General features: G+C 45.0%; 4 protein-coding genes and 2 long non-coding RNA genes across 20 annotated transcripts; all 6 read right to left on the bottom strand.

Moving 5' to 3' along the window:
• Positions 1-68,871: 68,871 nt before the first annotated feature.
• Positions 68,872-74,145, bottom strand: LOC123150047 (probable glucomannan 4-beta-mannosyltransferase 3). Of its 4 annotated transcripts, none has more exons than XR_006474925.1 (10): positions 73,741-74,145; positions 73,512-73,610; positions 72,905-73,157; positions 72,152-72,262; positions 71,919-72,055; positions 71,563-71,676; positions 71,081-71,280; positions 70,798-70,992; positions 69,934-70,135; positions 68,872-69,814 (listed from the first exon to the last, which is right to left on the bottom strand). XR_006474925.1 is itself a non-coding variant. In XM_044569844.1 (9 exons), exons 1-9 carry the CDS (start codon positions 74,128-74,130, stop codon positions 70,123-70,125), a joined length of 1,512 nt encoding a protein of 503 aa, XP_044425779.1. In that variant the 5' UTR covers positions 74,131-74,145; the 3' UTR covers positions 68,872-70,122. The 4 variants fall into 4 exon arrangements, 2 of the variants coding, with proteins under 2 accessions (XP_044425779.1, XP_044425778.1); XR_006474924.1 differs by having other exon boundaries at positions 68,872-69,396; XM_044569844.1 differs by having other exon boundaries at positions 68,872-70,135.
• A 15,644-nt stretch (positions 74,146-89,789) lies between these two features.
• LOC100037521 (soluble starch synthase 2-3, chloroplastic/amyloplastic) lies at positions 89,790-97,200 on the bottom strand. The gene is made up of 8 exons (XM_044568845.1): positions 96,516-97,200; positions 95,719-96,424; positions 95,566-95,630; positions 94,672-94,749; positions 94,472-94,582; positions 94,330-94,374; positions 93,773-93,946; positions 89,790-91,084 (listed from the first exon to the last, which is right to left on the bottom strand). Exons 1-8 carry the CDS (start codon positions 96,777-96,779, stop codon positions 90,128-90,130), a joined length of 2,400 nt encoding a protein of 799 aa, XP_044424780.1. The 5' UTR covers positions 96,780-97,200; the 3' UTR covers positions 89,790-90,127.
• A 1,617-nt stretch (positions 97,201-98,817) lies between these two features.
• On the bottom strand, positions 98,818-100,395 carry LOC123150823 (GDSL esterase/lipase At1g74460). Its single transcript, XM_044570643.1, has 2 exons — positions 99,983-100,395; positions 98,818-99,858 (listed from the first exon to the last, which is right to left on the bottom strand). The coding sequence occupies exons 1-2, from the start codon at positions 100,346-100,348 to the stop codon at positions 99,157-99,159; spliced, it is 1,068 nt and encodes a 355-aa protein (XP_044426578.1). The 5' UTR covers positions 100,349-100,395; the 3' UTR covers positions 98,818-99,156.
• Positions 100,396-101,611: 1,216 nt separating this feature from the next.
• On the bottom strand, positions 101,612-112,772 carry LOC123148537 (uncharacterized). 12 transcript variants are annotated; one of them, XR_006473989.1, is made up of 4 exons: positions 111,886-112,772; positions 108,081-111,640; positions 107,875-107,997; positions 101,612-102,677 (listed from the first exon to the last, which is right to left on the bottom strand). It is a non-coding gene; the product is annotated as an uncharacterized lncRNA (long non-coding RNA). The 12 variants fall into 12 exon arrangements; XR_006473991.1 differs by lacking the exon at positions 101,612-102,677 and adding an exon at positions 106,544-106,947; XR_006473982.1 differs by having other exon boundaries at positions 107,875-111,640.
• Positions 112,773-113,134: 362 nt separating this feature from the next.
• LOC123148539 (uncharacterized) lies at positions 113,135-114,419 on the bottom strand. Its single transcript, XR_006473993.1, has 3 exons — positions 114,264-114,419; positions 113,588-113,738; positions 113,135-113,484 (listed from the first exon to the last, which is right to left on the bottom strand). It is a non-coding gene; the product is annotated as an uncharacterized lncRNA (long non-coding RNA).
• Positions 114,420-114,626: 207 nt separating this feature from the next.
• LOC123148536 (uncharacterized) lies at positions 114,627-115,710 on the bottom strand. Its single transcript, XM_044567974.1, has 2 exons — positions 114,956-115,710; positions 114,627-114,850 (listed from the first exon to the last, which is right to left on the bottom strand). Exons 1-2 carry the CDS (start codon positions 115,275-115,277, stop codon positions 114,807-114,809), a joined length of 366 nt encoding a protein of 121 aa, XP_044423909.1. The 5' UTR covers positions 115,278-115,710; the 3' UTR covers positions 114,627-114,806.
• Between the last annotated feature and the right edge of the window lie 28,469 nt (positions 115,711-144,179).

The raw sequence follows: 144,179 nt of genomic DNA, 5'->3' as shown, positions 1-144,179 counted from the left end.
TGCGTATGTTTAGCCACCATATATGCTAGTCGCTTGCTGCAGCTCCACCTCATACCTTTTACCCTACCTCTAAGCTTAAATAGTCTTGATCGCGCGGGTGTGAGATTGCTGAGTACCCGTGACTCACAGATACTTCCAAAACTAGTTTGCAGGTGCCGATGAAATCGTGTCGGTGACGCAACCAAGCTCAAGGAGGAGCTCGATGAAGATCTTATCCTTTGTGTTGTTTCGTTCTAGTTGATCAGTAGTGGAGCCCAGTCGGGATGATCGGGGATCTGTGTAGCATTTGGGGTAGTCTTCTTTTATTTCGGGTTCCGTAGTCGGACCTTGAGTGTATTTGGATGAATGTAATGATTTATTCATGTATTTGTGTGAAGTGGTGATTTTAAGCCAACTATGTATCTTTTTCCCTTATGTATTACATGAGTTGTGTGAAGATTACCTCACTTGCGACGTTGCTTTCAATGCGGTTATGCCTCTAAGTCGTGCTTCGACACGTAGGAGATATAGCCGCATCGAGGGCGTTACACGCACCCTCGTGATCCGTAGATCGATCTTGTGTGTTTTGCTTTGTCCTCCAATACATCTCGCAGGTCTAGTGGGTTCCCCGTGCCTTGACATTTTTATTTGAGTGGCGTCGGGGTGCGGGCTGAGCTTTTGGCTGAAATGCCTCTCTGTCGCGGCCACGAGGTGGCCGATCAGCCGCGTCATACGCTGGAGATGTAGGTTTTAATGCTTCCTCCTCTAGTCGGGGTAGCAACATGCGCTTTGGGTAACTCTTGGAGGGGCGTTCGAGTTCATATTCCTCGGTCGCAAGGACATCAGTCCATCTGTCAGCTAGCAAATCTTGATCAGCTTGAAGTTGTTGCTGCTTTTTCTTAAGGCTATTTGTCGTGGCTATAAGCCGGCGCTTGAAGCGCTCTTGCTCGACGGGATCCTCAGGCACGACAAATTCTTCATCGTCGAGGCTTGCCTCGTCTTCGGAGGGAGGCATGTAATTATCATCCTCCGCCTCTCCATCTGCCACTCTCTCGGGAGGGCTGGCTTCTCCATCCTCCTGCTCTAAATCTTGCTGGAGGGGATTGTTGTCGTCTTCGGCACTGTCCGGAGTGCTATTATCTCATGTGCCAGTGTCACCGCTTTTGCTTTGATGAGACTTAGAGCGGCGGCGCTGACGTCGGCGCTTGGGTTGTTTCTTGGAGGGGTCATCCTCCGATGTCTCGTCGCCATTGCCTTCTTTGGGTGTGTCCACCATGTATATATCATATGATGAGGTGGCTGTCTAGTGCCCTGTGGGCAGTGGTTCCTCTTCGTCTCCCGCATCGTCGTCCATACCGTCGATGTCTTCGGAGTCGAAGTCTACCATGTCGGTCAAATTGTCGAAAGTGGCTACTAAGTGGGTGGTGGGTGGGCGGCGAATTTCTTCGTCATCCGCATCCCAATCCTGCTGAACATAGTTCGGCCAGGACTCTCCTGACAGGGAGAGAGACCTTAATGAGTTCAGTATGTCGCCGAAGGGTGAGTGCTGAAAGATATCCACGCAGGTGAACTCCATGATCGGCGCCCAGTCGGATTTGATAGGCACGGGCGCAGGCGGTTCGGAGTCCGTGGCCGGGGAAGAATCCGGCAGTTCGGCGTCACGGCTCCCGTGAAGGGTAAGGTCGATATTCGGCTTGATCGCCGCTGAGAATACGGCCTCCGTGGAGGGATCTATCCACCCGTCCATGGATGGCGCAATTGGCTCCGAATTGAGGGTTGGAGCGGTCGCCGGTGCGGTCTCCTGATCACTGTCCGATGGTAGAGCTCAATCATGCTCATCGTGACCGTGCGGCGCACTCGGCAGGGGCTCGGATCCGTCGAAGATCAAGTCTCCGCGGATGTCGGCCGTGTAGTTTAAGCTTCCAAACCTGACCTGGTGGCCAGGGGCGTAACTCTTGATCTGCTCCAGATGGCCAAGCGAGTTGGCCCGCAGTGCGAAGCCGCCGAATACAAAGATCTGTCCGGGGAGAAAAGTCTCACCCTGGATTGCATCGCTATCGATGATCGAAGGAGCCATCAAGCCTAACAGTGACGTCACAGAGCAACTCTCAATGAAAGCACCAATGTCGGTGTCAAAACCGGCGGATCTTGGGTAGGGGGTCCCGAACTGTGCGTCTAAGGCGGATGGTAACAGGAGGCAGGGGACACGATGTTTTACCCAGGTTTGGGCCCTCTTGATGGAGGTAAAACCCTACGTCCTGCTTGATTATTCTTGATAATATGAGTAGTACAAGAGTTGGTCTACCACGAGATTAGAGAGGCTAAACCCTAGAAGCTAGCCTATTGTATGATTGTATGTTGTCCTACGGACTAAAACCCTCCGGTTTATATAGACACCGGAGGGGCTAGGGTTACACAAGGTCGGCCACAAAGGAGGAGATATACATATCCGTATTGCCTAGCTTGCCTCCCACGCCAAGTAGAGTCCCATCCGGACATGGGACAAAGTCTTCAATCTTGTATCTTCATAGTCCAACAGTCCGGCCAAACGATATAATCCGGCTGTCCGGATACCCCCTAATCCAAGACTCCCTCAGCCGGCCCTCCCCCCCCCACTCCTTTATATACGGGGGAGGGGGCACCCCATAGACACACAAGTTGTTCATTGATCTTTAGCCGTGTGTAGTGCCCCCCTCCACCATAATCTACCTCGGTAATATCATAGTGGTGCTTAGGCGAAGCCCTGTTCCGGTAGCAACATCATCACCGTCATCACGCCGTCGTGCTGACGAAGCTCTCCCTCGAAGCTCTACTGGATCGTGAGTTCGCGGGATGTCACCGAGCCGAACGTGCGCAGATCGCGGAGGTGTCGTATCTTTGGTACTAGATCGGTCGATCGTGAAGACGTACGACTACATCAACCGCGTTGTCATAATGCTTCCGCTTACGGTCTACAAGGGTACATAGACGACACTCTCCCTTCTCATTGCTATGCATCACCATGATCTTGCGTGTGCGTAGGATTTTTTTTGAAATTGCTGTGTTCCCCAACACCAGCGCGGCGCACGGTTAGTGAGGCCCCCGAGGAGACGGCCTCGGGAGTGCTGGGGTGAGGAGAGCCCTCGGGCACCACCTCATGGTGGCCCGCCAAGACCTCAGGAGCAGCGGATTGCATCACCCCCTCAGCTGTCGCCCCTGGCAAGAGTCACAGGCTCTCGAGGATGGCACCTCGGGAGCCTCGAGCGGTGCCGACGCCTCAGCACCCATGCCTCCGACCTCCAGCGAAGCTCGTCCCCCTACATCCACTCTTGGGGCAAGCTCGGCGCTGGCGGCAGGGAGGGGAGCCACGGAGATAGGGTTCTCGCGGGGGCCTTCAAGGCCAGCTGGGCGCGGCCCCCATTCATCGAAGGGGGCATCTGCCCCGCAAACTCCACCCTATTTGAGCAGCAGTACAAGAGACAGCCCTCCTGCGGCATGTCGGCTGGGGAGGGATCGCCTATCAAGATCTCGAGCACCGTTCTTCATGCTTCGAGCGGAAGCCTCGCTTCCTGAAGCCTCATGCGATCCTGCTCACCGGACAAGGCCCACATCGACTGGGAATGGCGCTAGAGTGGGGCGACGCGGCGTCGGAATGTCAGAACCCCGATTCCAAATCACATCGATCTAGCCGGTAACACCTCATATCACTTTGCGGCCTCACGCACGGTATTCCCACGGGTGTCGCCTTACCATGGCCCGGGACCGTTTGCGCCTTTTGGCTCACGTATATGATAGTGTTGCTAGCATCCATATAACAGAGAACCCGGGCCGACATGGCTAATTGTGAACCCAAAGCGGCACTAACCTATGGGGACAGGCATACATGAATCATATCGAGCGTGTCGGTCAGCAGCGTGTGAATCCGGGCTGTAGCACTGGGCTAACAGGACTCCGGGAACACAGGCTGTAGCAGGCTAGGCAGGACTCCGGATGTCACCGCGTGACATTTTCCCCGAAGGGACAGACAAAGGAACGAAGTGAAACACATGCCGGCCAGTCAAGTGTCCTGAGCAGTAGTGTTGGGCTAACAGGACTCCGGTGAACCGGGCTGTAGCGGACTACTATGGCTCATGGAAGCACTAGACTACATTTCCCCATAAGAGAGGCTGCCAAGGATAAACAACTAGATTGTCGGATCCCACACATACCAAGCATTTCAATCATACACACAATATGCTCGATATGTGTAAATACAACATGGCATCACAACATAACTCTACAACTCAAGTATTTATTCATTAGGCTCCGAGGAGCGAGATATTACAAACATGGGTCTCATAACCCAACAATCATAGCATACAAATCAAAGCACATGCGGAAGCTTAACATGTCTGAGTACAGACATCTACAAATGAAAAAGGCTGAGAAGCCTGACTATCTACCAGATCTTGCCGAGGGCACAAGATCGTAGCTGAGGTATCAAGCTAAACGTCGAAGTCCACGCGAAACTACTAGCGAGACTGAAGTCTCTCTGCAAAACATAAATTAAGCAAACGTGAGTACAAATGTACCCAGCAAGACTTACATCAGAACTATCTACATATGCATCAGTATCAATAAAGGGGGTGGTGGAGTTTAACTGCAGCAAGCCAACTTTGACTCAGGGGCAAACCTGAACTACGACTGCAAGCAACTCTTTTGAGGTGGCGCACACGAGTCCACATATTCACCATTCAATACACCACTATGGATCCGCTCCCGTCTCCTTACGGGAAGGCCATCCATAGCACTCACACTTATCTTGCGAGTTTTAGAGTATCCACTTTCACTTGTCTATGAACTGTTATAGGCAACCCAGAAGTCCATTACCGCGGACACGGCTATTCGAATAGATGATGATAACCCTGCAGGGGTGTACTTCTTCACACACGCTCTCACCACCTACCGCCGTTTACACGACATGTACTCGGCAACCTTCAAGCAGAAGCCCAACGAGGGTGTCGGCCATGGCCTACCTAAACACTCAAGTCTCTAGTCCAGGTTTATCGCCTATCCAGGTTCCATCCGCAGGGAGTCCGGCCGAGGTTTCCACATACGGCCCCGGACGATGTGTACAGGGTTCCGAGACACCAAACGGGCGCCTGGCATGCCCGGCCATGGTGTATAAACCACATCATAGCCCACCCCTAGGGCCAGCGCTACGCATGGACGCCAACACATATCCTATAAACACCAGAAACTAGTTGCAACTCCTGGACAGAGGACAAGGGTGATCAAGAAGCCAAGAGGGTCCATTGGTTTCGGGCCCAATGCGTGGTAGTAACTGTTTCATGGATCACAAACATAGAACTCAGTTCCTAAGAACGGTTTCAATGAGACAACCCACCATGTACTCCTACATGGCCTCTCACCGCTACCTTTACCAAATCGTGTTTACACACTTAGCTCACACACAGTAGGACATGTTCATCACTGTTCCAATTCATCCCCGATGAATCAGACCTGACTCAACTCTAAGCAATAGCAGGCATGACAAACAAGCATGGATGAGTAGGCACATCAGAGCTCAAACAACTCCTACTCATGCTAGTGGGTCTCATCTATTTACTGTGGCAATGACAGGTCATGCAGAGGAAAGGGGTTCAACTACCGCAACATGTAACAGTTGAATCATTGTTGTCCTAATGCAGTAGAAGAGAGCAGGAGCTAGAGAGTGGGATTGTATCAGAATGAACAAGGGGGTTTTGCTTGCCTGGCACTTCTGAAGACAATATAGTTCTTCATCGGTGTCATCGATCACGTCGTCGGAAACATCATCGTCTGAGAGGGGGCGGTTACCGGCAAACAGGGAAGGACACAATCAATGCCATGCAACAATATGATGCATGAATGTGACATGGCAATATGCTGTTGATTGGCCTAATGCAACTAGCAACAAGTTAAATGGAGTTGGTCTGAACACTAGGTTCAAATTCAAACTCCATATGTGCTTTATTAAATGCCATTTATTTGTTTTGTCCAAAATAGGGGACAAACAATGTTCAAACATGCATGAAATGCCATAAACAGATTCCTTGAATTTTTCTGATAATTTTTCGTACATAAACTATTTCATTCTGAGTTATAGATTATTTTCTATGATTTTTAGAAGTTTTAGGCATTTTCTGAAATAAATAAATCATTTAGATTTATTTAAAATCCAGAAAAGGTTTTACTGCGTCAGCATGACATAAGAGTGATGTCAGCAGGTCAACTGCGGCTGGCCAGGTCAAACCTGACCAGTGGGACCCACTGGTCAGTAGTTAGTTAACTAACTAAAGTTAGTTTGTGTCAAACTAATAGTAATCCTAGTTTAGTTAGTGGCCTAGGGCCCACATGCCAGTGAGTCAGGGGAAAGTCAAACCCCGGTCAAGCTGGGTCAAACCCACCGGACCAGGTCAACGGCTCATCGCCGGCGACGACAGAGACGGCGGAGGGCTTCGGGAATCGCCCACAGGCGACCAAATCGACCACGGTTTGGTCCTACGCGTAGCTGGGGCTCGCGTGCATCTAGTGGGGCAAGTGGGAGGAGTTGGGGTGGAGCGAGCTCGCCGGAATCGAGCTCGTGGCGGCGGTCGGAGTACGGGTGCACTAGGGAGCGGGGCTACGGTGCCCGTGGGGTGGCGTGCTCGGCTCCTACGGCACCTACGCGGCGCGGTGAGCACGTGGGTGTGCTCGGTTGGAGGTTGCGGCGGCTGTGGCCACGGCGGCGAGAGGCTCGGCGGCGGCGCGGTTCGGTCTCCGGCGAAAAGCACGGCTAGAGGAAGGGTTGGAGAGGGAAACAAGTGGGAAACGACGGAGGCTCACAGAGGGGTCGAACAGAGTCGAAGTCGGGGCTGGGGAAGCACGGACGGCGGTGAATTGAAGACGAGGTCGCCGGCGGCCGAAGGTTGAAGAAGAGCTCAAAGGCGACGATGCAGGGCTTCCGGCGGGGCGTGGTTCGGTGAGGGGGTCGAGGACGATGTCGTGGAACTCATGGGCATAACAGAGGGGCGACGGGGTAGCTGTGGCCGTGGTGGTTCTCGTTGGCGGCGGCGGCCGCGTTCGGTGGTGCAAGGGAGAGAGCCGGAGGAGGGGGAGGAGCACGGGGGAGAGTGAGAGAGGGACCCGGGAGGCTGTGTGGCGTCCCCAGGGCGTCGAGGGGGAAAGCGGCAAGCAGGAGGTGGCCAGGCGCGCGCGTGCGTGCCGCGGGCACACGCCCTCATGCCTACTGGCACGAGGTTGAAGACAGGGGAGGAGTTGGGCTGGGCTGGCTACAGTGTTGGGCCGCACAGCTGGGCTGCAGGTAAGCCAGGTAAGTTTCTCCTTTCTCTATTTTATTTCCTGTTTTATATTTTTCTGCAACTTTGTGGCTTTTCTAAAAATGCTTAGGCACTTTCAAAAATCACCAAACTGCTCATGCCCACTGTTTAGCATATAACCAACATGGAACATTTCAGTTTAGGATTATTTGGACATCTAAAATATTCTGTAGCATTTAAATGCCCAAATGCAAATAGAGTATGATTTAATTCAGTGACCCTATGATGTCCTAGAAATATGTGCACCATTTCTGTCAGAGGTTTAAGACCAAGGCAAAGATGATGAACATTTTAGAAGGGCATTTCAAGTTCATTGAAAAAGATTTTAGTATCCTAGTTGGATTAATGGGGTGCTGGGGGTTCTGTCATCCCCATTTCAATTTTCTGAGTAAAGTAGACATGATGCAACACCATATGTTAGCACTAGGCATTACCAGAACTTGGGATGTGACAACTCACCCCCACTAAAACAAGAATCTCGTCCCGAGATTCAAGAAGTGGAGTAAGAAGACAGAGGGGTCACAAAACTATCACAGTCTTCTTGATCCAACTGCCCTTCTCGAAGATACCGATATATTGCATCACATTGCTCTTGACGTCTTTGTCTTCGAGATCTTCATCCAATACGATGAAGAGGGAAGGAAACTCTACAGGAAACGATCTTCTCAAAGATCGAGCAACTCAAGATCAACTCATGGAGTGAGACATTAGAACATCTCTTGAGCTGAGACACAAAACACACATCGAGAGAGATGGAAGAACAAACGACTAGGTTTGATTTGTGGGCAACAATTCCACGCTTAGAAAGATGGTGGATGGTGTCATGGTGGCGAGGAAATAATTGCCATGATCCCGTAACGGGGCACCTTGGGAAAGGTGATTCGTTGGATTGTTCCCTTAAGTGGCAAAAAGAATTACTTTTGATCCATAGATCATTGAAACTCTTCATACCAACTTAAAGCAATTTTCAATTGATCGTTTGAAAGAGCTCGAAGAAATGGCATACTCGGACTAGAATGAATGATGTGGACTACCCTGTTGAAGACAACGCAATGGATGATTTGCTTATCATTGGAGACGGATGGGACCCATGGTAAGTCCACTTTTGAAGATGATCCTGGACAACTACTACTGAGGTGCAAGCTGGGAACAAAATGCAAATGCTGGGAATGATTCTGGTATCTGGGGCAAAACTCAACAGTCAAGAGTGTTTCCAATGTTTCAATGGTCATAGAATCATCGAAGAAACTGAGAGCACAAGGATCCCTAAGGAGCAACTTCTATAATAAGTCGCACTAAATCCTCATGGAAAGATGGGCAAAGATACTATAATGACAGATCTTCTGGCTAGGTGTGTCGGCCAGAACATCAACCCTGTCGGGACCTACATCATAGATCCTAGAAAAGTTCCAACCATCATATCTGCCTGAGATTTAGATATGGTTGGTAATAGGATATTTCAGACAGCATGTCTGGAAAAGAAATTTTGCAACACAAACCGACAAGATGACGTTGCGAGATTCTCAAAAAATGAACTACGATAGTAAGCTCCAAAACATGAGCTGGTTTTGCTACAAACCTGTGAACACGATGTCCCAGACAAGCATGACCACATAGTAGTCTTATAATAAAACACTACCGAGTCCAGATGGGGAACCATCATCAAGGATATCAAAGTCCTTGCGTAAGTCTAGCTCTTAAGAAGAAACTTCCTCTCCTTGAACAAATCTATCAGTGGCTTGGTGTGCCAGGGATTCATATAGAATGAAGGTTGCAAGTCTCCAGACCACAGAATACTTTGCACGTATGCATGACTGACTTGGGATGATTCCAGAGAAAGCGAAACAAACCTTCCCAAATTCATAGCGGCAACTTGCTTCAAATACACGTGAACTAGAGGAAGTCACTTCTTATACCAAACATATGCTTCATGAGCTAGCATGAAGAAATGCTTTCAAAGTTTCCAACACTAGCTTAATGTTCAACATGAATCATGGATAAGATGAAAATATTGTCGATGGGCTCAACAGAAGGTCATCCAGATTTCCGTGAAGATGGAATTCCATAATTATGTGAACAAGGTGTTAGCATTGGTCAGACCCAAAAGATATAACGGTGTATTCTCGGGGAAACAACCACGAGTAGGACAACATTATGAACATCGTTGGTTCTCATTTGACTTGACGATAGCCCACACTCAAATCAAGGTTTGGACAAGATGATAGATTCAACAACCGATCCCGAGGAACAATCGATGAAAATATCATCTTTCTTCAACACACACACACACACACACAAGGATATCCCTTTGGAATGAACTGAGCCGGACAAGCTTTCATCTTCCAACTCTCCAAGTTGTTGTTCAGCTTAACCAACTAGCTCAGGGTATCCAACACAGATTCTTGGAGAAGGGGTGGTTTACAAGAAACCAACTTGATCACGAGCTCAACATAACAGTCAGGGGGCAACCTGGTGATACTTTCGAGGAAATATTCAGAAAATCACGAACAACCGATATGTTTCTAAGCTCGGGAACAATCTTGCTTTTCAGAGCAAGACGATATGATCAAGAGAGCGAGGGACTGACACAATCCTAACTCATTGATCGAAGAGTGCACCAGGAAAAATGGACTAGGTAGCACGATCAATCTTAGGATGATGATTCAATAACCAACACACTAAGAAAGAAATTATTGTCCATTAGCTACCTAGCAACTAGTAGCTAGGAGTATTGATTTCACACATCATGGTTCACTTGTCGGCATTCCGGTTGCGACAACACGGGACCGAGGAATGAAAAATGATGGTAAGAAGTATCACTATGTCAAGAATTCATGAGAGAGGGTGCAATTCTCATGACAATCCTGACATAAAGGGGGTAATACTCTATGGTAGAACAGAGCAAAAGCTGGATTGGCATTTGATCTGCAGAACACAACTACTTTGACCCAATCCTGGATATGGATGAGGTACTGGAGTTTGTTTCTCCTAATTATTCTGAAATAGAATGGCTTAACGTACCACGAGAATAATAAACATCGATAACACAGATGCACAATTACTCCTGACTAACAATTGATAGACGATGGCCGGAATAACAAAGGAAGATGGAGAACTCAAGGGGACATATATCTTTCTGAGTTGTGGATGCATAGATTAGTATGTCGGATCAAGTTCAACAGGTTTCTTCCGGATAACCCATGCAGAGAGGTAGGATTGGCAGAGTCATAATATAGAATGGGGAACTCATCGAGAGCCCTCCTGTTGTGATCTTTTGATCCAACAAACTTCTACCATAAGTGGTTCATAGTATTTGGAAGAAGGAAAATACCACGGACCTCGAGGACTAATGCAAAGGTTACTAATATCCTAAAGGAACTAGCAACACTATCAACATGAGGTAAGTAGGGTGAATCTCGGGTTCAAGAACCCAGGAATAGAATACATACTACTAAATGGCATCACGGGATGCTTTCGAGAATGGTGGCCAGAATCATCACACTGGGAACACAAAACATGGCTAGTTTACTAGGTGACTCCCTAAAACACCTAGGGTCATAATAATAGCTCCAACATATATGTCGAGGTAGTAGAGTACCTCAACAGACCGTTAATGTTCTTAATCTGGCCTAAAAGGACATCGGAAACAGGAAGAAGGGATTTGCAAATGCATCAGACTATTTAGAGACCTGGGATGACTTGGACAGCATAACGGATGTAAATGCTCAAAATGATTTGAGACATCCTGCAAAATGGTGGCATAACCACTTAACAACATCATATCAAGGTTCTGATTCAACTAGCAACATACTAGAAATAGTAGAAACTGAACTGGGGCTGGTAACAAGAATCCTATAAGCTACTACGGATTAGTAACACGTGAACCTGATAGAAGAAGAGAAGGCCTAGTTCTTAATCCCCGTAGAAAAGAAGAGGTTGACTCAGATCAGAAGGACATAAGGTAAAGGAGTAAAAAGAGCCTTACGTTCCCTTCCACAATCAATTCTCTTACATAGCTAAAGCATTTCTAGACTCAACTTCGACCAGTTTGGCTTGGTAATCCTACAGGCAGTCAGGCTTTGATACCAATGCTGCCAGAACCCCGATTCCAAATCACATCGATCTAGCCGGTAACACCTCATATCACTTTGCGGCCTCACGCACGGTATTCCCATGGGTGTCGCCTTACCATGGCCCGGGACCGTTTGCGCCTTTTGGCTCACGTATATGATAGTGTCGCTAGCATCCATATGACAGAGAACCCGGGTCGACATAGCTAATCGTGAACCCAAAGCGGCACTAACCTATGGGGACAGGCATACATGAATCACATCGAGTGTGTCGGTTAGCAGCGTGTGAATCCGGGCTGTAGCACTGGGCTAACAGGACTCCGGGAACCCGGGCTGTAGTAGGCTAGGCAGGACTCTGGATGTCACCGCGTGACATTTCCCCGAAGGGACAAACAAAGGAACGAAGTGAAACACATGCCGGCCAGTCAAGTGTCATGAGTAGTAGTGCTGGGCTAACAGGACTCCGGTGAACCGGGCTGTAGCGGACTACTATGGCTCATGGAAGCACTAGACTACATTTCCCCATAAGAGAGGCTGCCAAGGATAAACAACTAGATTGTTGGATCCCACACATACCAAGCATTTCAATCAGACACACAATATGCTCGATATGTGTAAATACAACATGGCATCACAACATAACTCTACAACTCAAGTATTTATTCATTAGGCTCCGAGGAGCGAGATATTACAAACATGTGTCTCATGACCCAGCAATCATAGCATACAAATCAAAGCACATGCGGAAGCTTAACATGTCTGAGTACAGACATCTACAAATGAAAAAGGCTGAGAAGCCTGACTATCTACCAGATCCTGCCGAGGGCACAAGATCATAGCTGAGGTATCAAGCTAAACATCTAAGTCCAAGCAAAACTACTAGCGAGACTGAAGTCTCTCTGCAAAACATAAATTAAGCAAACGTGAGTACAAATGTACCCAGCAAGACTTACATCAGAACTATCTACATATGCATCAGTATCAACAAAGGGGGTGGTGGAGTTTAACTGCAGCAAGCCAGCTTTGACTCAGTGTCTAACCTGAACTACGACTGCAAGGAACTCTTTTGAGGTGGCGCACACGAGTCCGCATATTCACCATTCAATACACCACTATGGATCCGCTCCCGTCTCCCTACGGGAAGGCCATCCATAGCACTCACACTTATCTTGCGAGTTTTAGAGTATCCACTTTCACTTGTCTATGAACTATTATAGGCAACCCAGAAGTCCATTACCATGGACACAGCCATTCGAATAGATGATGATAACCCTGCAGGGGTGTACTTCTTCACACACGCTCTCACCACCTACTGCCGTTTACACGACATGTACTCGGCAACCTTCAAGCGGAAGCCCAACGAGGGTGTCGGCCACGTCCTACCTAAACACTCAAGTCTCTAGTCCAGGTTTATCGCCTATCCAGGTTCCATCCGCAGGGAGTCCGGCCTAGGTTTCCACATACGGCCCCGAACGATGTGTATAGGGTTTCGAGACACCAAACGGGCGCCCGGCATGCCCGGCCATGGTGTATCTACCGCATCATAGCCCACCCCTAGGGTCAGCGCTACGCACGGCCGCCAACACATATCCTATAAACACCAGAAACTAGTTGCAACTCCTGGACAGAGGACAAGGGTGATCAAGAAGCCGAGAGGGTCCATTGGTTTCGGGCCCAATGCGTGGTAGTAACTGTTTCATGGATCACAAACACAGAACTCAGTTCCTAAGAACGGTTTCAATGAGACAACCCACCATGTACTCCTACATGGCCTCTCACCGCTACCTTTACCAAATCGTGTTTACACACTTAGCTCACACACAGTAGGACATGTTCATCACTGTTCCAATTCATCCCCGATGAATCAGACCTGACTCAACTCTAAGAAATAGCAGGCATGACAAACAAGCGTGGATGAGTAGGCACATCAGGGCTCAAACAACTCCTACTCATGCTAGTGGGTCTCATCTATTTACTGTGGCAATGACAGGTCATGCAGAGGAAAGGGGTTCAACTACCGCAACATGTAACAGTTGAATCGTTGTTGTCCTAATGCAGTAGAAGAGAGCAGGAGCGAGAGAGTGGGATTGTATCAAAATGAACAAGGGGGTTTTGCTTGCCTGGCACTTCTGAAGACAATATAGTTATTCATCGGTGTCATCGATCACGTCGTCAGAAACATCATCGTCTGAGAGGGGACGGTTACCGGCAAACAGGGAAGGACACAATCAATTCCATGCAACAATATGATGCATGAATGTGACATGGCAATATGTTGTTGATTGGCCTAATGCAACTAGCAGCAAGTTAAATGGAGTTGGTTTGAACACTAGGTTCAAATTCAAACTCCATATGTGCTTTATTAAATGCCATTTATTTGTTTTGTCCAAAACAGGGGACAAATATTGTTCAAACATGCATGAAAATGCCATAAACAGATTCCTTGAATTTTTCTGATAATTTTTCATATATAAATTATTTCATTCTGAGTTATAGATTATTTTCTATGATTTTTAGAAGTTTTAGGCATTTTCTGAAATAAATAAATCATTTAGATTTATTTAAAATCCAGAAAAGGTTTTACTGCGTCAGCTTGACGTAAGAGTGATGTTGGTAGGTCAACTGTGGCTGGCCAGGTCAAACATGACCAGTGGGACCCACTAGTCAGTAGTTAGTTAACTAACTAAAGTTAGTTTGTGTTAAACTAATAGTAATCCTAGTTTAGTTAGTGGCCTGGGGCCCACATGCCAGTGAGTCAGGGGAAAGTCAAACCCCGGTCAATCTGGGTCAAACCCACCGGACCAGGTCAACGGCTCGTCGCCGACAACGACAGAGATGGTGGAGGGCTTGGGAATCGCCCACAGGCGACCAAATCGACCGCGTTTTGGTCCTACGCATAGCTAGGGCTCGCGCGCATCTAGTGGGGCAAGTGGGAGGAGCTGGGGTGGAGCGAGCTCGCCGGAATTGAGCTCGTGGCGGCGGTCGGAGTACGGGTGCACTCGGGAGCGGGGCTACGGTGCCCGTGGGGTGGCGTGCTCGGCTCCTACGGCACCTAAGCGACGCGGTGAGCACGTGGGTGTGCTCGGTTGGAGGTTGCGGCAGCTGTGGCCACGGCGGTGAGAGGCTCGGCGGCGCCGCGGTTCGGTCTCTGGCGAAATGCACGGCTAGAGGAAGGGTTGGAGAGGGAAACAAGGGGGAAACGACGGAGGCTCACAGAGGGGTCGAACGGAGTCGAAGTCGGGGCCGGGGAAGCACGGACGGCGGCGAATCGAAGACGAGGTCGCCGGCGGCCGAAGGTTGAAGAAGAGCTCGAAGGCGACGCTGCAGGGCTTCCGGCGGAGCGTGGTTTGGTGAGGGGGTCGAGGATGACGTCGCGGAACTCGTGGGCACAACAGAGGGGCGAGGGGGTAGCTGTGGCCGTGGTGGTTCTCGTCGGCGGCGGCGGCCGCGTTCGGTGGTGCAAGGGAGAGAGCCGGAGGAGGGGGAGGAGCACGGGAGAGAGTGAGAGAGGGACCCGGGAGGCTGCATGGCGTCCCCAGGGCGTCGAGGGGGAAAGCGGCAAGCAGGAGGTGGCCAGGCGCGCGTGTGCGTGCCGCGGGCACACGCCCTCATGCCTACTGGCACGAGGTTGAAGACAGGGGAGGAGTTGGGCTGGGCTGGCTACAGTGTTGGGCTGCACAGCTGGGCTGCAGGTAAGACAGTAAGTTTTCCTTTCTCTATTTTATTTCTTGTTTTATATTTTTCTGCAACTTTGTGGCTTTTCTAAAAATGCTTAGGCACTTTCAAAAATCACCAAACTGCTCATGCCCACTATTTAGCATATAACCAACATGGAACATTTCAGTTTAGGATTATTTGGACATCTAAAATATTCTATAGCATTTAAATGCCCAAATGCAAATAGAGTATGATTTAATTCAGTGACCCTATGATGTCCTAGAAATATGTGCACCATTTCTGTCAGAGGTTTAAGACCAAGGAAAAGATGATGAACATTTTAGAAGGGCATTTCAGGTTCATTGAAAAAGATTTTAGTAAATCCTAGTTGGATTAATGGGGTGCTGGGGGTTCTGTCATCCCCATTTCAATTTTCTGAGTAAAGTAGACATGATGCAACACCATATGTTAGCACTAGGCATTACCAGAACTTGGGATGTGACACGGAAGAACTCCTTCACCACCATGGGTGCAGTCATGCCGAGATCCTTCAGCCTCTTCAACCGGAGCCAGACGAAGACGAGGCAGGAGTCCGCGAGCTTCTCGTGGCCCCAGCCGAAGCTGGGAACGGCAGCTGTCGACGGCGTCGAGAGCAGGGGGCTGAGCACGCCAACATCAACGTACACCCATCATGTCCGAAACCCTCTCGTGGACGGTGGGAGCTCAAAGTCGATTCCCGAGCCGGCCGTCGTGGCCACGTCCTGGAAGCTCATGCATCCCAAGCTTTGCCAAGGATCAGTCAGGTGCAGCGAGAAGAAATGGCGTAGTAGGGCCACGGAAGGAGGAATGCCTACCATGGCCTCACAGACGAAGGCGAAGACATCAAGAAGGGCGACTGATTGGGGATCCAGGTGCAACATATGGATCTGATAGTAGGAGAGCACGGCGTTGAAGAAGATGGAGAAGGGAGGAATCAGGCCAGCCCATAGGGCGCCAATGAAGAATTGGACCTCGGTGGCTGTCCTATCGACAGAGGCGTGGGACGCGGGCCAAGCTGCCGTCTCCCCCCATTCGTTCAAGGCGGTGGCGAGCACTGGGCGGACCTTGTCCATGGACTCCTGGTTGAGCACCAATGACCGGCCCATAGCGGGTTCAATGGCCGGGGGTGGCCCGGCTGAAGAATGAGCCTTTTCCTTTCCCTTCTCCATTCGCCAAGGCGCCATGGCGGCAAGGATGGCCGAGCTCGGGACAGATTGGAAGAGGAGGTTACTGGTTCGGAAGGGCAGGAGACTAGGAGGGGTGCGTCGCCAAGCAATGTGGGATAACAGCGTAAATCACGATGGCCGCCTAGCTAGGTGGATATCAAGGTTGCATGGGGAAGTGGGTCCGCCCATGTCCCATCGGTCGCCACACGTCAACCAAAGCCGCAGGCTGTTAGGGCCCACGGCGCTCCACACTTGCCCCTTGGCTTCGCCTCGAAGCCAAGTCCGAGCGCGCCTTGGGCCCGGGGGCTACTGTCGGCGTTCTGGGAACGGGGGTCCCCGGACTTGCCTGCCTGCGGCCGATGGCATGGCTCCACCAGCGGCCCTATGCGGCCCATCTTCATCACCAAGCACTCAAGAACCTTGTGAGGGGCCAAGCCTCGCGAGGCGGATTACGCAAGACCTCCTCGGGGGCAGCCTCACCAGGCTGGCTCGCGAGGGGCGGAGAGATCAAGGCAAGGGAGACCTCGCGAGGTCCCCGTGACGTAAGCCATGACAACCAAGGCTAGGCGGGCACCAGGCGGGCGTAGTGTCCTTGTTTCCTCTTTGGTGCTAAAGAGGCAAGCTCGGGCGCGGAGTCCCAAGGCATCAAGCAAAGGTTTTCATATCGGTGCAACAAGACCAAGACCAGCAGGACGGCAGGATGGAGGTCACCGTGGAGTCCAACATGGCGTCACCACCAGAGCCTTTCGCGGGCGAAGACTACTTTTGTCAGGATAACTTGTACTAGTTGTCCCCCTTCAAACCTGGCCGTTGTGGGATCCCTTCCCGCTCAATATTTGGGAAGAGGACCAGGGCCTCTATAAATAGGACTAGCCACCACCTTAGCAAAGGGGTAGGATCATTCATACCACGAGACACCACACAAGCTCGCCAAGCACAACAACACCTCTCCTCGGAAGGCCGTTCTTCCCCTTGTAACTGTTCATCCTCAGCCCACGAGGCAATCCACCACACCACGCTGGAGTAGGGTATTACACCATAATGGTGGCCCAAACCAGTATAAATCTTGTGTCCCTTTGTTCTGCGAGTTCGACGCGCTAAGACTTGAGATTGTGGTGAGGGCGAGAGCTAGAGGGGAGAGATCTCCGTGCGCACCCCAGTGTTCGAACCTCAAGGGTTTTGCCGGAACCCGAAATCCGACAGTATCCACGGTTGCCCTCCATACCAACACTTTCCAAGGAATTTATTATTTGACAACATAAAGTAAATTCATTTTTCATTTCGGGACTGGGCATCCCTAATTCCTTTGCCTTACTCTCGTGCAATGACAAGTGAATAAACACTCATCGTGAGAATAACACATCTAGCATGGAAAATATTAGCCACCCCTCACCGCTCCGCGAGCTAAACGAACTCACAAAAGAGAAGTTTATTTTGAAAATTAGAGATGGGACATATAAATTTGCTTAGAACGGCAAAAGAATACTATGTATAGGTAGATATAGTGGACTCGTGTGGCAAAACTAGTTTAAAGGTTTTTGGATGCACAAGTAGTGATCGTACTTAGTGCAAAATGAAGACTAGCAAAAGATTGAGAAGCGACCAACCAAGAAACGAATAATCTCATACGCGAACATTAAGCATAATTAACACCGAATAATGCACTACAAGTAGGATATAATTTCATTGCACAATTATTGACTTTCGTGCTTGCATAGGGAATCACAAACCTTAACACCAATATTCTTACTAAAGCATAATTACTCACCAACGTAACTCACATATCACATCATCATATCTCAAAACTATTACTAATAATCAAGTTTATTTTGTCCAATGATCTTCATGAAAGTTTTTATTATGTCCTTCTTGCATATCTATCACTTTGGAACTAATTTTCACATGTTGCTTTTGACAAGCTCAAACAAATATAAGTGAAGATCATGAGCATAATTTTTCTTTATATCAAATTAATTTAAGTGAAGCAAGAGAGAATTTCTTGAAAAAAGTTATAACTCTCAACCAAATCTAAGTGAAGCAAGAGACCATTTCTTCAAAAATACTAAAGCACACCGTGCTCAAAAAGATATAAGTGAAGCACTAGAGCAAATCCATAGCTCATAAAAAAATTAAGTGAAGCATAGAGAGCAATTCTAACAACTCATGACATAATTTTGGCTCTCTCAAATAGGTGTGTCCAGCAAGGAATCAAGACTTAAAACACAAAATGAAACAAGCAAATACGCATATCATACAAGATGCTACAAGCAAAACACATAGTATGTGACAAATAAAAATATAGCTTCGAGTAAAATACCGATGGTCGTTAGAAGAAAGAGGGGATGCCACTCGGGGGCATCCCCAAGTTTAGTTGATTGCTCTCTTTTGGATAATAGCGGGGGATGCCAGGGCATCCCCAAGCTTAGGCTCTTCTTACTCCTTATTCCTTCATCCATCGTAAGATAACCCAAAACTTGAAAACTTCAATCACACAAAACTCAACAAAACCTTCGTGAGATCCATTAGTATAAGAAAATAAATCACTAATATAAGTGATGTATCAAACCAATTCATATTTTGTTCTTGCATTATATCTACAGTATTCAAACTTTTCTTATGGCAAAAACTCATCAAAGAAAACCATAGAGCCATCAAAATAAGCACACAACGCAAAGAAAACAGAATCTATCAAAAACATAACAGTCTGTAGTAATCTGGATATTTCGAATACTTCTCTAACTCCAAAAATTATGGAACATTAGGACGACTTGAGAAATTTGTATATTGATCTACGGCAAAAGGAATGGGTATTTTATCGCTCTCTGGTTAAAAATAAGAATTGTTTTTGCGAGCGCAAAAGTTTCTGTTTTTTTAGCAAGATCAAACAACTATCACCCAAGAAGATCCTAAAGGCTTTACTTGGCACAAACACTAATTAAAACACAAAAGCACAATCATAACAGTAGCATAATTGTGCTAACACTCAAAAACAGGAAGCAAAAAAGTAAAAATAAATTTTATTCATTGGGTTGCCTCCCAACAAGCGCTATAGTTTTGCGCCCTTAGCTAGGCATAAAGCAAGGATCAAAGTTTTGTCATCTTTGTTTCGAGATCCATAAGATGCCCTCATGATTAATTCATATGGTGGCATAATTATTATTCTAGGGAAGTGTTACATACCCTTCCTCAAAGGAAATTGGAACTTAATATTGCCTTCTTTCATATCAACCATGGCACCAATAGTGCATAAAAATGGTCTACCAAGAATAATTGGACAAGACGGATTGCAATCAATATCAAGAACAATAAAATCTATGGGCACATAATTCCTATTTGCAAGAATAAGAACATCATTGATTCTTCACATATGATTTTTAATAGTGGAATCCGCCAAGTGCAAATTCAAAGAACATGATTCAATATCGGTAAGACCAAGCACATCACATAAATATTTTGGAATTGTAGAAACACTAGCACCCAAGTCACACAAAGCAAAACACTCATAATTTTTAATCTTGACTTTTATAGTAGGTTCCCATTCATCATGCAATTTTCTAGGAATTGAAACAGATAATTCCAACTTTTCTTCTAAAGATTTCATCATAGCATCAACAATATGTTTAGTAAAATCTTTATTTTGTTCATAAGCATGGGGTGAATTTATCATGGATTGCAACAAAGAAATACAATCAATCAAAGAGCACCTATCATAATTAAAGTATTTGTAATCCAAAAGAGTGGGCACATCACTAGCTAAAGTTTCGACCTCTTCAAACCCACTTTTATCAATTTTCTCAACAAGATTTTCACCCTCCGAATCATCGGGACTCCTTCTAACTAAAGTTGACTCTTCTCCAGTCCCTTTTTCATCAATATTAACTTTGCTAAACAAGGAATCAATAGAAGAAACACCAATCATTTTAAGATCTTCATCACTTTTGCGAAAATAATCACTAGAAAATGCTTTTTCTAACAATTTTCTTTTAGCTCTAAGCATAGCGGTTCTTTTCTTACTTTCATCCATACAAACATAAAGAGCTTTAATTGATTCATCAACCTTAGGCACAAAAATTTTAATCTTGAGATTTTCCACATCATGAGAAATTCTATCAACACTTCTAGAAAAATTATCAATCTTATTCAACTTTTCTTCTATGGAAGTGTTGAAAACTTTTTGCGTGTTGATAAATTATTTAATACTATTCTCAAGATCAGAGGTGTTCCTATTATTATTATGAGGATTTCCATAGGAATTACCATAATTATTAGAGGAATTACTAGGAAAAGGCCTAGGATTACAATTACCTCTATAAGCATTGTTGTTGAAATTATTTCGAGAGATAAAATTGACATCTATGGCATCACTATTTTGCTCAATCAAAGTAGACAAATGTATATCATTAAAATCAATAGGAGCACTTATACTAGCAACCAATTTCATAAGAGCATCAACATTTTCACTCAAAGACGAAATTTCTTCAACCGAATTAACTTTTTTACTAGTAGGAGCTCTTTCGGTATGCCATTGTGAATAATTTGCCATGATATTATCAAGCAATTTGGTGGCTTCACCCAAAGTAATTTCCATAAAAGTACCACCCGCGGCGGAATCTAAAAGATTACAAGAAACAAAATTCAATCCCGCATAAAAAATTTGTATGATCACCCAAAGATTTAACCCATGAGTTGGGCAATTCCTTAGCATCATTTTCATCCTTTCCCAAGATTGTGCAACATGCTCATGTTCAAGTTTCTTGAAATTCATGATCTGGGTTCTAAGGGAAATAATTTTTACGGTGGAGAATACTTAGTGATAAAAGCATCTTTGCACTTATTCCAAGAATCGATACTATTGCGAGGCAAAGAAGAGAACCAATTTTTTGTAGAATCACGCAAAGAAAATGGAAATAATTTCATATTCACAACATCATTGTCCACATCTTTTTTTTTTGCATATCACATAATTCCACGAAGGTATTAAGATGGGACGTTATCGGCGTCCTAGGAACGGGGGTATCCAGACTTGCCTGCCTGCGGCCCATAACGTGGCTCCATCGACGGGCCAGTACGGCCCAGCTTCAGCAACAACAATCCAAGACCCTTGCGAGGGGCCAAGCCTCGCGAGGCGGATGACACCAAGACCTCCCTGGGGGGCAGCCTCACTAGGTTGGCTCACGAGGAGAGGAGATATCAAGGCAAGGTGCACCTCGCGAGGTTCACATGACGTGAGCCATGACGACCAAAGCCAGGCGGGCGCCAGCAGGCGTAGTGTATCAGTTTCCCCTTTGGTGCCAAGGAGGCAAGCGTAGGCGCGGAGTCTCAAGGAATCAAGCAAAGGTTTCCATATCTGTGAAACAAGACCAAGACCACCAGGACGGAGGTCATCGCGGAGCCCACCGCAGCGTCACCACCAGATCCTTTTGCAGGCGAAGACTACTTTTGTCAGGATAGCTTGTACTAGTTGTCTCCCTTCAAATTTGGCTATTGTGGGATCCCTTCCCGCCTTGCATTTGGGAAGAGGACCAAGGACACTATAAATAGGACTTAGCCACCACCATAGAAAGGGGGACCACCCAGATCATCCTCTCCTCCACCAGCTCATCGAGCTCAAGAACACCTCACCTCCAAAGGTTGTTTCACCACTTTACTAGTTCATCCTCAGCCCCTCGAGGCAATCCACCACAAAGCTGGAGTAGAGTATTACACCGCAAGGTGGCCCGAACTAGGATATACCGATGTGTCTCTTGTCCCTTGGGTTCCTTGAGCTAGGTCATGGAATCATCGAGCAGGCAGACTGGGAGGGGAGAGTTCTTCGCACGCACCCCATTGTTCGAACCTCTCAAGGGTCTGCGGAACCCTGAATCCGACATTTGGCGCGCCAGGTAGGGGTACGTCAAAGCTCCGCCTCTCTGTCCACTCCGTCTCTCCGTCCGCTTCGTCTCTTCATTCGACTCTCATGGCAGGCGCCGCCCCTTCGGCTGGATCGACCGACACGCATGGAGGCGTCGAGGGCCCCCGAGCCTTCACCCCTGCTTTGCGACGAGTCCAGTGGTCACCCAAGTTCAGGCCGGACCTGTCGCCCTAGTTCGACGGCGCGGTGGACCTGGCAGGCTTCCTCCAGGCGTATGAGGAGGCCATCTGGGTGGAAGGCGGCGATGACAAGGTTATGGCAAATTCGTGGGCGCGTCGCGCGCCTTGCTTCTCAACCTGCCAGAATCTTCGGTGGCCTCCTGGGAAGAATTGTGCGGCCTCCTCATCGCACGCTTTGTGGCACCGGTGTCGCACGCCATCGCAGCACTCCTGGGCGGTTCACAGGTGCCGCCCTCGGACCAACATATCAAGCAGTTCTTTCACCAAGCGGGTGCCGCACGCATGCAGCAGGGAGCTCCTTCGGGATGGGTGGCACCCGAAGCCGACCTCACCTTCGACTCAACAGGCCATCCTATGACCACCGCTCGCGCAGGCGCGCTCCCGATGCTCTGCACCCCCACCATATGCAATGCGGCAGTAACCAATAACCTCATCGACGGTGGGGCCGGGCTCAATGTGCTCTCCATGGAAGCTTCCATCTTGCTTCACGTGTCACACGGCCGGCTCCGCCCCACCAAGCCATTTTTCGGGGTCGTCGACGGCTCCACCAGCCCCTGAGGCAGATCCGCCTCCCTGTCACCTTCGGCACCCGCGACAATTACCACAACGAGCTCATTGATTTCGACATCGCCCGCATCAGCCTCCCATACAACGCCATCCTTGGGTACCCGGCCTTAGCCAAGTTCATGGTGTCAACCCACCCCGCCTATGACCTCATGAACATGCCAGGAAGCAGCGGCATCCTCACTGTGGCCCGGGACACCAACGAGGCGCTGGCGGCTCTCAAGCATGCCTTCAGGGTCGCGGCTGCCGCGTGGCCAGAAGTGGGAGGGGTCCCTGAGGCCCCGCGGGCTGCGCCGGCAAAAAAGAAGCAGTTCTTCTCTCAAGATCGGGCGGAGATGAAGTGGGTGCCGGTTGACGAGAATGGGGCATCGGGAGCCACTTTCGCCATAGGTGCCAACCTCACCCCAGACCAAGAAACGGCGATGGTCGATTTCTTGCGCGTGAACAAGGAGGTGTTCGCATGGGAGCCCAAGAACCTGGCTGGAGTCCCAAGAGGGGTGATCGAGCATCACCTGAATGTGTGCCCCAATGTACGCCCAGTGAAGCAGAAGGCGCGGCGGCCGTCCACAGAGAAGCAGTCGTTCATCGTCCAAGAAACGCGCAAGCTGCAAGACGTTGGTTTCATTGGTAGGTGCGGTACCTAGAATGGCTGGCAAACCCGGTCGTCGTCCCCATGAAAGGCGGGAAGGAACGCATGTGCGTTAATTTCACCAACCTCAACAAGGCATGCCCTCAAGACCCCTTTCCACTACTGCGTAGCGACTAGATCGTCGACTCCACCACCGAGTGCGACCTGTTGTGCTTCCTGGATGCATTCTCAGGGTATCACCAAATCAAGATGTCGGTGCGGGATGTCGAGAAGACGGCCTTCCTGACCCCGTGCGGGGCGTACTGCTACACCTCCATGCCCTTTGGGCTGCATAACACCGGAGCAACATTCCAGCGGCTCATGCACATCACTCTGGGCCAGCAGCTCGGGAGGAACGCTGAGGCCTACGTCGATGACATAGTGGTGAAGTCTCGGGAGGCAAGTGAAGGAAATATGCCCTAGAGGCAATAATAAAGTTATTATTTATTTCCTTATATCATGATAAATGTTTATTATTCATGCTAGAATTGTATTAACCGGAAACAAAATACATGTGTGAATACATAGACAAACAGAGTGTCACTAGTATGCCTCTATTTGACTAGATCGTTAATCAAAGATGGTTATGTTTCCTAACCATGGACAAAGAGTTGTTATTTGATTAACGGGATCACATCATTATATGAATGATCTGATTGACATGACCCATTCCATTAGCTTAGCACCCGATCGTTTAGTATGTTGCTATTGCTTTCTTCATGACTTATACATGTTCCTATGACTATGAGATTATGCAACTCCCGTTTTCCGGAGGAACACTTTGTGTGCTACCAAACATCACAACGTAACTGGGTGATTATAAAGGTGCTCTACAGGTGTCTCCAAAGGTACATGTTGGGTTGGCGTATTTCGAGATTAGGATTTGTCACTCCGATTGTCGGAGAGGTATCTCTGGGCCCTCTCGGTAATGCACATCACATAATCCTTGCAAGCATTGCAACTAATGAGTTAGTTGTGAGATGATGTATTATGGAACGAGTAAAGAGACTTGCCGGTAACGAGATTGAACTAGGTATTGAGATACTGACGATCGAATCTCGGGCAAGTAACATACTGATGACAAAGGGAACAACATATGTTGTTATGCGGTCTGACCGATAAAAGATCTTTGTAGAATATGTAGGAGCCAATATGAGCATCCAGGTTCCGCTATTGGTTATTGACCGGAGACATGTCTCGGTCATGTCTACATTGTTCTCGAACCCATAGGGTCCGCACCCTTAAGGTTTCGATGACAGTTATATTATGAGTTTATGCATTTTGATGTACCGAAGTTTATTCGGAGTCCCAGATGTGATCACGAACATGACGAGGAGTCTCGAAATGGTCGAGACATAAAGATTGATATATTGGAAGCCTATATTTGGATATCGGAAGTGTTCCGGGTGAAATCAGGATTTTACCGGAGTACCGGGAGGTTATCGGAACCCCCCGGGAGGTATATGGGCCTTAGTGGGCTTTAGTGGAAGAGAGGAGAGGTGGCCAGGGCTGGGCCGCGCACCCCTCCCCCTAGTCCGAATAGGACAAGGAGTGTGGGGCGGCGCCCCCCTTCCTTCTCTCTCTCCTCTTTCCCCCTTCCCGAATCCTATTCCAACTAGGAAAGGGGGGGAATCCTACTCCCGGTGGGAGTAGGACTCCTCCTGGCGCGCCCTCCTCCTGGCCGGCCGCACCCCCCCTTTGATCCTTTATATACGGGGGCAAGGGGCACCCCTAGACACACAAGTTGATCCGTGTGATCATATTCTTAGCCGTGTGCGGTGCCCCCTTCCACCATAGTACTCGATAAATTGTAGCGGTGCTTAGGCGAAGCCCTGCGACGGTAGTACATCAAGATCGTCACCACGCCGTCGTGCTGACGGAACTCTTCCCCGACACTTTGCAAGATCGGAGTCCGGGGATCGTCATCGAGCTGAACGTGTGCTAGAACTCGGAGGTGACGTAGTTTCGGTGCTTGATCGGTCGGGCCGTGAAGACGTACGACTACATCAACCGCGTTGTGCTAACGCTTCCGCTGTCGGTCTACAAGGGTACGTAGATCACGCTCTCCCCTCTCATTGCTATGCATCACCATGATCTTGCGTGTGCGTAGGAAATTTTTGAAATTACCATGTTCCCCAGCAGTGGTATCAGAGCCTAGGTTTTATGTGTTGATGTTATATGCATGAGTAGAACACAAGTGAGTTGTGGGCGATATAAGTCATAATGCTCATCAGCATGTCATACTTTGGTTCGGCGGTATTGTTGGACGAAGCGGCCCAGACCGACATTACGCGTACGCTTACGCGAGACCGGTTCTCCCGACGTGCTTTGCACAAAGGTGGCTAGCGGGTGACAGTTTCTCCAACTTTAGTTGAACCAAGTGTGGCTACGCCCGGTCCTTGCGAAGGTTAAAACAGCACCAACTTGACAAACTATCGTTGTGTTTTTGATGCGTAGGTAAGATTGGTTCTTGCTTAAGCCCGTAGCAGCCACGTAAAACTTGCAACAACAAAGTAGAGGATGTCTAACTTGTTTTTGCAGGGCATGTTGTGATGTGATATGGTCAAGACATGATGCTAAATTTTATTGTATGAGATGATCATGTTTTGTAACCGAATTATCGGCAACTGGCAGGAGCCAAATGGTTGTCGCTTTATTGTATGCAATGCAATTGTGCTGTAATGCTTTACTTTATCACTAAGCGATAGCGATAGTCATGGAAGCATAAGATTGGCGAGACAACAACGATGCTACGATGGAGATCAAGGTGTCGCGCCGGTGACGATGGTGATCACGACGGTGCTTCGAAGATGGAGATCACAAGCACAAGATGATGATGGCCATATCATATCACTTATATTGATTGCATGTGATGTTTATCTTTTATGCATCTTATCTTGCTTTGATTGACGGTAGCATTATAAGATGATCTCTCACTAATTATCAAGAAGTGTTCTCCCTGAGTATGCACCGTTGTGAAATTTCTTCGTGCTGAGACACCACGTGATGATCGGGTGTGATAGGCTCTACATTCAAATACAACGGGTGTAAAACAGTTGCACACGTAGAATACTCAGGTTATACTTGATGAGCCAAGCATATACATATATGGCCTCGGAACACGGAGACCGAAAGGTCGAGCGTGAATCATATAGTAGATATGATCAACATAGTGATGTTCACTAATGAAACTACTCCATCTCACGTGATGATCGGACATGGTTTAGTTGATTTGGATCACGTAATCACTTAGAGGATTAGAGGGATGTCTATCTAAGTGGGAGTTCTTTAAGTAATATGATTAATTGAACCTAAATTTATCATGAACTTAGTACCTAGTAGTATCTTGCTTATGTATGTTTGATTGTAGATAGATGGCCCGTGCTGTTGTTCCGTTGAATTTTAATGCATTCCCTGAGAAAGCAAAGTTGAAAGATGATGGTAGCAATTACACGAACTGGGTCCGTAACTTGAGGATTATCCTCATTGCTGCACAGAAGAATTACGTCCTGGAAGCACCGCTGGGTGCCAGGCCTACTGCTGGAGCAACACCAGATGTCATGAACGTCTGGCAGAGCAAAGCTAATGACTACTCGATAGTTCAGTGTGCCATGCTTTACGGCTTAGAATCGGGACTTCAACGACGTTTTGAACGTCATGGAGCATATGAGATGTTCCAGGAGTTGAAGTTAATATTTCAAGCAAATGCCCGGATTGAGAGATATGAAGTCTCCAATAAATTCTATAGCTGCAAGATGGAGGACAACAGTTCTGTCAGTGAGCATATACTCAAAATGTCTGGGTATAATAATCACTTGATTCAATTGGGAGTTAATCTTCCAGATGATTGCGTCATTGACAGAATTCTCCAATCACTGCCACCAAGCTACAAGAGCTTCGTGATGAACTATAATATGCAAGGGATGAATAAGACTATTCCCGAGCTCTTCGCAATGCTGAAAGCTGCGGAGGTAGAAATCAAGAAGGAGCATCAAGTGTTGATGGTCAACAAGACCACTAGTTTCAAGAAAAAGGGCAAAGGGAAGAAGAAGGGGAACTTCAAAAGGAACATCAAGCAAGTTGCTACTCAAGAGAAGAAACCCAAACCTGGACCTAAGCCTGAAACTGAGTGCTTCTACTACAAGCAGACTGGTCACTAGAAGCGGAACTGCCCCAAGTATTTGGCGGATAAGAAGGATGGCAAGGTGAACAAAGGTATATGTGATATACATGTTATTGATGTGTACCTTACTAATGCTCGCAGTAGCACCTGGGTATTTGATACTGGTTTTGTTGCTAATATTTGCAACTCGAAACGGGGACTACGGATTAAGCGAAGATTGGCTAAGGACGAGGTGACGATGCGCGTGGGAAACAGTTCCAAAGTCGATGTGATCGCAGTCGGCACGCTACCTCTACATCTACCTTCGGGATTAGTATTAGACCTAAATAATTCTTATTTGGCGCCAGCGTTAAGCATGAACATTATATCTGGATCTTGTTTGATGCGAGACGGTTGTTCATTTAAATCAGAGAATAATGGTTGTTCTATTTACATGAGTAATATCTTTTATGGCCATGCACCCTTAAGGAGTGGTCTATTCTTATTAAATCTCGATAGTAGTGACACACATATTCATAGTGTTGAAGCCAAAAGATGCAGAGTTGATAATGATAGTGCAACTTATTTGTGGCACTGCCGTTTGGGTCATATCGGTATAAAGCGCATGAAGAAACTCCATACTGATGGGCTTTTGGAACCACTTGATTATGAATCACTTGGTACTTGCGAACCGTGCCTTATGGGTAAGATGACAAAACACCGTTCTCCGGTTCTATGGAGAGAGCAACAGATTTGTTGGAAATCATACATACAGATGTATGTGGTCCGATGAATATTGAGGCTCGTGGCGGATATCGTTATTTTCTCACCTTCACAGATGACTTAAGCAGATATGGGTATATCTACTTAATGAAACACAAGTCTGAAACATTTGAAAACTTCAAAGAATTTCAGAGTGAAGTTGAAAATCATCGTAACAAGAAAATAAAATTCCTACGATCTGATCATGGAGGAGAATATTTGAGTTACGAGCTTGGTGTACATTTGAAACAATGTGGAATAGTTTCGCAACTCACGCCACCCGGAACACCACAGCGTAATGGTGTGTCCAAACGTCGTAATCGTACTTTACTAGATATGGTGCAATCTATGATGTCTCTTACTGATTTACCGCTATCGTTTTGGGGATACGCTCTAGAGACGGCCGCATTCACGTTAAATAGGGCACCATCAAAATCCGTTGAGACGACGCCTTATGAACTGTGGTTTGGCAAGAAACCAAAGTTGTCGTTTCTGAAAGTTTGGGTTTGCGATGCTTATGTGAAAAAGCTTCAACCTGATAAGCTCGAACCCAAATCAGAGAAATGTGTCTTCATAGGATATCCAAAGGAAACCATCGGATACACCTTCTATCACAGATCCGAAGGCAAGACTTTTGTTGCTAAATTCGGAAACTTTCTGGAGAAGGAGTTTCTCTTGAAAGAAGTGAGTGGGAGGAAAGTAGAACTTGACGAGGTAACTGTACCTACTCCCTTATTGGAAAGTAGTACATCACAGAAACCTGTTTCTGCGACACCTACACCAATTAGTGAGGAAGCTAATGATAATGATCATGAAACTTTAGAACAAGATACTACTGAACCTCGTAGATCAACCAGAATGAGATTCGCGCCAGAGTGGTACGGTAATCCTGTTCTGTAAGTCATGCTACTAGATCATGATGAACCTACGAACTATGAAGAAGCGATGGTGAGCCCAGATTCCGCAAAATGGCTTGAAGCCATGAAATCTGAGATGGGATCCATGTATGAGAACAAAGTATGGACTTTGGTTGACTTGCCCAATGATCGGAAAGCAATTGAGAATAAATGGATCTTCAAGAAGAAGACTGACGCTGACGGTAATATTACTGTCTACAAAGCTCGACTTGTCGCAAAAGGTTTTCGGCAAGTTCAAGGGATTGACTACGATGAGACCTTCTCACCCGTAGCGATGCTTAAGTCTGTCTGAATCATGTTAGCAATTGCCGCATTTTATGATTATGAAATTTGGCAGATGGATGTCAAAACTGCATTCCTGAATGGATTTCTGGAAGAAGAGTTGTATATGATGCAACCAGAAGGTTTTGTCGATCCAAAGGGAGCTAACAAAGTGTGCAAGCTCCAGCGATCCATTTATGGACTGGTGCAAGCCTCTCGGAGTTGGAATAAACGCTTTGATAGTGTGATCAAAGCATTTGGTTTTATGCAGACTTTTGGAGAAGCCTGTATTTACAAGAAAGTGAGTGGGAGCTCTGTAGCATTTCTGATATTATATGTGGATGACATATTACTAATTGGAAATGATATAGAATTTCTGGATAGCATAAAGGGATACTTGAATAAGAGTTTTTCAATGAAAGACCTCGGTGAAGCTGCTTACATATTAGGCATTAAGATATATAGAGATAGAACAAGACGCTTAATTGGACTTTCACAAAGCACATACCTTGACAAAGTTTTGAAGAAGTTCAAAATGGATCAAGCAAAGAAAGGGTTCTTGCCTGTGTTACAAGGTGTGAAGTTGAGTAAGACTCAATGCCCGACCAGTGCAGAAGATAGAGAGAAAATGAAAGATGTTCCCTATGCTTCAGCCATAGGCTCTATCATGTATGCAATGTTGTGTACCAGACCTGATGTGTGCCTTGCTATAAGTCTAGTAGGGAGGTACCAAAGTAATCCAGGGGTGGATCACTGGACAGCGGTCAAGAACATCCTGAAATACCTGAAATGGACTAAGGATATGTTTCTCATTTATGGAGGTGACAAAGAGCTCATCGTAAATGGTTACGTTGATGCGAGCTTTGACACTGATCCGGACTATTCTAAATCGCAAACCGGATATGTGTTTACATTAAATGGTGGAGCTGTCAGTTGGTGCAGTTCTAAACAAAACGTCGTGGCAGGATCTACGTGTGAAGCGGAATACATAGCTGCTTCGGAAGCAGCAAATGAAGGAGTCTAGATGAAGGAGTTCATATCCGATCTAGGTGTCATACCTAGTGCATCGGGTCCAATGAAAATCTTTTGTGACAATACTGGTGCAATTGCCTTGGCAAAGGAATCCATATTTCACAAGAGAACCAAGCACATCAAGAGACGCTTCAATTCCATCCGGGATCTAGTCCAGGTGGGAGACATAGAGATTTGTAAGATACATACGGATCTGAATGTAGCAGACCCGTTGACTAAGCCTCTTCCACGAGCAAAACATGATCAGCACCAAGGCTCCATGGGTGTTAGAATCATTATTGTGTAATCTAGATTATTGACTCTAGTGCAAGTGGGAGACTGAAGGAAATATGCCCTCGAGGCAATAATAAAGTTATTATTTATTTCCTTATATCATGATAAATGTTTATTATTCATGCTAGAATTGTATTAACCGAAAACATAATACATGTGTGAATACATAGACAAACAGAGTGTCACTAGTATGCCTCTATTTGACTAGCTCGTTAATCAAAGATGGTTATGTTTCCTAACCATGGACAAAGAGTTGTTATTTGATTAACGGGATCACATCATTAGATGAATGATCTGATTGACATGGCCCATTCCATTAGCTTAGCACCCGATCGTTTAGTATGTTGCTATTGCTTTCTTCATGACTTATACATGTTCCTATGACTATGAGATTATGCAACTCCCATTTTCCAAAGGAACACTTTGTGTGCTATCAAACGTCACAACGTAACTGGGTGATTATAAAGGTGCTTTACAGGTGTCTCCGAAGGTACTTGTTGGGTTCGCGTATTTCGAGATTAGGATTTGTCACTCCGATTGTCGGAGAGGTATCTCTGGGCCCACTCGGTAATACACATCACTTAAGCCTTGCAAGCATTGCAACTAATGAGTTAGTGCGGGATGATGTATTACGGAACGAGTAAAGAGACTTGCCGGTAACGAGATTGAACTAGGTATTGAGATGCCGACGATCGAATCTCGGGCAAGTAACATACCGATGACAAAGGGAACAACATATGTTGTTATGCGGTCTGACCGATAAAGATCTTCATAGAATATGTGGGAGCCAATATGAGCATCCAAGTTCTGCTATTGGGTATTGACCGGAGACGTGTCTCGGTCATGTCTACATAGTTCTCGAACCCGTAGGGTCTGCACGCTTAACGTTTCGATGACAGTTATATTATGAGTTTATGCATTTTGATGTACCGAAGTTTGTCCGGAGTCTCGGATGTGATCACGGACATGACAAGGAGTCTCGAAATGGTCGAGACATAAAGATTGATATATTGGAAGCCTATATTTGGATATCGGAAGTGTTCCGGATGAAATCGGGATTTTACCGGAATACCGGGAGGTTAGCGGAACCCCCCGGGAGGTATATGGGCCTTAGTGGGCTTTAGTGGAAGAGAGGAGAGGTGGCTAGGGCTGGGCCGCGCGCCCCTCTCCCCTAGTCCGAATAGGACAAGGAGAGGGGGGGGCGCCCCCCCCCCCTTCCTTCTCTCTCTCCTCTTTCCCCCTTCCCGAATCCTATTCCAACTAGGAAAGGGGGGAATCCTACTCCCGGTGGGAGTAGGACTCCTCCTAGCGCGCCCTCCTCCTGGCCGGCCGCACCCCCCCCCCTTTGATCCTTTATATACGGGGGCAAGGGGCACCCCTAGACACACAAGTTGATCCGTGTGATCATATTCTTAGCCGTGTGCGGTGCCCCCTTCCACCATAGTACTCGATAATATTGTAGCAGTGCTTAGGCGAAGCCCTGCGACGGTAGTACATCAAGATCGTCACCACGCCGTTGTGCTGATGGAACTCTTCCCTGACACTTTGCTGGATCGGAGTCCGGGGATCGTCATCGAGTTGAACGTGTGCTAGAACTCGGAGGTGACGTAGTTTCGGTGCTTGATCGGTCGGGCCATGAAGACGTACGACTACATCAACCACGTTGTGCTAACTCTTCTGTTGTCGGTCTACAAGGGTACGTAGATCACGCTCTCCCCTCTCGTTGCTATGCATCACCATGATCTTGCGTGTGCGTAGGAAATTTTTGAAATTACCACGTTCCCCAACAGCAAGGACCCTCATCGAGGACCTGGAAGAAACGTTCTCCAGCCTGCGCAAGGTGGACTTGCGGCTCAACCCAGAGAAATGCATGTTTGGCGTCCCCTCCAGCTAGTTGTTGGGCTTTCTGGTGTCACACAGGGGAATCGAGGCAAACCGAGAGAAGGTCAAGGCAATAGAAAGAATGAGTCCGCCACAAACCCTTAAGAAAATGTAAAACCTGGCGGGCTATGTGACCTCACTAGGTGCTTCATCTCCAAGCCGGGGGAGCGCGCCCTCCCATTCTTTAAGCTAATGAAGAAGAAGGGGCCGTTCGAGTGGACTCTGGAGGCTGACGCATTCCAAGATCTCAAGAGATACCTTACCAGCCCGCCGATGATGGTGGCGCCGCGTCCACTTGAGCCCTTGGTGCTTTACTTGGCCCCCACGCCTCACTCAGCCAGTGCGGCGCTGGTGGCCGTCGGGGCGGAGCGCTAGTACAAGGGCCTGCCACACGACTCCGCATGCTCGGTCAAGACGATGTCGCCTCAAGGCGGCGCTCCTAAGGCCACGGCTGCGCCAATAAGCGACCAGGCTCCTAAGGTCCACCAGCCACAAGAGGCGCCTCAGCCCCAGGAGGTCTCAGACTACACCAACAATCCTGCCCTTGTTGAGCACCCGGTGTACTTCGTCAACACGGTACTGCAGGACGCGCGAGCACGCTACCCCATGCCGCAGAAGCTCTTTCTCGCGCTTCTCATCGCCTCGCGCAAGCTGTACCACTACTTCCAAGGCCACCCCATCAAGGTCGTTTCGGCTTACCCACTAGAGAGAGTGCTTCAGAGCCCCAATGCTGCAGGTAGGGTCGCCGAATGGAACATCGAACTGCAGGCACTTCAGCTGGAGTTCAGCACCACCAGGGTCATCAAGGGAGCTGCACTCGTCGACTTCGTGGTGGAATGGACTGACGTCCCAGGACCAGAGGAAGGCGAGGACCGATCGCTCTCCCCGGGGAGCGAAGCACCAGACGGCTGGATCATGTACTTCGACGGCGCCTTCGCATGGCAGGGTGCGGGGGCTGGAGTTGTGCTCGTTCCGCCTACTCGGGATAAGCTCTACTACGTCGTGCAGCTCTGCTTCCAACATGACGAAAATGTCTCCAACAACATCACAGAATACGAAGGCTTGATCGCCGGCCTCAAGGCCACAGCCGCTTTGGGCGTGAAGCGCCTCACCATCAAGGATGACTCCCAACTCCTCGTCAACTTCTCCAACAAAGTGTACGAGCCGAAGGATGAACACATGGAGGCATACCCGGCGGAGGTACGCAAAATGGAGAAACAGTTCTTGGGCCTGGAGCTGCAGCACGTGCCCCGCGGCACGAACAACGAAGCCGACAACATCGCCAAGAGAGCATCCAAGCGCCAGCCTCATGAGCCCGGTGTCTTCGAGGAGTGGATCTTCAAGCCTTCGACAGCCCCTCCGGTTGCGGAGCCAGCACTGCCTCAGGAGAAGCTCCCACCAGCACCAACCTCGGGAGCCCCCGTCTGCGGCCCGACTTCAGGAGCATGCCTGCTCCTAGCGCTCAAGCCTTAGGAGGGGTGCTGGACCAAAGAATTCAAGGCATACCTGCTTCAGGAACCCTGCCGGAGAAGGAAGAAGACGTTGAGCGCGTGGCTCGGCAGGCCACGGCCTACTGCATTCAGGACGGTGAGCTCTACCAAAAACAACCAAACGATGTTTCCCTGTGATACATCTCCAAGGAACATGGGTGCAAGCTGTTAGCCGACATACACGGTGGAGACTACAGGCATCACTCATCATCATGCACCCTCGTGGGCAAGGCGTTCCGCAGCGGATTCTACTAGCCCATGACGCTCAGCGACGCGACCGAGATAGTGAGATCGTGTGAAGCCTGCCAGTTCCATGCCAAGCAAATCTACTAGCCTGCCCAGGGCCTCCAGACCATCCCGCTCTTATGGTCGTTTGCGATCTGGGGGCTGGACATCTTGGGTCTGTTCCCTCGAGCGCCCGGGAGCTACTGCTACCTCTACGTCGCCATCGACAAGTTTACCAAATGGGCGGAGGTGGAAGCAGTCCGCACCATCCCGATCGGCTCGGCGGTCAAGTTCATCAAGGGCCTCCTGAGCCGGTTTGGAGTTCCTAATCGCAGAGGTGAGGATCAACGCCTTTTGGCAGAGCCATCAAAGCAAACAGGCACACTAACACCCAAGAACACGAGAAGCAAGCGAAAAGAGACGAACTGAAGAGGGGCAAAGAAAAGGCAAAGGTTTTCGAAAATCGTTTTAGAAGTGGCGGAGAGGAAAACGAGAGACGAATGTCAAATAATGTAATGCGAGGGAGAAGAGTTTATGATGGGTACTTGGTATGTCTTGACTTGGCGTAGATCTCTCCAGCAACAGCGCCAGAAATCCTTCTTGCTACCTCTTGAGCATGAGTTGGTTTTCCCTTGAAGTGGAAAGGGTGATGCAGCAAAGTAGTGTAAGTATTTCTCTTAGTTTTGAGAACAAAGGTATCAATCCAGTAGGAGACACCGCACAAGTCACCTGGTACCTGCACAAACAATCAAGAACCTTGCAACCAACGCGATAAAGGGGTTGTCAATCCCTTCACGGTCACTCGCAAAAGTGAGATCTAATAAAGATAGTAAAGTAAATATTTTTGGTATTTTTGTTGTATAGATTGGAAAGTAAAGATTGCAAAATAGTAAACGAGATGCGATGTAAATAAAAGAGATGCAATATAATAAGAAAGAGACCCGGGGCCATAGGTTTCACTAGTGGATTCTCTCAAGATAGCATGTATTACAGTGGGTGAACAAATTACTGCCGAGCAATTGATAGAAAAGCGCACAGTTATGAAGATATCTAAGGCAATGATCATGAATATAGGCATCATGTCTGTGTCAAGTAGATTGAAACGATTCTGCATCTACTACTATTACTCCACACATCGACCACTATCCAGCATGCATCTAGAGTATTAAGTTCATAAGAACAGAGTAACGCATTAAGCAAGATGACATGATGTAGAGGGATAAACTCAAGCAATATTATATAAACCCCATTGTTTTATCCTTGATGGCAACAATACAATACGTGCCTTGCTGCCCCTACTGTCACTGGGAAAGGACGCCGCAAGATTGAACCCAAAGCTAAGCACTTCTCCCATTGCAAGAAAGATCAATCTAGTAGGCCAAACTAAACCATAATTCGAAGAGACTTGCAAAGATATCAAATCATGCATATAATAATTCAGAGAAGAACCAAATAATATTCATAGATAATCTTGTTCATAAATCCACAATTCATCAGATCTCGGCAAAGACACCGCAAAAGAGTATTACATCGAACAGATCTCCAAGAACATCGAGCAGAACTTTGTATTGAGAATCAAAGAGAGAGAGAGAAGAAGCCATCTAGCTAATAACTATGGACCCGAAGGTCTGTGGTAAACTACTCATTCTTCATCGGAGAGGCAATGGTGTTGATGTAGAAGCCCTCCGTGATCGATTCCCCCTCCGGCAGATCACCGAAAAAGGCACCAAGATAGGATCACACGGGTACAGAAGGTTGCGGCGGTGGAAAAGTGGTTTTGTGGCTCTCTGTGATGTTTCTAGGGTATAGGAGTATATATAGGCGAAAGAACTACGTCGGTGGAGCTACGGGGGGCCCACAAGGGTGGGGGCGCGCCTACCCCCCTGGGCGCGCCCTCCTGCCTTGTGGCCGCCTCGTGGAGTTCCAGACTTCGACTCCAAGTCTTCTGGATTGCTTTAGGTCCAAGAAAGATCATCGCGAAGGTTTCATTCCGTTTGGACTCCGTTTGGTATTCCTTTTCTACGAAACTCTAAAATAGGCAAAAAAACAGAAACTGGCACTGGGCCTCCAATTAATATGTTAGTCCCAAAAATAATATAAAAGAGCATATTAAATCCCATTAAACATCCAAAACAGATAATATAATAGCATGGAACAATCAAAAATTATAGATACATTGGAGACGTATCAAGCATCCCCAAGCTTAATTCCTTCTCGTCCTCGAGTAGGTAAATGATAAAAACAGAATTTTTGATGTGGAATGCTACCTAACATAATTATCAATGTAATTTTCTTTATTGTGGCATGAATGTTCAGATCCGAAAGATTCAAAAAAAAGTTTAATATTGACATAAAATAATAATACTTCAAGCATACTAATAAAGCAATCATGTCTTCTCAAAATAACATGGTCAAAGAAAGCTATCCCTACAAAATCATATAGTCTGGCTATGCTCTATCTTCATCACACAAAATATTTAAATCATGCACAACCCCGATGATAAGCCAAGCAATTGTATCATACTTTTGATGTTCTCAAACCTTTTCAATCTTCACGCAATACATGAGCGTGAGCCATGGACATAGCACTATAGGTGGAATAGAATGGTGATTGTGGAGAAGACAAAAAGGAGAAGATGGTCTCACATCAACTAGGCATATCGATGGCTATGGAGATGCCCATCAATAGATATCAATGTGAGTGAGTAGGGATTGCCATGCAACGGATGCACTAGAGCTATAAGTGTATGAAAGCTCAAAAGAAACTAAGTGGGTGTGCATCCAACTCGCTTGCTCACGAAGACCTAGGGCATTTTGAGGAAGCCCATCATTGGAATATACAAGCCAAGTTCTATAATGAAAGATTCCCACTAGTTTATGAAAGTGACAACATAGGAGACTCTCTATCATGAAGATCATGGTGCTACTTTGAAGCACAAGTGTGGAAAAGGATAGTAGCATTGCCCCTTCTCTCTTTTTCTCTTATTTTTTTATTTGGACCTTTCTCTTTTCTTATGGCCTCTTTTTTTCTCCCTTTTTTAATTTTCGTCCGGAGTCTCATCCTGACTTGTGGGTGAATCATCATCCTTTCCTCACATGGGACAATGCTCTAATAATGATGACCAACACACTTTTATTTACTTACAACTCAAGAATTACAACTTGATTCTTAGAACAAAATATGACTATGTGAATGCCTCCGGCGGTGTACCGGGATGTGAAATGAATCAAAAGTGACATGTACGAAAGAATTATGAAGGTGCCTTTGCCACAAATATGATGTCAACTACATGATCATGCAAAGCAATATGACAATGATAAAGCGTGTCATAATAAACGGAATGGTGGAAAGTTGCATGGAAATATATCTCGGAATGGCTATGGAAATGCCATAATAGGTAGGTATGGTGGTTGTTTTGAGGAAGGTAAATGGTGGGTTTATGGTACTGGCGAAAGTCACGCGGTACTAGAGAGGCTAGCAACGGTGGAAGGGTGAGAGTGTGTATAATCCATGGACTCAACATTAGTCATAAAGAACTCACATACTTATTGCAAAAATCTATTAGTTATCGAAACGAAGTACCATGTGCATGCTCCTAGGGGGATAGATTGGTAGGAAAAGACCATCGCTCATCCCAGACTGCCACTCATAAGGAAGACAATCAAAAAAAAATCATGCTCCGACTTCATCACATAACGGTTCACCATACGTGCATGCTACGGGAATCACAAAATTTAATACAAGTATCTATAAAATTCACAAATACTCAACTAGCATGACTCTAATATCACCATATTCATATCTCAAAACAATCATAAGGAATCAAACTTCTCATAGTATTCAATGCACTTTATATGAAAGTTTTTATTATACCCATCTTGGATGCCCATCATATTAGGACTAATTTTATAGCCAAAGCAAATTACCATGTTGTTCTAAAATTCTCTCAAAATAGTATAAGTGAAGCATGAGAGATCAATAATTTCTATAAAATAAAACCACCACCGTGCTCTAAAAAGATATAAGTGAAGCACTAGAGCAAAATTATCTAGCTCAAAAGATATAAGTGAAGCACATAGAGTATTCTAATAAATTCCAATTCATGCGTGTCTCTCCCAAAAGGTGTATACAGCAAGGATGATTGTGGTAAAATAAAAATCAAACACTCAAATCATACAAGACGCTCCAAGGAAAACACATATCATGTGGTGAATAAAAATATAGCCTCAAGTAAAGTTACCGATAGACGAAGATGAAAGAGGGGATACCTTCCGGGGCATCCCCAAGCTTAGGCTTTTGGTTGTCCTTGAATTTTGACTTGGATGCCTTGGGAATCCCCAAGATTACTCTCTTGCCTCTCCTTATTCCAAAATCCATCAAATCTTTACCCAAAAACTTGAAAACTTCGCAACACAAAACTTCAACAGAAAATCTCATGAGCTCCGTTAGTATAAGAAAATAAACCACCACTTTAAGGTATTGTAATGAACTCATTATTTATTTATATTGGTGTTAAAGCTACTATATTTCAAATTCTCTATGGTTCATACCCCCCTCCCCGATACTACTCATAGATTCATTAAAATAAGCAAACAACACACGAAAAACAGAATCTGTCAAAAACAGAACAGTCTGTAGCAATCTGGAGATTTCGAATACTTTTGTAACTCCAAAAATTCTGAAAAATTAGTTCGACCAGGATAAAAAGGATATTGATCTACTTCAGTTGGAATTGATATTTTATCCCTCTCTGGTAAAAAAATGATAATTATTTTCGTGAGCGCATACTTTCTGTTTTTATCAGCAAGATCAAACAACAATCACCCAAGAAGATCCTAAAGGCTTTACTTGGCACAAACACTAATCAAAACATAAAAACACAATCATAACATAATCTAGATGAATTATTTATTACTAAACAGGAACAAAAAGCAAAGAACAAAAATAAAATTGGGTTGCCTCCCAACAAGCGCTCTCGTTTAACGCCCCTAGCTAGGCATAAAAACCAGAATAGATCTAGGTATTGCCATCTTTGGTATGCAATACATAAGTGGATCTCATAATAGATTCATAAGGCAATTTATTTTTCTTCCTAGGAAAGTGTTACGTGCCTTTCCTTAACGGAAATTGGAATCTAATATTTCTTTCTTTCATGTCAATAATTGCACCAATCGTTCTAAGGAAAAGCCTACCAAGAATAATAGGACATGTAGGATTGAAATCTATATCAAGAACAATGAAATCTACGGGCACATAATTCCTATTTGCAACAATAAGAACATCATTAATCCTTCCCATAGGTTTCTTAATGGTGGAATCCGCAAGATGCAAATTTAAAGAACAATCATCAAATTCACGAAAACCTAGCACATCACACAAGGTTTTGGAATCGTGGAAAACACTAGCACACAAATCACATAAAGCATAGCATTCATAATATTTAATCTTAATTTTAACAGTAGGTTCCCACTCATCATAAAGTTTTGTAGGGATAGAAACTTCTAGTTCAAGCTTTTCTTCATAGGATTGCATTAAAGCATCAACGATATGTTTAGTAAAAGCTTTTTTTTGATTATAGGAATGAGGAGAATTTAACATGGATTGCAACAAGGAAATACAATCTATCAAAGAGCAATTATCATAATTAAATTCCTTGAAATGCAAAATAGTGAGTTCATTGCTATGTAAAGTTTTGACCTCTTAAATCCCACTTTTATTAATTTTTGCATCAAAATCTAAAAACTCCGAATCATTGGGACGCCTTTTAACTAAAGTTGACTCATCTCTAGTCCCATCTTTATCAGGATTTATATTGGAAAACAAAGATTTAATAGGAGTCACATCAATCACTTTCAGATCTTCATCATTATTATCATCTAGATCTTCTGGTTTAGCGGTCATCTTATTAACTAAGGTGGCTTGCTTATCCGAAATTTGCCCTATTAAATTTTCAAGATGAGAAAACTGAGATTTCAAACCATAAAATTCCTTAGACATACCATCAAGCTCTTTATTCATGTACTCCATAAAACTTTTTTGTTCTTTAAGCTCGTTTCTTAAGAAATTATTATGCTCAAATTGCAAAGACGTAAAGTTTCTAATGTTGTTTTCAATTTATTCCAACCTTCTGAGGTGAGGATCAACGCCTTTTGGTAGAGCCATCAAAGCAAATAGTCACACTAACACCCAACAACACAAGAAGCAAGCAAAAAGAGACGAACTGAAGAGGGGCGAAGAAAAGGCAAAGGTTTTCAAAAATCGTTTTAGAAGTGGCGGAGAGGAAAACGAGAGGCGAATGGCAAATAATGTAATGCGAGGGAGAAGAGTTTATGATGGGTACTTGGTATGTCTTGACTTGGCGTAGATCTCCCCGGCAACGGCGCCAAAAATCCTTCTTGCTACCTCTTGAGCATGCATTGGTTTTCCCTTGAAGAGGAAAGGGTGATGCATAGCGTAAGTATTTCCCTCAGTTTTGAGAACCAACGTATCAATCCAGTAGGAGACAACAGACAAGTCACCTAGTACCTGCACAAACAATCAAGAACCTTGCAACCAACGCGATAAAGGGGTTGTCAATCCCTTCACGATCACTCGCAAAAGTGAGATCTAATAAAGATAGTAAAGTAAATATTTTTGGTATTTTTGTTGTATAGATTGGAAAGTAAAGATTGCAAAATAGTAAACGAGATGAGATGTAAATAAAAGAGATGCAATATAATAAGAAAGAGACTTGGGGCCATATGTTTCACTAATGGCTTCTCTCAAGATAGCATGTATTACGGTTGGTGAACAAATTACTACCGAGCAATTGATAGAAAAGCGCATAGTTATGAAGATATCTAAGGCAATGATCATGAATATAGGCATCACGTCTGTGTCAAGTAGATCGAAACGATTCTGCATCTACTACTATTACTCCACACATCGACCGCTATCCAGCATGCATCTAGAGTATTAAGTTCATAAGAACAAAGTAACGCATTAACCAAGATGACATGATGTAGAGGGATAAACTCAAGCAATATGATATAAACCCCATCTTTTTATCCTCGATGGCAACAATACAATACGTGCCTTGCTGCCCCTACTGTCACTGGGAAAGGACACCGCAAGATTGAACCCAAAGCTAAGCACTTCTCCCATTGCAAGAAAGATCAATCTAGTAGGCCAAACTAAACTGATAATTCAAAGAGACTTGCAAAGATATCAAATCATGCATATAAGAATTCAGAGAAGAACCAAATAATATTCATAGATAATCTTGTTCATAAATCCACAATTCATCGGATCTCGGCAAACACACTGCAAAAGAGTATTACATCGAATAGATCTCCAAGGACATCAAGGAGAACTTTGTATTGAGAATCAAAGAGAGAGAACAAGCCATCTAGCTAATAACTATGGACCCGAAGGTCTATGGTAAACTACTCATGCTTCATCGAAGAGGCAATGGTGTTGATGTAGAAGCCCTTCGTGATCGATTCCCCCTCTGGCAGATCGCCGGAAAAGGCCCCAAGATGGGACCTCATGGGTACAGAAGGTTGCGGCGGTGGAAAAGTGGTTTTGTGGCTCTTTGTGATGTTTCTAGGGTATAAGAGTATATATAGGCAAAAGAAGTACGTCGGTGGAGCTACAGGGGGGCCATGAGGGTGGGGGCGTGCCCTCCTGCCTCGTGGCCGCCTCGTGGAGTTCCAGACTTCGACTCCAAGTCTTCTGGATTGCTTTCGGTCCAAGAAAGATCATCGCGAAGGTTTCATTCTGTTTGATATTCCTTTTCTACGAAACTCTAAAATAGGCAAAAAAACAGAAACTGGCACTGAGCCTCCGGTTAATAGGTTAGTCCCAAAAATAATATAAAAGAGCGTATTAAAGCCCATTAAACATCCAAAAAAGATAATATCATTGCATGGAACAATCAAAAATTATAGATACGTTGGAGACGTATCACTCTTCCTTGCGTGTCTCGCGCGCGGGGGCTGGGCAGGTATCTGCATGCACGTCGGGCCCGCCCCGCGCCACGAACATACTTCGCCACAGCCCTGTCCCCAGGGCCTTGGCTTTTTCTATCCTCGCGAGACGCCCTCAAGTAAGCTCATGATCTACTCACCCTCTTGAGGTCCATGCCCCCGGGGTACTATGACGCGGTGCACTAAGCCACGACTAGCTCATGCCTGAGGGCTCACGCAAGGAAGAACAAGACACCCGACCAAGTTTTCTAACAATTTTGTAGCTTCAATATGTCTCCTGAGGCCAATGGCTCTTGAGCCGCCAGCAAGGGGGCCTCACCGGATAACGAGGCGCGCGCTCTTGTGAGGAGGGAAACTACCGCGAGTATATCAAGCTAAGTTATCCTACCATACCTATTTGGAACATGAGCACCACAACATAACGTCAGAACAATAAACATATCATAGTAACATAGATACCATGGTCCATTACACGCCCCAGCAGGCCCTCTACTTTTTTCGAATGTAGGAGAAAGGAACGGTTAAACAAAAACGGCCCGCACGACCGCAGCGGCTCACGAGGCCTGGCTTCGAGGGCCTCCCGGGCTCAGCCCGAGCTTTCCTCCCGCTTCACCGGAGCGTGGCGATGGGACGACTCACCACCGTCCTTGAAGCGAGCCTGGCGACGAGGCGGTTGGTCGTATCCACCACTGCTGGTGCTCTCGCTGGAAGAGGAACCGTGGCCGCTGGGCGAGCCACGGCCGTCGCCAAGGGCAAGCTCACCCTCAACATTGTCACGACCGTCGTCAAGGCCAAGCTCATCGTCGCCACCGTTGTCTTTGGGGCAGTACCCAGCGCGACGACCATCTTCCCCAAACACCATCACATAGAGGGTTGCGACGCCGTTGTACTTGAAGTGGAGAGTGCACCTCCGGCTCAGGCCGCGCGCGCGGGCAAACGTCTGCTAGCCACGGGTCAGGGCCATGTTGCCCGTGGTGGAGATCTCGACCGCAAACCCACAAGGCCTTGCTGCAGCAGCCATCGGCCTGCAGCCATAGGCCATCAAGACCCATGGACGGCAGCTTGCCAGCGAAGAAGCGCAGAAGCTGGAGCCAGGTGCCAGCCGGCCTCTCCGACCACACAATGAATTCCGGGAGCACCTCCGCCAAGTGGAAGCGCAGCCGAGGAGGTCGGGCGATCATGGCACGCCTCCCCTCCTCGCAAGGGCTGCCTCACCCCCGACGGCACCCACCACAAGAAGAAGCACCGCCACGGCCGGCCAAGGCACGCCCACGCCCCTGAGGAGCCACCATAGGGATTGCAGCATGCTTGCAGGGGCGGCCTTGCCCCCTCTTGGGAGGCGGCAAGTCAGGTCCCTCCTTAGGGGCCATCCCCTTCTCGGCAGCGGAGAACTTCCTCGTCAGCGCCATAAGGAGCTACAACAAGATGGAGAAGAATAAGAAGAAGCGGACTGCAAGAAGATAGAGATGAGCAAAGGGGACTTCACCCCTCCCCCCATTTATAGTCGGAAGGAGGCCAGCCGCTGGCTTCCATGATCACATGTAATGATGGTTTTCTTTGCATGCCGCTGAGTCTTGTCAAGTCGAACGGTTGGCGAGGCAGCATGGGGAAGCAGAGGCGCCAACGTCTCATCAATCACCACATGTCGACCGAGGCCGCATGCGGTTGGGGCCCGCGGCGCTCCACCCTTGCCCTTACGCTTCGCCTCGAAGCCAAGTTTGAGCGCGCCTTGGGCCCGGGGGCTACTATCGGTATCCTAGGGACGGGGGTACCCAGACTTGCCTGCCTGCGGCCCATAGTGTGGCTACATCGACGGCCCGGTATGGCCCAGCTTCAGCAACAACAATCCAAGACCCTCGCGAGGGGCCAAGCCTCGTGAGGCGGATGACACCAAGACCTCCTTGGGAGGCAGCCTCACTAGGCTGGCTCACGAGGAGCGGAGATATCAAGGCAAGGTGCACCTCGCGAGGTTCACATGACGTGAGCCATGATGACCAAAGCCAAGCGGGCGCCAGCGGGCGCAGTGTACCAGTTTCCCCTTTGGTTCCAAGGAGGCAAGCGCAGGTGCGGAGTCCCGAGGAATCAAGCAAAGGTTTCCATATTAGTGCAACAAGCCCAAGACCGCCAGGACGAGAGGACGGAGGTCATCGTGGAGCCCACCACAGCATCACCACCAGAGCCTTTTGCAGGCAAAGACTACTTTTGTCAGGATAGCTTGTACTAGTTGTCCCCCCTACAAATTTGGCCGTTGTGGGATCCCTTCCCGCCTTGCATTTGGGAAGAGGACCAAGGCCACTATAAATAGGACTTAGCCACCACCATAGAAAGGGGGATCACCTAGATCATCCTCTCATCCACCAGCCCATCGAGCTCAAGAACACCTCACCTCCTGAGGCTGTTCCACCACTGTACTAGTTCATCCTTAGCCCCTCGAGGCAATCCAACACAAAGCTGGAGTAGGGTATTACATCGCAAGGTGGCCCGAACTAGGATAAACCGTTGTGTCTCTTGTCCCTTGGGTTTGTCGAGCTAGGCCGTGGAATCATCGAGTAGGTAGACTGGGAGAGGAGAGTTCTTCGCACGCACCCCAGTGTTCGAACCTCTCAAGGGTCTGCGGAACCCTGAATCTGACAGACGCGGCATCCTCATTAGGAGTACCGGAAAATTGATCTTTCATAACAAGATTCAGCAAAGCAGTATTAATATCATAGGTCTCCGCACTAGTGGCGGGAGGAGCAAGCGGAGTGCCAATAAAATCATTGTTGTTGGTATTTGAGAAATCACACAACTTGGTGTTCTCTTGAGTCATGATGACTACACAACAAGATTGCACTCAAAACCAGATCCGGCAAGAAAACGGCGAACGGAAAAGAGGGGCGAATAAAACGGCAAATTTTTGTGAAGTGGGGGAGAGGAAAACGAGAGGCAAACGGCAAATAATGTAAATTGCGAGGAGATGAGATTTGTGATTAGGAACCTGGTATGTGTTGAAGATCCTCCCCGGCAACGGCGCTAGAAATGGTGCGTGGTTGGGAGACTATCTTGACTTGATTCTCCCCGGCAACGGCGCCAAAAATTCCTTTTGATGTCGCTTGAGCTACGCCAGTATTTCCCCAAAGAGGAAGGTATGATGCAGCACAGTGGTACTAGATGTTTCCCTCATATATGAAACCAAGGTTATCAAACTAGTAGGAGAAACAAGCAACACAACATAAACAGCACCTGCACACAAATAACAAATACTCGCAACCCGACGTGTAAAGGGGTTGTCAATCTCTTTCGGGTAGCGGCGCCAGAAATTGGCAAACGGGCGTGAGAGAGTTGTAAATATTGATAGATCAAACGCCAAATAAAATAAATAAGAATAAATTGCAGCAAGGTATTTTTGTATTTTTAGTTTAGTAGATCTGAAAAATAAAAGGCAAATAAAATAGATCGCGAAGGCAAATAATATGAGAAAGAGACACAGGGGTCGTAGGTTTCACTAGTGGATTCTCTTGAGAAAAGTAGCAAACGGTGGGTAAATGAATTACTATTGGGCAATTGATAGAACTTCAAATACTCATGATGATATCTAGGCAAAGATCATTACATAGGCATCACGTCCAAGATTAGTAGACCGACTCCTGCCTGCATCTACTACTATTACTCCACACATCGACCGCTATCCAGCATGCATCTAGTGTATTAAGTTCATGGAGAAACGGAGTAATGCCATAAGAACGATGACATGATGTAGACAAGATCTATCTATGTAGAGATAGACCCCATCGTTTTATCCTTAGTAGCAACGATACATACGTGTCGGTTCCCCTTCTGTCACTGGGATCAAGCACCATAAGATCGAACCCACTACAAAGCACCTCTTCCCATTGCAAGATAAATAGATCAAGTTGGCCAAAAAAACAAATATCAGAGAAGAAATACGAGGCTATAAGCAATCATGCATAAAAGAGATCAAAGAAACTCAAATACTTTCATGGATATAAAAAGATAGATCTGATCATAAGCTCAAAGTTCATCCGATCCCAACAAACACTCCACAAAAAGAGTTACATCATATGGATCTCCAAGAGACCATTGTATTGAGAATTAAATGAGAGAGAGGAAGCCATCTAGCTACTAACTACGGACCCGAAGGTCTACAAAGAACTACTCACGCATCATCGGAGAGGCACCAATGGAGGTGGCGAACCCCATCCATGATGGTGTCTAGATTGGATCTGGTGGTTCTGGACTCTATGGCGGCTAGAATTGATTTTCGTTGACTCCCCTGGGGTTTCTGGAATATTGGGGTATTTATAGAGCAAAGAGGCGGTCCGGAGGGCACCCGAGGTGGGCACAACCCACCTGGGCACGCCTAGGCCTCCTGGCGCGCCCTGGTGGCTTGTGCTCTCCTCGGAGCACCGCCCAGGCGTAGCCTTGGCCCATTAGGTGTCTTCTGGTCCATAAAAAATCTCCGTAAAGTTTCATGGCATTTGGACTCCGTTTGGTATTGATTTTCGCGATGTAATAAACATGCAAAAAACAGCAACTGGCACTTGGCACTATGTCAATAGGTTAGTACCAAAAATGATATAAAATGATTATAAAACATCCAAGATTGATAATATAACAGCATGAAACAATCAAAAATTATAGATACGTTGGAGACGTATCACTATCACATCAGTCGATAATGACTACTTTGCCATTGTGGTGACCCCTTAATCTATAAAAGGAGGCCCATGGCACCCGTAGGAGGGGTTAGAAGGTTAGAAAGTGGACAAACCCATACGCGCGTAGTCACAACTACCCATAGGTAACCCCTGCCGGGCAAGTGTACTACGCCTCGCCACCTCCATTCCACCATCAATCCACCAAAGCAGGAGTAGGGTTTTACGCCTCACGACGGCCCGAACCTGGGTAAATTGCTTGTGTGCTCTCTGTCGTGCTACCGTGTGCTGGTCTGCTCTTTGTGCAATGCGACGTCCCCCTGCCAAACCAGCAAGGGGCCTCCTAGTCCCATAGGTGGCCGTGGATATCCCGCGACATATGGATTCTATTGCGCGACTGAGAAACAGCCGAGTTATGTTCCCCTGCTGCCCAAATCAGTGCTCGGATCTGCAGCAAACCTCTACCGGCTTATGAACAAGACGGCTGAATTGACTCTACTATGCGTGCTGCTGCTGCAACATTTTGGATCGGAATACGATATACTTGGGGTTCAGTTGGGAACAGTTGTCGTGGATGTCGACTGGATCCAGGAATCTGCTGACAGGCGCGTTCATCGAGTGCATGTTGGAGGTTCTCCAGACGAGTACGCTCAGCCAAAGTGGCTAAGCACGCAGCCTCCAAGGCCCAAGCCTCAGAGGTCTCCCCAATGATGTGGGTCTGGAGCGCATGGATGTTGCGGTGATGCAGCTCCTCCCTCTGCTCCGCATTGAGGGCTTGGGGATAGTATTCATCATGAACACGCGACGGATCGTCGTTGCCGCCGCTGCCGTCATGATGAAATCCGGGCGGACTGCGTTGGGAGTTAACCATGAGGACTTCCGCCGTAGGGTCATTGCTCTCGCACTCGGAAAGAGTGTCCGAGTGACCAGTCGGCAGGTCGAACGATCCATAGAGAGACTCGTCGGGCTCGATTGTCGCGACTTGAAGGGTGGTCGACTGGCGAGCCACCACATGCTTCACCCACCACTGGAGCCGCAAACGACCAGATCGCTTGCGACGGCGGATGGTGGGGAGCGAAGACACCACGGGAGCCGATCGATATTGGGTCGACGGCTGCCGCAGAAGTATGCCTCAGGCACTAGCGCGGAAGTGCGCTGCCCCACGGATGGGAAGGGCCTCGACGTTGAGGGGGGCTTCTTGGAGCCAGGCGGAGTCATCGGTGATGAAGACGAGCGCACCAAGACGGATCTCATGGCCCAAAGCCAAACCACCACCGGAAACCATGTTGACAGAGAACGAAATTTGCAACCTCACCGAAAGTCGCTCTGATGCCTACCCCACGGTGGGCGCCAATTGTCGTGGGAATGAGTCTGACAGTAAGAGTAGGGGGTACGTAGGAGGAGGTAGTGTCCTAGCTACGGCGAGGTTGTACACACAAGTTTACGAGTTCAGGCCCCTCTCGGAGGAGGTAAAAGCCCTACGTCTCGGTGCCGCTGAGGCTTGTCGACTGGATATGTGTTGAAGTGACAGGGGGTGCAAAACCCTTGTGCCAGAGGAGGGGGTGGCTTATATAGAGTGCGCCAGGCCCCTCGCCGCCCTCGATTACACAGGGTTCAATGTGAGTTAAGACTGGGGCGTTACTGGTAACGCCTGCTATTAATGATCTTTATGGCGACGAAGTGAATGCCTGACCGTTGCCATACTGGGGTGACTGTAGGCATTCTGTACTCCGAGTGATTCTTTATATGGTCGAGTGATATTACCATGGTCAAGTGGAATTGGGATATCCGAGTGGAATCTCTTGCCGAGTGGATTGCACCTCAGGGGGATTCCAGTCGGTATCTTCTGTTAGACTTTGAATGTCTTTGACTCTAGGGCAATGTCCTTGGGTAGGGTGTCTAGGTCAGGCCTAAGACCTAGGTACATGTCATCGTCACCGGCCGCTGAAGCAGCAGGGGGGCGGGAGACCCAGTTGCAGCACATGCTCAGCAGACTGATATGTCTCCAATGTATCTATAATTTTTGATTGCTCCATGTTATATTATCTACTGTTTTGTATGTTTATGGGCTTTATTATACACTTTTATGTCATTTTTGGGACTAACCTATTAACCCAGAGCCCAGTGCCAGTTTCTGTTTTTACCCTGTTTTAGGGTTTCGAAGAAAAGGAAAATCAAACGGAGTCCAATTGACCTAAAACATCACAGAACTTATTTTTGGAAGGAAAGAAGCCCATAAGACTTGGAGTGCACGTCGGGGGCTCTACGAGGAGGTCACGAGGCAGGGTGGGCGCGCCCTCCACCCTCGTGAGCCCCTCGTGGCCCCCCTGATGTACTTCTTCCGCCTATATATCTCCATATACCCTAAAAACATCCGTGAGCAAAATAGATCGGGAGTTCCGCCGCCATAAGCCTCCATAGCCACCGAAAGCCAATCTAGACCCATTATGGCACCCTGCCGGAGGGGGCAATCCCTCTCCGGTGGCCATCTTCATCATCCCGGTGCTCTCCATGACAAGGAGGGAGTAGTTCTCCCTCGGGGCTGAGGGTATGTACCAGTAGCTATGTGTTTGATCTCTCTCTCGTGTTCTTGAGGTGATACGATCTTGATGTATCGCGAGATTTTCTATTATATTTGGATCCTATGATGTTTCTTCCCGCCTCTACTCTCTTGTAATGAATTGAGTTTCCCCTTTGAAGTTATCTTATCGGATTGAGTCTTTATAGATTTGAGAACACTTGATGTATGTCTTGCCATGGATATCTGTGGTGACAATGGGATATCATGTGATTAACTTGATGTATGTTTTGGTGATCAACTTGCGGGTTCCGCCTATGAACCTATGCATAGGGGTTGGCACACGTTTTCGTCGTGATTCTCTGGTAGAAATTTTGGGGCACTCTTTGAGGTTCTATGTGTTGGTTGAATAGATGAATCTGAGATTGTGTGACGCATATCGTATAATCATACCCACGGATACTTGAGGTGACATTGGAGTATCTAGGTGACATTAGGGTTTTGGTTGATTTGTGTCTTAAGGTGTTATTCTAGTACGAACTCTAGGGCTGTTTGTGACACTTATAGGAACAGCCCAACGGATTCATTGGAAAGAATAACTTTGAGGTGGTTTCGTACCCTACCATAATCTCTTCGTTCGTTCTCCGCTATTAGTGACTTTGGAGTGACTCTTTGCTGCATGTTGAGGGATAGTTATGTGATCCAATTATGTTATTATTGTTGAGGGAACTTACACTAGCGAAAGTATGAACCCTAGGCCTTATTTCCTATCATTGCAATACTGTTTACGCTCACTTTTATCATTAGTTACCTTGCTGTTTTTATATTTTCAGATTACAAATACCTTTATCTACCATCCATATTGCACTTGTATCACCATCTCTTCGCCGAACTAGTGCACCTATACAATTTACCATTGTATTGGGTGTGTTGGGGACACAAGAGACTCTTTGTTATTTGGTTGCAGGGTTGCCTGAGAGAGACCATCTTCATCCTACGCCTCCTACGGATTGATAAACCTTAGGTCATCCACTTGAGGGAAATTTGCTACTGTCCTACAAACCTCTACACTTGGAGGCCCAACAACGTTTACAAGAAGAAGGTTGTGTAGTAGACATCAAGCTCTTTTCTGGCGCCGTTGCCGGGGAGGTGAGTCCTTGAAGGTATATCTTTAGATCTTGCAATCGAGTCTTTTAGTTTCTTGTTTTATCACTAGTTTAGTTTATAAAAGAAAACTACAAAAAAATGGAATTGAGTTTGTCTCATACGCTTCATCTTTTTAATATCTTTCGTGAGTATGATGGAAAGGATAATTGTGCTCAAGTGCTAGAAGAAGAGATCTCTAAAATGTTTGGCACTAAATATTTGAATGATGAGCATGATTGCAATGTTGTTAGTACGAATTCTTTGAATATCCATGATGATAATGATGATTGCACTAGTTATGATGAAAATGGCTCCTATAAACATGTCAATTTTTGTGGAGTAGACTGGGTTTGCAAGTACACACCAAATAGGGAAGATAGATATTGCAAGAGGCATAAGTACTTAGAAACCAAATTGTTGCAAGAAGAGCTAGATGAATGTGCTAAAAATTTATCTTTTCTTAGCCCTACTTGTGAACTTTGCAATGAACATGATCATTTTAGTACCCAATGCAAATTGTTTCATGAGCGTATCGTGTCCAAAAATTGTGATGACTTGATTTCCCTTGCACATCATAATGAACTTAGTTTGCTCTTGGGTTATGAAGAAATTAAACATAGAACTAAGGATATTCCAAAATTTACCCTTGATAAAATTCTTCATTTTGATCTAGAGGAAATTTATATGTATTGTGCGGTGAATTGCATTGAAAATCCTTATATTGCCAATTACATAAAGAAAAGAAAACAAATAGAAGATGAAGAGAATGCTAACGAAAGGGAAGAGACTTCCCAATATTCTCCTATTATTTCTTATGATGAATCAGGTAACGAAGAGGAGCCCTCTATTCAACCAATCTCATTAATAAGGATCTCCAAAAAGAGGATTGAACCCACACATGATGTGGTGAAGAAGAAGAAGAAAAGAAAAAGGAAGAGAGGTAAAAAGGTATCTCTCCCAAATAAAGTTGCTCCTATTATTGTTGTGCCTCATGAAAATGATACACTTGATGATGATCTCGTTATGCCTATTGCTTGTTGTGATGATTATGATTGGGAAGATAATGACACTTCTTATGTTCTTGAAAATCTTTTTGGCACTTGCTTGGAAGAATATTATAATTGCTATACTATTGGTGCTATCTATACTATTAATGATGAGAGTGATTATGCATATGATATGAAAAGGCCCAAGCTTGGGGAAGCTATGTTTGATGAGGATGACATATTTGAGAATATATTTGCTGCAATTAATGTTTGTCCCAAGCTTGGGAATGCTATGTTTATTAATGACGATATTTTTAGTCTTCCAAGTTTTGATATGCAAAGTTGTTATGATAAGAACAAAGTTGCTACTTATGATGATTATTGTGAGAAAACTTATGCTATAAAGAGTACTGATGATTATATTTATAAAACTTGTCATGATTATGAGTACCCTTTCTCTGAACATTAGTCCTTTAACGTGGAAACAATTTATAGTATTCAAGTCTCTTATGATACTCCCACTATTCCGAATGAGAAGAATTTTGCTTATGTGGAGAGTAATAAAATTTCTATGCTTGTAGATCATGAAAAGAATGCTTTAGGTGCTGGTTATATTGTTTAATTCATTCATGATGCTAGTTAAAATTATTATGAGGGAGGGATATATGCTTGTAGGAATTGCAATAATATCAAGTTTCCTCTCTATGTGCTTAAAGTTTTGAAGTTATGCTTGTTTTACCTTCCTATGCAAGTTGATCCTTGTTCCCATAAGTTGTTTGCTCACAAAATCCCTATTCATAGGAAGTGGTTTAGACTTAAATGTGCTAGCCATATTCTTCATGACTCTCTCTTTATGTTTCAATTCTTATCTTTTATGTGAGCATCATTGAAATCATCATGCCTAGCTAGGGGCGTTAAACGATAGCGCTTGTTGGGAGGCACCCAATTTTATTTTTGTTTCTTGCTTTTCATTCCTGTTTAGTAATAAATAATTCATATAGCCTCTATTTATATGTGGTTTTATGCTCTTAGTTAGTGTTTGTGCCAAGTAGAACCTTTGGGAAGACTTGGGGGAAGTCTTTGTGATCATGCTGTAAAAAACAGAAACTTTAGCGCTCGCGAGAATTGATGCAATTTTTTATTGGAGAGTGATATTTAGTTAATTATTTTTGAAGATGATTAACACATAAATTCCTCAGGTCCATAAATTTATTTTAGAATTTTTGGGGTTCCAGAAGTTTGCGTTAGTTACAGATTACTACATACTGTTCTGTTTTTGACAGATTCTGTTTTTTGTGTGTTGTTTGCTTATTTTGATGAATCTATGGCTAGTAAAAGAGTTTATAAACCATAGATAAGTTGGAATAAAGTAGGTTTAACACCAGTATAAATAAAGAATGAGTTCATTACAGTACCTTGAAGTAGTGTTTTGTTTTCTTTTGCTAACGGAGCTTACGAGTTTTCTGTTAAGTTTTGTGTTGTGAAGTTTTCAAGTTTTGGGTAAGGATTCGATGGACTATGGAATAAAGAGTGGCAAGAGCCTAAGCTTGGGGATGACCAAGGCACCCCAAGGTAATATTCAAGGACAACCAAGAGCCTAAGCTTGGGTATGCCCCGGAAGGCATCCCCTCTTTCGTCTTCGTTCATCGGTAACTTTACTTGGAGCTATATTTTTATTCGCCACATGATATGTGTTTTGCTTGGAGCGTCAATTTATTTTGTTAGGATTTTCTTGATGTTATTTATAACAATGTTTTGCATATTTTATTTCAATAAAAGTGGCATTGATAGCCTTTACTATGCCTATGTTACAAGTATACATGTTGCTGTTTGAAAACAGAAAGTTTACCGCTGTTGCAATAATTCCCTAGAGAAGTCGGAATGTGATAAAATGTTGAAGCCTTTTGCATATTAAGCTCTGATAAATTTACTACAATGGGAATTTTCTTTAATAATTTTTGGAGCTAGGGAAGTATGGATGTTGCAGCATTCTTTACAGACTATCCTGTTTAGGCAGATTGCTGTTATGTTTGCATTGTTTGCATATGTTTGCTTCTTTAATGATTCTATTTGAGGATAGGACTATTAAATATGCAGAGTAATTTAGTATGCAATGTTGAATAATAATTTTAGTGATTTGCTACAGTAGAGTATGATAAGGTTTTGGCAATAGTTTATACTAACTTATCTCACGAGTCCTTGTTGAGTTTTGTGTGGATGAAGTTTTTGAGATTTAGGGAGGCCGTGATATGAGAGGAATTAAGGAGAAACAAAAGCTCAATATTGGGGATGCCCAAGGCACCCCAAGATAATATTTCAAGAAGTCTCAAGCGTCTAAGCTCGGGGATGCCCCGGTTGGCATCCCACCTTTCTTCTTCAACAACTATCGGTTAGTATCGGTTGATCCTAAGTTTTTGCTTCTTCACATGATGTTTGCCATTCTTAGAATGTCATTTTATTTTGCTTTGCTTGCTGTTTGAATAGAATACCAAGATCTGAAATTATTAAATGTTAGAGAGTCTTCACATAGTTGCATAATTATTCGACTACTCATTGATCTTCACTTATATCTTCCGGAGTAGTTTGTCATTTGATCTAGTGCTTCACTTATATATTTTAGAGCATGGTGGTAGTTTTATTTTGAATAAATAGATGAACTCTCATGCTTCACTTAGATTATTTTTAGAGTCCTAAATAGCATGGTAATTTTCTTAAAATCCTAATATGCTAGGTATTCAAGATTAGTAAAATTTTCTTATGAGTGTGTTGAATACTAAGAGAAGTTTGATGCTTGATGATTGTTTTGAGATATGGAGATGGTGATATTAGAGTCATGCTAGTTGAGTGTTTATGAATTTGAGAAATACTTGTGTTGAAATTTGTGATTCCCGTAGCATGCACGTATGGTGAACCGTTATGTGATGAAGTCGGAGCATGATTTATTTATTGATTGTCTTCCTTATGAGTGGCGGTCGGGGACGAGCGATGGTCTTTTCCTACCAATCTATCCCCCTAGGAGCATGCGCATAATACTTTGCTTTGATAAGTTGTAGATTTTTGCAATAAGTATGTGAGTTCTTTATGACTAATGTTGAGTCCATGGATTATACGCACTCTCGCCCTTCCACCATTGCTAGCCTCTCTTGTACCGCGCAACTTTCGCTGGTATCATACACCCACCATATACCTTCCTCAAAACAGCCACCATACCTACCTATTATGGCATTTCCATAGCCATTCCGAGATATATTGCCATGCAACTTTCCACCGTTCCGTTTATTATGACAAGCTCCATCATTGTCATATTGCTTAGCATGATCATGTAGTTGACATTGTATTTGTGGCAAAGCCACCGTTCATAATTCTTTCATACATGTCACTCATGCATCATTGCACATCCCGGTACACCGCCAGAGGCATTCATATAGAGTCATATCTTGTTCTAAGTATCGAGTTGTAAGTAAATAAAAGTGTGATGATCATCATTATTAGAGCATTGTCCCAGTGAGGAAAGGATGATGGAGACTATGATTCCCCCATAAGTCGGGATGAGACTCCGGACGAAAATAAAAAAATTAGAAGAGGCCAAAGAAGCCCAAATAAGAAAAAAGAGGCCATGTCCTTGGGTAGGGTGTCTAGGTCAGGCCTAAGACCTAGGTACATGTCATCGTCACCGGCTGCTGAAGCAGCAGGGGGGCGGGAGACCCAGTTGCAGCACATGCTCAGCAGACTGATACGTCTCCAATGTATCTATAATTTTTGATTGCTCCATGTTATATTATCTACTGTTTTGTATGTTTATGGGCTTTATTATACACTTTTATATCATTTTTGGGACTAACCTATTAACCCAAAGCCCAGTGCCAGTTTCTGTTTTTACCCTGTTTTATGGATTCAAAGAAAAGGAAAATCAAACGGAGTCCAATTGACGTAAAACATCACGGAACTCATTTTTGGAAGGAAAGAAGCCCATAAGACTTGGAGTGCACGTCGGGGGCTCTACGAGGAGGTCAGGAGGCAGGGGGCGCGCCCACCCCCTGAGCGCGCCCTCCACCCTCGTGAGGCCCTCGTGGCCCCCCTGACGTACTTCTTCCGCCTATATATCTCCATATACCCTAAAAACATCCGTGAGCACAATAGATCGGGAGTTCCGCCGCCATAAGCCTCCGTAGCCACCAAAAGCCAATCTAGACCGGTTCCGGCACCCTGCCGGAGGGGGCAATCCCTCTCCGGTGGCCATCTTCATCATCCCGGTGCTCTCCATGACGAGGAGGGAGTAGTTCTCCCTCGGGGCTGAGGGTATGTACCAGTAGCTATGTGTTTGATCTCTCTCTCTCGTGTTCTTGAGGTGATACGATCTTGATGTATCGCGAGCTTTGCTATTATATTTGGATCTTATGATGTTTCTTCCCCCCTCTACTCTCTTGTAATGAACTGAGTTTCCCCTTTGAAGTTATCTTATCGGATTGAGTCTTTATAGATTTGAGAACACTTGATGTATGTCTTGCCGTGGATATCTGTGGTGACAATGGGATATATCACGTGATTAACTTGATGTATGTTTTGGTGATCAACTTGCAGGTTCCGCCCATGAACCTATGCATAGGGGTTGGCACACGTTTTCGTCGTGATTCTCCGGTAGAAATTTTGGGGCACTCTTTGAGGTTCTATGTGTTGGTTGAATAGATGAATCTGAGATTGTGTGATGCATATCTTATAATCATACCCATGGATACTTGAGGTGACATTGGAGTATCTAGGTGACATTAGGGTTTTGGTTGATTTGTGCCTTAAGGTGTTATTCTAGTACGAACTCTAGGGTTGTTTGTGACACTTATAGGAATAGCCCAATGGATTCATTGGAAAGAATAACTTTGAGGTGGTTTCGTACCCTACCATAATCTCTTCGTTCGTTCTCCACTATTAGTGACTTTGGAGTGACTCTTTGCTGCATGTTGAGGGATAGTTATGTGATCCAATTATGTTATTATTGTTGAGGGAACTTACACTAGCAAAAGTATGAACCCTAGGCCTTATTTCCTATCATTGCAATACCGTTTACGCTCACTTTTATCATTAGTTACCTTGCCTTTTTTATATTTTCAGATTACAAATACCTTTATCTACCATCCATATTGCACTTGCATCACCATCTCTTCGCCGAACTAGTGCACCTATACAATTTACCATTGTATTGGGTGTGTTGGGGACACAAGAGACTCTTTGTTATTTGGTTGCAGGGTTGCTTGAGAGAGACCATCTTCATCCTACGCCTCCTACGGACTGATAAACCTTAGGTCATCCACTTGAGGGAAATTTGCTACTGTCCTACAAACCTCTGCACTTGGAGGCCCAACAACGTCTACAAGAAGAAGGTTGTGTAGTAGACATCACAGACCAACCTGGTGGAATGGACTACTAAGCAGTTTGATGTTTCGGAACCGCCTGCTAAGCAGTCTGTAGGTTCAGAACCGACTGCTCATCAGTCCGTCGATCCGCAGCCACGTGATCAGCATAGCAATGCGCAGCACTTCCTGCTCAGCAAACCAACGCATTGGCATGGCCTCCTCAGCACACCGACAAGTTGGCACCACCTGCAGAGAAACCCGACATAGCTTCAACACATGGTCAGCAGTCCGATGCCTCTGCTCCTACAGCCCAGTAGTCCATCACAGCAGCACCGACAGCTCAGCGGTCCGACATAGGTAAACCGTCTGCTAAGCAGTCTGTCGAAGCTTCACCATCTGCTCGGCAGTCTACCTTGCAGCCAACCAGACGTTCTGCCAAAAATGCTTCAAGTACCAAGAATGAAGCGGCCAAAAAGGTTGCACCCGCGAGGAAGCGCGGTGCGAGAGCGGAGAGGAAAGAGAACGATTGCCTCTTGCTTAAAGCACTCATCGCCCAGAACCAAATTACCAGCAGGTTGTTCGAATCGGGGAGTAATATTATTTCTGACGGCATGAATGATGAAGAAGTGGAATTGTTGCTTGCTAAAAGTAAAGCAGTCGTACTTGAAGCACACAATTATGTTCATGGCCAGCCATTTCTTATTGGCGAATACTTTGATGAGTGCAGCTCCAGTTGCCGCGAGTTACATGAATATTGCATGGATCAAATGTCAACAGGTCATCATGGTCTGCTAGTCCACTACAACAAAGATCATTTCCGACACGATGTTGGTTCCATCAATGTGAGTTTCGAGGACTTATATCTCTTCTTCAACTTCAACAAGCTCGATGCCACTCTTGTTAGATGCCTGATTTTGTAAGTACTTAACAAACTCTAATCAACTTCTCCATACAAGGTTGTAAATAATAAACATCTAACTGCATTTTATTCCTATCAGGGGATTGAACACGCAGAGAAGAAAAGGGGAGAGTGTGTATTTCATAGATACTGGATTAGCAATGGCACAACATTAGATGGTAAGGACCTACGAGACTGGGCCATTAACACGGTCGTCCGTATCTTCGAAAACACATCCCATGCAGAATCATTTCTCTAGCCATATCATGAATGGTAAGTCAAGTAAACAACCACGCATACACTGATTATCTTTCAGATTTCAACATAATTTGTAAGTTCATCGCTTTCTTAATATGTAGCAATCACTGGATATTGGTATTCATTGTTCCAAACAAGAACATAGTTTACTACGTGGATTCTCTCAAAGAGTCAACAAACACTCAGGATCTGACGCATATTCAGACATTCACGGATAGGTATTGAATTATATGGTGTTGAAATTAATTTGCATTCATATCTGGTTAAATAATTGATGTTGTCAAAATTCACCTTCATTTGCAGTGTGCTCGCATTGTGGAAAACTAAACTAGGGAACTTGTTCAAGAGGGAACTACCTCTGCAGCATGAGATCTTTTCTCTAGTAACACACCAAAATCTGTTATTTTCAGAAAATTTATCCAATAATCTGGAAATACCTTTTCTTACGCTAGTAAAATGTTCAAGCTTCTAAACAAACCTCTTTCTATTCTTGTCCAAAGAAAAAATAATGCATCAAACACCAGTTAGGTTGTTCCTAACATGACAAATACATGATTAATTTTGTACAAAAAAATTCAGTGTCCTCAGCAACAAGCAGGGACCAACCTTTGTGGATACTATGTTTGCAGACACATGATCTCCATCTGCAAATCTGTTGATAGTTGTGAAGATCCTCGCGAATTAGTACCAGTAAGTTTATATTAATTAATATCTTCCACTCCACTCATATGGCACATTCTAATCTTAAAAATACTACAGCTCGTCTTAGAACCAAGGACCCCTGAACCGCTCCCCGCTGGTGAATTACTGGTGGTTCGGAGATTTATCAGCGACTTGTTCCTGAATCACTACATCAATCCCACTGGTGATAATGAAGATTTCAGCAAGCGTTCTCCTGAAACATTGAGTAAGAGTTAGCTGCTAAACATATACGCATGGATCCATTGTTTTCCATATGATGAGGTCTTTGTATTTCATACACTATGATTAATTATGTAATGCATATATGTGTGAACAAATCATTGGAATTAGCTACCATATGTTCAATTACAATTGTTGTGAAATCTAATGAATGTTCTTCATGTGGACACTATTTGTTCAATTAAATATTGTGGTGAATTTGCTTTTTGCATGCCGATTCAAAATGGGATATTTTTGTTTTAACCTGGCAATTGCTCCGCACACGGTTAAACTAATGAGTGTATGTGATCCACATCGGAAAGCATACGTCAATCATAGCGGAACCGTCGGTGATACACAGCAGAACGCAAACGATTTGCAGCGCTACTACGTGTGCATAGGGTCTCCGGAACCGTTTTTGATATCACGATATCGCACACGAGAGCTCGGAGTAAACCATGCTAAATGTAAAATACAATCCCAATCGTAATTTTTTTAGGAAACATGTGGGATCCCAAACGAAAAGCACACGTCACTCTTGGCGCAACCGTCGGTCATACACAACAAATCACAAACAGTCTGCAGCACTTGTATGTGTGCGAAGGGGCTCCTGGACCGTTTGTGATAGAACATTATCGCACACTGTAATTGTTGGGAAACGTGTGCGATGGAATATTGCATGGCAGACGGGTTCCGCAGAAAACTCATGTGCGATGGGGCACATATCGCACACATTTCGTATGTTGGCCCGTGTGCCTTACATATTGTTTCCCAAACGGTTCATTACGACACACTGTTTTGTTTCACTGCGTCATTAGAAACGTTTAATCACCGATCCCCCACGTGCCAAAGACTTTAGTGTATGCTCCATCGCGCACGATTACACTTTGCAAGGCCTCTGGATCATGGCTTCATATCCCGACGGTTTCTGGGTCGTATGGGAAGGACCCCCTATCGCCCACACTCACTTGGCGACGGTTCAAAATGCCGTCACGAAAAGGGGTTAAAAACCGTGTGTATAGCACCGACGCGTACCAGTGTAGTAAAACTCTAGACAGTGCCCAGAGAAATTATGCTACTACTGAAAAGGAATTTTTAGCAATTGTATTTGCTTGTGATAAGTTCAGATCTTATATTGTTGATTCCAAATTAACTATTCACACCGATCATGCTGCTATTAAATATCTTATGGAAAAGAAAGATGCTAAACCTAGACTTATTAGACGGATTCTCTTGTTACAAGAATTTGATTTGCATATTATTAATAGAAAGGGTGCTGAGAACCCCGTTGCAGACAACTTGTCTAGGTTAGAAAATGTTCTTGATGACCAACTATCTATTGATGATAATTTTCCTGATGAGAAATTAGTTGTCATAAATGCTTCTCGTAATACTCCATGGTATGTTGATTATGATAGTTACATTGTTGCTAAATTTATACCGCGTAGTTTCACATACCAGCAAAAGAAAAGGTTTTCTATGATTTAAGACATTACTTTTGGGATGACCCACACTTTTATAAAGAAGAAGTAGATGGTGTTATTAGACGTTGTGTACCTAAGCATGAACAGGGACTTATCCTACTCAAGTGTCACTCTGAGTCTTACGGAGGACACCACACTGGAGATAGAACTGCACATAAGGTATTGCAATCTGATTTTTATTGGCCTATTCTCTTTAAGGATGCTCGTAAGTTTGTCTTGTATTGTGATGAATGCCAAAGAATTGGCAATATTAGTAGAAGTCAGGAAATGCCTATGAATTATTCACTCGTTATTGAACCATTTGATGTTTGGGATTTTGATTATATGTGACATTTTCCTTCCTCTAATGGGTATACACATATTTTAGTTGCTGTTGATTACATTACTAAGTGGGTAGAAGCTATTCCAACTAGTAGTGCTGATCATAACACTTCTATTAAGATGCTTAAAGAAGTTATTTTTCCGAGGTTTGGAGTCCGTAGATATTTAATGACTGATGGTGGTTCACATTTTATTCATGGTGCTTTTTGTAAAATGCTTGCTAATTAAGTATGATGTCAACCATAGAATTGCATCTCCATATCACCTTCGATCTAGTGGTCAAGTAGAATTGAGCAATAGAGAGATTAAATTGATCTTGCAAAAGATTGTTAATAGATCTAGAGAGAATTGGTCTAAGAAATTGGATGATGCATTATGGGCTTACATAACTGCTTATAAAAACCCTATGGGTATGTCTTCGTATAAAATGGTTTATGGAAAAGCATGTTAGTTACCTCTTGAACTAGAACATAAATCTTATTGGGCTATTAAAGAGCTCAACTATGATTTCAAACTTGCCGGTGAGAAGAGGTTATTTGGCATTAGCTCGCTTGATGAATGGAGAACCTAAGCCTATGAGAATGCCAAGTTGTTTAAAAAATGTAAAAGACGACATGACAAGAGGATACAAAAGCGTGAGTTTAATGTAGGTGATCATGTTTTTCTATACAACTCTCATTTAAGTTTTTTTGCACGAAAACTTCTCTCTAAATGGGAAGGTCCTTACATTATCGAGGAGGTCTATTGTTCTGGTGCCATCAAAATTAACAACGCTGAGGGCACAAATCCGAAGGTGGTAAACGGTCAAAGAATCAAACATTATATCTCAGGTACTCCCATAAATGTTAAGACCAATATAATTGACACCATAACAACGAAGGAGTATATAAGGGACACTTTCCAGAACGTTTCAGACTCCAAAAAGGAATAGGTATGTGGTACGGTAAGTAAACTGACTCTAAAATTGTTCTAATAGCAAGTTTTCTCTGTTTTGGAATATTTAAAAAAATTAGGAAAATTAAAAGTAGTCCGAAAGAGACATGAGGCATCCACAAGGGTGGAGGGCACGCCCTACCCCCCTAGGCGCGCCCCCTGCCTCGTGGCCACCTTGTGTGCCCTCTGGACTCTGTTTTCTTGCACAATACTTCTTATGGTTGGTAAAAATTCATTATATAATCTCCCGAAGGTTTTGACCATCGTACCACGACAATATCTCCTGTTTTTGTTTTGAGTTGTTTTCTGCCAGAGTTTTCAACGCCAGGCATCATGTCTTCCCCTCCTCCAACAATGGGGACGGCGATGCTTGGCTGATGAAGATAGAGATGAAGAGAGAAGGACTTGGGGAAACTGTTGGGGAACGTAGTAATTTCAAAAAAATTCCTACACACACGCAAGATCATGGTGATGCATAGCAACGAGAGGGGAGAGTGTGTCCACGTACCCTCGTAGACCGAAAGAGGAAGCACTAGCACAACGCGGTTGATGTAGTCGTACGTCTTCACGATCCGACCAGTCAAGTACCGAACGTACGGCACCTCCGAGTTCAGCACACGTTCAGCTCGATGACGTCCCGCGAACTTGGATCCAGCAGAGCTTCACGGGAGAGTTCCATTAGCACAATGGCGTGATGATGGTGATGATGTTGCTACCGACGCAGGGCTTCGCCTGAGCACCGCTACGATATGACCAAGGTGGAATATGGTGGAGGAGGGCACCGCACACGGCTGGGAGAGATCAACAGATCAACTTGTTGTGTCTTGGGGTGCCCCCTACCCTCGTATATAAAGGAGCAAGGGAGGAGAAGGCCGGCTCAAGGAGGGGGCGTGCCAGGAGGAGTCCTACTCCCACCGGGAGTAGGACTCCCTCTCTTTTCCTTGTTGGATTAGGAGTGGAGGGGGAAAGAGGAGGGAGAGAGGAAGGAAAGGGGGGCGCCACCCCCTCTCCTTGTCCTATTCGGACTAGGGGGGGCGCGCGGCTCTGCCCTGGCCGCCGCTCCTCTTCTCCACAAAGGCCCACTATGGCCCATTAACCCCCGAGGGTTTCCGGTAACCCCTCCGGTACTCCGGTAAAATCCCGATTTCACCCGGAACACTTCCGATATCCAAATATAGGCTTCCAATATATCAATCTTCATGTCTCGACCATTTAGAGACTCCTTGTCATGTCCGTGATCATATCCGGGACTCCGAAAAACCTTCGGCACATCAAAACATATAAACTCATAATATAATTGTCATCGAAACGTTAAGCGTGCAGACCCTATGGGTTCGAGAACTATGTAGACATGACCGAGACACGTCTCCGGTCAATAACCAATAGCAGAACCTGGATGCTCATATTGGCTCCCACATATTCTACGAAGATCTTTATCGGTCAGACCGCATAACAACATATGTTGTTCCCTTTGTCATCGGTATGTTACTTGCCCGAGATTCGATCGTCGGCATCTCAATACCTAGTTCAATCTCATTACCAGCAAGTCTCTTTACTCGTTCCGTAATACATCATCCCGCACTAACTCATTAGTTACAATGCTTGCAAGGCTTAAGTGATGTGTATTACCGAGTGGGCCCAGAGATACCTCTCCGACAATCGGAGTGACAAATCCTAATCTCAAAATACGCCAACCCAACAAGTACCTTCGGAGACACCTGTAAAGCACCTTTATAATCACCCAGTTACGTTGTGACGTTTGGTAGCACACAAAGTGTTCCTCCGGTAAACGGGAGTTGCATAATCTCATAGTCATAGGAACATGCATAAGTCATGAAGAAAGCAATAGCAACAAACTAAACGATCAAGTGCTAAGCTAACAGAATGGGTCAAGTCAATCACATCATTCTCCTAATGATGTGATCCCGTTAATAAAATGACAACTCATGTCTATGGTTAGGAAACATAATCATCTTTGATCAATGAGCTAGTCAAGTAGAGGCATACTAGTGACACTCTGTTTGTCTATGTATTCACACAAGTATTATGTTTCCGGTTAATACAATTCTAGCATGAATAATAAACATTTATCATGATATAAGGAAATAAATAATAACTTTATTATTGCCTCTAGGGCATATTTCCTTCAGAAACCAATGAGGGTGATAAGATCAAGAAGGATGCGGGAGATCAAGTTTCGACAGCAAAAGAAGAAGACATCCTTCAACCATACTACAATCATCTTACCCCTACTGAAATTGAAGCTTTTAAGATCATTGAAATAGCTCATGTGCAAAATAAGTATCTCACTCGTGAAAATATTCTGTTGCAAGAGCATATCATCACCCTCTAGAGCATCATTCGTAGATTGGAGTACCTCCTGCGCTTGAGGTGTGGCACCACTTCATCAACAACTCCATCGTCACCATCACCTTAGAAGAAAGAGACATAAATACATGGGTATGGGCACTCCCCTTGGCAGCTGCCAAGCTTGGGGGAGATGCACCGGTATTGTATCACCATCACACCTTTACCTTTATCGTTTTTCTTAGTTCAATCCTTTTGGTTATATCTTGATCTAGTAGAATAAAGTTTTAGTATGATCTAGCTTTGAGTTTTGTTTCGATCTCTATCTATGTAGTCGAGTCTGTGAGTTATATATAATAAAGAGTAGTTTTGAGTTGAAGGCTTTACTTTTTTGCCATGATCTTGAGGGAGTTAAATTAAAGGAAACAAGTAATAAAAAGAAATAAAAAGATCATATATTGATCTTATGGAGAGTAATGACTTCACATGTAAAGAGTATGATGAATAAAAATTGTTGAGAGTTGACAAACATAGTTTTGGTCATTGTTGCAATTAATAGGAAGTAATAAAGAAAGAGAGGCTTCACATATAAATATACTATCTTGGACATATTTTGTAATTGTGAGCACTCATTAAAATATGACATGCTAAAAAGTTGATGTTAGACAAGGAAGACAACATAATGGTTTTTTTTAGAACTGACAACATAATGGGTTATGTTTTCTTATATCCGAATAGAAGTTATATTGTCATGGATCATCCAACATGTTGAGCTTGCCTTTCCCTCTCATGCTAGCCATATTCTTTGCACCAAGTAGAGATACTACGTGTGCTTCCAAAAATCCCTTAAACCAGTTTTGCCATTGGAGTCCACCATACCTACCTATGGATTGAGTAAGATCCTTCAAGTAAGTTGTCATCGGTGCAAGTAATAAAAATTGCTCTCTAAATATGTATGATCTATTAGTGTGAAGAAAATAAGCTTTATACAAACTTATGATATGGAAGAAATAAAAGTGACGGACTGCATAATAAAGGTGTTTATCACAAGTGGCAATATAAAGTGACATTCTTTTGCATTAAGATTTTGTGCATCCAACCATAAAAGCGCATGACAACCTCTGCTTCCCTCTGCAAAGGGCCTATCTTTTACTTTTATCTTCTACCCTTATACAAGAGTCATGGTGATCATCACCTTTCGTTTTTACACTTTTTCCTTTGGCAAGCACTATGTGTTGGAGAGATCCAGATATATATATATCCACTCAGATGTAGGTTATCATAAAGTATTATTGTTGACATTACCCTTGAGGTAAAGGGTTGGGAGGCGAAACTATAAGCTCCGATCTTTCTTTGTATCCGATTGAAGCTTTGAACCCATAAGTATCGCGTAAGTGTTAGCAATTGTGAAAGATTAAATGATAGTTGAGTATGTGGACTTCCTGAAAAGCTCTTGAATTGGCTCTTTCTGATGTTATGATAAATTGCAATTGCTTCAATGACTGAGATCATAGTTTGTTAGTTTTCAATGAAGTTTCTGATTCATACTTTATTTTGTGAATGAATTGTTACTTTAGCATAAGAAATTATATGGCATTATATGTTGTTGTTCTAAAGATGGTCATGATGCCCTCATGTCCGTATTTTATTTTATCGACACCTCTATCTCTAAGCATCTGGACATATTTTTCGATTTTGGCTTTCGCTTGAGGACAGGTGAGGTCTAAGCTTGGGGGAGTTGATACGTCCATTTTGCATCATGCTTTATTGATATTTATTGCATTATGGGTTGTTATTACTCATTATATCACAATACTTATGCATATTCTCTCTTATTTTATAAGGTTTACGTGAAGAGGGAGAATGCCGGCAGCTGGAATTCTGGACTGGAAAAGGAGCAAATATTAGAGACCTATTCTGCACAACTTTAAAAGTCCTGAAACTTCATGGAGAATATTTTTGGAATATATAAAAAATATTGGGCGAAGAAAGCACCAGAGGGGGGCACCTACCATCCACAAGGGTGGAGGGCGCGCCCTACCCCCCCTGGGGGCACCCTCCGGCCTTGTGGGCCACCTGGCAAGCCCCCAACGCCCGTCTTCTGCTATATGGTGTGTTTTGACCTGGAAAAAATGAGGACGAAGCTTTCGGGACGAAGCGCCGCCGTCTCAAGGCGGAACTTGGGCAGGACCAATCTAGGGCTCCGGCAGAGCTGTTCTGCCGGGGAAACATCCCTCCGGGAGGGGGAATTCATCGCCATCGTCATCACCAACGATCCTCTCATCGAGAGGGTGTCAATCTCCATCAACATCTCACCAGCACCATCTCCTCTCAAACCCTAGTTCATCTCTTGTATCCGGTCTCTACCTTAAAACCTTAGATTGGTACATGTGTGTTGCTAGTAGTGTTGATTACTCCTTGTAGTTAATGCTAGTTGGTTTATTTGGTGGAAGATCATATGTTCACATCCTTAATGATAATTAATAATCCTCTGATTATGAACATGAATATGCTTTGTGAGTAGTTACGTTTGTTCCTGAGGACATGGGAGAAGTCTTGTCATAAGTAATCATGTGAATTTGATATTCATTCGATATTTTGATGAGACGTATGTTGTCTTTCCTCTAGTGGTGTTATGTGAACGTCAACTACATGACACTTCACCATGATTTGGACCTATGGGAAGGCATTAGGAAGTAATAAGTAGATGATGGGTTGCTAGAGTGACAGAAGCTTAAACCCTAGTTTATGCGTTGCTTCATAAGGGGCTGATTTGGATCCATATGTTTCATGCTATGGTTAGATTTATCTTAATTCTTCTTTAGTTGTTGCGGATGCTTGCGAGAGGGGTTAATCATAAGTGGGAGGCTTGTCCAAGGAAGGGCAGCACCCAAGCACTGGTCCATCCACATATCAAATTATCAAAGTAACGAACGCGAACCATATGAGCATGATGAAAACTAGCTTGACAATAATTCCATGTGTCCTCGGGAGCACTTTGCTTTATATAAGAGTTCGTCCAGGCTTGTCCTTTGCTACAAAAAGGATTGGGCCACCTTGCTGCACCTTGTTTACTTTTGTTACTTGTTACCCGTTACAAATTATCTTATCACACAACTATCTGTTATAATTTCAGTGCTTGCATATAATACCTTACTGAAAACCAATTGTCATTTCCTTCTGGTCCCCGTTGGGTTCGACACTCTTACTTATCGAAAGGACTATGATAGATCCCCTATACTTGTGGGTCATCACCACTGCTCCGGCGCGTCCGTCCACCACAACCAGCAAAAAGGGCCGCGGCCGCCAAGTGCTCGAGGAGTGCCAACAAGGTAAGAAAAACTTCATAGGAGAGGCTTCGTGATGCCAAGAAAGCTGAAATCATGTTATCATGTTCATGAACCCAAGCACAAATGGATGAAACCAGAAGAAAGTATTGGAAGCTCACCTAAGGGTAGATCTTGACCCAAATGGAAGTCTCTCTTCGGAATGGTGGTGGACTGGTGGTGGTTGTCGCCATGTGCACGGTGGCAGCGGTGGTGATTTCTTCGCCGAGGACGTTGTTTGAGTTCGTGCATGCCATAGAATGACCTCAATCCACAACATAACACTATGTTTGTGGTGATTTTGAATCAAACTTAGTGTTTGAAGTAATGCCTTTTGGATGAACTATGCATGTTTTAATTTGAAAATCATGGTCGATGAAACTATATGCTTGTTAATGGCTATGTTATGCATGTTTTAATTTGAATGTTTGATGATATATATTGTGAAGTGTTTGAAATTCACGCGGCTAGGACAAAAACAACTTATGCAATTTTTTTCTCCACTAAGTTTAGTAGATCAGCTAGGTGCGACCAGGAGTAAAAGTTTACTCCGCTAACTTTACTTGGCCGGATACTCCTCTATTTTACTTTCCAATCGAGTCTAAAAATGATAGAAAAATAAAAAATAAAAAAATACATGAATGAAAAATATTAGACCATAAAAGTTAACGAGGATTCTATGGTTTAAAAAAATGAAATTGCATATATGAAAAATATGGAAAAGTTCAAAAGGATTCTATGGCCTTATTCTAACCTTTTTACTTAAGATTTTGTTAGTGGCTTCTAGCTTCTCTAGTGTATCCCATTTTTTGTTGTAAATTTCCTATTGTTTGCCCAATATTTGATGATATTTATTTTCTCTTTCCCTGTCGTTCTTCTAAATTTTCCTTTTAAAGATTTACATATACATTTTAAATTTAAGCACATTTTTTATTTTCTAAATTTGCACTGCCCCAATTTTCTTAAATTAGTACTTTGAAAAAATATCATCAAATATTTGATCTATTTTATTACCAAACATTTGTTTTTTCTCTCCTGTTTTTTCTGGGTTTTTTTAACTCTTTGTGGCCACTGTACATCCAATGTGCAAAATTGCGACCTTTATCATTAAAAATGGTTTCAATGGAGTGAGAGACCAAACATACACAGGATCAAGAATATCTGCTATAGAGTTGGGAGTCAAATATTGAATTCGATACTAATTGAGAGATGAAACATGGAAAGGGGTCCAATGAACCCAAATAAGCTAACATATGGGATTGACAAGTAGAGTCTATTATTCTCATGTTGTCAGACAAGCAAGCCCTCAAATTATTATCAGGAATAAGCAACGACAGGAGATACAAGTTGCTCACAGAGAAACACATAGGCACAACAATCATATTCCAAACCGATGTTACCCGAAAAATGTTGTTCTGTCCAATAACCTGTTTAGTGGTACAATGTGATTGTATTCCCAAATTGTGCTGATAGCACAATCCCGGTAAATGTAAGAGCAAAAGTACCCTGCAAAAAAAGAGAGCAAAAGTACAATAACAGTGGAAAGTTGTTACATGGAAATGACGTTTTAGATTTCCACCAGCCTGTTTCTAGAAGGCAGCTGCGCTTCGCCTGATGCTATTCACGGCAAAAGGGATGAGGTTATTACATAGAAAATATTCCCTAGAAAAAAAGGTTGTTACATCATGCCTACAGTGAAGATATAGTTCCCGTGGTTGGATCAGTTGTTATGGCTGCTATGAGTTAGAGGTTCCGCAGAAACCAGTGCCCACAATGATAAATGTTATAGCCTGCAGATATATATAGATGAAATAGAAGTCGCTTCCATACACCAAGTTGTAGGTCGCACAAACGAAAAGGAACACAGCAAACAGAAGTTCTGACACTGTCCATCTGCAAGAGCAATGATAACATTGATCATATCAGAATTTCAGAAAGGCAGGGATCCAGTAAAAAAAAAAGAAAATATCATATGGTTAGGTGGCCAGTGGTGTGCACACCCAAGAAGAAAGATGGGCTGGGGTATTCATAATTTGGAAAGATTTAATGTCAGCTTACTATGTAAGTGGTGGTGGAATCTTAAATCCAGAGAAGGGATGTGCAGAAGATAGCGAGAAAAAAATATAAGATTGATGGAGGGATATATCAACTTCATAGCACAGTGAATTATTCACCATGTTGGGCTGATCCGATCAAAATCAAAGACTTGTATCTCAAAGGGAAAAAGATGATGGTTGGCAATGGAAAACAAACTGACTTTTGGGGACACAAATGGTGCAGTGACAAGCCTCTTCTATCTACCTTTCCTGATCTGTTCGAATGAACAGAAGAAGACAGTTAAGCAAATGGCTAACACTGGTTGGAATATGACATTTAGAAGATGGCTGAATAATAAACAAAGCAGACAGTTGCATGAGCCAATGTATATACCTTTCTGATGCTGGTCCTGATAGATCATTTAGACATCTCTGGAAAACAAAACTGCCCTTGAAAGTTAAATTTTGGTTGTGCCTTATATGGCACAATGCCATTGCCACAAAGGACAACATGAACTATTGGTGCTGGGGATAGACCTGGGTGCTTCCCCCAGTACTTTTGGTGGATTCCACATTATCTGCCTTATAGTAGAAACCTGCATTGTTGGCACTTTGGAAGCTCAGAAATAGAGCTTGTTTTGAATTTAAGCTAGTTAGATCATCTGCTGAATTCATTTGTTATGTTGTGTCCTTTATAAACTATACTATTGGGCAGCTCTCCAGAATGATGGTGATCGTGCAATGCTGGAACAAAGTGCTGCTGCTCCTCAAAGGACGACGCTGGAGCATCATGATGATGGAAGAAGGGAGCAAGGAAAGGCTGCTCTGATGATTGCTGGAGGAACTGGCAATAATGATGAGGAAGACGCAAAAAATGTGACCCAAGCAATGGATGAGGACTAAAAACTTGGAGACCCAGCTTCTTGGATGCTATGAATGGGGTGTGCACTTGCATGTGCTGATGTTTGGGGTGTGGTTTTCCCCCTTGTAAGATAAAATTCTCTCTTCTGCTGGGTTGGCTTTACTTTTCGTTACGAGTTTCAGTCTCAGTTTTCCCTGCTAGCGGTGCATGCGGCAGGAGGGGGTATTGCTCTCATGAGCTGATATGAACCCTACTTTCTAGTTTCTTTTGTTGCGCCAAAATGCTGTTTTATGTTTGTTCCATTATCTTTTGATAGTGGAGCCCGATCCATTCTTGGATTGTATGGAAAAAAATATCTATGACACTTGGAGGTACACAGGTTCAGTTATCTTTTACCTGTCCCAAAACCTGCAGCGAGGCCTTTCAAGTATCTGAGGCACTGGCTTTGTATTGCTTACACTGCCAAGCTTCTCCGTGACCACCCACTCGTTTACGCTTCCCAACTCCAGCAAACCGATGAACGTTGCCTTTGTTCGGTGAAAAGACATGACATTCTCAAAGAGGATCCAGAATGGTATGAAGTGGATAGAACTGCGAAACAGCGAGTTAGGAACCAACATTTCCTATCTGGCATGGACATATTCATGCTAATTAACAAACTCTTCTGAAAGCATCAAACCTTGGATTTCGGACGGCGTATAGAATGGTTATTGCTGTTGGAATATAAACCACCCCCCAAGCAGGAATTTTGATCTCAGGAATTAGCACCGAAAATGGGATCACTACACAGTAGAGCACGAAAGGTAGCACATGAGCAACAACCTTCCTCACCAAGAAGAAGCTGTATAGCAAATAAAGCTTCCACCAAAGTGACACCTCCTGCTCAGGATCTAGATGATGTCAGATAAACACCAAAAAGGAAACATAAGAGTAATGATTTAATCGGACATTCAGATTATGCACAAAAACCAGGGTACGAAACGTCTACAAAAATAAATTTCAAGCTCATGCATATTGTTTTTTTAACATAAAGGCACCCCCGGCTCGATGCTCATCCATACGAGACCAAAATATATCACCTATCATGAGGCATAACATCACTAGATTTGTTTCATGCAAACACTACTTGATTGTGTGTGCTAACATAACAAGTGGGATTACCTTAGTAAGCAATATCTCTGCTCCCATCTTTCGGAATAAATTTGCTGCCCCACATGTCCAACGGTGCTGTTGACGGCGATATGCCTTCAGATTGCTTGGCAGTTCACTTTTTACCTGTGTTCCAGTAATAATCGAGTTACATCACGTCACGTGTAAAATATTGTAAAGATGGTGGTCAACCCAGGTTGGTTGGCCACTAGAAAAAAAAAAACAAGTCACCCTGCTTCTCTCAAGATTACATCTTATTTTCTATTTTAGAATTGTTAATTATTTTTCAAATGTAAAAACGTATAAACAATATAGTTTGGCATAAAGATTGAATCCATATGAGTATGTTAGTACCATGACTAACCTACCTTGACATCGCCAACATAGACAAATTTCCATCCTTTCAAGCCTGCTCTGACTGCCAAATCCATGTCTTCAACTGTGGTTCGATCATCCCAGCCCCCAGCTTCCTTGATGGCAGAAATTCTCCATACCCCAGCAGTTCCTGAAGTTTTTAAAACAAGCAGTTCCTGGAGTTAAATAATTAATCCTACAGGGTTGCGGAGGGTTGAATTGATAATAGGAAAGCTGGCTGTTATACCATTAAAACCAAAGAAGGCAAATGTGGATGAACCTGCCTCCTGCTCTACTTTAAAGTGATAATCTAGTGTCATCTTTTGTATCCTTGTCATCAGGCATTCATTGGGATTAACTGCAAAATCGTCCCAAAATGCCAGTCAGCAAGTTTCCTGTCAATTGGAACAAGAGATGCATCAGACAGATAAATCCTACTCGGTTAATGTAACTTGTTGTGCATCATAAAAGGTCTATTATTATATTTCCTTTACAAAATATAGTCAGATTTTATCCTTTTTTCTCCAGTTTGGCGGTTCTTATTGTCAGCCTTACTTAACATGGACATGAAACGGTGGTTTTTGCTCACCTCCTACATAACATAAGATTGGTGCCATGTTACTTACTACAGCAAGGTGGATTACAGATTTGCTAGTAGCATTGTCAGAGAATAGTATTGCTAACCAGATGAACTAAGAATGAAGGTACACCCTTTGTTTTTATTTACTCCACATATTAGCTTTGTCTCAAGTCAAACTTTGATCAAGTTTATACACAAAATTATTAACATCCACAGTAGCAAATTAATACCATTAAATCATCATTAAATATATTTTCACATCATGTGTGTATATATATATATATATATATTTGTTATTGTGAAAGTTTATATTATTTCCTATAAACTTGGTCAACCTTTATAAAGTTTGACTTAGGTCAAAGCTAATATGTGGAGTAAATAAAAACGGAAGGAGTAAATTTGACTGGTTTCCAGGCTTACCGAACTCCCAGCGTGCTTGAACAAGAGCAATTTGTGGATTACGTGCGAGATATGGGATGGTTCTCATGAGGAAGTCGGGTTCCGGTTGGAAATCGGCATCAAATACAGCGAGGAAATCACACTGTTGGACATAAGCATGCAGCATCCCCTCTTTCAGTGCACCAGCCTTGTATCCTTCTCGATTGTTTCTGACCTCGTATTTTACGTTCTTGCCTTTCTTAGCCCAAATTTTGCATTCCAGCTCCACCAGATCCTATTGAAAGCACACAGCAAGCCAACAGCAAAATCAGTACCACTACCGAATCAAAGAACTCAAACTAATATGTACGAGTACTTATTTCTACCCAAAGGCTCAACTAATTTTGCATTTGTCTATAAACTGCTGCAACAGGTATCCTCTCCCGGTCATCCAGTCTCTGCTATGGAAAAGAAAGCTACCCTGTTTCTTAATCGAGTTCGCCGTACCAAAATGTCTCAGTTGCATTAGTCTACCACATTTTTCGACAGCCATGAATTGGAAAGGCCAAAAGTACAGCTACTTTCCAAATGTCGACAAGTACTACAGCGCTATAGTACTACTGGTTCAACGCGCAATAGGCCTTTTTACCTTGATCGTTGGATCCGTGGAATCGTCCAGAACCTGTACGATGACCCTATCCGACGGCCACGACAGCCCGCACGCTGCTCCAATCGAAAGCTTGTACACCTGCGCCCAGCACAAGAGGCAAATCGAGGTATAGCGCATTTTTACGAAGGATGAAACGAGGCAGTATAACGTACGTATACGTGTATGTGTACACGAACAGCTACTTAATTACAGGAATACCCACGCGTACCTCTCTCTCGTTGTACATGGGGATTTGGACGAGCACCATGGGGTAGCCGAGGAGGCCGCGCTCCTCGTCCTCGCCGTCCTGGGCGCCGAGCGGGCCCGCGCTGTACCGCCGCTCGGGGCGGCGCCGCACGAGGCTGGCGGCGGCCATGAACACGGCCTCGGCGAGCAGCATGGCCGACATGGCGAGGCACGCGCCCGACACCGCCGCGAGCGCCGGCGCCACGGCCCCGGCGCGCACCGCGTCCCAGCCCCGCAGCAGCTCGCCGCCGCCCGACGCGCGCCACCACCGCAGCAGCGGCAGGCCACCAGACCCGCCGAGCCACTCCGCCTTCGCCGCCGCAAAGGCGGCGGCCCCCTCGCCGTCGCCGGCCCCCTCGCCGTCGCCGGCCATGCGGCTGCGTGCGCCTTTTTTTGGCTTTTCGAGGCTGCTTTTCCAGTTGTGCGCGTCGGCGCGCAAGGGGGGCGCCTTTGCCCAAGCGTATACTAGGCCAGTGGAGTTCCCGAGGAGGCACCGGCACGTTAGGTGGCTTGTGAAGATGACATGTGGGACCTGTGCCGCACTCGCGTTGCCGCGCCGACGTGGAGCCCGCCTGTCACGATCGTAGGTGGGCAAGCAGGGAGGTCGCGCTCGTGGGCGAGGGGCTGGGAAGATGCCAAGACGAGGCGGGCGTGGGGGCCGAGGGAGTCGTGGTCGGCGTTTGATTTCCGGCTTTTGTGGCCGTGGTGGCTGATGGGCACCGGCACCGGCCACCCACCGGCCACCGGAACCGGCGCAAGCACACGGTTCGAGGGGTGGTTGCGCCAGCACGTGCAGTACGAGAGCTTTTCCACCTCCCGAATTGGATGCGCCCCGTCGTGTTGCTCGTGGCGCGCTACCGGACAAGCAAGTTCGCTCTCTCCCATCTGGCTCAGACTAGTCACAGTGAGAGTAAGGCCAACTCCACCGCGTGATCCATTCGGACGCCCGCTTTTGTCCGTTTGAGGTGTGATTTGGCGGACGTCTGAGAGGCGGACAGACATATGGAGCATCTGCACCCAACGCGCATAAGGCATGTGAAATCTCAAACCGTCCGCCCCGCTTCGTCCCCAGCCCGCAAGGCCGCCCCGTGCGAACCCCCGCCTCGCCGCGAGCTCGCCGCCGCCCCGCCACGTCCTCGCCGCACCAGCCTCGCCCTCGCCACGGCACCGCTCCGCGCTCGCCTGTGCCTGTGCCGCGTCTGCCCGCGTCCGTGCCCCGACCGCGCCGCGCCTTCTGCGGCCGCCCGCGCCCCGACCGCGCCGTGCACGCCGTGCCCTCCCGCACTGCGCCCTCCCGCACGCGCCCGCCCGCACCTGCGCCCTGTGGCTCGCCCGCCTGCGCCTGCGCCAGCGCCACGCCTGCGTCGCGCCGCCGTCCCGCTCGCGCCCGCCCGCCCGCCGCGCCCGGCCGCGTTGCCTGCGTCGCGCCCGCCTGCCCGCCTGCGCCCTCACGCACGTGCCGGTCGCGCCCGCCCGCCCGCCCGCGCCTACGCCCCTGCGGCTTGATGACCCACAAGTATAGGGGATCTATCGTAGTCCTTTCGATAAGTAAGAGTGTCGAACCCAACGAGGAGCAGAAGGAAATGATAAGCGGTTTTCAGCAAGGTATTCTCTGCAAGTACTGAAATAAGTGGTAACAGATAGTTTTGTAATAAGGTAAATTGTAACGAGCAACAAGTAATAAAAGTAAATAAAGTGCAGTAAGGTGGCCCAATCCTTTTGTAGCAAAGGACAAGCCGGAACAAACTCTTATAATAGGAAAAGCGCTCCCGAGGACACATGGGAATATCGTCAAGCTAGTTTTCATCACGTTCATATGATTCGCGTTCGATACTTTGATAATTTGATATGTGGGTGGACCGGTGCTTGGGTGCTGTTCTTACTTGAACAAGCATCCCACTTATGATTAACCTCTATTGCAAGCATCCGCAACTACAACAAAAGTATTAAGGTAAACATAACCATAGCATGAAACATATGGATCCAAATCAGCCCCTTACGAAGCAACGCATAAACTAGGGTTTAAGCTTCTGTCACTCTAGCAACCCATCATCTACTTATTACTTCCCAATGCCTTCCTCTAGGCCCAAATAATGGTGAAGTGTTATGTAGTCGACGTTCACATAACACCACTAGAGGCTAGACAACATACATCTTATCAAAATATCAAACGAATACCAAATTCACATGACTACTAATAGCAAGACTTCTCCCTTGTCCTCAGGAACGAACGTAATTACTCACAAAGCATATTCATGTTCATAATCAGAGGGGTAATAATATGCATATGGAATCTGAACATATGATCTTCCACCAATTAAACCAACTAGCATCAACTACAAGGAGTAATCAACACTACTAGCAACCTACTAGCACCAATCCCGGACTTTGAGACAAGAATTGGATACAAGAGATGAACTAGGGTTTGGAGATGAGATGGTGCTGGTGAAGATGTTGATGGAGATTGCCCTCTCCCGATGAGAGGAGCGTTGGTGATGACGATGGTGATGATTTCCCCCTCCCGAAGGGAAGTTTCCCCGGCAGAACAGCTCTGTCGGAGCTCTAGATTGGTTCCGCCTCGGTTCCGCCTCGTGGCGGCGGAGTCTCGTCCCGAAAGGTTGCTTCTTTTTTTTTCTCATCGAAAGACTTCATATAGGAGAAGATGGACGTCGGAGATCCACCAGAGGGCCCACGAGGTAGGGGGAGCGCCCTAGGGGGGCGCGCCCCCCACCCTCGTGAGAAGGGTGTAGGCCCCTGGCCTTCATCTTTGGCATGGATTTTTCTTTATTTCTTTTAAGACGTTCCGTGGAGTTTCAGGACTTTTGGAGTTGCGCAGAATAGGTCTCTAATATTTGCTCCCTTTCCAGCCCAAAATTCCAGCTGTCGGCATTCTCCCTCCTTATGTAAACCTTGTAAAATAAGAGAGAATAGCCATAAGTATTGTGATATAAAGTGAAATAACAGTCCATAATGCGATAAATATCGATATAAAAGCATGATGTAAAATGGACGTATCAACTCCCCCAAGCTTAGACCTCGCTTGTCCTCAAGCGAAAAGCCGATAACAATAAATATGTCCTCATGTTTAGAGGTAGAGGCGTCGATAAAAATAAAATACGGACATGAAGGCATCATGATTATTCTTATAACAGCAACATATATAGATTTTGTCATATGATTACTTATGTTCAAGTGATGATCTATTCACAATGCAAAAGTATAAATCATAAACCTTATTGGGCTCCAACAAACTATAATCTCAGTCATTGAAGCAATTGCAATTTATCATAACATCGGAAAGAGTCTATGTCAGAGCTAAAAAGCAAGTCCACATACTCAACTATCATTTAGTCCTCCATAATTGCTAACACTCACGCGATACTTGTGGTTACAGAGTTTTAATCGGACACAGAGAAAGATAGGGGCTTATAGTTTTGCCCCACAACCTTTTACCTCAAGGGTAATGTCAACAATAATGGTTCATGCTCCCCTACATCCAATTAGATATATATATATATATCATGTTCTTTCCAACATGCTGAGCTTGCCAAAGGATAAAATGAAAAAGGAAAGGTGAAGATCACCGTGACTCTTGCATAAGGTAGAAGATAATAATAAAGGATAGGCCCTTCGCAGAGGGAAGCAGAGGTTGCCATGCGCTTTTATGGTTGGATATATAAAATCTCAATGCGAAAGAACGTCACTTTATATTGCCCCTTGTGATATGAACCTTTATTATGCAGTCTGTCGCTTTTATTACTTCCACATCACAAGATCGTATAAAGCTTATTTCTCCCACACCAATCAATCATACATATTTAGAGCAATTTTTATTGCTTTGCACCGATGACAACTTACTTGAAGGATCTTACTCAATCCATAGGTAGATATGGTGGACTCTCATGGCAAAACTGGTTTAGGGATATTTGGAAGCACAAGTAGTATTTCTACTTGGTGCTGAGAATTTGGCTAGCATGAGGGGGAAAGGCAAGCTCAACAAGTTAGAGGAACCATGACAACATACTTTATCTCAGATATAAGAAAGACATAACTCATTACGTTGTCTTCCTTGTCCAACATCAACTCTTTAGCATGTCATATTTTAATGAGTGCTCCCAATCATAAAAGATGTCAATGATAATATATCTATATGTGAAAACCTCTCTTTCCTTATTACTTCCTATTAATTGCAACAATGACCAAAGCTATGTCTGCCAACTCCCAACAACTTTTAAACATCATACTCTTTCTATGTGAAGTCATTACTCTCAATAAGATCAATATGAACTTTTTGTTTCTTTTTATTCTTTTCTCTTTCTTTATTCACCCAAGATCATGGCAAAATAGTCAAGCCCTTGACTCAATACTAATCTTTATTATATAGCTCACGGACTCGATTACATAGAGAGATCATAAAGCAAAACTCAAAACTAGATCATGCCATAAACTTTATTCTACTAGATCAAGATACTACTAATAGGATCGAACTAAGAAAAACGGTAAGATAGGAGATGTGATTGTGATACGATACCGGGGCACCTCCCCCAAGCTTGGCAGTTGTCAAGGAGAGTGCTCATACCCAGATACTCAATTCTTCTTTGTTGGAGGAGATGGTGGAGGTGTTGTTGATGATGCGGGCTTGTCATCCATCTTCCAAGGCATAGGTTCACCATCATAGAAAGATGATCGAGTCTCCGGAATCCTCAAATCTGCAGCCAAACTCATTTTTTTGAATCTATATTCATACTCACAGTTTTGGTTTTGAAGGTCATAGACTTGGGCTTGGAGGTGCTCGATCTTCTCATGTAGCTTGAAGATGGCCTCCTCGATGTTCTTGGCATCCGGCTTGTAGTTGTTGGTGAACTCCGCAAGCATCACATGGCTAGCGTTGATTCCATGCTCCACCATCTTTTGGCACTTGAAAACTTGTTGCTCCACTGCTTCGAGCCTTGTCTCCATGCTTCCGATCCCCTTTGGTCCCTCTCCATCGCGGATGTGCAGCAACCCATCACACATCTCAATGGTTTGAGGGTGTCGCAGCACCTCCGCGAGGTAAGGGTTGATGACCTTCTCGAAGAACTTGTCCTTGGAGGCGCTTGGGGTCGTCATGATAACCTAGATCTGTCAGAAAAACAGCTCGAAACAAAAACAGGAGATTTTTGTGTGATACGGGAGTCAAAACCTTCGGGAGAATATATAATGAATTTTTACCGACCAAAATACGTAACGTGCAAGAAAACAGAGTCCGGAAGGCACACAAGGTGCTCACAAGGTAGGGGGCGCGCCCAGAGGGGTAGGGCGCGCCCACCACCCTCGTGTCCTTCCCGGACTGCTACTTATTTTTCTATTTTTCTAAATATTCCAAAACAGAGAAATATTACCTTAGAAATTGTTTTGGAGTCGGTTTACTTACCGTACCACATAACTATTCCCTTTCGGAGTCTGAAACGTTCCGGAAAGTGTCCCTTATGTATTCCTTCAGGGTTACGGTTTCAATAATATTGGTTTCAACATTTATGGGATTACCTGAGATATAATGTTTGATTCTTTGACCGTTTACCACCTTCGGATTTGTGCCTTCGAAGTTGTTGATTTTTATTGCACCGGAACGATAGACCTCCTCGATAACATAGGGGCCTTCCCATTTAGAGAGAAGTTTTCCTGCAAAAAATCTTAAACGAGAGTTGTATAGCAATACATAATCACCTACATTAAACTCACGCTTTTGTATCCTTTTGTCATGCCATCTTTTAACTTTTTCTTTAAATAACTTGGCATTTTCATATGCTTGGGTTCTCCATTCATCAAGTGAGCTAATATCAAATAACCTCTTCTCACCGGCAAGTTTGAAATCATAGTTGAGCTCCTTAATAGCCCAATATGCCTTATGTTCTAGTTCGAGAGGTAAGTGACATGCTTTTCCATATACCATTTTATATGGAGACATACCCATAGGATTTTTGTATGCAGTTCTATATGCCCATCAAGTTTCTTAGACCAATTCTTTCTAGACCTATTAACAGTCTTTTGCAAAATTAATTTGAGCTCTCTATTGCTCAACTCTACTTGACCACTAGACTGTGGGTGATAAGGAGATGCAATTCTATGATTAACATCATATTTAGCAAGCATTTTACGGAAAGCACCATGAATAAAGTGTGAACCACCATCAGTCATTAAATATCTAGGGACTCCAAACCTCGGAAAAATAACTTCCTTAAGCATTTTGATAGAAGTGTTATGATCAGCACTACTAGTTGGAATAGCTTCTACCCACTTAGTAACGTAATCAACAACAACTAAAATATGTGTATATCCATTAGAGGCAGGAAAAGGTCCCATATAATCAAAGCCCCAAACATCAAACGGCTCAATTACAAGAGAATAATTCATAGGCATTTCTTGACGTCTACTAATATTACCAATTCTTTGACATTCATCACAAGACAAGACAAACTTACGGGCATCCTTGAAGAGAGTAGGCCAATAAAAACCAGATTGCAATACCTTATGTACAGTTCTATCTCCAGCGTGGTGTCCTCCATAAGACTCGGAATGACACTTGTGTAGGATCTGTTCCTGTTCATGCTCAAGTACACAATGTCTAATAACACCATCTACTCCTTCTTTATAAAGATGTGGGTCATCCCAAAAGTAATGTCTCAAGTCATAGAAGAAAATTTTCTTTTGCTGGTATGTGAAGCTAGGTGGTATAAACTTAGCAACAATATAATTAGCATAATCGGCATACCATGGAGTACTACGAGAAGTACTTATAACATTTAATTGTTCATCAGAAAAGTCATCATTAATAGGTAGTGGGTCATCAAGAATATTTTCTAACCTAGACAGGTTGTCTGCCACGGGGTTCTCGGCTCCTTTTCTATCAACAATATGCAAATCAAATTCTTGTAGCAAGAGAACCCATCTAATAAGTCTAGGTTTAGCATCTTTCTTTTTCATAAGGTATTTAATAGCAGCATGATCAGTGTGAATAGTTACTTTAGAATCAACAATATAAGGTCTGAACTTATCACAAGCAAATACAACTGCTAAAAGTTCTTTTTCAGTAGTAGCATAATTTCTTTGAGCATTGTCTAGAGTCTTACTAGCATAATGGATAACATTTAATTTGTTACCAACTCTTTGCCCTAGAACAGCACATACAGCATAATCACTAGCATCGCACATAATTTCAAAGGGTAAATTTCAATCAGGTGGCTGAACAACAGGTGCAGAGACTAATGCTTTCTTAAGTATTTCAAATGCTTCTACACAATCATCATCAAAGACAAATGGTATATCTTTTTGCAATAAATTAGTCAGAGGCCGAGAAATTTTTGAGAAGTCCTTAATGAACCTCCTATAAAATCCAGCGTGACCAAGGAAACTTCTTATACCTTTGACGTCCTTGGGACAAGGCATCTTTTCAATAGCATCAACCTTGGCTTTATCAACTTCAATACCTCTTTCAGAAACTTTGTGCCCCAAGACAATACCTTCATTAACCATAAAGTGGCACTTTTCCCAATTCAAGACAAGATTAGTTTCTTCACATCTCTGCAAAACTCGATCAAGATTGCTCAAGCAATCGTCAAAAGAGAACCATAGACCGAAAAGTCGTCCATGAAAACCTCACAAATCTTTTCACAAAAGTCAGAGAATATAGCCATCATGCATCTTTGAAAGGTAGCAGGTGCATTACATAAACCAAAAGGCATACGTCTATAAGCAAAAGTACCAAAAGGGCATGTAAAAGTAGTCTTTGATTGATCTCTAGCCGACACAGGTATTTGAGAGAAACCAGAATAACCATCTAGAAAGCAATAATGTGTATGTTTGCATAATCTTTCTAGCATTTGATCAATAAAAGGTAAGGGGTAATGATCTTTCTTAGTAGCTTTATTTAATTTGCGGAAATCAATTACCATCCTATAACCTGTGATAATTCTTTGTGGAATCAATTCATCTTTATCATTAGGAACAACAGTAATACCTCCCTTCTTAGGGACACAATGGACATGACTTACCCACTCACTATGAGCAACGGGATAAATTATACCTGCCTCCAGAAGCTTTAGTATTTCTTTTCTTACCACTTCTTTCATTTTAGGATTCAGACGTCGTTGAGGATCATGAACTGGTTTGGCATCTGCTTCCAAATTTATTTTATGTTGACATAGAGTGGGACTAATGCCCTTAAGATCATCAAGAGTATATCCAATAGCAGCACGATGCTTCTTCAGAGTTTTCAATAATCTTTCTTCTTCATGCTCTGAAAGGTTAGCACTAATAATAACAGGATATATCTTCTTTTCATCAAGATAAGCATATTTAAGATTATCAGGCAACGGTTTAAGCTCAAACACGGGATCACCCTTGGGTGGAGGAGGATCTCCTAAAATTTCAACAGGCAAATTGTGTTGCAGAATAGGTTCCTGTTTAAAGAATACTTCATCTATTTCCCTTCTTTCATTCATGAACATATCATTTTCATGGTCTAGCAAATAGTGTTCTAAAGGATCACTAGGAGGTACGGCAATAGAAGCAAGACCAATAATTTCATCCTTACTAGGTAATTCTTCCTCACGATGTTGTTTACTAAATTTAGAGAAATTAAACTCATGAACCATATCATCCAAACCAACAGTAACAATATTCTTAGTGCAGTCTATGGTAGCATTGACAGTATTTAAGAAGGGTCTACCAAATATAATGGGACAAAAGCTATCTTGTGGAGAAGTAAGAACAAGAAAGTCAGCAGGATATTTAGTTTTCCCACACAAGACTTCAACATCTCTAACAATTCCAATTGGTGCAATAGTATCTCTATTAGCAAGTTTAATAGTAACATCAATATCTTCTAACTCAACAGGTGCAATTTCATTCTTAATTTCTTTGTATAAGTCATGAGGTATAACACTAGCACTAGCACCCATATCACATAAGCCATGATAACAATGATCTCCTATTTTAATAGAAATAACAGGCACACCTACCATAGGTCTATGTTTATCCTTATCACACGATTTAGCAATTCTAGCAGTTTCACCTTCGAACTGAATAACATGCCCATCAATATTATCAGACAAGAGATCTTTAATAATAGGTTCTACTTTAACTTGCTCAGGAGGTGTATAAGTTCTAATATTGCTTTTACGAACAACAGTTGAAGCTTTAGCATGATCCTTTATTCTAACAGGGAAAGGTGGTTTCTCAATATAAGAAGTAGGAACAATAGGATCATTATAAGTGACAGTCTTTTCTTCAACTTTAATAGGTGCAGCTACTTTTACTTCTATGGGAGGATGATATTTAAACCACTTCTCCTTAGGGAGATCAACATAAGTAGCAAAAGATTCACAGAAAGAAGCTACTATCTCAGAATCAAGTCCATATTTAGTGCTAAACTTACGGAAAATATCGGTATCCATAAAAGATTTAACACAATCAAACTTAGGTGTCATACCTGACTCCTTACCTTCGTCGAGGTCCCAATCTTCAGAGTTGCGTTTAATTCTATCCAATAAGTTCCATCTGAATTCAATAGTCTTCATCATAAAAGAGCCAACACAAGAAGTATCAAGCATGGTTTGATTATTATGAGAAAGCCGAGCATAAAAACTTTGCACAATTATTTTTCTCGGGAGCTCATGATTGGGGCATGAATATAACATTGATTTAAGCCTCCCCCAAGCTTGAGCGATGCTTTTTCCTTCGCGAGGCCAGAAATTATATATATAATTGCGATCACGATGAACAAGATGCATAGGGTAACACTTTTGATGAAATTTCAATCTTTTATAGTCCCACGATCTCGTATCACATAGCCTATACCATATCAATGTGTCTTCCTTTAAAGATAAAGGGAAGACCTTCTTCTTAGCAACATCATCGGATACACCTGCAAGCTTAAATAATCCACAAACTTCATCCACATATAATAAGTGCTCATCAGGATGCTTTGTTCCATCTCCTGTAAAAAGATTAGCGAGCAGTTTTTCCATTATACCCGAAGGAAATATAAAAGGAGTTTCATTTTCAATAGGTTCAGTAGGTTGAGGAGCAACTCTTTGCTCTACTGGACGGGGTGAAGATACCCCGAACAAGCCCCTCAGAGAATTACTTTCCATAGTAACAAGTGACAGTAAATTTCAGCACACTATATAAATTTTTTCTTACCAAATTCCACCTACCAGAAGCGCTGCACTCCCCGGCAACGGCGCCAGAAAAGAGTCTTGATGACCCACAAGTATAGGGGATCTATCATAGTCCTTTCGATAAGTAAGAGTGTCGAACCCAGCGAGGAGCAGAAGGAAATGATAAGCGGTTTTCAGCAAGGTATTCTCTGCAAGTACTGAAATAAGTGGTAACAGATAGTTTTGTAATAAGGTAAATTGTAATGAGCAACAAGTAACAAAAGTAAATAAAGTGCAGCAAGGTGGCCCAATCCTTTTGTAGCAAAGGACAAGCCGGAACAAACTCTTATAATAGGAAAAGCGCTCCCGAGGACACATGGGAATATCGTCAAGCTAGTTTTCATCACGTTCATATGATTCGCGTTCGATACTTTGATAATTTGATATGTGGGTGGACCGGTGCTTGGGTGCTGTTCTTACTTGAACAAGCATCCCACTTATGATTAACCTCTATTGCAAGCATCCGCAACTACAACAAAAGTATTAAGGTAAACATAACCATAGCATGAAACATATGGATCCAAATCAGCCCCTTACGAAGCAACGCATAAACTAGGGTTTAAGCTTCTATCACTCTAGCAACCCATCATCTACTTATTACTTCCCAATGCCTTCCTCTAGGCCCAAATAATGGTGAAGTGTTATGTAGTCGACGTTCACATAACACCACTAGAGGCTAGACAACATACATCTTATCAAAATATCAAACGAATACCAAATTCACATGACTACTAATAGCAAGACTTCTCCCTTGTCCTCAGGAACGAACGTAATTACTCACAAAGCATATTCATGTTCATAATCAGAGGGGTAATAATATGCATATAGGATCTGAACATATAATCTTCCACCAATTAAACCAACTAGCATCAACTATAAGGAGTAATCAACACTACTAGCAACCTACTAGCACCAATCCCGGACTTTGAGACAAGAATTGGATACAAGAGATGAACTAGGGTTTGGAGATGAGATGGTGCTGGTGAAGATGTTGATGGAGATTGCCCTCTCCCGATGAACAGCTCTGTCAGAGCTCTAGATTGGTTCCGCCTCGGTTCCGCCTCGTGGCGGCGGAGTCTCGTCCCGAAAGGTTGCTTCTTATTTTTTTCTCATCGAAAGACTTCATATAGGAGAAGATGGACGTTGGAGATCCACCAGGGGGCCCACGAGGTAGGGGGGCGCGCCCCCCACCCTCGTGAGAAGGGTGTGGCCCCCCTGGCCTTCATCTTTGGCATGTATTTTTCTTTATTTCTTTTAAGACGTTCCGTGGAGTTTCAGGACTTTTGGAGATGCGCAGAATAGGTCTCTAACATTTGCTCCCTTTCCAGCCCAGAATTCCAGCTGCCGGCATTCTCCCTCCTTATGAAAACCTTGTAAAATAAGAGAGAATAGCCATAAGTATTGTGATATAAAGTGAAATAACAATCCATAATGCGATAAATATCGATATAAAAGCATGATGCAAAATGGACGTATCACGGCTCGCCCGCACCGTGCCGCCATCCCGCTCGCGCCCCGGTCGCGCTGCGCCTCGTGCGCCCGCGCCGCGCCGCCCGCCTGCGCCTACGCCCGCACTCGTCCAGCCTCGGCCACGCCCTTGCCTCGGCGCCGCCCAGCCCGTGCACGCGCCCCGGCCTCTCGGTCTCACTGATTTGTGGGCCAGAGGGAAGGCACGGGCGGACAGGAGCGGACGAGAGGGGCGAGGAGAGTGTCTGTTTTCTGTCCGTTCGGGAGAATTCTTGGACCAAATTTGCTCCAGGTTTGGGGTTGGGTGAGACAAAAAAGTGTCCAAAAGACAACTTTGTCCGTTTGGGTATTACCGCTGGGTCGTATTTTACCCCAAACGGACAAATTCGGACAGGATGGGTGAAAGGATCGATATGGTTGACTAGAGGGGGGGTGAATAGGCAACTAACAATTTTTAGCTTTTCTTTAACAATTTAAACTTTGCATCAAAGTTGTCTACATATGCAACTAGGTGAGCAACCTATATGATGCAACAAGGATAGGAACACAAGCAAGCAATATATATGAAACAAATAAGCTTGCACAAGTAAAGGCACGAGATAACCAAGAGTGAAGACGGTGGAGACGAGGATGTGTTGCCGAAGTTCCTTCCTTTTGAGAGGAAGTACGTCTCCGTTGGAGCGGTGTGGAGGCACAATGCTCCCCAAGAAGCCACTAGGGCCACCGTATTCTCCTCACGCCCTCACACAATGCGAGATGTCGTGATTCCACTATTGGTGCCCTTGGAGGCGGCGACCGAACCTTTACAAACTAGGTTGGGGCAATCTCCACAACTCAATTGGAGGCTCCCAACGACACCACGAAGCTTCACCACAATGGACTATGGCTTCGCGGTGACCTCAACCGTCTAGGATGCTCAAACACCCAAGAGTAACAAGATCCGCAAGGGATTAGTGGGGGGGAATCAAATATCTCTTGGTGGAAGTGTAGATCGAGGCCTTCTCAACCACTCCCGAGCAAATCAACAAGTTTGGTCGGCTAGGGAGTGAGATCGGGCGAAAATGGAGCTTAGAGAAATAATGGAGCTTGGGGTGGAAGAGGTGAGTCAACGGGGAAGAAGGGGACCCCTTATATAGTATGGAAAAATGATCCAACCGTTACCCACCAACCAGCCCGCGGCCAGCGGTACTACCGCGCCAGGCCAGCGGTACCACCGCAAGGCCGCGCGATACTACTGCTTGCAACCAAGCGGTACTACCGCACGGCTATGCGGTACTACCGTACCGACCCACGGTACTGCCGCAACCCCAGCGACAGTAAAGATAAACAGACGCGCAGGAGCTGGGGGCGGTACTTCCGCACGCGCGATACTACCGCGCCCCCCATGCGGTACTACCGCAAGGCAAAAAACCCCAGCCAGGGGGAAGGGAACTTCTGTGCCTACTTCTGCAAAGAAAAGGAAGTAGAAAAAACCCGACACAGTAGTACCGCCGAGGGGCGGTACTACTGCCTGACTGCATAGCGCGGTACTACCGCTCGACGAAAACGGTACTACCGCGGTAGGTGCGGATGTAAAAAATTACATCCGCCCCTACTACCGCAAAGGGGCGGCACTAGCCTGGTGGGCAGCGGTAGTGCGGCTCCAGGGGAGCGGTACTACCGCGCCACAGCGCAGTACTACCGCGGATGCCTACGGTACTACCGTTTTTCTGGGAGCAGTACTACCGCGACCAACCACAGCAGCCAGACAAGGGAGGTAAGAAAACGGAGGAAGCTCCAAGGAAAAAGGAGGGGACAAGAAGGAGACGTGTACGTGATGATTCCACCCAAACCTTTCCAACGCGGACCCCCTCTTAATAGTACGACTTTCCTACGACTCAAATCCACCAAAAAGAAACGTAGAAAAGACGCCGTCTTCATCAGTCTTCGAGGGGCACCCAATCGTCTTGTGCCTAGCAATGAAGTGTCTGGAATACTCAAGGCACACGATTAGTCCGCAAATGCGTTGTCATCAATCACCAAAACACTTAGGGATAAATATGCCCTTACAATGGGTCACGCGGTGGAGTTGGCCTAACATAGATGATGACATCATATTTATCTAGACAAAACAGATGATGTGACATGTAATTAATGAAGAAAGAGAGGCATGTGGTAACATAGCTAGTTACTGTAACATCACACATATCAAGAAAATATGAGTCCACAACCTAATAAATGAAGTGATGCATTACACAACACATATGTTACTACCCATTGTGGAGGGAGTCTTGCTATGCACGCATGATGGATTAAATCTGGCCGAACATTCGTTGATTGTAAAGGGCGCCGGCCACTGGATGTATGTGTCGTGCACAGATCAGGCATTTGTGTCGTGCATGGAGCACTTTCGTTGTGGAGGTAGTAATATAGACTAGTAACATATGCATGTTACTATTCTAAGGCTAGTCATAGTGGGAGTAATTTAGGTAGTAACATAACGCACTTCGAGAATTTTTTTTCTTATGTGGCAAGTAGTTAATGACAAGTGGTAACATAATATGTTACTGTAACACAACGCTTCCTAATACAAGATGAGTCTATAAGCTATTAAATGAAGCGACTATTATTATGTTACTTTGCACTATGAGGCTGGTTGTAATGGGGAGTATCATATAGTAGTATTATGCATATGATACTAGTGTATGATACTACCTCCTTAATGCATAGTATCATATATTAGTATCATGTAGTACTCTATTTATTGTCATGCATGACACAAAGTAGCATAATATTTATTATGATACGGTATCAAAATATGATACTCTATCATCTCTTTTTTCATTTAATGCTATGACACCTCATCAAAATTGCCTAGTTGGCATGCATAATACTAGCTATGATACTACCATTACGACCAGCCTGAAGGTAGTAACTATGCATGATATTAGTCTAAGTTACTCCCCACTATGACCAGCCTAAAAGGGTGCTTGGATTCAAGGGACTTATTTTAGTCTGACTAAAAATAGTCTTTTTAAGAGGCTAAAGTTCCAAGCACCCCTGACTAAAGAGAGGCTAAAACTAGTCTTGAGACTAAAAAATTTTAGTCAGGGGTACCCTACTAAAATATGGACTAGTCATCTCTCTCCTCATTTAACTCCTCTCCTTTAACACAGACGAGTTCTGAATTGAAGAGTTTGAAGGATAATAAATGCACATTAACTTGATTTTAGTCTCTTTAGTATTTGGATCCAAACATGGGTAAGGCTAGCAAGTTTTAGTCCCACAACTTTTAGTCATGAGACTAAAAACGTATCCAAGCACCCTCTAAGTTACTCCCCACTGTGACTGGTCTCATAGTACAGGCAATGTCTCTTTTTCTTTTGAGTTAATACCACAATTAATACACAAACTTGTAATGATGGGAACATAATCATATATGGGCGACCCTACGCGTCCGCGGATGGATTTATTGAAAACATCCACCGCCTCCTATGCCGCTGGATTAAGCCACAAATAGCCATCCGATCTCAGCAATGAGGTGTGTCGCGAATTGCAACAAGATAGACGTTACAAGCTCGCGCTGCAATACTTGCTTTGTTGCAACAACAAAAAAACCAAAGCATTATTTCGCCCGAAAATTTGATTTTATCTTCAACATTTTTGCAAAAAAGATGATATTGCGAGAGGACTTTTGCAACATAGGTGATGTTGCAGAATTATTGTTTTTGTCTTTCGCCTTTTTTGCAACATAGATGATGTTGCGGGAGGACTTTTGCAATATGAATCATGTTGCAGAAAAAATATATCACTGAAAAATGATGATGTCGTCTACGGTGTGAATCGAGAAATTTGCTGCAACATAGATGATGTTGCGAGAGGATTTCTGCAACAAGGCACTTGTTGCGGAAAGTATAAAAAAGCATCTCCAACTGAAGCGACGACAGCCGGAGCGGCATAGCTAGACTGACGGTGGCCGAAGTGGAGCTTAGGCGTACGCGCTCGAGCGGTGGCCATGGTTGCAGGCATAGGGAGCGCTAGAAGAGGAGAAAGGACGACCATCGACGTCCTTCGACGATCCGCGCCTTGGCGGGTGGCGGTCCTGGAGCACGGCTGCGGGCAAGAGGGTGTGAGCAAGATTGAGAGGGGAAGAAGAAAATAACGAATGGATAAAAAGCATAAAGAGTGGATAAAGAATAAGGACATGTGGTAAACGTACGAGACGGCGGACGCAGTGGCTATAATCCACCGGCTGAGGGGAAACCTTTCCCTTGTTTTAACTGATTATTACTGAAAGTGTTAATTTAAGCAGGGACGAATTCACTTCCCACTCGTGCCGTTTGCACTGCACCACTAAACCAAACTATGTGAGTGCATCCATCAGACATGTGACATGTGAGCTAGCTTTCGCCCTTTGCCTCCGACTTAACAAGAATAAGTAACAACATTGTAATAACGCATACAACATAGCAAACTACAATACCAAGTTGACAACATTCCCATATACCTGCAACAAGGAGCGCTTCCCTACGTCCGCTCTACTCTGCTACGGACCAGATCGAGATCGGAATCAGCGTCTCAACCACACACACCTCTCATGTCACTGCACCTCGCGGATGCCGGCGCTCCCATCGAGAAGGATGGCACGTTCCTGCGGGCGCAATGCGCAGTTCCACCCTCTCATGCATGCACGCATGCGGGGCTGGAGCGGCTAGCAGCTAGCGTTCACCACTGGTACTTGGCCTTGAGGAGGACGTCCTCGTAGAGCTTGGCGGCATGCTCCCAGCTGAAGTCCTGCGACATGCCGCGCTCCTGGAGGCCCCTCCAGCTCTCCTTGTAGTCCCGGTAGGTGCGGAGGCAGTGCCCGAGCGCCTCGATCAGCTTGTGCGCCTCGGCGCGGTCGAACGTCCACCCGAGGCCGGAGTGGTTGAAGGGGTCGAACGGCGGCACGGTGTCCCTCAGCCCGCCGACGGCGTGCACGACGGGGACGGTGCCGTAGGCCATGGCGTAGAGCTGGTTCAGCCCGCACGGCTCGAACCGGGAGGGCATGAGGAGCGCGTCGGCGCCCGCCGTGATCCGGTGCGCCAGGCGCACGGAGAACCCCACCCACCCGCGCACCTTGTCGTGGTGCTCCCGCTCGAAGTGCCGCAGCATGCTCTCCAGGTCGTGGCGGCCGGTGCCCAGCATGACCAGCTGCACGTCCTGGCTCACGATCCAGGGCATGGCGTCCGCGATGATCTCCACGCCCTTCTGCCCGTCCAGGCGGCCGATGAAGCCGAGCAGCGGCACGTCGGCGCGGACCTGCAGGCCCAGCTCGCGCTGCAGGGCCTCCTTGCACTGCCGCTTGCCGGAGTCCAGCGTGCTCAGGGAGAAGTTGGTGTAGCCGTCCGACTGGAGGTGGACGTCCACCTCGGGGTTCCACTCCATGTTGTCGATGCCGTTGACGATGCCGCGGGTCTTCCAGTCGTTCTGCCGTATGATGTCGTGAAGCCCCCAGCCGCCCTCCACCGTCTTGAGCTCCCACAGGTACCCGGGGCTCACCACGACAACCTGGTCCGCCATCTTCAGGCCGGCGGCGAAGTAGTTGGCGTGCTCACCACCCACGGGGTCGTACAGTCTGAAGTGTTCCAGGTAGTGCTCAGGCAACTCGGTGAACGGGAATTCATCTACTGGGCCACGGCCCTGCATATACAACATCAATCAAGAGAAAGAATTAGCCCAACGGAGTACCCAAGAAAGGAATAACTGACCAAAGCATGTGATCATTATAGAGGAAAAAACTAAGTCCAGAAAGTTCAGGCTACATAACTAAAAACACATAACAACAAAATACAAATTGAGCAAAAGCGACCCCAAGCGCTTAACACAAAGCGTGATGGCAAGCGACCTAGCTTAAAAGTGACTCCAAGCAACTAGCCATGGCACTGTACCACATTTGATCCGTCTAATAACTTGATCGAGGGAATTAGCTTTGCCTTCAAAGACTGTTGTTGTGCTCCTTCCAAATCGACCAAGCAGTTAAGACGACCAAACTATGCAACTTCTTCTTGTCCGAAGGTGACACCCTGTTCCTAGCTGAAACCCACCGGCATCTATGGCACAACTCGTAATAAAATCACAAGTGTCTTCTGGAAGAGCAGAGCAAAGAACGCAATGTTCATTGTGTGGAAGACCTCATCTAGCGCGTCTGCCCGTGATCCAAATCCTATTGCGCGGAGCGAGCCATATGAAAAAATTGCTACGCAAAGGGGCCCAAGAGCGCCAAATGGCGTTAGCTGGACCAAAGTCAAGTCATTGAAGTGAGCTACATATGCGGATTTAGACGAGAAGTGACCTGAGAAATTTAGTGTACACGACCAAATGTCTCTGATATGAGGGAGATGGAAATCATGAAGCGCCTCGCAAATGTTAAGAATTTGAATGAACATTGCAATATTTATGGAATCGTTTATGTCCCTGATCCAACACATAGCGCAATCAACTGACCTTGCCACTTTAATGTAGTTCGGCACCCAATTGGCAATGTCCGAGGTGATAGCTTCTATTGGGGTGTCTTTGAGCCACCCATCGTACCAGAAAAGAATGGACTCGCCGTGTTCACTTTGGTTCGGCATGTACACTTTGGTGCTCGCAGTTGTAGAATACAAAAAACTGGTGCAAAAACCTGGCTCTGGCTCTTGTGTGCATATAGTACACTTTCCATTCGTAAACGCTCTGCACGTTGATGTGACACCATATCCTCTGTTTGTAGCCGTTAAGACTGCTGGCGTGGCTTGCCAACGCGGCACCAACAAGCTCATGTTCTCTCTCTGGCTAAGTATTGCGTGTGGGTCCCACTTATCAGCAGGCAAGAGACAAAAAGGGCTTAGTATGATGTGTGGGTCCCACTTATTAGTAGATAGGAGAAATAAATAGCAAATAAATTATGTGCACGCGGGGGTTCGAACCTGGGACCTAAAGTCAGGTCCATGCATGAGCTAGCCATTGAACCCGATGACCCCTAGAGATACAAACAAGCCCGTCTTATATTATGACGCGACACAGCTTGGGGGAAATAGAGGAACAGTGCGACGTCGTCGGGATGACCTCTCTGGCGTTGGTTCTATGATGATTCGGGTCGGATGGATGAACATGCGGTGATCCTCTCCAGGCCGCGTGTGGAATGGGAGGTCGAGGAGATGTCGTCGAGGCCACGGGAACGAGGTCTGGACCAGAGTTGAGGCGGCAGGCGACTACGGCCAATGTAGGGAGCTCGTGAGGGGCTCCCCAACTTGCAATTAGTGAGGGGGAAAGGTGCTAGGCTTCAAGGAGGACCTCCTAGTGCGAGCAATTGGGGAATAGGGCCATGGCCAACTCGCCATGGATTGCAGCTTCGCGGCGGGGAAAACGGCCAGAGCAGGAGAAGGAGGAGAGGAGAAGTCGATTTGCGATGGCGGCACGGTCTATGGGGAAAGAGGAGGATGTGCAGGGAGGTATGGGCTCCCAAGGCAGGCTTCTATAATGGTCCGGCTAGGTCAGGCGTTGTGCAGCGACGCAGGCGATGGTCACAACTTGTGCAGCTCCAAGGGTTATCGAGACAGGTTTGGGTATGAGGGGGAAATGACAAGAGGGGCATGCTCACTGTCAAATGATGTTGAGGATTTTGCGTGTTGGGTTGGTGGATGGTCATGACAACGACGTTGCCACTTCGAGCGATGGTGCAGAGCACCTAGGCCACCATGAAGGTGCTGCCCGAGTTGAGGCTGGAGGTGGGCTTGTTGAGGAAGAGCTGGATGGGGTCGTGGATGATGTCGGTGTTGATGGAGACCCGGCGGTGCTAGCACGCCAATGATAGCCTTAGAGCAAAGGATATAAGAATACATACCCCCCCCCCCCCCGACTCCACACACAGACACACACATACTGAAGTGCATAGGGGATTAATGATTAGGGCGTGCTGGCTAGCGGCATACCTGCGAGGTCCCATTTTCAAGACCCCAGGCCATCATTTTTATTATAAATTTCCATTTTATTTATGTCATAGGCTGACAAGTGGGTCCCACATGTAATAGGGAGTGTGTGGGCCCAATGGCGATGTAGGCACGGTCTAACATCTATAGACGGGAATACAATGCCACATAGGCAACATTTGACCCTACATACGGAAAATACACCGTATTGCACACAATAGCCAAGTTTTTGCACCAGTTTTCCGTAGTCTACAACTGTAAGCACCAAAGTGAACATGCGTGACAAGTTCAAGCACCACTGATGCATTTACCTCCATAACTTTCATAAGCCATCATAATTTTGCAACCCCTTTAGTTTCCTCAAACAATGTGGAGTGAATAGTAGAGACTAGAGAAAAAACAAGATTAGGAGAAAAGGAACCTGGTGCGCGATGTTATGTATCACCATAATGGACCGAGTGTACTGCATCAAACCATGGTCCCTGTAATATGCTTTCAGATAGACAGGCAGGAGTGCCGTGTGCCAATCATTTGCAATAAACACCAGATTTCCATCCCCATAAGGGACACCGCCGCATGGAACGTGCCAAGGAACCTGCAAATTATAGAGGAATAAAAATGATGGACCAATAATATTTAATGGGATGATATGCCAAGTGCGAAAATATCTACATTGGATGAAAGTAGGAGTATATATTATTGTTTGTGGCAGGTGGAAATGCTATTTCCAAAATCAATGCGCCGGTGAAGAGAACATAAACATAACGATGAAGTAACAAGGATCATCAATATTATTGTTCATCAGTGCAATAGATTATCAGAAGTTAAATCATAACGCTTGACCAAATGTGCATGTGAGGTATTGAAATGTTATTAGTATATATACACTTCACAAGGGAGATTACGTATCTGTTGAAATACATGCATACACATAATTGTATAGTGGTAATAGGTTGTCAATTGAGTTGGAGAGGATACCTCGACAGCGGCCTTGCAGAACAAAATCATGCGCTTCATAATTTCCTGAAAAAATAAAATGTGTAATCATATGCCAGTCAGTAGGCCTTGGCTTATTCTCAGTTTATCAGTGCAATCAAACACCAACATATAGAAAATTAACCTGTCTGCTGCCCCCATAAATGTCTTCCTGACGGTGTCGGAAGATAGGAGCGTCAATGAACACAAAATCAACTCCATCGATATAAGCATGGAAATAATTCACTTCCATATCCTGCAGGACAAATTTTTTTACTTAAAATTGATTTATTATGATAGTAAGCATTGAAATTTCAGCTCCCCTTTGATTGCATTTTCGCTTACCTGTCCAGCAGCCTTGTAGTATTTTCGGACTCCGACATCGTAGGCTTCCTCATAGTCCCCATACCTTGGTACCACAACCTAAGATAGAAAGGATCATTTCTCAATTATCATCAAATTTAAAATTTCAGATCATCAAAGTCTAGCCAAGTCCATGATTCTAGATTTTGAATAATATATGGTTTATATGATACCACAACTATTTTCTACTTTTAATTTCTACAGAACAATTGGGATGACTGCAGAAAATAGTTTACTCTTTACTGGAACTAGTAAGAGCGTCTCTAACTGAATCCCGAAAGTTAACTCCCCAAAACCCTCTGTCACAAGCCAACTCCCAAAAATTCTGGGGTTTTGGTGGCTCTAACCAAACCCGAAAACTAGCTCCCAATAAAATTTTCTTTAAAATGAAAGCTTGACAACATACATTTAGCCATCATCTACATTACAAACATCCACTGTTTACTAACAATTACAGTGAATATGATAGCAACCATTAACCGGAAATGTTGATAAATTGATCATCCAGTACTATAAATACACACACGGGTGCTGGCGATATTTGGTACTTAACTGAGGATAGGAACTACTTATTCGGATCTACAGGGCAGGTAAACCTGACGTCGGGCAAAACGGTCGATCGGGTACCCGACACTCATTCCCTTCACTGATGGCGTGGTTATCAGCCTCCTTATTTGTGAAATCCGACTGCTAACCACCACTTTTTGCAAACCCCCTCCCGCACCCAGTAGGCCCCAACAACCTAACCTCCAGGGTTGGCTATGAAATACTCTAACAGAAGAACACTTTCATGTCTTGCACTTAATAACATTATGCCAATCACTGATATTATTCGAACATATGGACTCAACAGAGTTAAGTGAAAGCCTGCAGTACCATAACACGATGTCCTCTCTTTGCCAAAGCCTTGGGCAGAGCACCCGCAACATCTCCAAGACCACCTATGCAACACAATGTTTGTTCTTATGAGTGATTCGAGCAAAGTTTTATGAACAACGGGAAGAGAGACTGAAGAGGTAATGTCCATGCCTGTTTTGCACCAGGGAGAACATTCAGCAGCCACGACGACCACGTTCATGACGTTCTCCCCTGCCAAAGGTCCGGAATCATGGTTCTGGTGATGTTCAAAGGAGCCCGCATCATCTGCAACAGCCCAGCCATCATCCTTGGCCTCCACGGGCTCCTCGAAGCCAATGTATTTCTTGAAGTCCCAAAGGTCTTCTTGTACAGCGGGGGCTGCAGGCGGCGAAAGAGCCTTTGGGTTTGGAGCTTCTTCGACGATGACCGCACCCTTCTTCAGTTCAGGTTCAACATCGCTGTCAATGTCCAGCCTGGGAGCAGAAGCCGAGACCACGAAATTTGAGCCGGACGACGGCGGCGGCTTCTCGGCTGGGACAACGGACTCCGGCGCCTTGTCACTGATGGAAATGGTAGCTGCGGAATCCGGAGCCACGACCTCGGCTATGCTCGTCGGCGGCGAGGCGACGTTAGCTTTGTTTTCACCGTTCACTGGTACTCTGTTCTGGGTCGACGGATGGGGCGCGCGTGCGGGTGCGGGCAGCCCGCTGTCTTTGGTCGCGCCGCCGCCGCCGGTAGATTTGTTCTCACCGTTCACCGGCGTGCCGTTCATACTCGGTGGACGGGCGGCGTCCTGCCTCGGTGCCGGCGGTGCCGGCGCGCCACCTTCCGCGGCGTCGCGATCGAGCGTCTTGACGGGATCCCTCCGCTCCGCGACCTGCACACGAGCGCGTGCGTTTTGTAGAAACAATTCGTGAGCTGATCTCGAGGCGCACGCGCCATACAGCAAGTCATAACGAACCAACTACCTTGGTGGCGGCGCCACCGCGGCGTGCGCGGGGCTGCCTCGCGGACGCGGCGTCGTCGTCGACCCTCGCGTCCTTCTTCCCGGCGGCGCGCGCGGCCACACCTCCGTCGCGAGCCGTGCGCTGCGGCGGCCACGGCGGCCAGTGCAGCCTGCCGGCCCCGGCGTGGGGTGGCGGCGCGCTCACCCTCGCCCGCCTGCGTGATCTCCCGGGGGAGGCGGAGGCGAGCGCGAGGAAGGACGCGGCGGACGCGACCGCCGACGACATGGCGGCGGCCGGGATCGGGGCGGGCGATGGTACGATGCGCGGGTTGGTCCTCCGCCCAGAGCGCGGCGCAGGCGGAGGTGGTGGCAGCGGGAGTGGGGAGTAGCGCGGCGGCAGTGGGCTGGACTGGACTGGAGTGTGCTCTGTGGGGTAAACGCACGGGGTCAGGCCGGGGAAATGGCCGCGAGCGGGGGACGGCGACGACGGCGGCGGCTTTACACGAGGGGCGGGTACGTACGAACGGCCCCCTGGCGGGTGGCGTGTTGGGTCTGCGATTTGCGGCCGCGGCCCGCGCGGAGCACGCTGGAAAGCGGGGCCGGTGCCACGCGAGCAGCGCACGAGGAAGCGTCCGTGGTGACAAGCTGCTGGAAGGAGGTTGCAGAATCCACGTGAAGACTGAGGACGGAACGGGGCTTGCGGCGAAGGAGCAGGAGGCCCGCGTTGATTGTGTAGATAGATAGATAGAGCACTGCAACTTTTTTTTTTGGAGGGATGGAGCACTGTAAGCAACTGCACTGTTTCGTTTGTTGGTTGATGCATGCCTGCGCTCTCCACCGCAAACGCGGTGCGGCACATGCGTTGGCGCGTACTACGGGATAAACCAAACGAACAAGCTTTGCAGTTTGCTTGCTTGGGTGACGGCCTCTGACAAGTGACGATTTGTCTTGTTTGCTGCGGAGCGGAGGACACTGCTTTGCCTTTTCTGTTGTCCAGGTTGTTTAGCGCGCGATGAGACCAACAACCGAGGACGAACGTGGTTAGGATAATTTCTGTCCTCCCAATCCTTTTTTCTTGGCGGCAGTAGTGGTTGTTTGGGGTCCTGGAATCTCAATGTATTGTTCATTATGTTCGAGATGTTTTGTATTTCGCTGAATTTTGATAATAGATTCGGATCATTTTTGCAAAAAATAATAATACACTTTTGTAGCGCACATGGTTTGGTCCGGATCTCCTCGTTCCAGCGTAGCTCTCCTAGCCATAAAGTCATCGTCAAGTTCGTGTTACCCTGGTAGGGCGCTACCAACTTAAAGGAAAAGAGTCGTCTTACCGTTGCCTTTCCGGATTTTTAATTTTTTTCCTTGTTTGTCATCCTTTTTTCTTTGTTTCTTGTTTTTACTAGTTTTTTCACCTTTTCTTTCCCTTTTGTTTGTTATTCTCCGGTTCTCTTTGTTTCTTTCTTGGTTTTCAATGTTTTTTCTTTTTTTCCTTCATTTTTTGTTTTTTCTCCCGTTTTCATTTGTTTTTCTTTCGTTTCCCTTGGATTTTCATTGTTATTTTACATACATATTTGGTATATATCTAATACATGATTAACATGTTTCAAATACAAGTTTAAGATTTTTTAAATACATGGTTAACATTTTTTCTATACACATTTTTTAAACATTTTTCAAATGCTTGATTACATTTTTGAAATATAATATTAAGATTTTCTGGGTACATTTCTATACAATTTAACTGTTTTTCTAAATGCTTGATTACATTTTTAAATACAAGATTAACATTTTTTAATACATGGTCAACATTTTTGTATACACGTTTAGAATTTTTCAAATCCTTTATTAACATTTTTAAATATTTGTTTTTAAATGCTTGGTTATTTTTTTAAAAATACATGATAATTTTATACAATTTTTAATTACATGGTAACATTTTTCTATACACGTTTAACATTTTTCTAATACTTGTTTATTTTTCTTTCAAATGCTAGATTTAAATACTTGCTAAAAAATTTCATACATATTTATATTTTTTGCATATATTTTTCTATAGTTGATAAACATTTTCTCTATACATATTTATCATTTTTAAATATGTATGATTTTTTTTGCATATATTTTCCTAGTCTCCTAGATGAATAGCGGGCACATCAGCACCCTTCAGGCGAAGTTTCAAAAATAAAATCTCAAAGAAATATTACGTCTTAAGAGTGTGATGTTCTATTAGTATGTGAAATTTCCAAGTTCAAACACATTACCAAAAGACAAAAGCAGCAATGAATAGTGTCAACAGTAAACATCACTATTCATGGCTGATTCCATAGCTCATAAATGGTACCGTCTTTGAACTTGAAATTTCACATGCAAATAGAACATCACCGTCTTAAACATCAACGTCTTAATAGTGGCCTCTTGAGATTTGATAGATGCATGATCCTGGTATGCTGTTCTCTCATACTCAAAAAAATTTCATATCCAGGACACGTACATGCATCTATTCTCCATCCCATTTCTTGGACATCATCCTAGAATTTTCGATCATCCTACTTTGGTTACAATCGAAGCACCCGCAGTATAATTAAGACAACACACAGCAGCAGCGCCCATGCATGTCGAAGCGTACGCATTTTGGTGGGCGGCGTCGGTGGCAGGCAGGCAGGCTAGCTGGAGGTGGTGTTGGCAACGACGGTGATGTTGAGCCGCTTGAGCGTCTCGAGCGCGATGAGCTCGTTGGCCCTGTCGGTGGGGTGGTACTCGTCCCAGAACACGTACTTGCTGCGGTCCTTGCAGAGCGTGGAGAGCGGGGTGCACGTCAGGGTCGGCCGCACCTTGCCGAGCGTGCAGCAGGGCGCGTGGGAGTTGTTGAAGCCGTGCATGTAGGGGCGGTCGATGATGTCCTGGAAGTAGTCGTAGACGTCTCCGAACTGGAACGTGGCGTTGGGCAGCGACGCCGCCAGCTCCCTGATCACCGCGCCGGCCTGCTTGTTGAAGCTGAGGGCGAGCTTGTTGGTGGACTCCTGGCACGCCGTGGAGGACCTCTGCAGGAGCCGCTGCAGCGGGATGCAGCCCATGGGCCCCAGCCCGAAGAAGGTGACCCGGCGCGCGCCCAGCCCGTGCAGGAGCCGGAGCTGGGCCTCCAGGGTGGTGACCATGTACTTGACGAAGGTGTCGCCGTTGTAGGTCCACGAGTCGGAGTAGACGGGGAGCAGGTAGTTGTTGATGAAGTCGTTGGCGCCCATGGCCACCACGTAGTAGGCCTCGCCGAACAGCTTGTCCGCCGCCGCCCGCCCGATCTTCTCCCGCATGAACGCCTGCGTCCCCTGGAACAGCTCGATCTGCTTGTACAGCGAGAACCTCTGGATCTGCAAATGCATGCGCCATGGGTCTCAGTCAGATGAGATGATCGAACCGGAGCGTTCATGTCTCATGATACTACCATGCTGTCTAGCTACGAGAAGTTGGTGAAGTGATGGATGGGTGTCTTACGAAGAGGGACGAGGTCTCGTTGAGGATGCCGCCGCCGCCGGACGCGTAGTTGAGGCCGCTCTTGGCGATGACGGTCTCGTCCACGGACGGGTCCAGGAACGCGGGCGGGCGCGGGAGGCCCATCTTGTCGCCGATGATGTCCGCGACGGTGCGGCCGTTGCAGAACCTGCCGTTGGGCATGCCGCTGCCGAAGTCGATGCCGTACCACGGCAGCGCCGCGCGCGCGAGGCTCTTGGTCAGGTAGTTGTTGTTGCCCACGTCCGACAGCGAGTCGCCGAAGATGAACTGCACCACGTCGCCGTGGGCGAGGCCCAGGAGCAGGGCCAGTGCCAGAGCAACGGCCAGCGGCGTCCTCTCACAACCCATGTCGATGATCTGCGAGCGCGTGCTTGTTCAGGCCTCTTGCTCTACTAATCAAGTCCTGGTTGATCAGGAATGGACTGGATTTGCATATATAGATGGGGGTGTGCGGCACGGCCGGGGAGTTGGGGATGGATGCACCTACCTACCTGCGAAGCGTCGGGAGGGGAACTTTTCAGCGAGCTTAATTCGGTGGCAAGCGGAGGAGTTGGCCTAACCTGGTCGTTTACTGATGTGGCGGATGTCAGCCGGCGGCAGGTGATCCTCCTCGCATACAAAAATATTTTTGGGGTGATTGCCAGGCGTCAGCCGTCTGAAAACACAGAAATAACCGCCATTTTCCCGACCGTCAAAGGTGACTTATATTACGATCTTCAACCGTCCGATCCATGCAACAAAAAACTCCTACATACATTGTTAGAGACCAGCACATCTCCTTGTGCGTTGCAAAAGTAGAATTAGAACCGTGTTGCCGTACAAAAAAGAATTAGAACCGTCTTTAAAAAAATTAGAACTATCTTGAATCACCCGTGCTTCGCTGCGAAGTAAATAAATGTTAGTTGTCTGCTAGAGTCTCACCGTTTGCATTGCTACATTATTGAGCCGTGGTCTCTTTGGCCAATGATCACAGATATACTATATAATAATGTAATACTTATAATAATGTTCGAACTAAGGGCTGAAGGAATAGATGGTACCATCTAGGTAGTGATAGGCCTGGGTTCCCGACAGCCTCGAGTGATTCAACGTGGCGGAACGACAAGGCAGGTAGAGACCACCTAGGAGAGAAGTGGGCCTGGGCCCTGGTCGATGTCCAAGGTTATTTCTTAATAACACGCTCAACAAGATTTGAGTATTTGATCTGAGACTGTCACTGGCATATACACACTAATCACCCCGTGGGATTATGGTGTATGGGCCCCTCAGCGTCGTCAGTTCCTCCCGAAAGCTCTGCCTGATGTCACAGTACAGACTGCGGGCTGATTGTTGGGGTGAGCGGCATGCCTGCTGTGTATATAGAGGTGGGCTTGGTCCCCGACCAGTCGCGCCACGTGCAGGAGTGCTTAGAGTGATTGGCTCATGACCCCTTCACGCTTAGGATAGACTGACGGGTGACCTCTCTAGAGAGCCTAGGTAAGACTTCTGCGAGTCAATTATCCAAGGCCGCACATTGCCCAGAAAAGTGTGCCCGACCAAAGGTAATCGAGCGTATCGAAAAATGTGATGCACCCTTACAAGGAAGTTAAACTATTCGAATAGCTGTGCCCACGGTAACATATCGACTTGGAGTTGTATCCTGAACTCTTACAACTAAAACCGAATACTTGAAACACACCCTGATAACCCCAGAGAGCGCTTTCCAACAGGGTGACGAGGAGAGGATCACTATGAAGGTGATTGCTATATGTATGTACAAGATGATACCATATACACTCCTCGCTTCCACTGCTGAAAGATGTACTCTTCGATGGGATGAGCTTCTTCCCCTTATTCTGGTACTTCTGCAGTTTAGTCCACACATATTACTCCACCCCTTTGATACCAATGCATATCAAGTATAGATTTGATGTAAGTCCTGCGAGTACTTTGGATGAGTACTTGCCGTTGCTTTGCTACTCTTTTCATTCGATCCGGTTGTTGCAACAACTGGTAGCACCATGGATGTAGGTTACCTTAATCATGCGTACTACATGGAGACTGATGAGCAGGAATAGTCTGGAGGTCCAAGGCAGGAGGCCTTGCTTTCGATCTAGTGTTGTTGTTTTGCTTAGTCTTCTTAAGACAAACTTGTCTAACTATGTCTGTACCCGTTGCTTTGTTTTCTTAAGGCAAACTCTTACTCGTTGCAACGGTTTCCTTGCTTTGTTTTCTGAAATTTTTCCTAGAGGCACATCATCCTGCCTTGGTTCCTGGTAGTAGGCAACCACTTACCCGTCCTCACAGCCTTCCACCAAGATCCTTCTATCGTTCTCATACGTGACATCAAAGCCTTCCTTCTTCTTCTCATTGATCCATATTCCCACATCCTCCAGCTTGAACATTTGCAAGTCAAAATCCCCATTTTATATTCCACACCACAACAGTCATCAGGAACAAATAGCTGGAGAACATGATATGTTTTTCTAGGCTGTCTTCAATATCGTTTTAGACTAAAGCAACTGAAGAGAATTCAGTATTACTGACGGGAAAATGGGCACCCTTTTACAAATCTTAGAAGGTCGCATACCCTTAGCTCCCCTTTTTTGTGTTTCCTGTAACCTTGTTTTGTTATATCCTCAGATACAATGTACACTGGTCAATCTTCCCATGAGGGATAACTCTCTTCAGGCCATTCCTACATAAAGGAAAGGAGTAACAAATTAGTTCATTAAGAACATGTAGCAGCAGAAGCATCTGCTACATGATAAATGATACTAATACACATGTCAGTCCAGAACAGAGGTAGTAATAAGTTTCCATCCATTGTTTACTACCGTCATGGTTTTAGTTTAAATTTGAAACCATGACACTTATCTATACCAATATAAAAAGATCCAAAGGGGCAGATCCAACTGATCTCGACCATCGAACTAAGTTAATCCAACGACCTAGACTGCTCCAATGGCGAGTGTTAAACGTGTTTAACGTGCAATTAATATTATAACAAATATTGCACTAATCACAGAATTAACACACAAATAGCATACCTAATATCCACGTGGAATTAATATATTGCCTAAATATTAACGTGTGTTGCACGTGCGCATTCACTAGTTTTGGAAGGGAGGTAAATCACGCAAACAAAGAGTTCCCCTGTGCTAAAAACATGTTTGCATAATTGTGCAATAGGAAAAAGATAGTTTAACACGTTACCTCTGAAGTTACATACCACTTGCTACTAGTAGAATGCCCGTGCGTTGCCACGGGCATTTAAAATAATTTGTTGAAGTTAAAACATGATGCATGTTAAAATTCGTATGTATAAAAATAAAGAGTAATAATCGGATAATAATTGAAATCCCTGTTACTTGTACCATGGTAGAAACGGTAATGTGCAAAGAATCTTAGATGAGTCTATGTCATCAATCAGTGCCTATCTTAGTCGACATTATCGAATCATCATTCGTATCCATGAGATCAAAATCCATTACTTTTATCTCCGTTCCACAAATGTGAAACATATAAATTATAAACGAGGCCTGGCAGCGACAAAGCTTGGGTTCTCCTGTTGCATCGTCTACGCCGGCACCGCCGCTGGTCGTGAAGGCGGAAAAGGAGGAAGTCGCGCAAGTGGCCACCCTTGAGGAAGCCAGCCGACGCCAGATCGAGGAGTCTGAATGCTTGGAGGAGTCATACTGGCCTCACATGCCGCAGGCGATGGCCGATAGCGTCGCCGATGTTGGGGCCAATGCACCGCCGGCGCCTCCCGTGCCAGGCATGGAGGCCACCGCCTCCACCCCCTCCTCAGGCGGAGGGCCAAACGTACATATGGGCTCCGTCTAGTGTGCCCGTGTATGTGGCTGCTCCACCTGTTTGGCTGGGCATGCCAGAGGAGGTGCTGCGCCAACACCTCCTGGAATGGGAGTCCCGGGCAATGGAGGTGGAGCGGGCGGAGCACGAGCGCATAATGCAGCTGGAGGCCAGTTAGAGCTTGACACGGAGGCCGAGCGCCGCGAGCTCGAGGAGGAGGCGGCCCAGAGGGTGGCGACGACACAAACACGGCTCAGACGTCCCAGCAGGTGGACGCTCTAGATGAGTACCAGGAAGCCTTTCTGTGGGCGTAAGCGCCGGAGTACGTCGACCTCACCAACGAGGATGACGATCTGCCATCCGTTGTCTTTTTTTTTCTATTTTAAGTTATTATTAATGTAAGTGGACTTTGGGGACATATAAATTATTAAGTTTATCTATTGTACATTTTATTTTGGTTTTTAACATTTTTTTGGTCGCAAATTTGGAGATGCTCCGACCACGTTGGATGCAGAAACCACATTCAAGCTATTGACCGATCTGTTTTCGTGACTCAAATGGACAAAATCCAGACAAAGCAGACCTTTGTTTGTAGTCGTGAGGTGGAGTTGGCCTAAGTCTCGGCAGTTTTGGCCTTGAATCGTTGTTGTCCCTTGGATATGGAATGAACGTTGGATGTATAGGCGCATGTTACACAAGGCAAGTCAACTGAGCTACTGCTCTCGTTGGATGTCCACCGCAGGGACAATCTCCACCGCAGCTACTGCTCTCGTTTTCTCCCCTCACAGCCGCTCCTCTCTCCCTCAGGCTCTTAGCCACTCCTCTCCATGGCGCCTCCCCTTCCCTCGACGTCGTCCGGCCCCTCCTCTTCCCGCCACGGCGTTGACCGACCCCTCCTCTCCCCACCTCGAGCGAGCCCACGCGCCCGCCGGTATAGCATCCTGTGTAGCCAGATCCGGCCGGTCGGTGCAGAAGGGTTCGCCGCTCTCCGTTCGTGCCGGATACCCAGCTGGCCCGTCCGGATGTGGGCGGGACGACATCGGGCACAGCTTTGCGGCGCGGCGAGGAAGAGAAACGCCGCCCTCGTCGTTGGCTCCGGTCTTCTACCCAGCTGAGCACCGGAGCATAGTCGCGCTGCCGCGCGGTCGATCTGCATGACGAGGCCATTCCAGGCCGATTCCGGTGCGAAGGTGTGCATACCGTTGCGCGGAGGGCGACCACACCAGCGACACGACCTTCTGCTCACCGTATCGCTGCACAGCATGCCTATGGTAGAATCAAAGGTAATCTAACTTTCAACCAAGGCTGTACATTTGACCCATATCAACACAACCATTAGTATTCATTCTTTAGTAATTTTGGCACTTCTAAAGTGACGATCATAGATATTGAAATCAGTGAAGATCTTGTTATGCTGTCAGTTGATGACCGGTGTGGTATGGAGCTAGATGAGACTGACTTGGCTGTCTGGCTTAAGTTGGAGGCTGCAACGGAAGAGTTCATTCAGAAAAAAATACAGGCTTTAAAGATGTTTGTGAGTTTCTAGTTCCAAGATATCAAGAGGAAGACAAGTCTTCTAGAATTGTCAAATCCCTGTCATTTTCAAGATTGAGTTCATCAAATTCAGGTTTGTTTTGAGAAGTTTTCTAGAATTGTCAAACCCCTGTCATTTGCAAGTACTCAAGTGAAAAGAGAATCTCAAGGGAGTGGACCTGCTATTGTTAAATCTAGTGATGTGATTAAAGATGACACTGCTGCTGAACCTAGTGACACCGAAATAGCTGATGTGTCTAACGGTAATTAGTCTTTGAATTTTGACAGTGCAGACTACTTCTTTTCATACCTATGCAGCTTTATCTCGCCTCATAATTTGAGTTTATTTGTTTTACTGATGCTATTTGTAAAATTGTAATTGCGCTTACGGATAATGCCCCTTGATTTTGCTTTCTGCCGAGACTAACTCTGTCTACAACCTCTTGCATGTATTTTTCCCCGATGTTTATCTAAACTGGTTTTTGTCCCTTTATTTATAAATAACCAAACAAGTTTCTTCTACTTATAAAGAGTGCTGGAGCTCATGGCCTTGCCTAAGAAAAACCATCTATAATTGCTAAGTTTAGAATAATAGGTGAGCAACTTTGTCTCGGGTATACAATGCAAACTTCCAGACCATAAGCTAGATACACAATGATTTTTTCTTACTATTGCCATGTTTTCTCATTTATCAAGCTCCAGCACAAATATCCGATAGTATTTGGGCTGCAGTTAGTGTACTAATTAGTTGGATATTTGAGTAGTATTGTCAACAGCAATAACTTTTACATGTTTGCATTGCTTCCAAGAGTAACAGCAGGTGCTTAGGACACCTTTAGGAGATCTACTCATCTCTAATCATGCTACTCAAGGATAGGAACCGTAGGCTTCTCTATATATTTTTTCAGTGTCCTTTATTGGTGGTTCTATGATGTAGTCCAGATGAAACCAATTGCATGCATTGAGAAATAGAGTAATTAAACAGAACTTGACGTGGTTTTCCACTTAGCTGAAGAATAAAATAAACCACATATCTTGGAAGTAGATTGATATAGGACAACTTATTCAGGGACTCGAGCTTGTATAGTAGTACACGGGGCAGTATTACTGATAAATGTAGTAGAAATGATTTCCTCTAATAGCAATTTTACCAAGGCCGCCAGTATTTTCACTGCATTTCAGAAATACAAACTAACAAATTTTGCAATGGTACCAAAAATAATTATTTCATGAGCTGCTTCCTACTTTAGCCAATATGAAAACATAAGCGACAGGTTTTTTTTTGAGAGTACGCAAAATGCGCACCTTAGCTTTATAGAAGGCAGGGGTTTGAGTACAAGAAAATGACAATCCGTTGCGCACAACTCTGTCACAACACTCAACACCGGCTAGTCCGAAGACAGCACCACACACACACAACAACAACAACAACAACAACAAAAGCCTATCCTAAACTGAGCAGCAAGGCCGCGTCTCAACCAATGCTGCCGCCTCCAAGAAGAACATCTTCATCTTGACTTTCCTCGTTGACGCACCATCCTAAAGGAGGTGGATGGCGGAATTTGGTCCGTCCCGAGAAAGGCATCGTCTTGGACACGCTAGCCATGGTGTGCATAGCGCCCCTGCAGAACAATCTTGGATAGTAGCGAGCGTCGGAGGAAAGCAACTTAGGACCACCAAGCCGTGTCTCCAAACACGATACTCTCAACAGAGGGACGACGTCAAGGACGCCGCTATCACGCCGGTCCAACTCCAAACCTAGGCTTTCACCTGGAGACATCGACCCGACCAAACCGGAATGAAGCGAGTACGGTGTCGACACACCTCAGCGACGCCTCCAAGGAGGGGAACAACACCCACGGACGCCGTCATCACCGGCTCCGACCGAAGACGGGCAAAGACTTTCGTCTGTGTCGCACACCATCCTCCTCGCCCATCGGAATGGGACCACCGTCCACGTTGTTCACACCGCCGCCGCTGCTCCCCCCTCCGAGCTCCAGATCCTCCGCCAGCCAGCACGCTGCTCCACCACGACCCTCCTCTCGCCGCCCGCCGCCACTCAGCACTGTCTCCGCACGCCACCCGATGAAGCATCCTCTGCGCGAAGCCATCGCCATCGGGCGCGCTCTCCTCCCCGCCGCCTTTGGCGGCCAGGAGGCCGCCACCACAGCCAAGGCTAGCGATGTCAACGGCAGCGGCCGGGTGGATCTGGGGTAAGGTTTGCTAGCTAGGGTTTCATCCCCCCGGGGTCGCCCGCACGTGCGACCCGGGAGGGGTAGCAACATGATGGGAAAGAGGAAACTGCCACAGGGACCTGTTTATCATTTTGTTTGTTTTGCCAAGGTCTTCTCTGTAAAGGGAGACATCTATATTTGTTTCTGAATGATATGCTTTAATCACATGCCTTCTTCTCTTCTTTAGGAAAATCAGAGGTCCATCAGTTTATGTATATAGTGGGTGATATTTTTGGTAACTTAACTTGAGCAACCTAATTTTGAAACATAATTTGAGAGACATAAATACAAACGATGTTAAGATCAAGGGCTTACCTGTGAGTTCAGAACCAGCAATCAGTTGATTGTTAACAGTCAATATGTATGATTATCTTTCTAAATGTTTTTCTTTTCCTTCCTTGTGAAGGTATGCGACGATGGGCATTCTGAGCTAATCCCCTGCTTGGATAGGAATTTGATTATCAGACAAGGTTGAAGATGGATTTAAAACTGATGGAGCATCATGAGCATCATTGCCCTACTTATGAGAGACGCTTTAATTGCCTGATTCCACCGCCACAAGGCTATAGGGTCAGCAGACTGTCCTTTCTTTCATTTTTTTCGCCATCTCCTCACCTTAATTTGATTATGTCTCTGAGCTACAAAGTTGCTGGAGTTGGGTCCTACACACACCATATGAACATATATCTTCAAGCTGAACCACTTAATTTAGTGATTATACATTATGTGGTCAAGATGTCTTCTGCATGTAGATTTAGATTTGATCTGGCCACAAGAAAATGATTAGAATTTTGTGCATACGACATCAACTGAGCAGTTAAAATATGTGGACACTTTACAATCAAGTGAACATTGGCATGTGAAACAACTTCTGCTCCTTCGCTTCAATGGTTATATAATTGCCTAAGTACACGAGGTAGTGCTGATGGTATGGCACAAATTAAAATATACTCCCTCTGTAAACAACTTTAAGACGTTTAGTGATCTAAAATGTCTTAGAAAACCTCTTATATTAGTTTACAGAGGTAGTACTAATTATACGCATTAAACCCTACCTGGAGAGTAGTTGAAGCAGGAAAAGTATGAATCATCATGTGAGAAGGATGTCTAGCGGGATGTAGTTGGGTTGGCTGGTTCAACAATAATGTTCAAACATATTCTCTACATAATTGTTAAACAATAATGAAGTCTGTGAAATCAATTTAATTTATGTAACAATTACTTTATATGTATTCATTGTTCATCCTAGCACTTAAACATTAAACCACCTTACCAGACATCGTAAGGGAATGATGATTTTCATCTTGGAGCTTGACCGTACCCTCTATTTTCTTCCGATAATCAGCTCGCCTCCGGGCGTTTACCTGCAACCTTTTTTTGTAAGTCAAGATAGCTACTGTTGTCTGGTGCTCGTATGCTGGGATAGACACTGAACATTCACGAGCACGAGCATTAAGCCCTACCGGGCTGTTGTATGTTCAGTTGCCTTGCCTTTTGAATTCCCTATACGTACCTATCAATTGAAGCTCCATGAGACCAAAAAAATTAATATAACAATGGGAGGTGAAGCTGAATCTAACAATAAAGCGATGAAGTCCACTTGAAACAAGAGTACATAGTTTTTTCCTTCACTAATCGCCACAAATTTTTAGCATGTTGCCTCACCTGATTTATAAAGCATTTTCACACCTGACTCCTTGATCATGTCATTCATGAATAAAAAAAATACATAAATAACTCTCCGCTTCAGAACTGTACTTGGCAATTTTCCATTTTTTAAAATCATATGCTATTATGATGAACTACAAAAGGTGAAACAAATGTCTGTCCTTATTTTAAGAACCCTACACTTGATAAATTATAGGAAATATCCAGATAATCATAAATTTAACTGAAGTTCAGGGATGCATAAGCAGCAGTAAGAATCAAGTGTGTTAACTTGAGGATCCTCGTGACAGTAGGTACCCTCGACATAGGTTGTAGGGAAAGTGCATATGTGATGTCCTTCCTGTTAGTTAACTATGCTTAAAGCAAAGTGACATGAATCAGATTACCTGAATTAGTAGCTGGAAGAACTCTGCCATGTACTATACAGCCTAATGTACCAGGTTGACACCTAAGAAATGGATATTTAGTGTCCATAGTTCCCTATCTACAGTAGAAGATAAAACTAAATCAAATCAAAGGTCCCCGTGTGTTGCAACGGGACGAAAAAATAGACACATGGATCATTTGCTAAAGAGAACATCATGCTCTCATCTTCAGACCTGCTACCATGCTTCGCTTTCCTCCAGTGCAGTCTCCCTCTTTTCTCTCAACATCGCATGCTTCGCAACGGAGCAAACACCAGATTCCGAGTGCCCTCGCCGTGCATCGATGACAGGTGCAATTTGGTTGAGCGAGGCTAGTTTCTGCTCGATGACACGGGCTTTGGCGGACACACTAAAGCATTTCGCGCCTATGATTCCGCAGTTGTGAGCGTGGTGATAAGCTAATCAGGAAGAGCCAAGCTCGGAATAATGAGTGCCTCCTCAACTATTAGAAAGCCTTCTCAGTTAAGTGCATAAAATGATATATAGAATGATAGGAGTGTCCATTACTAATAGACGTTAAGAGCATCAATTTCGCAAAGATGATACCCTCAAACTTTCTATAGACTAAAATCTGCAAATATTCCTTCAAGTCAAAGAAACTGTTATATTAAATTTTCTCATGGAGAGCTCACCACATTTTCTTCCATACTTGCTTTGAAAAGGCGTTTAATATGCAATCTGCATTAGACTAAATAATTTTCTATGTTGAGCTTCCAAATCATCTCCTAAATTTAAAGCCTAGACAATCAGTGAGATACTAAATGACTGAACTTCCCTGAACCTTGTACTCATACTACAGTCAAAAAAAATTGCCCACATGATAAATTCTGACATTCGCTGGTGTGGAAAGGATAACAAAAGCTACTGCTACATACCTTGACATACGCTAGCAACAACATCCAAACACAAACAGCGGGCACCTTCAGCGAGCAGAGCATGCAGCGTCTGGTCAGGGGATGTGAAGAAGCTTCACCACCATACAACGTTGTCGATGTACACGAACCAAGCCTCATAGGTTGTTTGCTCTAGGTCCATCTCTTTTGTAAATCTGAAATTGAGTTGAATTGTTGCTCTTGGTCAATGAGGCAAGATCCATGGAGAGAGATTGGATATGTGGGTTAGAACTTGGTCTTGAACATGGTGTCGGGATGCTGTGGACACAGTCAGGGGCGCAGCTGGTAGAAAGTCAAGGAGGAATCATCCGCCGAGTCCTTGTCCTATAGACCAATGATTATTAGTAAAGATTATTTCAACAACTCATTTTCTAGTGTTAGATATATACCGCAGTAAGAAAAAATATGCATAGATTTCGAATAATATCCAATCTAAAAATTTAGTTATTTTGTAAACTATTTATATTTACAGCATGATGGGGTCGAAGTTCACGAGGATGCTCGCCTAAAAGGCAAGCGGTATGGACAAGCGTGGATTTCTCGCCTAGGTATCCTTTAGGAGCTCGGTGGCTGGAGGATCTCCATTAATCAATTGTCTCTAAGCGCAACCGGGTTTGCCTCCCGGTCACGGTCATATGCAGATCGAGATTGATCTCAAAACTCCTCAGTCATCACCATAAGTCGCAACAGAAAGAACATCACCGTACTTGAGGGCGCTGGGTCCTCGGTCTGCTTGGCCATGGGCAATGCCAACGGTTGGCTCCTTCCTGCCACAGCCCTCAGTGCGGTGGAAATAGGGTGATTGTGACAACATTTAATAGGTATTTAAAATAGAGAAGCATTTGAGAGTAGCTAAAAAAAGTAACAATTGCTATCTTAATAGATTTTTATGCTGGTGATATATACCTGAAGTCCTGAACCAACCCATGTTATTGGTTGATGTCAAAAAGAACATGATACTGTTAGTCTGCGTATTTGTTTCATCCCAAAAAGAAAGTTCAGATGCTTGTTTTTGTGATGACTTTGACATCTCCACAATGATGGATTTACCTTTTATGTGGCCAAAGCACTGTCAGAGTATGCATCATCTTATAACTGCACAAAAAGTATTGTGTATATTAGAAGTTTGAATTAGGATTCAATCAAAGAACCTGGTAATAGCTGAACATAAATTAGGATAAAATTGCAATAATAATGGCCATCAATAGTTGCAACAGAAAGAAGAGGCAGATGGACAGCATGCAGGTTTACCAATAACAATGTTCACCAATAATTATTATCACCAACCATAGCTGTTTTCTGTTTGTGGAATGTTTAGGAAATTAGAAGCACAAACTCACCTTCTAACACACATGAGCACACCTGCACATATGGTGCTTCCTTCTGGCCATTTTCTGGGTGGCTTCCTCTCATCCTCGATTCACCAAGAATCATGCAGGATAGCGGCAAAAATCACACTCACAGGCAGCATCGCCACAAGCACACATAAAAGCGGTCAGCGGCACATCACACGCGTGCGCGCACACACACACATGCACCTTCGTCAGCAAGCACAAGCAGACACAAAGAGAGAGAGAGAGAGAGTGGTGTGTGTGTCTCAGAGAGAGATGGGGATAGTACCAAATCCGAAGAGACGTGCAGCCAATCAGCCAAGATTTTATCGACGGCGGCTCACGCCAGCCCGACCAAACCCTGGACGCGGCATGCCCAGCCGCTTGGTCCCCAGCCCGTATTGTCGCGGACGCCTCCTGCACCGGCGGCATCCCCGAGGGGTCCCCAAGCCGATGCGTGATCCGGCGCGGCGGGAGGGCCTGGCCCCGAGGAGCGGCGAGCAGGCGTGTCCATCAGTCTGGAGCCTGGCCAGCGGTGTCGGATCCTGGACATGGTCGGCGGTGGCTCATCAATGGGATCGGCGGCGTCTCCTGAAGAAGATCGACGGCTCCCGTCGAGGTAGCGCATGGATCGGCGGTGGCCTGATGTGCGAGGGCGGCGGCGAAGGGAGATCAGAGACGGGCCGGCAGCAAGGGTCGGCGGCAGGGAGATCGGAGACGGGGCGGCGGCAGGGAGATCAAAGACGGGGCGGCGGCAAGGAGATCGGAGACGGGGAGGTGGCAGGGAGATCGGAGACGGGGCGGCGGTGAACGACTCGCGTGCGAGTGCTTCGAGGGCAAGAGCAATCGCTCGTGCGTGCGAGGGACTGGTTAATTTTCGTAGATTAATTTTCGTAGATTTTTTCACACCGTTTTTTTCAGGATCAACTGGAGGTTTGCACTTGTGGGTGCGCGGGTCCAGTGGGTTAATCGCTGTGATGCGGGAGGTGGGATAGAGGACGAAAAAAAACCTGTCTTTGGTGAGACGAAAATTGACCGGCGGAGAATACCAACTGCTCCATTAAGAGTAGAGATCTCTATGTATTGACAAACCCATACGAGTTCAACACAGAGACACATAAAAATAGAGAATTATGTTATTGATTGGCCAAAGAACAAGCAACAGAACAATGCATCTCATGTCAATTTCCACACCGCCAATGCCGAGTCTCATCCATGGTTTATAAACAATTTTAAATATATAAAGAGCCATCCGAGTTGGCAAGTAACATCCATTAAAAAAATTATGCTTTTCAATGACAATCACCTCCAGCAAAACTATAAAATGAAATTTGTTGCATCATCATTAAACCGTCAGATGTATACGAACGGAATCAATCGCGTGCTTGGAGAGGAGTTTGCTAGGGTTTTGATCCATAAAAGCAACGCGGAGGAAAAAAGGGACACATGTGGGAGTAAGGGTTTCTTCTATACTGCAACCATGTCGGGCTACGGAGATGAGCCCGGCGGCGTACTCAGGAGGCCAGGAGCTCCACACCTTCCTCAATGCCGCCGCTGTCATAGGTTTGAGTCTGTGGTGTCAAATCGCTAGGTCTCCTGCGTCAGTGCCTGAATTGCCATCGTTGAACTGCATGTTCATCCACCTGTCGTTCTTGCATGGCGCAGAAGCAAGTTTGCTGACAATAACTGGGTATTATGGAGCAGCGCATACCTTTTTATTCCCTATAATCATTTTCCTTGCTTGTAGACAATCTGAATCATTTATACAGAAGCTACAAATGTCGGTGCAAGCTAGCCGTCGTCTTCATGAGTCAACCCCAAAATGCATTCCAAAGCTAACAGTTGGGTCGATCGTATCATCCCTGTAATGTCATTACAAGAAATTCAGTGAACTTCAAATAAAAGCACAACGGTAGGACGATTGGATAAAGTGAGTAATGCACATGCAACATCGAAGGTAAATCTCTGGCATCAAAACTTGGGTTTCCTGTGTCATAACAAAATATGGTATTGGCACTTAAATATCCATATAGAAGTTCAGAAGTTGCTTTCAACGCTTATCATAAGAATCCTTTTTACAAGATAACTTGGGGCTTCTTACACCATACCAAACTTAGTTCAACAACAAACAAATTAAGTGTCTAATCATAACGAGCTAGTAGCCCTCTAAATCCCACGAATGAAATAGGTACGACCATGAAAGATTTCTTTCTTTACTTGATCATTTTCAAAAAGCTTGTTCACATAACTGGAAACCATCACGCGGACTATCCCTTGCCTAGAGCATCGACTCTACAAATATTACAAATTTTGTCACTGGGCACTCTTGAATCATAAGGTACAGGCATGGAGCACACAACGCAATAGAGCAGAAGAGAATGATGCACCTGAAACTTTTCCACCACATTAAGGTTCGTGGGATTCTTGTCCGGTGAAACAACTTGGCCTATAGGAACCCAAATATACCAGCACAACTAAATTAGAACCAATAAGGCAATGCACATATAGCCAGAATTTTATATAAGGATCACGCGCCTTGTGAGCATACACCATTCCTCCAGCCACTTGTAATGGCACCATGGAGCGCACAAGCTGGGCAGTTGAGATGCATCCTCCGTTGCCTCCGTCAAATGCGCGGAAGGCCTCGGCAACCTGCAAGTGGTCTACTGAGATAGAGGAGCGACAAGGTCAGAGGAGAAGCTGCGAAGGAGAGGTGACCTCGTCGACGCTGTTACCATCAGTGTACCGATCTCGTCCCGTGCGGGGTAGGAGGCCGAGCGAGCGGGAGCGTGATTATCTCAAGCCTGCTAGTCTTGCCGCCGTCGACGTTAAGCAAGATGTCCAGGGCAAACGTTTGATCAACGCAAGCAACGCTAATCTGCTGATGGTTCAAGGCAGCACCCATTCATCATTTATACATACATAATAGTTCATGCCTGCAGCCTGCACTGTAGGACGTCTGATGGGCGTGCTCCTGTAATTCATTCAGTGAAATTGAAAAGTTGAGTCATGAAAAACCTCGGAAATACAATCTTGGCTGAACGATTTCCAACGGAGAAGAAATCAATGAAAAACTTACCAGCCAAAACAGCAGCCCACGCGTCCGTGCCAGGGCTCGCCATCGTCCTTTGACTATACGAGACCATGGAGGGAGGGGAGGACCGCGGAGCACGCGTCCAGCACGGCACCATGGGGTCGAATAGCACGAGTCCATATCGATGAAGGGCGGGATGCGGGGAACCAAGCATTGGCGAGGCGCGGTCGTGGAGGTCGAGCGGCGGCCGAGGAGTGGTGGATCCCGATATCCCGTCGCACCCATGCACAGTAGTGGAGGCCGGATCCCGTCGTGAGGGAGGATATGGTGTCAACGGCAGATGGATCTGAGTGGAGGCTGCGACCATCGCAGCACCAGTGGAGACCGTGGTTAGGCGGTGTCGTAGGCGGCGATGCGTTCAGAGGAGGATCGGAAGGCTGCGGCCGCCATGGCGTCCGTGGGGAACGGGGGCGGCGTCGTAGGTGAGAGGGTAATAGGGTAGGGTGTGAGCGTGGGAAGGATTATGTTTCATCACACGGTTTTTTCTGGGTTTTTTTCACCTGCTCCACGGGAATAAAAATGGGTGGGGGTGAGGGGAGGGAGTTGCGATCGATGCGAAGGGGAGTAGGGACTAACGAACGAACGAGGTAGGAACTGTGCCATTAGGAAAGTTTGTTGTTAGAAAAGGCGAGGATCGATAAATTAGGAAAGTTAAGATTTAGAATTGATTGCTATGCGCCTGGATTTTATTGTTCGGTAAGTGCTATCAGATCCTGCCTATTTGTAACATATTTAGTTAGGAAAGTTTGAAAAAGTTAGAAAAGTTTTTATTGGGATAGTAAAAAAATCAACATGAGGATATGGCGGTGGGAGTTGGGACAAAAAAATCAGGCGAAAAAAACCAGACGAAAAAAAATCAAACGAAAGTGATGAGACTATTCAACCAATTTGTCCATTAGGAATAGAGATACGGATCTTGATGAGGCTGAGAATCAAAATTGACACGAGCATACGGCAGTACATGGCTGATATTTACTTCATGTAGGGACGAAAGCATCTCATCTACACGAACAAAAGCGTCATTGTCGATTTTCATAACATACTTGGCTGAAAGCACATTTTTCTGCATGAGAAACGTGATGTCAGAAAATGCAGGATACACGCAAAAGTCCCATGGTATCACTGTATTAAATAAAAATCTATCAGCAGGAAAAGTTGAAGATAAATCTCCTGCAAAATTAGATAAATACCTCATATATGAAATGAGCGCGGCTCACGACGCGGGCAGGGTCGAGGCCATGCTGGGGTTCTCACCTCCGAGCCGCCAAGTCGCCCCGCCGCCCGGCGTCCGATGCCGGGAGCTGCTGGTGCACGTGGACCGGATCGAGGACTGGACGCCCCGCACGCCGCAGTCTTCTAGCTCGCGCCAGAGCGGTCTCCCCTCGTCGGGATCGGGGGAGGAGCCCCCTTCCCGGCGGTCTACCCGGGGACGTGGACCAGGCATGTTGAGGACGGGCAGGGTCGCCGCCAGCCCCTTGCGGTGGCCTCCTCCGGCTGCCACGGATTGCAACGCGGTGGCGGCCGCAGGGACCATGATGACCAAGACGGAAACCGCGGGGCCAGGCGCTCCTGGGCGGATACGCTCCTCGGGCGGAGCCACTCAAGCAAGGCACCGACGGCGGCCAAGGACCGCCCCCAACAGAAGCGACAGCGCAGCCGTACCCCCACCAGCCGGCATCGCAGCTCGGGCTGCCACGGGCGTGAGGCTGCGATCCGCGTCACCCCGCCTCTGCCTCTGAGTCGCGCGCCCTCCCCACCCCTCCCCCCTCCTCCGCCCCCGGCGAACAGCAGCCCCGACCCCGTCGCCGACTTCTCCGGCAAAGAGAACCAGCTCCCGCCCCCGCCTCGCGTCGAGCCGGGGCAGGATGAGCTGGAAGAGTAATACGTCTTCAACGTATCTATAATTTTTGATTGTTTCATTCTATATTATATTCGGTTTTGAACATTATTGGACTTTATTATATACTTATATATTATTTTTGGGACTAACCTATTAACCGGATACCCAACCCAGAATTGCTGTTTTTTTGCCTATTTTAGGGTTTCGCAGAAAAAGAATATCAAACGGAATGAAACCTTCGGGAACGTGATTTTTGGAACGAACATGATTCAGAGGACTTGGACCCTACGTCAAGCAATCAACGAGGAGGGCACGAGGTAGGAGGGCGCGCCTACCCCCCTGGCGCGCCCTCCACCCTCGTGGGCCCCCTGTTACTCCACCGACATACTCCTTCCTCCTATATATACCTACGTACCTCCAAACTACCAGATACGGAGCCAAAACCCTAATTCCACCGCTGTAACTTTCTGTATTCACGAGATCCCATCTTGGGGCCTTTTCCGGAGCTCCGCCGGAGGGGGCATCGATCACGGAGGGCTTCTACATCAACACCATAGCCTCTCCGATGAAGTGTGAGTAGTTTACTTCAGACCTACGGGTCCATAGTTATTAGCTAGATGGCTTCTTCTCTCTTTTTGGATCTCAATACAAAGTTCACTCCATCTCTTGTGGAGATCTATTCGATGTAATCTACTTTTGCGGTGTGTTTGTTGAGACCGATGAATTGTGGGTTTATGATCAAGTTTATCTATGAACAATATTTGAATCTTCTCTGAATTCTTTTATGTATGATTGGTTATCTTTGCAAGTCTCTTTGAATTATCAGTTTGGTTTGGCCTACTAGATTGATCTTTCTTGCAATGGGAGAAGTGCTTAGCTTTGGGTTCAATCTTGCGGTGTCCTTTCCCAGTGACAGTAGGGACAACAAGGCACGTATTATATTGTTGCCATCGAGGATAACAAGATGGGGTTTACATCATATTGAATGAGTTTATCCCTCTACATCATGTCATCTTGCTTAAATCGTTACTCTGTTCTTATGAACTTAATACTCTAGATGCATGCTGGATAGCGGTCGATGTGTGGAGTAATAGTAGTAGATGCAGGCAGGAGTCGGTCTACTTGTCTCGGACGTGATGCCTATGTACATGATCATACCTAGATATTCTCATAACTATGCTCAATTCTGTCAATTGCTCAACAATAATTTGTTCACCCACCGTAAATACTTATGCTCTTGAGAGAAGCCACTAGTGAAACCTATGGCCTCCGGGTCTATCTTCCATCATATTAATCTTCCAATACTTAGTTATTTCCTTTGCCATTTATTTTACTTTGCATCTTTATCATAAAAACACCAAAAAAATTATTTTATCATATCTATCAGATCTCACTCTCGTAAGTGACCGTGTAGGGATTGACAACCCCTTATTGCGTTGGTTGTGAGGATTTATTTGTTTGTGTAGGTGCGAGGGACTTGTGCGCGGCCTCCTACTGGATTGATACATTGGTTCTCAAAAACTAAGGGAAATACTTACACTACTTTGCTGCATCACCTTTCCTCTTCAAGGGAAAACCAACGCAAGTGCTCAAGAGGTAGCAAGAAGAATTTCTGGCACCGTTGCCGGGGAGGTTCGTGTTGGGGAATGTAGCAGAAATTCAAAATTTTCTACGCATCACCAAGATCAATCTATGGAGAAGTCTACCAACGAAGGAAGGAGAGTGCATCTACATACCCTTGTAGATCGCTACGCGAAAGCGTTCAAGTGAACGGGGTTGATGGAGTCGTACTCGTCGTGATCCAAATCACCGATGATCCTAGTGCCGAACGGACGGCACCTCCGTGTTCAACACACGTACAACCCAGTGACGTCTCCTACGCCTTGATCCAGCAAGGGGAGAAGGAGAGGTTGGGGAGGACTCCATCCAGCAGCAGCACGACGGCGTGGTGGTGGTGGAGGAGCGTGGTACTCCAGCAGGGCTTCGCCAAGCACCGCAAGAGACGAGGAGAGAGAGGGGTAGGGCTGCGCCAAGAAGAAGAGGAACTCATCTGTTGGCAGCCCCAAGTCCTCAAGTATATATAGGGGAGAGGGAGGGGTGCACCCCACCTAGGGTTCCACCCTAGGGGCGGCGGCCAGCCCCAATCCCATCTAGGGTGGCGGCCAAGTGGAGAGGGAGAGGGAGGCGCACCAGGCATGGGCCTTAAGGCCCATCTGCCCTTAGGGTTTGCCCCTTCTTCCCCTTAGGCGCATGGGCCTTGGTGGGGAGGCGCCCCAGCCCACTTAGGGGCTGGTCCCTTCCCACTATTGGCCCATGTAGGCCTCCGGGGCTGGTGGCCCCAACTGGTGGACTCCCGGACCCCTCCGATGGTCCCGGTACACTACCGGTGATGCCCGGAACACTTCCGATGGCCAAAACCATACTTCCTATATATTAATCTTTACCTCCGGACCATTCCGGAACTCCTCGTGACGTCCGGGATCTCATCCAGGACTCCGAACAACATTCGGTAACCACGTATATTTATTCCCTATAACCCTAGCGTCATCGAACCTTAAGTGTGTAGACCCTACGGGTTCGGGAGTCATGCAGACATGGCCGAGATAACTCTCCGGCCAATAACCAACAGCGGGATCTGGATACCCATGTTGTCTCCCACATGTTCCACGATGATCTCATCGGATGAACCACGATGTCGAGGATTCAATCAATCCCGTATACAATTCCCTTTGTCTAGTGGTACGATACTTGCCCGAGATTCGATCGTCGGTATCCCGATACCTTCTTCAATCTCGTTACTGGCAAGTCTCTTTACTCGTTCCGTAACACATCATCCTGTGATCAACTCCTTGGTCACATTGTGCACATTATGATGATGTCCTACCGAGTGGGCCCAGAGATACCTCTCCGTTTACACGGAGTGACAAATCTCAGTCTCGATTCGTGCCAATCCAACAGACACTTTCGGAGATACCTGTAGTGTACCTTTATAGCCACCCAGTTATGTTGTGACGTTTGGCACACCCAAAGTATTCCTACGGTATTCGGGAGTTGCACAATCTCATGGTCTAAGGAAATGATACTTGACATTAGAAAAGCTTTAGCATACAAACTACACGATCTTTGTGCTAGGCTTAGGATTGGATCTTGTCCATCACATCATTCTCCTAATGATGTGATCCCGTTATCAACGACATCCAATGTCCATGGTCAGGAAACCGTAACCATCTGTTGATCAACGAGCCAGTCAACTAGAGGCTTACTAGGGACATGGTGTTGTCTATGTATCCACACATGTATCTGAGTTTCCTATCAATACAATTCTAGCATGGATAATAAACGATTATCATGAACAAGGAAATATAATAATAACCAATTTATTATTGCCTCTAGGGCATATTTCCAACAGTCTCCCACTTGCACTAGAGTCAATAATCCAATTCACATCGATATGTGATTAACACTCAAGGTCACATCCCCATGTGACTAACACCCAAAGAGTTCTGGGTTTGATCATGTTATGCTTGTGATAGAGATTTCAGTCAACGGGTCTGCAGCATTCAGATCCGTATGTACTTCGCAAATTTATATGTCATCTTGTAGATGCAACTACTACGCTACATTTGGAGCCATTTCAAATAACTGTTCTACTTGGAACTATTCTAAATTGTTGCTCCATTATATGTATCCGGTATCTCTACTCAGAGCTATCCGGATAGGTGTTAAGCTTGCATCGACGTAACTCTTTACGTCAAACTCTTTATCACCTACATAACCGAGAAACATATCCTTATTCCTCTAAGGATAATTTAGACCGCTATCTGGTGATCTACTCCTAGATCACCTTTGTACCCTCTTGCCAAATATGTGGCAAGGCACACATCAGGTGTGGTACGCAACATGGCATACCGTATGGAGCCTATGACAAAAGCATAGGGGACGACCTTCGTCCTTCCTCTTTCTTCTGCCGTGGTCGAGCTTTAAGTCTTAACTTCATACCTTACAACTCAGGCAAGAACTCCTTCTTTGACTGATCCATCTTGAACACCTTCAAGATCATGTCAAGGTATGTGCTCATTTGAAAGTACCATTAAGCGTTTTGATCTATCCATATAGATCTTGATGCTCAATGTTCAAGTAGCTTAATCCAGACTTTCCATTGAAAAACACTTTCCAAATAACCCTATATGCTTTCCAGAAATTCTACGTCATTTCTGATCAACAATATGTCAACAACATATACTCATCAGAAATTCTATAGTGCTCCCACTCATTTCTTTGGAAATACAAGTTTCTCATAAACTTTGTATACACCCAAAAACTTTGATCATATCATCAAAGCATACATTCCAACTCCGAGATGCTTACTCCAGTCTTTAGAAGGATTGCTGGAGCTTTGCATACTTGTTAGCATCTTTCAGGATTGACAAAACCTTCCGGTTGTATCACATACAACCTTTCCTCAAGAAAATCGTCGAGGAAACAATGTTTTGGCATCCTGTCTGCAAGATTTCATAAATAATGCAGTAATCGCTAATATAATTCCAACAGACTCTTAGCATCGCTACGAGTGAGAAAGTCTCATCGTAGTCAACTCCTTGAACTTGTCGGAAAACATCGACAAGTCGAGCTTTCTTAATGGTGATACTTACCATCATTGTCCATCTTCCTTTTAAAATCCATATGTACCTAATAGCCTTACAACCATCAAGTAGTTCTTCCAAAGTCTACACTTTATTTTCATATGGATCCTCTCTCGGATTATATGGCCTCGAGCCATTTTGGAATCCAGGCCCACCATCGCTTCTTCATAGCTCGTAGGTTCATTGTTGTCTAGCAACATGACTTCCAAGACAGGATTACGTACCACTCTGAATTAGTACGCATCCTTGTCATCCCGCGAGGTTTGATAGTGACTTGATCTGAAGTTTCATGATCACTATCATAAGCTTCCACTTCAATTGGTGTAGGTGCCATAGGAACAACTCCCTGTGCCCTGCCACACACTAGTGAAGAGACGGTTCAATATCCTCATCAAGTCTCCACCATCCTCCCACTCAATTCTTTCGAGAGAAACTTTTCCTCGAGAAAGGACCCGATTCTAGAAACAATCCCTTATTGCTTTTGGATCTGAGACAAGAGGTATACCCAACTGTTTTGGGTGTCCTATGAAGATGCATTTATCCGCTTTGGGTTCTAGCTTATCAACCTGAAACTTTTTCACATAAGCGTTGCAGCCCCAAACTTTTAAGAAATGACAGCTTAGGTTTCTCTAAACCATAGTTCATACGGTGTCATCTCATCGGAATTACGTGGTGCCCTATTTAAAGTGAATGTGGTTGTCTCTAATGCCTAACCCATAAACTATCGTGGTAATTCGATAAGAGACATCATGGTATGCATCATATCCAATAGGGTGCAGTTATGATGTTCGGACACACCATCACACTATGGTGTTCCAGGCTGTATTGGTTGTGAAACAATTTCCACAATGTCTTAATTCTGTGCCAAACTCGTAATTCAGATATTCATCTCTACGATCATATCATAGACATTTTATCCTCTTGTCACGACGATGTTCAACTTCACTCTGAAATTACTTGAACCTTTCAATAATTCAGACTTATGTTTCATCAAGTAAATATACTCAGTATCTACTCAAATCATCTGTGAAGTAAGAACATAACGATATCCACTACATGCCTCAGCACTCATTGGACTGCGCACATCAAGATGTATTACTTCCAACAAGTTGCTTTCTTGTTCCATTTTACTGAAAACGAGGCTTTCAGTCATCTTGCCCATGTGGTATGATTTGCATGTCTCAAGTGATTCAAAATCAAGTGAGTCCAAACGATCCATCTGTATAGAGTTTCTTCATGCATATCTACCAACAAACATGGTTCGCATGTCTCAATCCTTTCAAAAATGAGTGAGTCCAAAGATCCATCAACATGGAGCTTCTTCATGCGTTTTATACCAATATGACTCAAATTGCAGTGCCACATTTGTGTGGTACTATCATTACTATCTTATACCTTTGGCATGAAAATGTGTATCACTACGATCGGGATGGTATTATTCAAATAAACAGAGTAACCATTATTCTCCTTAAATGAATAACCGTATCGCGATAGACATAATCCAATCATGTCTATGCTCAACGCAAACACCAAATAACAATTATTTAGGTTTTAATACCAATCTCGATGGTAGAGGGAGCGTACGATATTTGATCAACCTTGGAAATACTTCCAACACATATCGTCATCTCACCTTTTAGCTAGTCTCCGTTTATTCCGTAGCCTTTTGTTTCGAGTTACTAACACTTAGCAACCGAACCGGTATCTAATACCCTGGTGCTACTAGGAGTACTAGTAAAGTACACATTATAATGCATATCCAATATACTTCTGTCGACCTTGCCAGCCTTCTCATCTACCAAGTATCTAGGGTGGTTCTGCTTCAGTGACTGTTCCCCTTATTACAGAAGCACTTAGTCTCGGGCTTGGGTTCAACTTTGGGTTTCTTCACTAGAACAACAACTGATTTGTTGTTCCATGAAGTATCCCTTTCTTGCCCTTGCCCTTCTTGAAACTAGTGGTTTTACTAACCATCAACGATTGATGCTCCCTTTTGATTTCTACTTTCGCGGTGTCGCGAATAGCTCAAGGATCATATCTATCCCTGATATGTTATAGTTCATCACGAAGCTCTAGTAGCTTGGTGGCAGTGACTTTGGAGAACCATCACTATTTCATCTGGAAGATCAACTCCCACTCGATTCAAGCGATTGTTGTACTCAGACAATCTGACCACAAGCTCAAGATTGAGCTTTTCTCCCTTATTATGCAGGCTAAGAAAATCGTCGGAGGTCTTATACCTCTTGACATGGGCACGAGCCTGAAATCCCAATTTCAGTCCTTGGAACATCTCATATGTTCTGCGATGTTTCAAAAACGTCTTTGGTGCCTCAATTCTAAACCATTTAGCATTACGCACTGAACTATCATGTAGTCATCAAAACGTGTATGTTAGATGTTCGCAACATCCACAGACGATGTTCGAGGTTCAACACACTGAGCGGTGCATTAAGGACATAAGCCTTCTACTGTCTGCATAATTTCTACTATCAACTTTCAACTAATTTTTCTCTAGGAACATATCTAAACAGTAGAACTGAAGCGCGAGCTACGACATAATTTGCGAAGACCTTTTGACTATGTTTAGGATAATTAAGTTCATCTTATGAACTCCCACTCAGATAGACATCCCTCTAGTCATCTAAGTGATACATGATCCGAATCAACTAGGTCGTGTCCGATCATCACGTGAGACGGACTAGTCATCATCGGTGAACATCTCATGTTGATCACATCTTCTATACGACTCATGTTCGACCTTTCGGTCCTCCGTGTTCCGAGGCCATGTCTGTACATGCTAGGCTCGTCAAGTTAACCTAAGTGTTTCGCATGTGTTCCGAGGCCATGTCTGTACATGCTAGGCTCGTCAACACCCGTTGTATTCGAACGTAAGAATCTATCACACCCGATCATCACGTGGTGCTTCGAAATGACGAACTTTCGCAACGGTGCACAGTTAGGGAGAACACTTCTCTTGAAATTTTAGTGAGGGATCATCTTATTTAAGCTGCCATCGTTCTAAGCAAATAAGATGTATAAACATGATAAACATCACATGCAATCAAATAGTGACATGATATGGCCAATATCATATTGCTCCTTTTGATCTCCATCTTCGGGGCTCCATGATCATCATCATCATGGCATGACACCATGATCTCCATCATCATGATCTCCATCATTGTGTCTCCATGAAGTTGTCTCGCCAACTTATTACTTCTACTACTATGGCTACCGGTTAGCAATAAAGTAAAGTAATTACATAGCGTTGTTCAATGACACGCAGGTCATACAATAATTAAAGACAACTCCTATGGCTCCCGCCGGTTGTCATACTCATCGACATGCAAGTCGTGATTCCTATTACAAGAACATGATCAATCTCATACATCACATATCATTCATCACATTCTTCTTGGCCATATCACATCACATAGCATACCCTGCAAAAACAAGTTAGACGTCCTCCAATTATTGTTTGCATGTTTTACGTGGCTGCTATGGGTTTCTAGCAAGAACGTTTCTTACCTACGCAAAAACCACAACGTGATATGCCAATTGCTATTTACCCTTCATAAGGACCCTTTTCATCGAATCCGATCCGACTAAAGTGGGAGAGACAGACACCCGCTAGCCACCTTATGCAACTAGTGCATGTCAGTCGGTGGAACCAGTCTCACGTAAGAGTACGTGTAAGGTCGGTCCGGGCCGCTTCATCCCACAATGCTGCCGAATCAAGATTGGACTAGTAACGGTAAGCATATTGAACAAAATCAACGCCCACAACTACTTTGTGTTCTACTCGTGCATAGAAACTACGCATAGACCTAGCTCATGATGCCACTGTTGAGGAACGTAGCAGAAATTCAAAATTTTCTACGCATCACCAAGATCAATCTATGGAGTCTACCAATGAGGGAAGGAGAGTGCATCTACATACCCTTGTAGATCGCTACGCGGAAGCGTTCAAGTGAACGGGGTTGATGGAGTCGTACTCGTCGTGATCCAAATCACCGATGATCCTAGTGCCGAACGGACGGCACCTCTGTGTTCAACACACGTACAGCCCGGTGACGTCTCCTACGCCTTGATCCAGCAAGGGGAGAAGGAGAGGTTGGGGAAGACTCCATCCAGCAGCAGCACGACGGCGTGGTGGTGGTGGAGGAGCGTGGTACTCCAGCAGGGCTTCACCAAGCACCGCAAGAGACGAGGAGGGAGAGGGGTAGGGCTACGCCAAGAAGGAGAGGAACTCATCTGTTGGCAGCCCCAAGTCCTCAAGTATATATAGCGTAGAGGGAGGGGTGCGCCCACCTAGGGTTCCACCCTAGGGGCGGCGGCCAGCCCCAATCCCATCTAGGGTGGCGGCCAAGTGGAGGGGGAGAGGGAGGCGCACCAGGCATGGGCCTTAAGGCCCATCTGCCCTTAGGGTTTGCCCCCTCTTCCCCTTAGGCGCATGGGCCTTGGTGGGGAGGCGCCCCAGCCCACTTAGGGGCTGGTCCCTTCCCACTATTGGCCCATGTAGGCCTCCGGGGCTGGTGGCCCCACCTGGTGGACTCCCGGACCCCTCCGGTTGTCCCGGTACACTATCGGTGATGCCCGGAACACTTCCGGTGGCCAAAACCATACTTCCTATATATTAATCTTTACCTCCAGACCATTCCGGAACTCCTCGTGACGTCCGGGATCTCATTCGGGACTCCGAGCAACATTCGGTAACCACGTATATCTATTCCCTATAACCCTAGCGTCATCGAACCTTAAGTGTGTAGACCCTACGGGTTCGGGAGTCATGCAGACATGGCCGAGATAACTCTCCGGCCAATAACCAACAGCGGGATCTGGATACCCATGTTGGCTCCCACATGTTCCACGATGATCTCATCAGATGAACCAGGATGTTGAGGATTCAATCAATCCTGTATACAATTCCCTTTGTCTAGTGGTACGATACTTGTCCGAGATTCGATCGTCGGTATCCCGATACCTTCTTCAATCTCGTTACCGGCAAGTCTCTTTACTCGTTCCGTAACACATCATCCCGTGATCAACTCCTTGGTCACATTGTGCACATTATGATGATGTCCTACCGAGTGGGCCCAGAGATACCTCTCCGTTTACACGGAGTGACAAATCCCAGTCTCGATTCGTGCCAACCCAACAGACACTTTCGGAGATACCTGTAGTGTTCCTTTATAGCCACCCAGCTACGTTGTGATGTTTGGCACACCCAAAGTATTCCTACGGTATCCGGGAGTTGCACAATCTCATGGTCTAAGGAAATGATACTTGACATTAGAAAAGCTTTAGCATGCGAACTACACGATCTTTGTGCTAGGCTTAGGATTGGGTCTTGTCCATCACATCATTCTCCTAATGATGTGATCCCGTTATCAACGACATCCAATGTCCATGGTCAGGAAACCGTAACCATCTATTGATCTACGAGCCAGTCAACTAGAGGCTTACTAGGGACATGGTGTTGTCTATGTATCCACACATGTATCTGAGTTTCCTATCAATACAATTCTAGCATGGATAATAAACGATTATCATGAACAAGGAAATATAATAATAACAATTTATTATTGCCTCTAGGGCATATTTCCAACAGTTTGCGCAAGACAAGTCAAGATTTGGCTCCCGACAATGAGTCACTTGTGGCGCCATTGCAAGTCAATACATACCAAGTACCCATCACAAACCCTTATCTCCCGCATTACATTATTTGCCATTTGCCTCTCGTTTTCCTCTCCCCCACTTCACCCTTGTCGTTTTATTCGCCCTATCTCTCCATCCTCCCTCTCTTTCTCTATGTGCCTCTTTTTGCTCGTTTCTTGTTTGCTTGTGTGTTGAATTGCTTGCTTGTCATTATGGCTAGTCCCATATCTTCTCTGTTGTCTCCCAAAAATGAAGTTCTTAATTTTATGCAAAGGGAAGGGGAAAACTTAAAAGATGCTTGGTATAGAATTTGCAATGCTCAAAATAGATCTACCAGGAAGCAATCTACTTCTATTATTCTTCGCAATTTTTATGTAGGTGCTATTCCTTGGCACAGATATGTCCTTGATACCGTTACCGGAGGGAACTTCTTGGGTAGCCACACCTTTGATTCCTATAATACTATGATAGATTTATTTGGCTCACCCCCTCTTTTGGTTAATGGAACTATGTTAACTTTGAAGCATGTAATGCAAAAACTTGAAATTATTGAAAATAAAGTTGCTACCGTTGAGTTAATTGAAAATTTCGATAAAAAGATCCACAACCAAATTATCCAATATGGATCTAAAGTAGGAGTAACTTTGAAAAATATTAAAGAGAAGGAACCTATAGTTAATGAAAGAATAAATCATGATTCCACTAGAATCGATAAACTTGAGGGTATCATTACCAACTTGGGAACCACTTTTTCTTCCGTAAAGAATACTCCAAGTCCTCCAACTAAAATTGCCAAGCTTATGTATGTTCCTAAAAATAAGGGTGAATCCTCTAGCAAAGAAACTGCGGACCTCAAATCTATAAGTATTCATCCTAATCTTTTTGCTATCATTAAGGAACCATTTGCTACTAATGATTTTTTCGATCTTGTGCCTAGAAGTTTGATTATTGATAAAAGGAAAGAAACTCCTAAAGGTGATAGATGTCTCATTAAAGAATTACCAACTAAAGATACCTAGATCTATCCTTACTTTTATGCTTAGCTAGGGGCGTTAAACGATAGCGCTTGTTGGGAGGCAACCCAATTTTATTTTTATTCCTTGCTTTTTGCTCCTGTTTAGTAACAAATAATTTATCTAGCCTCTGATTTGGTTGTGTTTTTTTGTGTTTGTGCCAAGTAGAACCGTTGGGAAGACTTGGAGAAAGTCTTTTTAATCTTGCTGTAAAAAACAGAAACTTTAGCGCTCACGAGAATTGCTGCCATTTTTATTTGGAAAGTGCTATTTAGTTAATTTTTTTTGCAGATGATTAATAGATAAATTCCTCACGTCCATCAATTTATTTTAGAATTTTTGGGGTTCCAGATCTTGCGTTATCTACAGATTACTACAGACTGTTCTATTTTTGACAGATTCTGTTTTTTCGTGTGTTGTTTGCTTATTTTGATGAATCTATGGCTAGTAAAATAGTTCATAAACCATAGAGAAGTGAGAATACAGTAGGTTTAACACCAATATAAATAAAGAATGAGTTCATTACAGTACCTTGAAGTGGTGTTTTGTTTTCTTTCGCTAACGGAGCTCACGAGATTTTCTACTTTAAGTTTTGTGTTGTGAAGTTTTCAAGTTTTGGGTAAAAGATTTGATGGATTATGGAACAAGGAGTGGAAAGAGCCTAAGATTAGGGATGCCCATGGCACCCCAAGATAATCCAAGGACACCTAAAAGCCAAAGTTTGGGGATGCCCCGGAAGGCATCCCCTCTTTCGTCTACTTCCATCGGTAACTTTACTTGGAGCTATATTTTTATTCACCACATGGTATGTGTTTTGCTTGGAGCGTCTTGTATGATTTGAGTATTTGCTTTTTAGTTTACCACAATAATCCTTGCTGTACACACCTTTTGAGAGAGACACACATGATTCGGAAATTATTAAAATACTCTATGTGCTTCACTTATATCTTTTGAGTTATATAGTTTTTGCTCTAGTACTTCACTTATATCTTTTAGAGCACGGTGGTGGATTTGTTTTATAGAAACTATTGTTCTCTCATGCTTCACTTAGATTATTTTGAGAGTCCTACAAAACAGCATGGTAATTTGCTTTAATTATGTTAGGCATTCAAGATTAATATTTTTTTTTCTTATGAGTGTATTGAATACTATGAGAAGTTTGATACTTGATAATTGTTTTGAGATATGGAGATGGTGATATTAGAGTCATGCTAGTTGAGTAGTTGTGAATTTGAGAAATACTTGTGTTAAAGTTTGTGATTCCCGTAACATGCACGTATGGTGTGTTGGGTTTCGTAGTAATTTCAAAAAAATTCCTACGCTCGCGCAAGATCATAGTGATGCATAGCAACGAGAGGGGAGAGTATGATCTATGTACCTTATAGATCGACAACGGAAGCGTTTGGTTGATGTAGTCGTACGTCTTCACGGCCCGACCGATCAAGCACCGAAACTACGGCACCTCCGAGTTCTAGCACACGTTCAGCTCGATGACGATCCCCGGACTCCGATCCAGCAATGTGTCGGGGAAGAGTTCCGTCAGCACGACGGCGTGGTGACGATCTTGATGTACTACTGCAGCAGGGCTTCGCCTAAACTCCGCTATAATATTATCGAGGACTATGGTGGAAGGGGGCACCGCACACGGCTAAGAATATGATCACGTGGATCAACTTGTGTGTTTCTGGGGTGCCCCTGCCTCCGTATATAAAGGACTAAAGGGGGGGGGGTGCGGCCGGCCTAGGAGAGGCGCGCCAGGAGAGTCCTACTCCCTCTGGGAGTAGGATTCCCCCCCAATCCTAGTTGGAATAGGATTCACGGAGGGGGGAAGAGAGAGAGGGTGGCCGGCCCCCTCTCCTTGTCCTATTCGGACCAAGGGAGGGGAGGGGCGCGCAGCCCACTTTGGGCAGCCCCTTCTCTTTTCCACTAAGGCCCACTATGGCCCATCTAGCTCCCGGGGGGTTCCGGTAACCTTCCGGCACTCCGGTAAAATCCCGATTTCACAGGGAACACTTCCGATATCCAAACATAGGCTTCCAATATATCAATATTTATGTCTCGACCATTTCGAGACTCCTCGTCATGTCCATGATCACATCCAGGACTCCGAACAAACTTCGGTACATCAAAAATGCATAAACTCATAATAAAACTGTCATTGTAACCTTAAGTGTGCGAACCCTACGGGTTCGAGAACAATGTAGACATGACCGAGACATGTCTCCGGTCAATAACCAATAGCGGAACCTAGATGCTCATATTGGCTCTACATATTCTACGAAGATCTTTATCGGTCAGACCGCATAACAACATACGTTGTTCCCTTTGTCATCGGTATGTTACTTGCCCGAGATTCGATCGTCGGTATCCAATACCTAGTTCAATCTCGTTACCGGCAAGTCTCTTTACTCGCTCCGTAATACATCATCTCGCAACTAACTCATTAGTTGCAATGCTTGCAAGGCTTAAGTGATGTGCATTACCGAGAGGGCCCAGAGATACCTCTCCGACAATCGGAGTGACAAATCCTAATCTCGAAATACGCCAACCCAACATGTACCTTTGGAGACACCTGTAGAGCTCCTTTATAATCACCCAGTTACGTTGTGACGTTTGGTAGCACACAAAGTGTTCCTCCGGTAAACGGGAGTTGCATAATCTCATAGTCATAGGAACATGTATAAGTCATGAAGAAAGCAATAGCAACATACTAAACGATCGGGTGCTAAGCTAATGGAATGGGTCATGTCAATCAGATCATTCACCTAATGATGTGATCCCGTTAATCAAATAACAACTCTTTGTCCATGGTTAGGAAACATAACCATCTTTGATTAACGAGCTAGTCAAGTAGAGGCATACTAGTGACACTCTGTTTGTCTATGTATTCACACATGTATTATGTTTCCGGTTAATACAATTCTAGCATGAATAATAAACATTTATCATGATATAAGGAAATAAATAATAACTTTATTATTGCCTCTAGGGCATATTTCCTTCAGTCTCCCACTTGCACTAGAGTCAATAATCTAGATCACATCGCCATGTGATTTAACATCAATAGTTCACATCTTTATGTGATTGGTTCACATCTCCATGTGACTAACACCCAAAGGGTTTACTAGATTCAATAATCTAGTTCACATCGCTATGTGATTAAGACCCAAAAAGTGATCATGTTTTGCTTGTGAGAGAAGTTTAGTCAACGGGTCTGCCACATTCAGATCCGCATGTATTTTGCAAATTTCTATGTCAACAATGCTCTGCATGGAGCTACTCTAGCTAATTGCTCCCACTTTCAATATGTATCCAGATTGAGACTTAGAGTCATCTGGATCAGTGTCAAAACTTGCATCGACGTAACCCTTTACGACGAACCTTTTGTCACCTCCGTAATCGAGAAACATATCCTTATTCCAGTAAGGATAATTTTGACCGCTGTCCATTGATCTACTCCTAGATCACTATTGTACTCCCTCTCTTAACACAGTGTATGGTATACAATAGATCTGGTACACAGCATGGCATACTTTATAGAACCTATGACTGAGGCATAGGGAATGACTTTCATTCTCTTTCTATCTTCTGCCGTGGTCGGGCTTTGAGTCTTACTCAACTTCACACCTTGTAACACAGGCAAGAAACTTTTTCTTTGACTGTTCCATTTTGAACTACTTCAAAATCTTGTCAAGGTATGTACTCATTGAAAAAACTTATCAAGCGTCTTGATCTATCTCTATAGATCTTGATACTCAATATGTAAGCAGCTTCACCGAGGTCTTTCTTTGAAAAACTCCTTTCAAACATTCCTTTATGCTTTGCAGAATAATTCTACATTATCTCCGATCAACAATATGTCTTTCACATATACTTTATCAGAAATGTTGTAGTGCTCCCACTCACTTTCTTGTAAATACAGGCTTCACCGCAAGTCTGTATAAAACTATATGCTTTGATCAACTTATCAAAGCGTATATTCCAACTCCGAGATGTTTGCACCAGTCCATAGATGGATCGCTGGAGCTTGCACATTTTGTTAGCACCTTTAAGATTGACAAAACCTTCTGGTTGTATCATATACAACTCTTCTTTAATAAATCCATTAAGGAATGCAGTTTTGTTTATCCATTTGCCGGATTTCATAAAATGCGGCAATTGCTAACATGATTCGGACAGACTTAAGCATAGATACGAGTGAGAAACTCTCATCGTAGTCAACACCTTGAACTTGTCGAAAACCTTTTTGCGACAATTCTAGCTTTGTAGATAGTAACACTACTATCAGCGTCCGTCTTTCTCTTGAAGATCCATTTATTTTCTATGGCTTGCCGATCATCGGGCAAATCCATCAAAGTCCATACTTTGTTCTCATACATGGATCATATCTCAGATTTCATGGCCTCAAACCATTTCGCGGAATCTGGGCTCATCATCGCTTCCTCATAGTTCGCAAGTTCGTCATGGTCAAGTAACATGACCTCCAGAATAGGATTACCGTACCACTCTGGTGCGGATCTCACTCTGGTTTACCTACGAGATTCGATAGTAACTTGATCTGAAGTTACATGATCATCATCATTAGCTTCCTCACTAATTGGTGTAGTAGTCACAGGAACAGATTTCTGTGATGAACTACTTTCCAATAAGGGAGCAGGTACAGTTACCTCATCAAGTTCTCTACTTTCCTCCCACTCACTTCTTTCGAGAGAAACTCCTTCTCTAGAAAGGATCCATTCTTAGCAACGAATGTCTTGCCTTCGGATCTGTGATAGAAGGTGTACCCAACTGTCTCCTTTGGGTATCCTATGAAGACATATTTCTCCGATTTGAGTTTGAGCTTATCGAGATGAAACTTTTTCACATAAGCATCGCAACTCCAAACTTTAAGAAACGACAGCTTAGGTTTCTTGCCAAACCATAGTTCACACGGTGTCGTCTCAACGGATTTAGATGGTGCCCTATTTAACGTGAATGCAGCTGTCTCTAATGCATAACCCCAAAACGATAGTGGTAGATCGGTAAGAGACATCATAGATCGCACTATATCTAATAAAGTACGGTTATGACGTTCGGACACACCATTACACTATGGTGTTCCAGGTGGCGTGAGTAGTGAAACTATTTCACATTGTTTTAATTGAAGGCCAAACTCGTAACTCAAATATTTTACCTCTGCGATCATATCGTAGAAACTTTTATTTTCTTGTCACGATGATTTTCCACTTCACTCTGAAATTCTTTGAACTTTTCAAATGTTTCAGACTTATGTTTCATCAAGTAGATATACCCATATCTGCTCAAATCATCTGTGAAGATTAGAAAATAATGATACCTGCCACGAGCCTATTCATCGGACCACATACATCAGTATGTATGATTTCCAACAAATCTGTCGCTCGCTCCATTGTTCCGGAGAACGGAGTCTTAGTCATCTTTGCCCATGAGGCATGGTTCGTAAGCATCAACTGATTCATAATCAAGTGATTCCAAAATCCCATCAGCATGGAGTTTCTTCATGCGCTTTACACCAATATGACCTAAACGGCAGTGCCACAAATAAGTTGCACTATCATTATTAACTTTGCTTCTTTTGGCTTCAATATCATGATATGTGTATTACTACGATCGAGATCCAACGAACCATTTTCATTGGGTGTGTAACCATATAAGGTTTTATTCATGTAAACAGAACAACAATTTATTCTCTTACTTAAATGAATAACCATATTGCAATAAACATGATCAAATCATATTTATGCTCAACGCAAACACCAAATAACACTTATTTAGGTTCAACACTAATCCCGAAAGTATAGGGAGTGTGCGATGATGATCATGTCAATCTTGGAACCACTTCCAACACACATCGTCACTTCACCCTTAACTAGTCTCTGTTTATTCTGCAACTCCCGTTTCGAGTTACTAATCTTAGCAACTGAACTAGTATCAAATACTGAGGGGTTGCTATAAACACTAGTAAAGTACACATCAATAACATGTATATCAAATATACTTATGTTCACTTTGCCATCCTTTTTATCCGCCAATCACTTGGGGTAGTTCCGCTTCCAGTGACCAGTCCCTTTGCAGTAGAAGCACTTAGTCTCAGGCTTAGGATCAGACTTGGGCTTCTTCACTTGAGCAGCAACTTGCTTGCTGTTCTTTTGAAGTTCCCCTTCTTCCCTCTGCCCTTTTCTTGAAACTAGTGGTCTTGTCTACCATCAACACTTGATGTTTTTCTCGATTTCTACCTTCATCAATTTCCATTACGAAGAGCTTGGGAATCGTTTCCGTTATCCCTTGCATATCATAGTTCATCACGAAGTTTTACTAACTTGGTGATGGTGACTAGAGAATTCTTTCAATCACTATCTTATCTGGAAGATTAACTCCCACTTGATTCAAGCGATTGTAGTACTCAGACAATCTGGGCACATGCTCACTAGTTGAGCGATTCTCCTCCATCTTTTAGCTATAGAACTTGTTGGAGACTTCATATCTCTCAACTCGGGTATTTGCTTGAAATATTAACTTCAACTCCTGGAACATATCATACGGTCCATGACATTCAAAACGCCTTTGAAGTCCCGATTCTAAGCTGTTAAGCGTGGTGCACTAAACTATCAAGTAGTCATCATATTGAGCTAGCCAAACGTTCATAACATCTGCATCTGCTCCTGCAATAGGCCTGTCACCTAGCGGTGCATCAAGGGCATAATTCTTCTGTGCAGCAATGAGGATAAACCTCAGATCATGGATCCAATCCGTATCATTGCTACTAACATCTTTCAACACAATTTTCTCTAGGAACATATCAAAATAAACACAGGGAAGCAACAACGCGAGCTATTGATCTACAACATGATTTGCAAAATACTACCAGGACTAAGTTCATGATAAATTTAAGTTCAATTAATCATATTACTTAAGAACTCCCACTTAGATAGACATCCCTCTAATCCTCTAAGTGATTACGTGATCCAAATCAACTAAACCATGTCCGATCATCACGTGAGATGGAGTAGTTTCATTGGTGAACATCACTATGTTGATCATATCTACTATATGATTCACGCTCGACCTTTCGGTCTCCGTGTTCCGAGGCCATATCTGTATATGCTTGGCTCGTCAAGTATAACCTGAGTATTCCGCGTGTGCAACTGTTTTGCACCCGTTGTATTTGAACGTAGAGCCTATCACACCCGATCATCACGTGGTGTCTCAGCACGAAGAACTTTCGCAACGGTGCATACTCAGGGAGAACACTTCTTGATAATTAGTGAGAGATCATCTTATAATGCTACCGTCAATCAAAGCAAGATAAGATGCATAAAAGATAAACATCACATGCAATCAATATAAGTGATATGATATGGCCATCATCTTGTGCTTGTGATCTCCATCTCCGAAGCACCGTCGTGATCACCATCGTCACCGGCGCGACACCTTGATCTCCATCGTAGCATCGTTGTCGTCTCGCCAATCTTATGCTTCCACGACTATCGCTACCGCTTAGTGATAAAGTAAAGCATTACAGCGCGATTGCATTGCATACAATAAAGCGACAACCATATGGCTCCTGCCAGTTGCCGATAACTCGGTTACAAAACATGATCATCTCATACAATAAAATTTAGCATCATGTCTTGACCATATCACATCACAACATGCCCTGCAAAAACAAGTTAGACGTCCTCTACTTTGTTGTTGCAAGTTTTACGTGGCTGCTACGGGCTTAAGCAAGAACCAATCTTACCTACGCATCAAAACCACAACGATAGTTTGTCAAGTTGGTGCTGTTTTAACCTTCGCAAGGACCGGGCGTAGCCACACTCGGTTCAACTAAAGTTGGAGAAACTGTCACCCGCAAGCCACCTATGTGCAAAGCACGTCGGGAGAACCGGTCTCGCGTAAGCGTACGCGTAATGTCGGTCCGGGCCGCTTCGTCCAACAATACCGCCGAACCAAAGTATGACATGCTGGTAAGCAGTATGACTTATATCGCCCACAACTCACTTGTGTTCTACTCGTGCATATAACATCAACACATAAAACCTAGGCTCGGATGCCACTGTTGGGTTTCGTAGTAATTTCAAAAAATTCCTACGCTCACGCAAGATCATGGTGATGCATAGCAACGAGAGGGGAGAGTATGATCTACGTACCCTTGTAGATCGACAACGGAAGCGTTTGGTTGATGTAGTCGTACGTCTTCACGGCCCGACCGATCAAGCACCGAAACTACGGCACCTCCGAGTTCTAGCACACGTTCAGCTCGATGACGATCCCCGGACTCCGATCCAGCAAAGTGTCAGGGAAGAGTTCCGTCAGCACGACGGCGTGGTGACGATCTTGATGTACTACTGCAGCACGGCTTCGCCTAAACTCCGCTACAGTATTATCGAGGACTATGGTGGAAGGGGGCACCGCACACGGCTAAGAATATGATCACGTGGATCAACTTGTGTGTTTCTGGGGTGCCCCTGCCTCCGTATATAAAGGACTAAAGGGGGGGGGTGCGTCCGGCCTAGGAGAGGCGCGCCAGGAGAGTCCTACTCCCTCTGGGAGTAGGATTCCCCCCCAATCCTAGTTGGAATAGGATTCGCGGAGGGGGGAAGAGAGAGAGGGTGGCCGACCCCCTCTCCTTGTCCTATTCGGACCAAGGGAGGGGAGGGGCGCGCAGCCCACTTGGGCTGCCCCTTCTCTTTTCCACTAAGGCCCACTAGGCCCATATAGCTCCCGGGGGGTTCCGGTAACCTCCCGGTACTCCGGTAAAATCCCGATTTCACCCGGAACACTTCCGATATCCAAACATAGGCTTCCAATATATCAATCTTTATGTCTCGACCATTTCGAGACTCCTCGTCATGTTCGTGATCACATCCGGGACTCCGAACAACCTTCGGTACATCAAAAATGCATAAACTCATAATATAACTGTCATCGTAACCTTAAGCGTGCGGACCCTACGGGTTCGAGAACAATGTAGACATGACCGAGACATGTCTCCGGTCAATAACCAATAGCGGAACCTGGATGCTCATATTGGCTCCTACATATTCTACGAAGATCTTTATCGGTCAGACCGCATAACAACATACGTTGTTCCCTTTGTCATCGGTATGTTACTTGCCCGAGATTCGATCGTCGGTATCCAATACCTAGTTCAATCTCGTTACCGGCAAGTCTCTTTACTCGTTCCGTAATACATCATCTCACAACTAACTCATTAGTTGCAATGCTTGCAAGGCTTATGTGATGTGCATTACCGAGAGGGCCCAGAGATACCTCTCCGACAATCGGAGTGACAAATCCTAATCTCGAAATACGCCAACCCAACATGTACCTTTGGAGACACCTGTAGAGCACCTTTATAATCACCCAGTTACGTTGTGACGTTTGGTAGCACACAAAGTGTTCCTCCGGTAAACGGGAGTTGCATAATCTCATAGTCATAGGAACATGTATAAGTCATGAAGAAAGCAATAGCAACATACTAAATGATCGGGTGCTAAGCTAATGGAATGGGTCATGTCAATCAGATCATTCACCTAATGATGTGATCCCGTTAATCAAATAACAACTCTTTGTCCATGGTTAGGAAACATAACCATCTTTGATTAACGAGCTAGTTAAGTAGAGGCATACTAGTGACACTCTGTTTGTCTATGTATTCACACATGTATTATGTTTCCGGTTAATACAATTCTAGTATGAATAATAAACATTTATCATGATATAAGGAAATAAATAATAACTTTATTATTGCCTCTAGGGCATATTTCCTTCATGGTGAACCGTTATGTGATGAAGTTGGAGCATGATTTATTTATTGATTGTCTTCCTTATGAGTGGCGGTCGGGGACAAGCGATGGTCTTTTCCTACCAATCTATCCCCCTAGGAGCATGCGCGAAATACTTTGCTTTGATAACTTGTAGATTTTTGCAATAAGTATATGAGTTCTTTATGACTAAGGTTGAGTCCATGGATCATACGCACTTTTCTTCCTTCCACCATTGCTAGCCTCTCTAATACCGCGCACCTTTCGCCGGTATCATACACCCACCATATACCTTCCTCAAAACAGCCACCATACCTACCTATCATGGCATTTCCATAGCCATTCCGAGATATATTGCCATTCAACTTTCCACCGTTCCGTTTACTATGACACGCTCCATCATTGCCATATTGCTTTGCATGATCATGTAGTTGACATTGTAATTGTGGCAAAGCCACCGTTCATAATTCTTTCATACATGTCACTCTTGATTCATTGCATATCCCGGTACACTGCCGGAGGCATTCACATAGAGTCATATTTTGTTCTAAGTATTGAGTTGTAATTGTTGAGTTGTAAGTAAATAAAAGTGTGATGATCATTTTTAGAGCATTGTCCCAAGTGAGGAAAGGATGATGGAGACTATGATTCCCCCACAAGTCGGGATGAGACTCCGGACGAAAAAAGGAGGCCATAAAAAAAGAGAAAAGGCCCAAATAAAAAATATGAGAGAAAAAGAGAAAAGGGACAATGCTACTATCCTTTTACCACACTTGTTCTTCAAAGTAGCACCATGATCTTCATAATAGAGAGTCTCCTATGTTATCACTTTCATATACTAGTGGGAATTTTTCATTATAGAACTTGGCTTGTATATTCCAATGATGGGCTTCCTCAAAATGCCCTAGGTCTTCGTGAGCAAGCGAGTTGGATGCACACCCACTTAGTTCCTTTTGTTGAGCTTTCATATACTTATTGCATTCGTTGCATGGCAATCCCTACTCACTCACATTGATATCTATTGATGGGCATCTCCATAGCCTGTTGATACGCCTAGTTGATGTGAGACTATCTTCCCCTTTTTGTCTCCTCCACAACCACCATTCTATTCCACCTAAAGTGCTATGTCCATGGCTCACGCTCATGTATTGCGTGAAGATTGAAAAAGTTTGAGAACACCAAAAGTATGAAACAATTGTTTGGCTTGTCATCGTGGTTGTGCATGATTTAAATACTTTGTGTGGTGAAGATAGAGCATAGCCAGACTATATGGTTTTGTAGGGATAACTTTCTTTGGCCATGTTATTTTGAAGAGACATAATTGCTTAGTTAGTATGCTTGAAGTATTATTATTTCTATGTCAATATTGAACTTTTGTCTTGAAGCTTTCGGATCTGAATATTCATACCACAATTAAGAAGAATTACATTGAAATTATGCCAGGTAGCATTCCACATCAAAAATTCTGTTTTTATCATTTACCTACTCGAGGATGAGCAGGAATTAAGCTTGGGGATGCTTGATACGTCTCCAACGTATCTATAATTTTTGATTGTTCCATGTTATATTATATTCTGTTTTGGACATTATTGGGCTTTATTATACACTTTTATATTATTTTTGGGACTAACTTATTAACCGGAGGCCCAGCCCAGAATTGCTGTTTTTTTGCCTATTTTGGGGTTTCGCAGAAAAATAATATCAAATGGAATGAAACCTTCGGGAACGTGATTTTCGAAACGAACATGATCCAGAGGACTTGGACCCTACGTTAAGCAATCAACGAGGAGGGCACGAGGTAGGGGGGCACGCCTACCCCCCCAGGCACGCCCTCCACCCTCATGGGCCCCCTGTTGCTCCACCGACGTACTCCTTCCTCCTATATATACCTACGTACCCCCAAACTACCAGATACAGAGCCAAAACCCTAATTCCACTGCCGTAACTTTCTGTATCCACAAGATCCCATCTTGAGGCCTTTTCCGGAGCTCCGCCGGAGGGGGCATCGATCACGGAGGGCTTCTACATCAACATCATAGCCTCTCCGATGAAGTGTGAGTAGTTTACTTCAGACCTACGGGTCCATAGTTATTAGCTAGATGGCTTCTTCTCTTTTTTTGGATCTCAATACAAAGTTCACTCCATCTCTTGTGGAGATCTATTCGATGTAATCTACTTTTGCGGTGTGTTTGTTGAGACCGATGAATTGTGGGTTTATGATCAAGTTTATCTATGAACAATATTTGAATCTTCTCTGAATTCTTTTATGTATGATTGGTTATCTTTGCAAGTCTCTTCGAATTATCAGTTTGGTTTGGCCTACTAGATTGATCTTTCTTGCAATGGGAGAAGTGCTTAGCTTTGGGTTCAATCTTGCGGTGTCCTTTCCCAGTGACAGTAGGGACAACAAGGCACGTATTGTATTGTTGCCATCGAGGATAACAAGATGGGGTTTACATCATATTGAATGAGTTTATCCCTCTACATCATGTCATCTTGCTTAAATCGTTACTCTGTTCTTATGAACTTAATACTCTAGATGCATGCTGGATAGCGGTCGATGTGTGGAGTAATAGTAGTAGATGCAGGCAGGAGTCGGTCTACTTGTCTCAGACGTGATGCCTATGTACATGATCATACCTAGATATTCTCATAACTATGCTCAATTCTGTCAATTGCTCAACAGTAATTTGTTCACCCACCGTAAATACTTATGCTCTTGAGAGAAGCCACTAGTGAAACCTATGGCCCCAGGGTCTATCTTCCATCATATTAATCTTCCAATACTTAGTTATTTCCTTTGCCATTTATTTTACTTTGCATCTTTATCATAAAAATACCAAAAATAATATTTTATCATATCTATCAGATCTCATTCTCGTAAGTGACCTTGTAGGGATTGACAACCCCTTATCGCGTTGGTTGCGAGGATTTATTTGTTTGTGTAGGTGCGAGGGACTTGTGCGCGGCCTCCTACTGGATTGATACATTGGTTCTCAAAAACTAAGGGAAATACTTACACTACTTTGCTGCATCACCTTTTCCTCTTCAAGGGAAAACCAACGCAAGTGCTCAAGAGGTAGCAAAGAGGCCATTGCCGGCGCGCTGGCGGCACCACTCGTCTTCGGTGGGGATGGTGCACATGGCTCCAGCGTGGATGTGCTGTCTCCTAGCGGGCCCCTCGCATGCATGCAACCCGGCTCCGTCCTGGCATGCAGGACCACTCCGCTGCCTCCCACGACTTCAACAGTGCTCGGGGCGGTGACTCACCAGGTCCAGCAACTGCAGCTTGGGCAAGACGGCGCCTCCTCTCAGCTGCTCTTCCGCGAGGCTCCTCCCCCCTCAAGGCGACACCACCACCGGCACGGCGGCCCTCCACCCCTCCCAAGACGCGAGCGCCATCGGCCCTGTCCGACACAGCGCCAGGCTGGCGGCCAACCCCTCCTCCACCCCTGTCGCGCAGCGGGCGATACGTCTCCATTGTATCTATAATTTTTGATTGTTCCATGCCAATATTATAGAACTTTCATATACTTTTGACAACTTTTTATACTATTTTTGGGGACTAACATATTGATCGAGTGCCCAGTGCCAGTTCCTGTTTGTTGCATGTTTTTTGTTTCATAGTAAATCCATATCAAACGGAGTCCAAATGGGATAAAATCTGATGGAGATTTTTTGGAATATATGTGATTTTTGAGAAGAAAAATCAACACGAGACAATGCCCGAGGGGGCTACGAGGTAGGGGGCGCGCCCTGGGCCCTCGTGGTCAACCCGTAAGGCGTTTGATACCCTTCTTTCGCCGCAAGAAAGCTAATATCCGGATATATATCGTGTTAAAATTTCAGCCCAATCGGAGTTACGGATCTCCGGGAATATAAGAAACGGTGAAAGGGTAGAATCTAAGAACGCAGAAACAAAGAGAGACAGAGAGACAGATCCAATATCGGAGGGGCTCTCGCCCCTCCGCCTCCATGGAGGCCATGGACCAGAGGGGAAACCCTTCTCCCATCTAGGGAGAAGGTCAAGGAAGAAGAAGAAGAAGGGGGGGCTCTCTCCCCCCTCGCTTCCGGTGGCACCGAAACGCCGCCGGGGCCATCATCATCACCGCAATCTACACCAACACCTCCGCCATCTTCACCAACATATCCATCACCTTCCCCCCTTTATCTACAGTGGTCCACTCTCCCGCAACCCATTGTACCCTCTACTTGAACATGGTACTTTATGCTTCATATTATTATCCAATGATGTGTTGCCATCCTATGATGTCTGAGTAGATTTTTGTTGCCCTATCGGTGATTGGTGAATTACTATGATTGATTATATTTTCTTGTGGTTATGTTGTTGTCATTTGGTGCCCATCATATGAGCGCGCATGTGGATCACACCATAGGGTTAGTTGTATGTTGATAGGACTATGTATTGGAGGGCAAGAGTGACAGAAGCTTCAACCTAGCATAGAAATTGATGCATACAGGATTGAAGGGGGACCAATATATCTTAATGCTATGGTTGGGTTTTACCTTAATGAACGTTAGTAGTTGCTGACGATTGCTAATAGTTCCAATCATAAGTGCATAGAATTCCAAGTCAGGGATGACATGCTAGCAGTGGCCTCTCCCACATAAAACTTGTTATCGGTCTAGTAACATAGTCAATTGCTTAGGGGCAATTTCACAACTCCTACTACCACTTTTCCACACTCACTATACTAACTTTATTGCTTCTTTATCTAAACAGCCCCTAGCTTTTATTTACATGCTCTTTACTATCTTGCAAACCTATCCAAAAACACCTACAAAGTACTTATACTTTCATACTTGTTCTAGGTAAAGCGAGCGTCAAGCGTGCGTAGAGTTGTATCGATGGTCGATAGAACTTGAGGGAATATTTGTTCTACCTTTAGCTCCTCGTTGGGTTCGACACTCTTACTTATCGAAAGAGGCTACAATTGATCCCCTATACTTGTGGGTTATCAAGACCTTTTTCTGGCGCCGTTGCTGGGGAGTCATAGCGTGGGGTGAATATTCTCGTGTGTGCTTCTTTGCTTTATCACTAAGTTATTTTCATTTTTTGTTCTAAGTTGTTCTCTATCTTTAGTTATGGATATGGAACACGAAATACCAAAAAAATTAGGCGTACCTGCTACTCATGGAGATGGGGAACCTCCTAAAACCCTCGATGCTGGTTATGTGAAAAATATTATGTACTACTTTGATAATCCTGAGAAAACCCCATTCAATTATGTAATGGGAGACACGTTGGATCAACGTGAATACTTTAGTTATTATCGCTTGACTCAAAAGGGAAAGTATTATGGGATCAAATTCATATGTTGCATTAGTATGCTCAGGAACTATGCTTGAGATATGACTATACTTGTTGCTCTAGGATGAAGGCTCCACACCTTCCCTTTTCATGCAAATTTAATGATGATAAAACCTTGGCTTCTTATTCTAATGGTATATATGATTACTATGATGTGGAACAAATAGAAGAACTTGTTGCTTTTATGGGTGCTTATGAAATTGAATCTTTGTTTAAAGAGTGTGAAAATCTTGATGATGCTGTTTACAGACCTGAAAATTTTGCTATACTTAAATATTGCTATGAGAATTATGAATTCAATTCCAATATTGATGATTTTATTGATAGAGTCTCCCCTGTCCAAGAAGAGACTAATATTTTGCATGAGTCTATGGAAGAAGAAATTAATGACATTGTGAGCTCATTGGATGAAAAAGATGAGGAGGAGAGCGAAGAAAAAAGGGCCATTTGCATTTCTGTCCCTAACTCGAACCACCTAATCAGATATACCCCTAATTCAAAAGCCTGCTCAAATTTACCCCTTTGCCGTTAGGTGCCTTTATAGAAATACCCTTGTCGTTACCGTCCGGTCAAACAACTTTGACCATCCTGAAAAAATAGCAAAAAAATCTAAAAAATCTAAAACTTTGTGAGATCAAAGATACTCATGTGCCCAAGATGTGTGCAAATTTTCGTGCTATCTGGACATTCCAGGAGCTTGTGGCAAGGAAAAACAGTTAATCTCCACGCTTGTGAACAATAAATTTGAAATAAAATAGCAAGAAAATTTAAAAAATATGAAATTTTTTGGCATCAAAGTGGCTTGGGTGCACAAGGTGCTTGCAAGTTTTTGTGATCAAATGACATGCGAGGAGCTCTAGCAAGAAAAAACAAAATAGTCATTTTCCCAAGTTTTTTCTCGAGCCAAATTTTGTTTTTTTCTCCACAAGCCCCTCCAA

This window comes from Triticum aestivum, chromosome 7A (assembly GCF_018294505.1).
Source record: "Triticum aestivum cultivar Chinese Spring chromosome 7A, IWGSC CS RefSeq v2.1, whole genome shotgun sequence".
Lineage (NCBI taxonomy): Eukaryota > Viridiplantae > Streptophyta > Magnoliopsida > Poales > Poaceae > Triticum > Triticum aestivum.
This window is presented reverse-complemented; position numbering and strand designations above follow the sequence as displayed.

Bases quoted from the DNA above. Each gene is read 5' to 3' on its own strand.
- LOC123148536 (XM_044567974.1), bottom strand. From the start codon at position 115,277: ATGGTCGCAGCCTCCACTCAGATCCATCTGCCGTTGACACCATATCCT. The intron at 114,851-114,955 runs GTAAGTTTTTCA...AATGAATTACAG, and splicing joins GTGGGCTGCTGTTTTGGCTG to GAGCACGCCCATCAGACGTC.
- LOC123150047 (XM_044569843.1), bottom strand. From the start codon at position 74,130: ATGGCCGGCGACGGCGAGGGGGCCGGCGACGGCGAGGGGGCCGCCGCC. The intron at 73,611-73,740 runs GTACGCGTGGGT...TGCTGGGCGCAG, and splicing joins CCATGTACAACGAGAGAGAG to GTGTACAAGCTTTCGATTGG. The intron at 73,158-73,511 runs GTAAAAAGGCCT...TGCTTTCAATAG, and splicing joins CCACGGATCCAACGATCAAG to GATCTGGTGGAGCTGGAATG.
- LOC100037521 (XM_044568845.1), bottom strand. From the start codon at position 96,779: ATGTCGTCGGCGGTCGCGTCCGCCGCGTCCTTCCTCGCGCTCGCCTCC. The intron at 96,425-96,515 runs GTAGTTGGTTCG...GCTCGTGTGCAG, and splicing joins GCGGTGGCGCCGCCACCAAG to GTCGCGGAGCGGAGGGATCC. The intron at 94,375-94,471 runs GTTAATTTTCTA...TTATTTTTTCAG, and splicing joins TTTATGGGGGCAGCAGACAG to GAAATTATGAAGCGCATGAT.
- LOC123150823 (XM_044570643.1), bottom strand. From the start codon at position 100,348: ATGGGTTGTGAGAGGACGCCGCTGGCCGTTGCTCTGGCACTGGCCCTG. The intron at 99,859-99,982 runs GTAAGACACCCA...ATGCATTTGCAG, and splicing joins ACGAGACCTCGTCCCTCTTC to ATCCAGAGGTTCTCGCTGTA.